General features: G+C 41.5%; 2 protein-coding genes and 1 pseudogene across 7 annotated transcripts; 1 reads left to right on the top strand and 2 right to left on the bottom strand.

Moving 5' to 3' along the window:
- Positions 1-12,411: 12,411 nt before the first annotated feature.
- LOC125404539 (NHP2-like protein 1) lies at positions 12,412-13,353 on the bottom strand (annotated as a pseudogene).
- Positions 13,354-34,858: 21,505 nt separating this feature from the next.
- On the top strand, positions 34,859-77,993 carry Kdm3a (lysine demethylase 3A). Of its 3 annotated transcripts, none has more exons than XM_048430597.3 (26): positions 34,859-34,992; positions 35,559-35,774; positions 42,746-42,901; positions 44,143-44,253; positions 47,422-47,524; positions 48,078-48,202; positions 48,435-48,507; positions 48,599-48,687; positions 54,449-54,612; positions 55,649-56,160; positions 58,630-58,834; positions 62,635-62,849; positions 64,890-65,042; positions 65,175-65,270; positions 65,812-65,939; positions 67,344-67,539; positions 69,276-69,448; positions 69,754-69,990; positions 70,956-71,127; positions 71,950-72,043; positions 72,625-72,755; positions 74,608-74,727; positions 74,816-74,955; positions 76,218-76,394; positions 76,480-76,614; positions 77,318-77,993. In XM_048430597.3, exons 2-26 carry the CDS (start codon positions 35,589-35,591, stop codon positions 77,396-77,398), a joined length of 3,972 nt encoding a protein of 1,323 aa, XP_048286554.2. In that variant the 5' UTR covers positions 34,859-34,992; positions 35,559-35,588; the 3' UTR covers positions 77,399-77,993. The 3 variants fall into 3 exon arrangements, with proteins under 3 accessions (XP_048286554.2, XP_048286697.2, XP_048286620.2); XM_048430740.3 differs by having other exon boundaries at positions 74,819-74,955; XM_048430663.3 differs by lacking the exon at positions 34,859-34,992 and adding an exon at positions 35,132-35,332.
- Positions 77,994-83,654: 5,661 nt separating this feature from the next.
- Positions 83,655-120,821, bottom strand: Chmp3 (charged multivesicular body protein 3). Of its 4 annotated transcripts, none has more exons than XM_048430956.3 (6): positions 120,620-120,778; positions 112,329-112,389; positions 107,018-107,197; positions 90,405-90,526; positions 87,248-87,362; positions 83,655-85,598 (listed from the first exon to the last, which is right to left on the bottom strand). In XM_048430956.3, the coding sequence occupies exons 1-6, from the start codon at positions 120,662-120,664 to the stop codon at positions 85,447-85,449; spliced, it is 675 nt and encodes a 224-aa protein (XP_048286913.1). In that variant the 5' UTR covers positions 120,665-120,778; the 3' UTR covers positions 83,655-85,446. The 4 variants fall into 4 exon arrangements, with proteins under 4 accessions (XP_048286913.1, XP_048287000.1, XP_085546835.1 ...); XM_048431043.3 differs by lacking the exon at positions 120,620-120,778 and adding an exon at positions 119,770-119,792; XM_085690709.2 differs by lacking the exon at positions 112,329-112,389 and having other exon boundaries at positions 120,620-120,775.
- Between the last annotated feature and the right edge of the window lie 23,358 nt (positions 120,822-144,179).

Below are 144,179 nucleotides of genomic sequence, written 5' to 3' on the forward strand. Positions count from 1 at the left end.
TGAGCTAAAAGGCTAGTTTGTAATTAAAATTAAGTCTCAGAGTGGTTATTCGGGAACTGGAGGGCAGGAGAGAAACATTTGATTACAAATAGCACCCACCATCTGGCATGGATCCACATAAAACCTAAAAAAGCTTTTAAAAGGTTCTAAGTGCAAAACATGGGGCCACACTGAGCTTCCTAGTCTCTCATGATGGCCATGACACAGAGATGCATCTCTGGACCACAAGCTGAGAGATGGAGTTGGCCACCAACTGCCATGGGTTGAGCCACTTGCTGGGTTCCCACAGTCTCTTACACAAGACATGGTAAAGGGGCTCCCAGCCACTGCTTGTGGGCTTGACAGCCCAGCTGTGGACTGGAGAGCACAACGCAGCCACACACTACCTGGCAGATTTAGCTTTTACTCATATAGATAGAAAAGGTTTGTGGGCCATCTGCATGCTACCTGGTGGCAGCATGGACCCCAGAGTTGGGGGAATGAATGTGATTCTCCTGGGTACCTCCCCCATGTTGGGAAGCCAAATGGGGCAGAGCCAACAGCCAAAGACAGCCCTTTGGTCCTGTCCATGCCTGATTATCAATTTAAAGCAGTGATCAGAAAATGATTACAGATATACAATAAAGACATATTCAGACAAAAGGGCCTCTGAACAGGTCACAGTGTGTTTGATAAATATGCATAGGCTTGGGAGAGAGAGATAAAGGATAGACAGGGTCATAGATTAAAAGAATAATTTAAAGATAATAAATGAGGGTCTTAAAAAGGAAATAGAGTAATAAAATTATAATAAACCACATAGAAATGGAAAATAAACAGAGAGTCTGGATTGTGTATTCTATTGTGTTTTCTTTGAATTTTTGACTATTAATGACCTAACAGCAGAGAGACATTTATTGTGGGGCTGCAAAGCTAAACCAACATAAAGATATCTTAACTTTAAAATTTGAGTCTAAGGATACGTTCCTTTGGAAAAGAGGTTCTTCTTTTGTTTCTGCAGAAGATGAGAAGCTGTGGATCTCTTCCAAGATAATATGGCTTGATCAAGCAAGACTCCCTGAAGGTCTCCAAATGAAACAATGGCCCAGGTAATCCAACATCCACAACAGCTTCAAAGAAACTGGCTGAAATGATGCAGACTCACAGACTACTACAGACAAGATTTAACCATAATTCTAAATTTTCTCAGGATCCCCATAAGATTACCAGCACCCCCAGTCAGCAGGAACTATATTCCCAAAATATTGTTTATAAATATTTATTTTCACTTAAAGGAGGTTGGTTATAAATGGTTAATGGTCATAGTCAATCTCTTTCTAAAGAAAAAAGGGGTATGATATAGAAATGATTAAAACGGTAGATTATTAAATCATGTTTGGTGTAAACACATATCTTCACAGGTCTGAAAGGTTTCCTGTGCCTAATGCAAATGCTACTGTCCTAGATGGACAGGCAAGCTGTGATGATCACTTGGTCAGTGCCTTAGTTTGCTTTCTAATGCTGTGATAAATTCCACAACCAAAAGCAACCTGGGAGGAAAGAGCCTGCTTCAGTTTACACTTAGAGTCCATTGTGGGAGGGAACTTAGGGCAGGACAGGAGCTCAAGGCAAGAACTGAAGCAGAGGTCATGAAGGAATGCTGCTTGCTTGCTCCTCATGGCTTTCTCAACCTGCTTTCTTAATCAACTTAGAATCATCTTCCCTCTGGTGACACCACCCACCATGACCTGGATCCTCCTGCCTCAATCATTAATCAAGAAAGTGACCCATAGGCTTGCCTATGAGCCATTCTGTTGGAGGCTTTGTCTCAATGAAATTCTCTCTTCCTAGATGACCCGGGCTTGAGCCAAGTGGACAAAAGATTTAACTGGACAGTAAGGTAACTAGTTGGGAGATGGCCCATCATACTGCTTCCTCCTGATGTTGCAGCATCAGGACAATTAAAGCTTCTCTGGAGTGGTCTTTTCTGGCTGATTTAGTCAGCTGGTTGGCCTGGTTAGGAGAGAAGGGGCAGCAAGAGCAGAGACCGTGGAGCTGAGAGGTAGACAGGCAGTAGCAGCTTGACAGCCAAAGAAGATGGAGCCACTGAGAGCAGCCACAGCACAGGAGCGGGCTACTCCTGGGAATCACTTGGCTGTGACAGGAGTAGAGATGGTACCATCAGAACTGTCAACAGAGCAACAACAGTAGAGAGGCAGAGGTCATAACAGTCATAATGGCCATGATGCCAACATTTTCTGACCACGTGAGAGTAATAAGGGCCTTCCGGGCTCAGGAATCCTGATTCAGTAGGCCCGAAAGATGGAGCAGCAGCTGCTCTGAGGCTCAGGAGTCCTGGCTTCCTGTTAAGGATTCCTGCACCAATCCTTGAGCTGAGGGCCCCACTGTCAGGGTTGTGGGATAACCACACTGGTGCAGGACACCGCCTGTGGCTGCTCCTGCCTTTGTGCTGTTGTTGCTCCCTGCTGTCAGGTGTCAATGGATACAGAGACTGGCAAAGACCAGAGAGGTTTCTTGCTTACCCATGATTTCTGCTTTGGTGGGTATGGATGGGAATGTGAGACGGGGTCTTAATGGCCTTGAAGTTGCTACATAGCTGAAGTTCTTGAATTCCTGATTTTCCTGTTTTTACCTCCCAAGTGCTAGTGTTACAGGCATGTGCCACTGCACCTGTCCTAACCACACTTTCAATCCTGTAGAGAAAGAGGAAGCTGTTTTTCCACTGGCTGAGGGGCTGCACCTGAATTTCCTAATGTTTTAACTGCCATTTGCAGTCCTGTAGCTCCACAGATGCTGTGCCCTCAGGCCTCAGACTGGCAGGACTGCTGGTTCCACTGGCATAGGCTTTGTCACTGCTGCCAAATGTAGTTTTTAAGACCTATTTATTTATTATGTATACAGTGTTCTCCCTGCATGCCAGAAGAGGACACCAGATCTCATTATAGATGGTTGTGAGACACTGTATGAATGCAGGGAATTGAACTCAGTACCTCTGGAAGAGCAGCCTCTAAGCCATTTCTCCAGTGTGTCAAATGTAGTTTTGGCTAAGTCTCTATCATTCTATTTGCCAATAAAGATTTTGAAGTCAAATGTTGTGGTGAAAACCTGCTAGCTCAGAGAGGCTGAGATGCAACCAGCTGACCTTCCTTTTTTGGCTGTAGACTCAGCTAGAAATCATCTCTCCAGTTGTCTTAAACCAAAAAGACCACACAATTTCAAGCCCCTCCCTATTCCTTCCTGTGTGTCTCTCTATCCATCTTCCTGGCTCCTCCTTACTCTCTATGGCAAATTCCTTTAAATGGGTTGCTAGCTCCTCCCCCTGATTCAAGGTTGATTTCATTAACACAATCTTGGGTTTCACAGTGCCATCAAATATTCTGCAACAGGATGTCTACTTTGCAAAGGCTCTGAAATGGTATATGGGAACAGCCAGAGGCATCTGAGATACTCCCCCAAAGGAACAAAGGGGAGAGAGGGAGAGATGGAGGAAGGAGAGAGAGAGAGATCTAGGGTTGTTTACGATGTAGAGGTGCTCCCACAAAAGTAGTGTGAACTTGATGATTTTCATTATCAGAGATCCCATAATAAGCAGTGTCTTATTCTGTGCACATTGACCAGTTGGATAGCTCTATATTAATTGCCAGCAACCACAAGAAGCTTTTCTGACAAGAGTTGAGAAATGCATAGCTTTATGGGTATGGGTCAGTTTGAGATGGAGCCCATATCTGGCTTTGGTAGTTTGAATGAGAATGGTCCCCATAGTTTCATATATTTGAGTGTTTGGTCCCCAGTTGGTGGAACTGTTTGGGAAGGATTGGAAGGTGTGGCCCTGTTGGTGGCAGTGTGTCACTGGGGATGAACATCCCAAGTTAGATCTAACAATTCCTGGTTAGGCTTCCCTCACTAGCGCCTGTGAATCAGGAAGGAAGCTCTTGGCTACCGCTCCAGTGTCATACTTGACTGTCTGCGGCCATGCTTCCTGCCATGACGCTTGTGGGCTCTAATCCTCTGGAACCACGAGGTTCAAATTAAATGCTTTCTTTTAGAAGTTGCCTTGGTCGTGGTGTCTTAGTACAGTGACAGAAAAGAGACAGACACTGGCACAATTTTTGGAAACAAGAACCTGAGGCTAGGTAGGTCATAGACCTTAGGGGAGAACTTGCTACCATTATTCTATTTATTTTGTGTTTCTTTGATTTCTTTAGTCAGGGTCTTGCTATGTAGGACTGGCTAGCCTGGAATTTGCTGTGTAGACTAAGGGACTTGGGGTTTAGCTTCGTGGTAGAACATTTGTATATCAAGTACAAGTCCCTAGGTTCCATTCCCAGAACACACACACTCACAAAAGACCAAGTAGGTCTTAAACTTGTAATGATCCTTTTGCCCCTGCCTCCCAAATGTTGGGATTATAGGTATATATACCATGCCAGTTCACTAGCAACTTTTGATGCTTAGCAAGACTTATGTGCTTGGTATGAGCTGTACTTGGTCAAGATGCCCTGTGTTTTGCCAGCAAAGCCCTGTCAGTTTGGTGTTTCACTCAGAAACACTGTGAAGTTGTGCCATGCTCATTTATTTTTTAATATTGTTATATTCAATTTGCTTAAAACTTATTAAGAATCTTTGCATGAGTAATACTAGTCTGTAGTTTTATTAGCTGTGCCTGATTCTGTTACGAGATTAATATTGACTAGAGTAAGTCTGAATTTCAATGTATTCCTCCTACTCCTGCTTTCTGGAAACCATTATAGGTATTTAGCATAATTTCCTCTTAAACATTTGGTATAATCACTAATTTGATTTTATGTTGCTCTGATAAGTACCATGACGAAAAGCAACTGAAGGAGAAAGGGGTTTATTTGAACTTACAGGTTTATTGAGGAAAGCCAGGGCAAGAGTTCTAGGCAGGAACCTGGAGGCAGGAAATGAAGTGGATGGAGAATCACAGCTGACTGTCTTGCCTATTAGATCGTGCTCAGCTACCTTTCTTATATAGTACAGTAGTTCAGTCAGGAACGCCAAGGAGTTATGCTGCACTAACACTGGATTAGGTGAGGTAGGCTTCATGGGTTGTCATAACTAGGTAATCTTACGGTCATATCCCTCCCACCCAGCTCTCGATTCAATGAGAGCTCCAGTAACCACCTAGCCCTTCACCCTCTTCCTCTGCCTTTACCAATACCGCATTATGACCCCAGTCCTCTGGCTACCCCTGACACTGTCCTCTGTTCATCCTCACTGGTCTCCTGTAACCCTCACAGAACAAACCAGCCACGAGATTACCAATCATTTCTGGCACTCTACATGCCTCCCCACGGATGAGCCCTCAGTAGGTGGTCTTGCCTGCTCCCTTTGCTCAGGACCTATCTTGATTCTAGACAACATAGAGAATGTTCTGAGAGATGGACCGGTTTGCCTCAGGAACAGTGGATAGGTCACCAGGAGGCAGCCTGATACAGGGAGCCTGGGGATGGGCTTGAGTTGGGTGTCTGCAACTGACAGGTAATCTCAGGCTGCACCTCTCTAACTCCCTCTTCTGCGAAACTTGGACAGTAGTATCTACCAGACAGGAAACTGGGAAGCAAAGGAGAGGATTGTAAGACAAAGCATAGCCTCTAGATTAAAAGGACAGTAGGAACACAGCAGTTTTTCTTATGCTGAATTATGTATATAATCCTGAATATATTCCCTAAGAACTCAATTTGGGGCAATTTGACCTTTGAAGATTCTCTATGTCCCCAGAAAGAAGCATTTGACTCTATGTGTGGATATGGTTGGTCACACAGGCACACTCTCCCAGCCCACTGTAAGAAGACCGTCAGAGTAGATCTGCTTGTGGGTGTCTAACAGATGCCCGTGTGCAGCTGCGTGGCTGTGTTGGAGATTTCAAGGAGATTAATCAGTTAAATTTGATTCAGATGATTACCTTCTATTAGTTTTTAATCCATGCTCAGATCTTAATCAAACCCTCACTCTTAGCACTGTAGATGTGGTAAAGCTCAAATCATATGAGATACGGCTTCTGCTACAGGGATTTGCCCATTAAGACTTCAACATGGGCGAGGCGCACAAAACTGTACTGAGGAGGGAGGAGGAGACCCAGCTTTAGGTTCAGCTGAATACAGGGTCCATTTCTGCTAGGATCGTTCCTGAGCTCGTCCTTCCTTCCTTCCTTCCTTCCTTCCTTCCTTCCTTCCTTCCTTCCTTCCTTCCTTCCTTCCTGTTTCTCTGTGTAGCCCTGGCTGTCCTGAAACTTACTTTATATACCAGGCTGGCCTCGAACTTAGGGAAATTAATCTGCCTCTGCCTCCCAAGGTGTGATTAAAGGGATTGAAGGCAGAAACCATCACACCTGGCTCCTAAACTATGTTTTAAAAGATTGCCCTTTGCAGAATGGTCAGTGCTAAAACTATTCATATACAAAAAACAAAAACGGACACATCAAGATGTATTTGGACACATTTGTGCATACAAACACACACATGTGTTTGTAACAATGGTAATTAAATTAAAAGAAGCCATCAACTTGAGAGTGGGGGAACTAGGGAGGCTCAAGGGAGGAAAGAGGGGGGAAAGTGATGCAATTCTAGTTCTAGTTCCATGTTTATGTGAAAAAAATTAATTTTATTTTTAAGTGTGTGTGTGTGTGTGTGCGTGTGCATGCATGCAGAGGCCATAAAATCCCCTGGAGCTGGAGCTGCAGTGGCTATGCACTATTAAGACTTGGGGGCTGGGAATCTAGCTATCATCCTCAGCAAGAGCAATTTGCTCTCTCAACCTCTGAGTTCTCTCTCCGTCTCATTCCTGAACTTTTGTCATTGCTGGGGTCTGCCATCTACAATCATACTCGAGCACACCTGATCTCATCTGTCTTCTTGCTAGCTCCATTTTCATACACTGGCTTCCCTCATGGGTAGGGGACTTGGCCATGAAAGTTCCAGCTTTATGTCTCTATGGTCTGCGACCAGAGAGAGCAGGGCTCTTTACAAGTTCTGATGAGGACGATCCCACAGAGAGATTCTGGCCAGTGTTATGGAACTCTGTCCTCTGGACACAACATGGTCATCCAAGCAGCCGTGTGTGCACATAGGAGACCCTTCAAGACTGGGCTGGTGACATTGAGGGTTCTGAGAGTGGCACATGAGGTCTAACCCTTCACTAAAACTATATAAGAGGGAGATTCTTCTTCAGTGGTAGGGCTACGTACATATACACTGCACACCCCTGCAAGTCACCTCTCACCCACACTCCTCTCATCACTTCATTTCATTCCATCATTGTTTATGCCCCAGCAAGGCTTAAGTATGCATGGGCATACTTATGGCCGTTCTCCAGTTGTTCCTATCCTGAGCAGTCCCAGATGCTTGTGTTATTGTTATACCCAAGGTTCCACAGTCTTCCTTTATACTGTCTATCTAGCGTTCTTTGGGCCTTCCTCTTCCCTTATCCCGTGCACTCCTCCAAGCAGTCTATCTTCGGGTATCTGCTGTCATTTATTCTCATAACATGGCCGAAGTATCTCAAGCTATAGTTTACTTCCTTCTGTAGATGATGTTTTTTGTTTGTTTGTTTGTTTGTTTTGTTTTGTTTTTTGATTTTTCAAGACAGGGTTTCTCCATAGTTTTTGGAGCCTGACCAGGTTGGCCTCGAACTCACAGGGATCCGCCTGCCTCTGCCTCTCGAGTGCTGGAATTAAAGGCGTGCGCCACCACTGCCCGGCTTTTGATGATGTTTCTTAATGTCATCTCTGCACAGCCTATATCTTCACGTGATGCCTAGAATCCTCCTGAGACATGCCATCTCAAACACGTTCAGCCGCTGTTCAGAGGAGCATCTCATTGTCCAGGTTTGGGAGGTGTAATGAAGGCAGCTCGAGACAAGTGTCTCATGTACTTGTAATTGTGTTGTTGTTATGTCTCTTGCTGACTAGACCTTTCTTAGTTCCTGGAATGCAGTCCTCGTCATCCCTATCTGTCTCTCAATTTCTGAAATCGTTCCCTCCTTTGAACTGTGGTTTCCTCCCAGATAGACAAAGTTGACTGCTTGAGGTTCTGATTTTTTATCCAGTGTTAAAATCCTGTGCGTCCTTCCCATACTCTTCCCAAGTGTTGTATCTCAGTCTTCTTGATGTTCACTTTCTTCTAAGGTTTTCACTGACTTCCACCACTCTATTTACCATGGCCTGCAGCTCGTTCAGACTTTCAGCAAGTAGTACTTCTCTTCTCTCACGCTCCCATTAACTAACCCTGATCAAACTCGTTGGCTCAGTGTGCTAGACTTGGGTGGCATTGCTGTGGGTACTGTATCTGGGTTAATGGATGTCAAACCATGGCTCCGCAGGAAAACTAAGGCCACTCTGCTTTCCTATGTCCATTCCTGGCTGGATTGGCATGCTCTGGGAACTGATGTCCTACTTGTACTACCCTACGCTGGTGCCAGAATGCAGGTATCACAGAAGCAGATGAAGTACGCTTCTGTTAGAGGTCGGGGATGTGAATAATAATACACAGAATGATATTAAACTTTACTGGGGAGTAAATACATAAATCAGCAAAAATAAATCAGTGATCAAGTCAGTGGTTTATAAAATTCTGTTTTGATGATATCAGTGGTCTTTTCCTAATGAGAACAGTCTGCTTGTGTTTTTCTTGTTTTCTTTTGGAGTGGGACCCTGCCTGGCAATGCCGTTTGATAACATAAACAAACCCGATCCAGTTATTTTCCAGAAAATTGCTGTGGTTTTACAGCTTAATGCATGTCCATGACGTGAACAATTATCTTATTTCCTTGATGGTAACCTTTAAAAGGGTCACATTAAACCATGGTTTAGGACACACAGAATTTAGGTCACCTCTCTTGTCTGCTCCATAGTACATAGGGGCTCTTTCATTATGTGACCACAGTGCCTATAATTACTGGTATTGATATCTGCTGACATTAAGATATGGGCACGTAGCTTCACTGGCACAGTGTTTGCCCAGCACACTTTCAATTCCCAGTGCAGGACTGACTCCATCTAAAATGAGATAACTGTCAGGAAATTCACGGGTGACACTTTCAAAGGGAGAATTCTGATATCCCAGGATCTGTCCTGACTTCTGTAATTTTGTGGGATAGGATCAGAAAGGACCCAAGACCAAGCAGAGGTAGGGCGGGAACTCAGTTCCCTGAAGTGGTGGTAGGAGGCGAAGAAAAGGGCTAATGTGTCCAAAACTGCGGAGGAAGTGATTTGAAAGAAGGACACAATCGACCTGAGGTTCCCGAGAAGGGCAGGAGGGCTGCTCCAGAGCTGGGAGACAATGAGCTGAGACAGTACTGGGCCAAGAGTTTCAGACCAGACACAGTGAGGATAAAGTGCCAAGATTGATTGTACTACTGAGGTAAGCAAGCATAGGGGATAATTACTAAACTGTTCCCTATAGCAGCCTGGGACTCTACTGGGTTATAAGTGCACTCCCCCTTCTAAAAATAATGTGCTTGTCAGTCTGAGCCCCTTACTTGTGTTCCCTACTCTCTTTCTCTCTCTCTCTCTCTCTCTCTCTCTCTCTCTCTCTCTCACACACACACACACACACACACATACACGCATACACATGCACACACACATGCATGTACGCATGCACGAACTCAGTAGGGCAAACTGTGTTCTCAAAGTGAACTTTTAGGGAGAATCTTTTATTTATAATCTTATGCCTATGTATAATTTGGCATACATATAGTTAAAGTCAGATACATTATAGGAAGGGACACCCAGTAAAGAAATTATTATATAACTCAATTAGAAGAGAATACTTCAGACCACACCCTTGGTTACAGCCCTCTCATTCACCCTGCTTCCACCGTGTTGTGGAAACACTGGCAGGCACCACCGTGCCCAAGCCTAATTACCTTTGTGAAAGGAATACTTGATAACGGCTGACACTGAATACAGGCACAAGGAAGGAGGAAGTTCTCCAAATTCTAAAACTTGTCTCAATTTCTTAGAGACAGAGGCACTCACAGCCGGTTGGTAATCTGACTCCTGATTGCCTCTGGCTCATGCCACTGGTCTGCTCACGCTGTTTGCCTTGTAGAGGGTTGCCAGAATAAACAGCCTGAGCAGAGGTGCCACCGAGAGCTCCTCAGGGGCACAGAGAAGACTGAAGGAGAGAAGCTGCCACCCAAACTCCCAAAGGGCAGCAGGTGAACAAGGGTACGATTTGTGCCAAATGCCAGGGAAGGGAGCGCCAAGTTAATCCCATACTCTGGAGTTCTCCAGAGCAAAAGAACCAAGAGTGTTATATAAATATGCATGTATATACAGATATACTCTTGTGCATATGTAATGTATATTACTCTCATCCTGTATATCATGTATGATTGAGTGTGTGTGTGTGTGTGTGTGTGTGTGTGTGTGTGTGTGTGAAGAAGTTAACCCTATGCTATCTACAAGCTGGAGAACCTGGAAGCCTGTGGTATAATTCAGTACAAGACCAGAAGCAGGAGAACCAACTAACTCATAGTCCAACAGCCTAAGAAGGAAGGGTGGAGAGAAGGGGAGGTTAATGTGGGTCCTGTAGTCCAAAGTCCTGAGAAGCAGGAGAAGATAAACATCCCAACTTAGGAAGACAGGTCGCTTATTTTCCACCTTTCTCTCTGGGCATCCAGTGTACTGCCCATCCACGTTGGTGGTGCAAATCTTTTTGACTTAGTCTACTGGTTAAGATGCTAAGCTTCTTCAGAGATCCCAGCCACATCTCAAAATTATATTTTATTTGCTCCCCAGAAATACCAGAGTCCATTCACTTGGTGGAATCATCATGGTGGAAGACACTTGGGCTAAAGGCTTCAAGGATGGGGGACACATACAGAAAACACTGCTGGCCACTCTCCTAATGGCTCCAGGGCAGCTCACCTCTCCTTCCCATGGAAGCTGACATCACTGTGAATGCAGATCCCAGACCCTCATCAGCACAATCATAGCCAAATTAAACATGTCTGGAAAGGATGCTTCATAGAAATGTCCCTCCTACAGTATCACAAGAAATACAGGTGGGGTGTTCTCAACAGTTGGCAGAGTTGAGTCACTGGCACAACATGTTTTAAATACTTCTTTATTTTTTTCTCTGAAATATTTTCAAAAAAATTTATTACACCTTCATTTATTGTGTGTGTGGGTATGTGCATGCTGTAATATGCATGTGGAGGTCATAAAACAACTTGTGGGAGCTGGGCAGTGGTGGCACACGCCCTTAATCCCAGCACTCGAGAGGCAGAGGCAGGTGGATATTTGTGAGTTTGAGGCCAGCCTGGTCTACAAAGCGAGTTTCAGGACAGGCTCCAAAGCTACAGAGAAACCCTGTCTCAGAAAGCAAAGCAAAGCAAAGCAACAACAGCAACAAAACAACTTGTAGGAGGAGGTTCTCTCCTTCCACCATGAGGACTGAACTCAGGTCATCAGGCGTGGGAGCTGACACCTTTACCAGGGAGCTATCATACCGATCCATTAATACTGTATTTTTATTTATTTCATTTAAAATGGAATATGAAAGTAATTCTTTATTAGGATGTTCAAGATTAACACATTATCACTCTCTTCATGTGATACAGAATACATTTGACCCACGTCGTGGAAGGAAAAGGATAAGGGTGCCCACAGTGGAGGTCAAACAGCTCCACAAGACATCCGAATTCACCAAGGAGAGGATGGATGTTCCTGGTAGCATTGTCTTTGCTCCAGTTCCTGTCAAACAGCCACGATTTCCCTGGAGACCTTTATTTCAGCACAAATCGACTTTGTCCTTGCCACTCTTCAAGATCCAGGCAATCCAAGTCACCCAGGCTGCCTCTGAGTCCACAGAACATCCTTTGAATTGCCCTTGCCCCATAGCCTCAAGCACAGCTGCAAGTGGGGCGAGAATATAAGGTTACACACATCCAAAGCACACAGAGCATTAATAAATGCCACTTGGACATAGACCTAACATTATCAAACTTCTTCAAATGCTGGTGGGTAGGAAGGACAGATACCCGAAGAGTGCTCCTTATTCATGGTAACATTTATGGAGATCTTGTATGCAAAGGCATGAGGAAGTGCTACCATCATCCTACCCTGCGAGAATTTACAGACAAAAGTAGACATTATCCCTGACTCTTCCTGCATTAAGATGGTGACATTCTAGCTCTCACTTGTCTTAGGTTTCATTTCGTTTTTTTTTTAAAGGAATATTAAAAATGATAAAAGAGAGAAACTGAAAGAAAATGAAACTGAAACTGGAGTAAAACCATCCTGTAAGGCAAATTTAAAAAAAAATACAAAAACTAGATGTAGTATAACATTTACAATAGAAACTGGCTAAAAAGCCTGCATGTTAGTGGACAATAGGATGCACAAGTAGGGTGGGAGCAGACAGAAAGGGCAGAGCCACAGATCTACACCAAGAACCCTTCAGTAGACTGTTAGATGGACCGGATCTGCTGCTTTAGCTGAGAGCCTTCTTTGATGGTAACAGAACAGACGATGGCAGGCCTGGAGACTTCACAGGCCCATCCTAGACTCTTGGAGCGCACAAATACGTGGGGGGCATTCTTGTACAACAGTGGGAGGTGCAGAATGATCTCTAAGGGCTTAGTATCTGCTGCCATCACAGTGACCTCAGAGATGCTCCTGTTGAGGGTTTTGGTGACTTCATTGGTTTCTTTCTAAAGCTGCTTGTAGTTCCATGACTGCTGAGCCAACTCCAGCAGCTTCTTGATGAGGTGAGCCTCTGCCAAAGGAGAGTCTGTAGTTGGCACTTTCTTTGGGTCACCAACCAGTTCCATATAAAGATGAGGAGACTTATTATTAATGATGAATGCTCAGCCTTAGTTTAGGCTTGTCCACGAGCTCTTTTAACTTAATTTAACCTGTTCCTAATCCTCTACATTTTGTGTTGGTGCTTTTTACCTGTGTTTTTTTCTGTATGTCCTACTTTCCTGCTTCCCCCCGTCTGACTGGCTGGCCCCTGTCATCTCCCTGTCATCTCCTTTTCTTTCTTCCTAGAGCCTAAGTTCCTTCTCCTACTTACACTCCCTGACTGGAAGTCCTGCCTGTACCTCCTCCCTTGCTATTGGTCACTCAGCTTTTTATTAGACCAATCAGGTGCCTTAGGAAGGAAAGGTAAAACAGCAACATATCTTTACATAGTTAAGTAATTATTCCACAACATAAACAAAGGCAACACATCTGTAAAATTAAACAAAGGCAACACATCTTTACATAGTTAAACAAATGCAGTATGTCTTTACATAATTAAACAAATGCAGCACATCTTTACATAGTTAAACAACTATTCCACAACAATAGTTCTTCAGATTCACATCTGCTTCTGTCATGGCTGCAGTGCACTGACCTCGCAGCAATCCCAATATTTTATTTTAAAATTATTTTTAGTGTATAAAACAGTATGCTTCATTATGACATTTTCATACACATGTATCACTGTACTTTGTTCATATTTGCTTCCCCCACTGCTATTCCTTGTCCCACCTCTCCCCATTTCTTTTTGGAAAGTGTATTGTGTGGCTTGCCTGGAGACCTAGCAGGAGGAACCCTACTACTCCCTACTCTAGGTCCCAGAGAAACTTTTTTTGACTACCAAGTGGCCCAGAAGCCTCTTTAGAGACCATGACCTTTCTCTAATGAACATTTACAGGCTGGGTTGGCCTGAGCCTCTTTTTAAAGTCCTGTCATTTAGGGATTAGTAGGCTCTTTTTCTACTTGGTATAATCTGTGAATAACCAAGCAGTCCTGGGAGCAGGGAAGAGATATTAGTCACAGATAATAAATGAAGAAAAGAGACCATATTCTAAGGATACCTTCTCCTGGAGCAGCTGTGGCATTTCAGGTTTGTTTTGTTTTAAAAAGGGCTGTATGTTTGTGCTATCATCGGAACTTCTCACAGGGAGGGAAAGAGCTTTCCAGGGACGAGGATATCATATTTTTCTCCTAATTTATGCATAGTTGAGTTGCATCTGTTATGGCACAGGGAGGTATTGTTTCCACAATTACAATGTCTCTGTTGCTTGATAAAATATCATGACTAGGGTGACTTATAAAAGTAAGAGTTTATTTGGGTTTAGGGTTCCAGAAGTTGGAAAGCATGGCAGCCAATGGTGGGCAAAGCACCCAGAATGGGAAGTCAAGAACTCACATCCTCAACTGCAAGCAAAAAACAGATAGAGAGAAGGTAGCAGGGCGAGCACCCCGGAAGTGGAATGAGGCTTTGATTGTGAAGCTGTTCCCTCTGTTATGCACGTCCTCTAACAAAGATGCACCACCCAACTTTCACCAATGTCACCAACTGACCACCAAGGGTTCAAAAGCCAGAGTCTTTAAGAGACATTTTTAATTCAAACCACTACACAATGAGACTATGATGAGTTCAAGGTTACCTGGAGTGTCAACATTTGGGTCGCATCAATCTGGATGGAGCTTCACCTTCTTGACTGGCAATACATGACATGCTTTTTTCTAGATAGGATCTCTCTCATGTAACCCAAGCTGCCCTCAAACTTGCTATGCATATGAGGATGAACTTGCACTTCCAATCCTCCCGCCTTTACCTGCTAAGTGTTGGGCTTTCAGGTGTGTGCTCCACCATGTTCAGTTTATAAGGTGTTGGGGATTAAGCTCAGAATTTTCTGTATACTAGTAGGCTTGTGCTCTGTCAGCTAAACTGTACCCTAGCCCTCTGTGAAAATCTGGTGGTCAGCAGCTAGGGGCATGTGGTCACTAGCAGCCAGTTCTTAACTTTTCCAAGCATGCATTAAACACAACAGGCAATCAGCAATTCCAGGCTCAGGCTGGTGACATTGCAGCAGCTTATAGCCACTGTCTAGAGCTTGGGACAGTGACAGTAGAGAAGGACAGCTCTTTAGTTTGATGCTAAAACAGTGTCGGAACTGGACAGTTGCAGCCAATACTCTGTGTGTGTGTGTAAATTCTCACATGCACGTGCTTGCCTAAGGAGGCCAGAAGAAGCCGGGATCCCCTGGAACTGGAGTCCTAGGCTGTCCATCTAGGTGTGGAACCTGAACGTGCGTGGTCTTAGCCACTGAGTCATCTCTCTAGCCCTCCCCCAGCATTGTTTGGTCAGCACTGTTATTATTCCTATTTCAAAAATGAAGAAACTGAGGCATAGAGATGTTGAGTAGCTTCACATTCTTATCTCAAGGGACGTAGGTGATGGAGTAGAAACAGAAGCATCAGAATCCCACAGGCCTATTATGAATTCGGAAAGGAAAAGAAATCCATGACATAAACACAGAGCCTAGTAGGAATTTTAAAGTAGGTCCAGAAGGTCCAGACATCACTGTCTCATTTGTGTGTGTGTGTGTGTGTGTGTGTGTGTGTGTATGTATGTGTGTGTGTTAGTATGTGTAACATATTCGTGTGGGAGTTGAGTGTGTACACATTCACCTTCCTCAATCAGCCTTCTTGCCACCCCTTTGAAAATTTTTTTTTATTTTATTCTTTTGACAGTAAAAAGCCAGATAAAAACAAACAGTAAAAAGTTAAAGAAAGAAGGAACAGTTGAACCAAGTTTTGTGTCACGCAGCACCTGCTATTTGGGAAGACTGAGGCAAGGTGAAAATGGCTGGAGTCCGGGAGCTTGGGACTAACCTGGTCAATAAGGTGAAACCCCATCGCAGAAAGAACGAAAAAGAGGAAGATGGGAGAGGGAAGGGAGGAGGAGGGAGAGAGAGAGACAGAAAAAGGAAGTGAGGGGCAGCAAGAAGGCTCAGGAGATAAAGGACATTTGCTGCTAAACCTGATGCCGTGCATTTGATCTCTGGAACCCACTTGATGGAAGAAGAGAACTGACTCCGGCAAGTTATTCTCCCCACCCTCAATACACACAAATAAATACATTTTACAGGGGAAACGAGGAAATAGGGACTGTTGATATGGAAAGTTTCTTTCCTAAGGGGAAGGGGAAATAAAATAAAAAGGTTAAGAATTGAGGTTCAAACACATGGAAAGAGTTTGAAACAAAACCCACAGGTTTAATACTTCATGTAGCATATTACTGATACAGTTCAAATGCAAAATTATTTTTAAAGGACTTTAAAGTCAAGGCGCTGGAGATGTGGTTCAGTGAGGAAGAGAACTATCTGCGCACCCATGACGACCTGAGCTGTAATCTTCCAGGACACACACAAAGCCAGGCACATGGCTGTAACCCCACTCGGTGGGAGCAGAGATAAGAGGGTGGCTGGTGCTTGCTGACTGCCAGCCTCACTCCAGGCTGAGTGAGAGACCCCGTCTCAAGGGAATCAGGAGGAGAGTGATCGAGCAGAACAACTAATATCTTTTCTGGTCTCTACATACACATGAAAATGCCCGTCTGCACCCAGATGTGCACACATACTGCACACACACACACACACACACACACACACACACACACACTTAAAATAAAATAAAACATGAAAACAAATATCTCCCCAAAATACTAAAATATGCTTCAAGAATAAATGAATAGTTCTGGGATGACCTTTCAGGGGCAAAGTTTCTGGCCTCAACATGCACACACACATAAAAGAATAAGAAAATCCCCAAACTACAATAAAATCTTCAGAAATAAACTAGATTGAAAGTCTAAGAGTATTAATTATAAAAACAAATATAAAGAATTTAAAATGTAAAGTATTTTTAAAATAAAAGTTGACAGTATTAGGGCTCTCTAGAGGAACAAAACTTACAGAGTAAATCTCTCTACATATAGAAAGGGGATTCGTGAGAATGACTTATAGATGTGGTTCAGTTAACCCAACAATGACTGCCCCTGAATGGGAGGTCCAAGAATCTAGTAGTTTGTCTCAGCTGGTGTTCTGTCCACACTGGACTCCTGAAAGGGAGGCACTAATGCCAGTGAAGGAATGAACTTGCTGGTGAGGTGAGAGCGAGCAGGCAAGAGCAGAAGCTTCCTTCTTCCATGCCCACGTAGGCTTCCAGCAGGAGGTGTGGTCCAGATGAGAGATGGGTTTCCCCAGCTCAAAAGATGCAGATTAAAGGTGTGTCTCCCTACCTCAAAGATCCGAATTAGAAGTAGCTCTTCCCCACTTCAAATTAAGCAAAATTCCCTCACAGGTGTGCCCAGCCATTTTGGGGTTTTACTTAATTCCAGATGTAGTCACGTTGACAACCAAGAATAGCCATCACACTGACCAAAACAAGTAAAACCAAAAGTCGAAAAATAGTAAAAGCCAAAAAAAGTAAAAAATAAAAAATAAACTGGATTCAATAAATTGTTGGGGAAATGTTTTTGAAATTCCATACAAAATAAACATTCAGAAAAGGAACGAGCAATGGAAATAAAAAATAAAATTAGAAAACAGAATTTTTCTTTTTGAGAGTCATGTACCCCAGGCTGGCCTCCAACTTCCTATGACCTCGAGCTTCTGATCCCTCTGTCTCAACCCCTGAGTGCTAGGATGGCAGGCAGATGGCACCTTGCCCACTTTATTTCGTCTGAGGACCAGACCTAGGGCTTTGTGTCACTCGGCTGGCTAAGCTACCTGTTCAGTCCCAGAAGCAGGATTTAAAGAACAATGGGCTGGGCAGAAGACTCAATAGGTAAGAAAGTGCATTTGCTGCTAAGCCTGACAGCCGAGTGCAGTCCTTAGGACCCACAAGGTGGAGAGAAAGAACTGATGTGGGCACTTGCTCCCACCCGCCACAAACACACACACACACACACACACACACACACACACACACACACACGGAATAAAAAAATAAACTAAAAATAAAATAGTGCAGTTTGAAATGATTCAAAACATACTGAGTCAGCAACAAAGCATGAAAAAGAAATATTCCAGAGCAAGAGGAGGCCTAGGTACATGCGGAGAGGAAAAGGTAACGAAGCCGGTGCCCAGACATCGATCTCAGCCCTCTGTGCTTGCCCTCTGAAGGCCAATCCCAGGGAGATGATGCTGCATTCTCAGCAGCTGGCAGCCAAAATCCAGCGAGCCCACTGGCCTTCCAGGAGCCCAGTCAGCCCTCCCTTACACGTCAGCCCTGTAGGATGTGTGGAGAGACAGCTTTCTCCTGGGTACCCAGCGTGAGTTGGGGGTTAGAGGCCGCTAGGTGTGCACTGGCTTGGAAGACAAACTCACTTCCTAGTTATGTTCCTCAGAAGTGTCCTTTCTGTGCCTTAAAATTCTCAGCAGAAAAGCACCCATTTTACAGTGGTATTTTGAAGATTCCATAAAAGTTACAAATTGCGTAATGAGTAATCAACATGTGACCTTTCCTGTTAACTTACAGGGAGGGAAAAGTCCATTTTTATTGCATATAATGATAATAATAAAAACAATAATATAACGATCATCTTAAATTTGTGAGACAAGTTCTCATTATGCAGTACAGGCTGTCTTCAAATCCACGACAGTCTTCCTGTCTCAGCCTCCTGAGTGCTGGAATTTGAGTGCTGACATTACAGGCATGAGCTAATAAGCTCAACAATCTTTAATTTTTTAATGTGTATATGCGTAGGTGCATCTGTTGTGGGGGCCAGGGCGTATATGTATGTATATGTGGAGGCCTGAGGTTGACGTGGGAGTCTTCTTTGATCACTCTTCACCTTATTCCTTGAGGCAGGATCTCTCAGTTGAACCTAGAGCTCACCAAAAGAGCTTACTGGGGTGGGGGCGGGGACGGGGAGTTCCCTATCTCTCCCCCACCCAAACACTGGAATGGCAGGCACACCTCTGTGTCCACCCAGCACTTACCTGGGCTTTGGGGATCTAAACACTCACACTTGCACAACAAGTAATTTATCTACCAAGTCATCTCCTGGGTCCTGTAAAACCTTTTAAAGTATCAGAATTAACTTAAGATAATAGGAAGGATTCAGCTGCCCACTCCCCTTTGGCTTAAAGCCACACATTTGTTATCTCACCGTGCCAGATAGCAAAGGCTCTAAGATCAAGGTGTTGGCAGGATTCGTGTTACGTTCGCTCTGGAGGCTTCAGGACAAAGTCTGTCTTCTGCTTCTCCTACCTTCTAGAGTCTGCCTGAATTCCTTCACATTCTACTCTCTCTCTCTCTCTCTCTCTCTCTCTCTCTGTGTGTGTGTGTGTGTGTGCGCGCGCGCGCACGCGCACGCTCGCGCACGCATGCATGTCCCTCTTTCTATCCTCATATCTTCTGATTTTGTCCTGTGTTGGAATAAAGATATTGTAATTATATCAGGTCCGCCAGAATAATCCCCTTATCTCAAAACCCATCACCACACCCGCAAAGCCCCTTGGTGTAAGATGATGTAATATGTTCACAGGTTCTGTGGAGTTCTTCAGAGGATTTTTCTGTATACCACATTCTCTACAAGGATTAGCCTGATATTCATTCTAATGTGTTTAGGTTTAAAACCTAGTAATATAGATCAATTATTCAGATCAGATCTACTTCAAAGAAGTAAGTTAGACCTCTGCAGTGAAACAGGCTTCCCAAGGTCTGTGGGTGTAGTTCAGTGGTAAAGGACTTTCCTAGCAGGGCAAGGCTGTAAATTTGATCCCAACACTGCAAAGAAAGCAAGAAAGGAAAGGGAAGGGAAGGGAAGGGAAGGGAAGGGAAGGGAAGGGAAGGGAAGGGAAGGGAAGGGAAGGGAAGGGAAGGGAAAGAAAGGAGGAAGGAAGGAAGGAAGGAAGGAAGGAAGGAAGGAAGGAAGGAAGGAAGGAAGGAAGGAAGGAAGGAAGATTTGCTCAGATGCCTAACATTCAAAAAGGAGCCAATATCAGATCATTAAAAAACAGGTCCCTAAAAAAAGTTCAGCATTTTAATTTTGTTTCTGCTCTTGTGATAAAAGAAAATCTATGAAGAAATAGTTTATTTGACTTACAATTCCAGGGTGTGACAATTTTGATATGTATACACGTGCTCACACACATGAATGCACACACAGAGACACACATATATACACCCCTATGTAGCTCATCCTGCCTCCTGAGACTTTCCAACAAATCATTGGTCCTCAATCTCTTTACTCCCTGAATACAATGGTTAGTTTTGTTAGTCAGCTTGAGGAAATATAGAACCAATTGAAAAGGGGGTTGCAGCAAGGGATTGTCTAGATCAGGTTGTCTGGCCACACCTGTGGAGGATTCCAAGTCCAGCCTTGTGAGGAAAGTCAAGACAGGAACCTGAAGCAGTTAGTTACACCAACGGTCAGAAGCAAAGAAAGAATTAATGCATGGCTGCTTACTATTGCTCCTTTTTTTTCTCTCCATTCTTATACAGTCTAGGACCCAAACCTAGAGCATGATGTCACACACAATGGATCACCTCAATGTAATCAAGACAATCTTCCACAAGAAATCATGTTAGTAACTTTTTACCTAAAATACATGTAGTTCCATGTATATACATGTATAGTTTTAATTTATTTAACTTTTTTATGTGCATTGGTGTGAAGTTATCATATAAGATCCCCTGGAACTGGAGTTACAGACAGATGTAACTGCCATGTGGGTGCTGGGAATTGAACCCAGGTCCTCTGGAAGAATAGCCAGTGCTCTTAACCACTGAGCCTATCTCTCTAGCCCACATGTATAGTTTTAATGAACTTTTCTTATCTGAGCTGATGGGGCTCCCTCCAAGAGCCAAAGGTCATCCAACAAAAACCCAATACCAGACATGAAAAGCCCTCTTTTGAGTTGTTGGCCACACCTAAGAGACTGCCAAAACATACAGCCTATTGTTGTTACCCTTGGTTGCCCCCAGAGGTGGAAGGAAGGTAAGTCCCTATTGCTGAAGACACCATACACTTAGGAAACAGGGCCCAGAGACCCCTGAGCTGAAAGTGACATGAATGCCTCCTCCCCAAGGATTAGCCTTTATGGCATCAGAAAGCACCATGCAAGCTTCCAAGTGAGGGAGGCAACTAACAATCCTACCCAGTTATGACACCCATGAGCCATATCAACAGTTAGCATGGCTTGATAGCCCTAAGGGTGCAGTAGTGGCATGCATAATTTGGCAGTAATCATAACTCTTCTAACTGGACTTAAGATTTGCCCAACAAGAGGAAAACCATGACTGGAACTAGAAACCTAACTATTTAGCGCTGATGAAGTCATGGTTGTTGGCAGAGAATTTACAATTGCTAATTTACTAAACCTGCATAATCCTTAATACAAATCTATAAACATTTGTCTCTATACCTCTCATCAAAGAAATTTATCTTTGCAATAGAAGGAAACTACTAAGAAAACTAGAACCAATCAAAATGCAGAGTTGTGGAGCACAGTCCCAATGGATACATCTACAAGACACTCTCATACCTAAGGCTAACATCACAGAGAAGGGGTGGAAAGATTGTGAGAGCTAGAGGATCGTGAAATTTGCTGTGATGTCGTACCTCCTAGTAACATCAGAAGCTACCCCTATAAAGTTTTACCCATGTGACTGCCCAAATGTGAGCTGAACAAGGATAACACCAATTGTCATGCCAAATGGATGCAGAAAAGTCCATGAGGCCTCAACTTTTTCCAAAGAACTGCAGGCAACTGAGGAAATCTGGGAGCAGGAGAGGTGGTCTTCCCCAGGGAAGAGGACAACAATTGACTGTCCAGTGCCAAACAGTAAGTTCTGAAAACACATATACAAGTAACTTTATATGGATTCAACAGGTTATATTAATGAATATTTATATATGTATATATACAAATATATGCATGTAATAACAGTGAGAAAAGAGACCATGGATTTGGAGGAGAGTGGGGAGGGGTATGTAGAGGATTTGAAGCAAGGAAAGGGAGGGGGTCTTGTGGAATATTCCTTTACATCATGTGAATATATGTCACTGTGATTGGGTTAACAAAGAAGTTGACTGACCAATAGCTGGACAGGCAAAGATTAGGTAAAAATGACAGGCAAAAAGAAAGCTCAAAGAAGAGGAGTCTCAGGAATTGTGAGGAGGTGCAGAGGAAGAAAAAGATTAAACTTCATATGGCAAAGTATAGATAAGAAAAAAAATCAACTGTCAAACTTTGCCAAAATAAGGTAGGTAAGTCCCGCAAAATTCCCTGCTTCTCAGTAATGTCTGTTAGATATACTAGGCCTATAGGCCAAAGTTGCAGAAGAACTCTGTGTGACTGTCCAGGTAGCTGGATGTTTCTTTCATCTCTTAATTTTGGAAGTCACTTACTCTGTACTTCTTGTTTATTCAGGTGATATTGTGAACTTCTCAGGTCTTTGATGGGATTAAAGACTATATAGTTACAGTTTCAGTTCTCCCTAATCATGGTAGAAAGTAAATTAGGTACAAAACTCTGGACTCTTCAGAAGAAGACAGCTAATGGAGCATTTTTTCCATTTTGCCAAATACAAATCAACTGAATATTATAACTAATATTCTTATAACTATAAAAATTTTTACTTGATAATTGTTTTGTAGTATATAATTTTATAATGTTAAAGTTAAAGCCTCCTTTTTTATGTTGACGAAAAGGGGAAAATGTGGAATATTCCTTTACATTGTGCAAAGATATATCACTGTGGTTGGGTTAATAAAGAAGCTGACTGGCCCATACCTGGATAGGTAGAGGTTAGGCAGGACTGGCAGACAAAAAGAGAGCACAGACAGGAAGACAGGAGGATTCTGAGAATCTCAAGGAGATATGGAAAGAAGAGAATGAACTTGCCATACTGAGAAAAGGTACCAAGTCATGTGGCAGAGCACAGATAAGAAATATGGCTTAATTTGAAATTTAAGAGTTAGCTAGTAACAAATCTGAGCTATTGGCCGAGCATTTATAATTAATAAGTCTCTGTGTGATTATTTGGGAATTGGCTGGGGGGCGGGGGGGGGACAGAAAACTCTACCTACAGGGTCTAGTAAAATAAATACAATTATATTATTGTAATATCAAAAATAAAATTTAAAAAATTCTTCACAGAGGAAACAAAAGAAATCTTTGAAGAAAAAAAAAATCAGTAAGTAAAAGTCATGAAGCTGGGCCTGGTGACACATGCCTTTAATTGGGCTATACCCCCAAACTTCTCTTATTTATTTATTTTTTGAACATCTGATCTCAGCACTAGGGATGGAGAGGCAGGTGGATCTGCATGCCAGCCTGGTCTACATAGAGAGTTCCAGGCTAGCCTGGGTTACATAGTGAGACCCTGTCCCATAGACAAACAAAATGGGTTTGGACAAATAGCACAGAGGTTAAAAACACTGATTGCTCTTTCAGAGGTCCCAGGTTCAATTCTCAGCATCCACATGATGCCTAAAAACCGCCCGTAGTCCCAGTTCCAATGGATCTGATTCCACTGACCTCCTCTGATAAAGGATACATGTGGTAGAGAAACATACATTCAGACAAAACACTCATAACATAAAATAAAAGCAAATCTTTTTAAAGCTTTAAAAAAGAAGAAGTTGGAGGTATAGCTCAGTAGGGTAGAGTTCTTGCTTAGCATGTGAGAGGCACTGGGTATGATTCCTGTGGCTGAATTCACTTGGCAGTGCATGCCTGAAATTCCAGAATGCAGGAGGTGAAGGCAGGAGGCTCAGATGTTCAAGTTCAAGGTTAGCTATAGAAAGTCAGTGACCAGTCAGGGCTCCTTGAGCCACTGTCTCAAAAAAGAAAAAGAAAAAAGAAAAAAAAGAAAAAGAAAAAGAAAAAGAAAAAAGAAAAAAAATTAAATCAAGCACTAATTAGAACATGTGATAGAAAAAAGAAACCATGCATGTGCACATTTGCCCACATACATGTGCATGCACACAAATACACATGCACATACACACAGAGATGCATTTCCCCTCAGGGTAAACAATGAATAAAGAAAATCAAGATAGCTATATACAAATAGTTATGAAAATAAAAAACCATATGGAAATTTTTCTTTATAATTGCCATGGTGCTCCTAGCAAAAGCAAATAATAATTTTTCTAATGCTTTAGAGGTGATTGGTTATTCACTAGAGAAAAATAGGAAACTCAGAACTCATTCATAAAAGTAAGATCTACATGGAACAGATGTCCACATTTTATAATCAAGCCAAATAGCTTCATATTCCTTTCCCCTTCCTAAACATTTCAATCCTAAAGCCATTAGGAGGGACAGAGGGACAGGCTTTCAGGAGAGTGCTGCTCTTGTAGGACATTGATACTGAAGGGGTAAACAAGCAGCCCGGAGCTGGGGGAGGCAGGGCCCGAATGGGATAAGGACAAATACAAGTCAACCCAGCGTGGGCACTAAGAGTCCAAATGGTGTGGTGAACATGGGCAGTCCCTTAGAAGCAGAGCCTGAGCAGGGCAAGGAGACTGTGACAAAGCATGGCATGGGGTGGGGCACAAGAAGGGAGTCTGGTCTGGAATCAAATGTCAGAGACTGCCTGTAGCTCCAGCTTCGGGGAAATCTGATGCACTCTTCTGATACCTGTGGGTGCCTGCCACACACACGGGTGACACATACTTATACTCATATACACACACCTGCACAAAAATAAAAATATATCTTAAAAAAGAAATCACCTCTAACAGTTAGTAGTAGTTCTCATATTTATATATATGTAATATATGTGTACCATATATGATAGACATATGTCTCCAAGCTCTAGCATGTACATTCGAGTAACACCCCCACCTCCATTCACTTGAGTTCACTTTTATTCCAAGAGATACCAGAAATTTCCCAAAGTCTTTAAGGTTGCTAGTAACTAGAAATCTGTTATCTGCTTGACTCTTGATGCTTCAACTACTAACCAATTAGAATACAATATTTAGCTCTTGTTGGGCTGCAGCCTGTAAGTCATTGCAATAAATTCTCTCTCTCTCTCTCTCTCTCTCTCTCTCTCTCTCTCTCTCTCTCTCACACACACACACACACACACACACACACATACACACAATCATTTCATAAGTTCTCTGACTCAAGAGAACCCTAACCAACACAAAGCCAGCCATGACTTCAGTCGTTGTTGCCCTGTGTGTATTGTGTCCTTCGGCAGCAGATGTCTCTTCTCTCAAGCTATTCTCCTTCCCGCCAATTTTCAGCAGTTTTATTCTGGTGTTCTTAAAGGTCATTTTCTTTAGATTTAGCCAACCGAGCCCCTTAGATCTGTAAGTTATTGTCGGATTTTAGAAAGATTGTCAGCCATTATCTCTTCAAGTGCTTTCTGCTCTGTTCTACTTCTTTTCTGCTTTGGGGCTATAGTCACACATATATGAAGCTCTTGGGTATTGTTCTCCACACCTCAAACGCTCTCACTGTCTCTTTTCTCTGTTTCCTCCCCCTCCGCAGTACTGGGGGTTGTCCTCATAAGTAGTAGGCAAATGCTTTACCACCGAGTTACATCTCCAGCCCTTTTTCTCTTCTCTTCTCCCATCCTCCTTCTCTCCCCTTTCCTCCCTTTCAGCTTAAGCAATTTTTAATGCTTTGCAATAAAGTTCAGTAATTTCTATGTCTTACCATTAAATGAATTCATCCGTATTCACTGTTTTTCTACTAATCTGATAAAACACCATGGCAAAGGCAACTCAAAGAAGGAAGAGTTTATTTGGGGCTTACAGTTTCAGAAGGCTAGAGTCTGTGATAGTGGAGTGCAGGTAAAAGTTGACACAAGGCTGGAACAGCAGCCAAGAACTCTCATTTTAATACACAGGAAACAGAGGGAACTAACTCTAAGTAGCACAGGTCTTTTGAAACATACTTCTTCTAGCAAGACCACACCTCCTAACTCTCCCCAAAGAGCAACCAACTGGGGACTAAGTATTCAAATTCCAAAGACTCGGGAACATTTCACCAAAACACCACATCATCTCATATTTTCTCATTGATTCTTTGTTATAGTTTTCATGTCTTCAAGGAAAATTCTCAGATAGAAAGGGTTGAGGTTTTTTAAAGCAAAGGAAATGTTTGGATAAGAAACTAAACAAATCTGTATTTTGAGAATCCCTGTGGCCAGCTGAGTTCTAAATTGGAGGAGTTGGTAGTGTAGAGATAAGTAGCTTAATCCAGGTGGGTGGCAGCCAAGTTTTACGTGACAGGAAGTATGTGACAGGTTTTGAAAAACAGTTAGGGACAATAAGAAGGGGTGGGGCACCATTAGGACACACTGTGTAGCAACAATCAAGCCAATCAACATTTCAGCAGGGAGGTGGCAGGGACTCCACAGCCTCCACCTTCAGCTGAGGGGTTGCTGACAGCGGCAGCTCCTGTGGCAGGGACAGTCTTTAATGTGTAGGTAGTCAGCTGCACTCCGTGGGTGACCTCACAGCTCTGATGATAGGGACAACACAAATTAAACAGGTGATGCCTGCCTTAATCCCGCCAATCTAATCTACCTAGTGAGTTTCAGTACTACACTGTGAGACCCTGTCTCAGAAAAACAATTAGAACAGCCCATACCCTGGTCCCATCGTCACATTGAAACCATGTTGTTTGTTCCCTCTATTACAACTGTGAGCCAAATAAAAGTCTTTGCTCAAGCAGTTACCCAGTCTCAGACACTTTGTCATAGTAACACAGAATGCTCTAAGATACAAACCTTAAGAGCAGCCTGGGAAAGAGCTTTTCCAGCAGAAGGATCAGCCAGCTCTCTGAGGGAGGAGTTTACATGGCATGTCCCACACAGGCTAAAGTGGCTGCAGGAGAGTAGCTATGTAGAGAGAAAGAGGGCACACGAGGAGACAAAGGCAATGTGGGTCTCTAGGGACATTGTAAATGCTTTGGACTCCAGGACGAACTAAAGGAGAAGCCAGAGAAGGGCTTTCAGAAAAAAAATATTAAATTATTAGATCAAGATGATTCTTGGGGAAAGAGCAGGAGTTAGGAGTTGGGGATCTAGGTGGGAGATAATGATAGCAGGGAAGGTGATAAGACATAGTCAGAAAATAGAACCTTCCTTCCCTCCCTTTCCTCCCTCCCTCCCTCCCTCCCTCCCTCTCTCCCTCCCTCCGTTCTCCCTTCCGTTCTCCCTTCCTTCCTTCCTTCCTTCCTTCCTTCCTTCCTTCCTTCCTTCCCAGACAGTCTTACATAGCCCAAACTGGCCTGCAACTCTACAAATAGCAGAGGATACCCTAAACCTCTGGCCCTCCTACCTCCACCTTCTTGGGTTCTGAGATCACAGGCTTGCTACTTGGTTTATATGCTTGAGGGCAAGTCATCTCCTGGTTCTTGGTAGGCAGTAGGCAAGTACTCTACTCAATGAGCTACATTTCTAGCCTAATTTTTTAAAGTTCTAGATAGCATCTTTCCATGTTTCTTAGGTTGGTCTTGAAATGATGAACTCACACGATCCTTTTGGGATCAAACTGTACGCCCCCACACATGACTTTAGGAATATATTTTGAAGGTTTTGCTAATGGATTGGATGTGAGGTATAAGACATAAAGGGATGAAATTTAAGCCCACATTGCCCAATTTCCATGCTTCCATATGTTCTTCACCATAAAGTCTATTTTCATGAGTATTTCAGTTCATTTGTACCCATTATGGTTATGGTGTTTGTTACATCACTGCAAAATAATTTATGCAAGTTCTTTATCCTGTTAGCATGACCAGCAAGAAGAATATGCCTTCTGTCTTGTTGGCCATATATTTTATTTGGGGGCTATCTTTTATACTTGTGTGTGGTGAAATAATCTTTTTGTTCACTGTGAATATATGTTGCTCTCCTTGTTTACTAAAGATCTAGATGGCCAGTAGTTAGGCAGGAAGAGGTTAGGTGGAACTTACAGACAGGGAGAGAGTGTGGGAATGAAGAAGGGTGAAGTTGCCAGGTGATGCAGGGTGAAGTTAGAACAACATTCTGTGATGAAAAAAGGTACCAAGCCATATGGTAGAAAATAGATAAGAAATATGGATTAATTTTAGAGAGCTTTAATTTGTAAAAGCTAGTTAGTAAAAAGCTAAAGCTATCAGTTAAGCAGTTATAATTAGCTAGTTAGTAAAAAGCTAAAGCTATCAGTTAAGCAGTTATAATTAATAATAAGTCTCTGTGTAGTTATTGGGAACTGGTTGGCAGTACAGAAAATTATGCCTATACCTGTGTAGTTTTCTGTGTTTGGTTTTAAGGTCTTTTGTTTACCACTCTTGTGAAATTAATATCGCTATTTAAAAACATTTTATTAATTTATCTATTGTGTATGCCACAGTTGGTGTTAATGTAGAGGTCAGAGAACAACTTACAGGTTTCTGTCTTCTACTGTGTGAGCTCTAGGGATCAAACTCAGGTCATCAGGCTTGACAGCAAGCATCTTTACCTGTCTCACTCATCTGAGCTTCAGCAGAACTCCTACTGGCTGGTGATCAGGCTGGAAAGGACTCCAGAAAAGGCCAAGACAAAAGATGGTTTCCCACTCTATGTGAGTGGCTAGTAGTTCTAAGATTCTAGGACAAACAGCCTGGACTTGGACTTGGAGGCATGTCTGCCACTTGCACCTCAACTCAGAGGCACTTGACCTGGCAGAATTGCATCAATACAGAGGAAAAGTGTAACTCTCCTCACTTGCAATGACCCCCTTATCAATTATCAAGGCTACAGATGCTCTTGCTGGTATCACCCCACAAACCACCAATATCTGACTGAAAAGAAAGAACATTTAAGAACAACTGTTGAAAGATGCCTGCATTCTTTAGCACCCCAAGACCTTGGGTACCCTAACATGTCTGCACTCTTTAGCACCCCAAGACCTTGGATACCCTAACAGTCTGGTGTTGGTTACTCCAGCTCACTGAAACCCTGTGACAAGCACTGTTTGGAATTTTTTAAAATTCTGTTTGTAATTCTGTTTGACCAAATTGGAGGTTTGATTAGCTTTCCAACCAACCAGATTTCTGCATTAAATCTTAACTGTGTTTAAGTGTTACTGTGGCTTCCAAGATGATGATTCAGAAGTAGTGGGCTTTGAATGAGTTGACTTTTTCCTAAACTGTTTGGAGGGGCTGGCGAGATTGTTCAGTGGTTAAAAGTAATTGTTGCTCTTCCAGAGAAAATGAATTCAGTTCCCAGTACGTAGGAAGATAAGGCCTACCAGACGAAAAGGAGCCAACCTGGAGTCTGCCGGGCACTTGTCAGAGGTCCTGACCATGCCTAGCCAATAAGGAGTGACCAACGGATGTTTCCTGGGTGCCTAGCAACAGGCGCTGTCAGAGGTTCTGATGGTGTCAAACCAATGAGGAACAAGCATGAAATGTCTACTGACTAAGGATCAGAACACCTGAGTCAGAACTCCTAGGTGGTGGGAAGTTATATAAGTACCCCCCCTCCGCCCGCAAGTCTGCTATAAGCCTTCTACCTTTTCACCTCCTCCCCCAAGGAAGATGTTAGGACCCAGAAAAACCAGTACCCATGCCAGGTGGCTCAAAACTGCTTATTACCCCAGTTTCAGGAAATCTGATATCTGGTGTGGGAGATCTTTTTGTCTGTGTGTTGCTTTTATAGGTATGAATAAAGAACTGCTTTGAGCCTATAGCAGAGCAGGGTGAGGTAGAGCAGAGCTAGGTGGGGAGGACTTAAATGAATGCTGGGAGAAAGAAGGGTGGAGTCAAGGAGAAGCCATGTAGCCCTGACGGAGCCAATTGGAACTTTACCAGGTAAGCCATTGCTATGTGGCAATATACAAATTAATAGAGATGGATTAAATTAATATGTTAGAGTTAGCCAATAAAAAGCTAGAGCTAATGGGCCAAACAGTGTTTTAATTAATATGGTTTCTGTGTAATTATTTTGGGTCTAAGTGGCCAGAAACAAACAAGCGGCCCACTGCAACAGACACCCTCTCTGCCTTCTTGGGAACCTGCACACATGTTTGCATGCAAACACATGCAATAAAAATAAAATGATATCTCAGAAAAAAGTCATTTTGGGTGTTTGTCTTCCTCAATCAACTTGGAATGCATGTGTGTGTGCATGTGTGCTGCATGAGTATACATGTTTGCATGTGTGTGAGTATACACACACGTGTGTGCCCATGTCTCCATGGGAGACCAGACTTTGATACTAGGATGTCTTCCTCTATTGCTTTCCATCTTACTGAGACAGGATCTATCACTGAGCATGGAGCTTGCTGATTTGGCAAGACTAGCCGATCATCAAGCCTCAGGGGTCTTATCTTTGCTTCCCCAGCAGTTGGATTGAAGAGCAGCATTTTGGGCTTTTTAATGTGGGTGCTGGGGGCTTAGAATACAGGTCTATAGGTGATTGTGAATCACACATCCTAAATATGTGCTAGAAACTGAAGTCTGGGTCTTTCATAAGCAACAAGTGCTCTTTATCTCTAGCCACCACCCCGGCACTTTCAAATATATTTTATTTTACTTTTAAATATTTATTTTTTAACGTGTATAGATGTTTTGCCTGCCTATGTATCATGTGCATGCCTGGAAATCAAGGACATCAGATGAGGGCACTAGAGGCCCTAGAACTGAAGTTACAGACCATTGTGAGCTGCTAAATGAGCTCTGGGAATTGAATCTGGGTCCTCTGGAAAAGTAGTCAGTGATCGTAACCACTGTGACATTTCTCCAGCTTTGAATATATTTTAGAACATCTCACTAGAAACTCCAGATTAAAACTCAAAAAGAGAGTTTATTCAATTTTATTGGAAGAAAGAAGTAATTAGTTCTTTATCAATTTCTGGTTAATAGCCACATCAAGGAGATAATGGTGTAGAAAGAGGGTAAATTAAATACTTTTATGGAATATGGTAAAAAAAAAAAATACCCTGCTGGAAACAGAAACATAATGTGTTTGTGGTGGTAAGTCCTAGATAAGTTTTCAAAATCAGCTTCAAGGTCAATTCCAAAAGAAATTGCAAAAATGTTTAAGAAGTCACAGTGACTTTGAAGTCACAGTGAACAATTCTAATAAAAAATAAGGCTCATATATAATATTTATATCTTAAATTATTGAAGTCAACTTAGTAAGTGCCCAGTTGTTTTCTTGTAGCTTCATTTGATGGCTTTTCTGTACCCTGAGTTCTAGAACTGCCTAGAGGCTGATCTCTTACTGAAAAGGAGATGGGGAGGCAGAGATAGATGCTGAGGAGTATTTTTCTTAGGTTGGCTCTCCCTGCTGAGCCTTAGCTCAACTGCTTGTCTCTGCTAGAAGTCACAGTGCCTGATATACGCTACTCTCCTGCAATCACAGCTGCTCCTTCAAGGTTCCTGTAGCAACCCCTGTAGGCAGAGTTTTCATTGGGATTGCTAGCAAATTTCCAAATAACCACACGGAGACTTATTATTAATTAAAAATGTTTGGCCAATAGCTTAGACTTATTACTAACTAGCTCTTACAACTTAAATTAACCCATTTCTAATCTTTTACTTACTGCCACATGGCTCATGGCTTATTACCTTATTTTGTACATATCCTGCTTCCTCTCCATCTGGCTGGTGACTCCCTGACTCCACCCTTCTTCTTCCCAATATTCTCTCTATCCTGAAAATCCTGTCTAGCTATTGGCCATTTAATTTTTTTTAATTAAAGCAATCACTGTGGCATATGTTCATGTAGTGAAAAGAAATATTCCATAAATCCTTCCGTCCTTGTATTAGTCAGGGTTCCCTAGAGTCACAGAACTTTTGGAATGAATCTCTTTCTCCTCTCTCTCTCTCTCTCTCTCTCTCTCTCTCTCTCTCTCTCTCTCTCTCTCTGTGTGTGTGTGTGTAAGTGTAATTTATTGTAATGACTTACAGACTGTAGTCCAACTAATCCAACAATAGTTAGTTTTGAATGGAATGTTCAAGAATTGAGGGTGTGGGGGTACACACCCCTAATCTCAGGCAGAAGTATGTGGGTCTCTATGATTTTGAGGCCAGCCTGGTCTACAAAGAGAGTTCCAGGACAGCCAAGACTGTTATACAGAGAAACCTTATTTCAAAAAAGCCACAGAAAGAAAGAAAGAAAGAAAGAAAGAAAGAAAGAAAGAAAGAAAGAGAAAGAAGGAAAGTCCAAGAATCTAGTAGTTATTCAGTTCCATGAGGCTGGGTGTATCAGCTGGTCTCATGTATATGCTAGAATCCCAAAGAAGTAGTGAAGGAATTGACGTGCTGGCAAGGCGAGGGCAAGCAGGCTTCTTGCATTGTCCTTAATAGGTTTCCAGCAAGTGTGTGGCCCAGATTAAAGGTGTGTCTTCTTGTTTCAAGATCTGGATTAAAGGCATGTGTCATCTCACCTCAAGATCTGGATCAATGCCATGTGTGGTGGCACATATCTTTAGTCCCAGCACTTGAGAGGCAGAGGCAGATTTATGAGTTCAAGGCCAGCCTGGTCTACAGAGAGAGTTCTAAGACAGCCAGGACTACATAGAGAAAAACTCCATCTTGAAAACCAAAAGGCGGAGAATAAAAAAGATCTGGATCAAAAGCCTGTGTCTTCCAATCTCAAGACTTGGATCACAAGCGTACCCTCCATTTCTGGATTGTAGTTCATTCCAGATATAGTGAAGCTGACAACAAAAAATAGCCATCATAGTCCTCTTGCCCCTTTAGGCTATAGCTGGTAATGGGTCCTGTGTGTGCAAGCCTTGGATATGTCTCATTTATTGTTCTATGGCTCTTCATACCAGCCCTCACTCTGTAAACAGACCTTTTCTCCACTCTCCACAGGCATCATACTTTAGCATGCTAGGATCTGAACTAATAGAGGAGGGGCAGGAAGGCAACTTTGTTGATAAAGTGCTTGCCTTGAAGGCAGTAAGACCTAAGTTTGATGCCAAGAGCCCAGGTAAACATGCCAAGAGTAGCAAAGAAAGGCATTTGCTGCCAGGCCTGAATACCCAAGTTTTATCCCTGGATCCACAGGGCAGAAGGATAGAATTAGAAAAAGTTGTCCTCTGACTGCCACAGGAACACACACATATTAATAAATAAATGAATATAATTAAAAAAATAAAATGCCAAGTGTGGTGACAACACTTGTAATGTTCTGACTCAATTTCTCTGCATTTGCCACAGTGGGGGTCCAGAGGCCAATTTTTATGTGCAGTTTCTGGGTCCTCAGGATTGGTGACTGTACCTTTATTCAGTGAGCCATCTTGCCAGGCATATTTTAACATATGGCCTATTAAATGTACTTTTTTATTGTTTTGCTTTTCCAAAATAGGGTTTCTCTGTATAGTCCTGGCTGTCCTGGAACTCACTCTGTAGACCAGGCAGGCTTTGATTCACTCACCTCTGTTTCCTAAGTGCTGGGATTAAAGGCATGCATCACCAGGCCTCTTTTTAGGCTTTTAATTTAATTAGTTATGTATCATATAGTAGCATTTTGGCAAAAGACATACTATATATGCAATGGTAATCCCATATGCTTTTCTGTGACATGTAAGCTTCTGTAAGCACACTATGTTATCACTATGATGAAATAACCTAGCAACTTTAGGTTATATTCCTAGAGCATATCTCTTATTAAATAATATATAACTGTACAGAGATGCTATCGTAGTTTTCTTTTGATTATCTTCTGATAAAAATTTGCCATAATTGTTTCAAGCTTCTCATGCTGCAATTTTCTTGGGTCAACACTTCTTTTTATAATACTAAGTACCATTCTGTGCTTATGAATAAAATTAACCCATTTATATTTATTGTAAAGATAAATGGACTTATTCTAGACATCTTATTTTTACCATACTTTCTTCTTCTTTCTTTTGTTTTTCTTGTTCCTATTTCTGCCTTTTGTTGCAGTGGGCAGGTTTCTTCGTTCCATTTTCCATCTCTTAATGGTCTGCATATTATAAATTCAACTCAACTTAATTCTTCAGCACTCTTCAAGCTTTAACTTTCTAATGTCATATATTCAGATCAAATATATTTCAAAATGAACATGATACTAATTAGCGTTGCACTCCTCAATGCATTTTTGAACTTTATCTGATGTTCCATTTTCACATTTGTAAAACAGGCAATTTCCATCCATTTTATGTTATGTTTAAATGTAATGCTGGGTCAAGCACCAGGCTTCATAAAGAAGTCTTCAACTATTCATTCCCTTTCTTCATTCAACCAATAATTTTCTGATACAAACCACATAATCTTTTCTCTCCTTTGTCCTTCAAAGTCACCTCTTCCATTATCACTTTTATCATCAACTCCATCCACTTTTTCAGATTCTTTGTTAAGTCTCAGAACATCTTATATCCACTTTGCATTAAAAAATCCATCCCACATAGTATTTAATAGATCGTTTGCCTCCAGATTTAACGAAGATCATTTTCCAGTAACTCCATGCCTTTCTTCACTTAGCCTTCAAAATGGCGTCCCTAGTCATGCACGACCGGCGCCACGTGCGCCTGCGCCTCCAGCGGCCATTTCACCCAGCAGCCCAAGTTCCAGAGCCCGCCCCTGCCGGCGCCTGCGCATGAACCTCCGGGGCCTAGTGGCTCCTCCCCCTAGCTGCGTACGCCTGAAACCGCACGTCCCTGTACCGTCCCTCCCCCGCGAGCTGTGTACCGCCCCCGCCCCTTTCCCTTGAGATTCTTCCGCCTCTGGGAAGGGCCATCTTCGCTCGACAACCTACGCGCTTCGAGTGCAGTCCAATCGGCGCTCCCGGTCCAGGGTCTCCCCGTTCAGTCTTATCTGTGAGCCAGTGCGATTTTTTGTCTGGCTTCAAAGTCGATAACCGATTCGGCGGGACTTTTTTGCGTAGCGCGAGGCAACAAATGGAAGAATGGAGCAGCGGCGGAGGGATCTGTCGACTGCGTCCTGCGCCCTCTAATGAGGGTCGGCTTCGAGTCGGAGGGGGGGGGGAGGGGAGGAGGCAGCCAAGGAATTGTTTTTTTTTCCTCGCCCCGCCCTCTTCAGAATAGCCAATAGAAACAGACTGTTTCTTCAGATGCCCCGCCCAGCCCCCGAAGCCCAGCCAATGAACGGTGGCAGCGGCTCCGAGGGGGCGGGCCCGGCAGCCTGTGCGTGTCTTGTGAGAGCGAGCTCTTGAACCAAGTCAGAGCTGGAGTCGGCTGGGCGGCAGGGCTCTCTTGCCGCCGTCGCGGGTGACTCAGGGAGGCGGGAGGCGGGGTAAGCGCGCCGCGGGCCTCAGCTGCGGGAGATTGAGAGAGAAAGGTGAAGGGTCCGCGCGGGCGGTCGCCCCGTCGCCTCGGCTCACGGTGCAGGCCGGGCGGGGGTGCGCCCGAGTCGGCGGCCCGGAAGCGGGGGGCGGGGGCGCGGCAAGTGTCGAGTCGCGAGCTTAGTCCACGGCGGCTCCGCGGCCGCCCGGGGCGGGGACCGGCCGCTGGGACGGGCCCTCTGCACTCGGGAAGCCTTTTCTTTGCCGGGGTGAGGGGACGAACACTTAGGAAAAAGCACCGGAGCTGCGGCTCCGTCGTCCCTCCTCTCGCTCGGCGTCCTGCTTTGAAAGGTTTGGAAAAAGCGAAAGTTGGTGGGGCGAGAGGGTCACGCGGCGCTCGGGCCGGTGTTTGCGGCCGGGGAGGGCTGGAAGGGGGTGGGGAGGCGCGGGTGGCAGCTTGGAGTACGGGGTCCACCTGCGGGGGTGTCACTCCACCGGTCCCTGTCGGCGCTTCTTGTCTCGGGCCGCCTCCGACCTCGGCCGCCCCCATCGAATTTTGTTTTTGTGCCTTTTGCAGGGAGGAGCCCTTCCTGCTGGCGTGGAAACCATGGTGCTCACGCTCGGAGAAAGTTGGCCAGTATTGGTGGGGAAGCGATTCCTTAGTTTGTCCGCAGCCGAAGGCAGCGAAGGCGGCCACGACAGCTGGGACTTGGAGCGAATCGCGGAGTGGCCCTGGCTGTCGGGGACCATTCGAGCTGTTTCCCACACTGACGTTACCAAGAAAGATCTGAAGGTAAAAAACAAAAACAAAACAAAACACAAAACCCCAAAACAAACAAAAAAACCCATCTCCTGGGGCTGGGCAGTCGGCCGGTTTTCAGTTACCTTGGTAACGCGGCAGTCAAGCTTCCCCTCCCTCCCTTTTTTGAAATGGGCCACTAGAAAGTTGGCATGTGATCTAAAGGTGCAGAAATCTAGACATTGAAAGTCTTTGAAATGGTGTGTAGCGTCAAGGTGTGTTTGGCCTAGAGCTCCAGCTGCCTGAGATTAATAATGGGTTTAGGATTGTTCAGACATGCTTCATTAATGCAGGCGCTGGGTCCCACTAGGACCTTGATTATGCCCCCAACGGGAGGAGTGTTTATTAGTAATAGGTTAGAGAAGTGGATGACATTTATTGAGGGCTAGCTTGGAAGTGCTTTCAAAATAGATGATTGGAGCTGGGAGTGTTGCTCTTTATTTCTTCACTCAACTTTTTGAACTTTACGACTTGGAAATGAAGTATGTGTAGAGGGCGGGGCTTAGTTCCGTTCAGCTTGTTGAGGTGGGTATTTGCTGGTGTGTGGTTAATGAGGCCAGAGTGAGTTCCTGTTGTCAGAGAGGCTGGGTTGGTTTGGGTATGACCATATATGGATGCCTTGGGTGGAGCTGTCCCATACAGGGTGTTTTGGAAGAATGCCTTCAGAAATACTACATGTGGGTGTTTGGGAGGAAGGAGAGAAAGGGAACTGGTGTGACCAGTGAACATATTTTTGATGTTTTTGAAAACTGGAAGCCTTTCGTTCTTTTGAAAGGATGAATTCTGTGATACAAGTATTGGTATGGAAAGATAGTCTGGAAACAAGCAGTAAGGAAGCCTTGTGTCATCAAAGACTCCCTTGTGCAAAAAAACTTCCGAGAAAAAATTCCTAACAAAGACTCCTAAGTGGTGATAACTCGAGCTTGTCAGGACAGAAGACAATTCTACCCTGAGTAATGTACATGCTTCTGTACTCTGCTTCTGGGAAGCTACTCAAAGGACGCAAGTTTTAGCTGTTGTCAGTTGAATGTTGATTTCTGAAACACTTCATTTGAACACAGACTTGACAGTGCATGCCTATACTGTTGTGGGTCTTAAGAGGATTATTGGAAAAGGATATTTGGTTATATATTTACAGTTTTTTCCGTGTGCCTTGTATTCATGTTGCAAGGAAGAGTGACCACGGGACATTCAACCACACTCCAAGCATCATTGTGATCACTAACAGCTACACTCTTTTTATTCCCGTACTTTGGGCTACTAAGGGCTGTTGTTCCCATTTTACAGATAAAGATCTTATGCCTAAGGAAGACAGTTTTTTAGCCCTTGGGCCTCATAGTTTGGAATGAATATAGCCTGTATTCTAACTCAGGACCTTTTCCTGCAGAAGCTTCTGGCTTAACCATACTGCCCATCATAGAGTGGAGCCACAGTGCTGCTGCTGCTTTTCTCCTAACCCACTCATTCCACCAAATCTGTTTTAGAGATAGTAAATTGTGTGGGGATGACCAATCTATTTGCTCTAGGGTAATAACCACTGCATAAAGTGGGCTGTGTACCAAATTTCAATCAATTCACCTGATAAGTTAAAAAAAAACTTAAAAAAAAAACTTCTAATACTTTTTTTTTGATCTGATCTAAATGGGAGCAGTATTTAAGCTTTATAGTCCTTAGTTCTTGGGAAGGTGACAGGAGGCTAGGTATTTCCTTCCTTGATTAATGACCTGTTGGATTACACATGCAATGTAAAATATGTAAAATGTCCTTAACATATTTTCATCTCCATACTCCCTCTCCCCCAAGCCTTTGAGGAGGTGATAGCTTCCCTTTCAGAGAACTCTTTGATCCAGACTGATATAATTAGCCACTATATGATGGTGGGAACATTTGAATCCATGTTTCCCAGTGTGTATTTTGGGATTTCAGCTCAAGAAAATTTTTGATATGAAGGATTTTGCCTTACTGCAAATTTTTATAACTCAGTTCTTGTATAAGTGCAAATCTGCTTTATTTTTCCAAACATTTATCACTCTGTTCCCTAGTTGAGTAGTAACTAATTAAGTTTAGGGGGGCATACTGTGTTTAACAGAAATGTGTCTTAAAACTCTAGAATCAAGTTATGCTTTGTGAGATTAAAGCAAGAACCAAGAAATTAAGACCATGTTTACATCTAGGCTTAGGACACTGAGGGTGGCAGAGTGAGTAGGCTAAATTAAAGGGGATTTCAAGTTGTATGCAACTGTCCATTTATTGTTAGTCCACATGTTAGCCTTCCTAGACTTGCAGTTGGATGAAGGATAGCAAGATGAATGCTGCTTAACATTGTTTCACCTAGAAAAAGACTTTGTAACGAAATGATTTTAAAGGTTAGAAGAGCATATGTAGCAGTGGATTCTGAAGAAGTTAAAGAAGTCATTGTCAGATGGTTATGTAGCAAGTGCCATTTTGAACCCTTATAAGTATTCTGTTAGTAAGATTCCTTTTTTAATACAGGAAATTGAGATTTAAAGAAGTTAGATAACTTTGTCACTCTTCTGCAGACCTCAGACAGTGACTTTAATATTCAGATAGAATGGGGTTAATGTTCTTTATTTATATATGTCTTTGTGTCTTAACACCTGGAACTTTGCTTGGCAGTTAGTGTGTTCAAACTTAGATGAATAAACCAAACATGGGGAAATATAGAAATCATTTACTGATGAGGCTGTGGCCATTGCCTAGTTTCAGGACTTGTTTTACCTTGCCCAACTGTTTCTACTAGAGGGTGAAGGGTACATATGCTTGTTTGGAATGCCTTCTACCCCCGCCTTGCCTGTGTAGGTCTTTAGCTTCCTTTCAGTCTGCTGTTTCTTGAGTTTTTTGCCCCCTCCTTTGGTTGTCTTTAGCAAATACATAGTCTTTATTTCCTGTGTATGTCATTTCTTACAACTGTCAGCAATTAGATGCTTTGATTGGTGCCTAGTCTCTGTCCTTCCGTACCACTTGAACTGGAAAATTGTGGATCCACTGCCATTGAAGCTATGTAAAATTAGAAACTCATACCACAGAGCAGTAAACACTGTTTACCTTTTAAAATTGAATGTTAGGTTATCGGATCTTCAAGTAGCATTGTACACATGTACACGCACACACACTGAATTGTTTTTTAATTTGTGGATTAGTGAAAGTACTAGTGCTCTGCATTGTAGAGCCAGGCATAGGGTCCATGGCTACCCAGACACTTCTGCTCTAGCTATGCCATCCTACTGTGAACTTGAACACATTTTCCCTGGCATTTCCAATGGTTTTATGATTAGATACTCAGGTGAGATGAGTTTAAAGCCAAAATTGTAGGTTTGGAGAATAGCTTGATATGATGTAGCATAAAGACTTTACTGTTGGGGGAAAAGTTACTTGAAATAATTTGAGCTATCCAACGTATGATCAATATTTGATAGACTAATAGGTACCACTTATAAATACTCTATTAAAAGAAAAGCAAACTTGGAAAGTATAGGTAGTGAACCGTAGTTAATTAAGCATAAATAATATCTCTTTGTATGCCCATGGAAAGTGCACAGTGAGAACCAGGCAGATTGATCAGCAGATAGAGTTGTCTTTGTTACTCTGTCATGCAGTTGTTATTTGAGTTGTCTTTGAATATGAGTATCTTTTGACAGAAATATTGGCAGGTGATTATCGAGAGGAGTGCTCTTAATTTTTGATAATTTAAGACAGGTCCTGTGTATCTGAGGAAGTCTTGACCTTGTGATTGCCCTGCTTTGCCTCCCTCTGCCTTTCCTAACTCAGCATCTCAGGCATGTTAGGCAAGTGTCCACACTGGGAGACAGCCCTGGCTTCTAAAAGACACACGTGATTTTAATAGGAAACTGAAAAATGGTGGGGAGATTACAGTATGTATTGTGTATGAGTCATCTGTTTTTAAGCCAAAGCTAATATGAATTTTAGCCAAACACAATCTAATACTTGAAAGTTACGTAGATGTGTCCAACCTTTGGCATGTGCCCCAGGATAGCTATAAATGCAGCCCAACAAAAATTTGTACACTTAAAATATTAGTTTTTGTTCTTTTTAAAAACATGATTGTATAGCTTTTGGAATTACACTTTGTAGACGGTAGTGTCATTTTGCCATGTTGAAAGTTGGACAGTTTTCAATAGCTAAGCTTTTTATTCTCTATCAAATTTGAGAGAGTTCTTTTCCAATTTTTGAATTAACTATCTTAAGCTTCAAATAGTGAATGGATAATAATTGTGATTGTTACTTAAGTTTTGGGAATCTACTTAGTATCTTAAAGGAAATCCTGCACCTATTGTGAATACAGCCAGATATTACGTAATCATGTTGTTAAGTCTGCCAGTCCTAATATGTGATCTAGCAGTGAGAGTTATCATGAAGTCTTAAGATGCGCAGAGTGGTACCTAATTTTAATCCCATCACTTGGGAAGCAGAGACAGGCAAATCTCTTGAGTTAAAGGCTATTCTGGTCTGTCCAGTCAAATAATAGACAAGCTAGGGCTATATAAGACCCTATCTCAAGAAAATAAAAAAAAATGCTTCATAATTATTTTTAAATCTAAATCCAGTGAAAGGTAGATGTTACTATTTTTATTTTGAAACTAGTAAAATAAGAGTCGAAGGATTAAATTTAGGGTTTAGACTTTTTAACCAGTGTATTTCTTTCTTTTGAGTGTGTGTGTTGTGTGCAAGTGTGAATGCATGTGTGGTAGAGACCAGAGGTAGATGCTGAGTTTCCACCTTACTCTTCGAGATAGGGTCTCAGTGAGCCTGGAACTTGCTGACTATGCAAGACTGATCAAACCCCCAGCTCTCCATCTCCTGTTCACAGCACTGGAATGACAGACAGATGCTGCCATGCTGAGCTTTTTGTGCATACTAGGATTATGAAATGGGGTCCTCATGCTGTACATCAGACTTCTCTACTCCTCTGTTATTACATCATACAAAGTAATGGGTTCTTAGCTGGGGTTCAGGTTAGTTGGTTCCTTAGCTTGCTTAGGTTGATTTTGTTTGTGTAAAATCATTTTAATAAAGCTTTGGAGCTGGGGTTCAAGCCCATATCTCTAATTCTGTACTTTTGTTTATGGTTATTCCTTTTATTCCAAATTTCTAATTTGTAGTAAAACTGTCCCTGAAAACTGGGCTAGGCTTGAGACTGATACATACAGATTATCTGCCTAGGAAACAGGAACATGGCAATCTTTGAACATGAAGCTGGTGTTAAAAGTTGTGTGTCACTGTTTGGGTGCTGGGAACTAAACCCAAGTCTCCTATAAGAACAAGAAGTCCTCTTAACTGCTGAGCCATCTCTTGCTGGCCTCAGTGGTTTTAAAGAAGTACTGTGTAGACCAGGAAGGTTTAGGATTGGTGTTACCAACATTGAGCTGGAAACCCGTCACCTTTTACATAGATAACAGAAACAAGAACGAGTTCAGAGAGAAATTGTTGATTTACTCATTTTTAATAATTTGGTTAAATGATTGGAAATTGTCTGCCAAGGATATATGATGGTACACAGAAGCAGACACAGACTTTGACCGGTTGGACATCATGTGTCAGTCTCCCACAAATAGCACCTGTGCATGCGTTCGGAAGGAAAAATAGATGTTTTCATTCCATCCATGGGAGATGTTGACTCTGATAAGGGAAAGTGTCTTCAAGGAAAGGATTCTCTAGTTTCTAGCAGATGAAGGAAGCAGATGAGCTAGTAATCCTCACTGCTGAGGAGGAGGAGTCATGAGCAGACTCCATAGATAAAAGAGCGATTAATCCTTGAAACTCAAAATGAGGGGCTGGTTTGTAGGAAGAATTTTAAATAAAAAATAATTGATTCTTTTGTATTGGATATTAAGTGATTTTTTTTTGAAATCTGCTAAATAAAAAGTTTAAATATATAGAATAAATGACTTAAATATGGGGTTTTTGTTGTTTTGTTTTTTTGTATTTTGTTGTTTTTGTTTGTTTTTTTCAAGACAGGGTTTCTCTGTGTAGTTTTGGAGCCTGTCTTGGAATTTCCTCTGTAGATCTTGAACTCACAGAAATACTGCCTCTGCCTTGTGAGTGCTGGGATTAAAGGTGTGTGCCACCACCGCCCGGCTCAATATGGGATTTTTTTTTTTAGCAGGTTTATATTTTGTGATCAATTCCTGACCCAGGGAATTATAGAGACCTGCTTTGGTATTGTGGTTCTTTTTTTTTTTTTTTTTTGTACGTGTTTTTTTGTTTTATTTTGTTGTTGTTGTTGTTGCTTTTTGGTTTTTGTTTTGGTTTTTTGCTTGTAGTTTTGTCATAATTTTCATTTAAGTAACTGTGTGGGCTATCGCTGTAGCTCAGTGATGGAGCACGTGCCTGGGTTCTTCCTCAGCACTGGAAATCAGATAACAGCAGACCTTTAGAGCTGCGTCTATGTTTCTTTATGGAGTAAAGAAATTAGTTTTAGGCTTCTAACTCTGAGGTGGATTTTCCAGGTCAGTTAGAAGGGATGTTGAAGAGAAGCCATATATGTTATGCTTTGTGCTAAGTTCTTCTGATACTGGGGAACTCTAAAGGTGGGTTGTGGTAGTGGAAGAGTCATTTTAGACATGCTCTTAATATTAACAGGGAGTTACAGTGCAGCAGAATAACTACAGGGGTTTCAAATTCCTTCTGGCTCTCCAAAGGTCACACTCTAATTAGCATATGTAAAACCCTTCTAGTTCAGAGTTCTTTGAGTTGTAGGATTTCCAGAGGTCATCTTGAGGGTATTGACCCTAAGTGCTCTTTATACTTGTGTATCCTGGGAGCAAGAGCTTGGTCCATGTGTGAGTACCTATGATTATCTTCCATATTGTATAGTCTGTGAAATGGGGATAGCATATGCCCAGTAGAAACATCATGCTTACAAGTAGGATAATGAGAGCATAAAACTTAAGCATTTATAATTGAGTTTGCTTTATTGTGTTTAGGTGTGTGTGGAATTTGATGGAGAGTCTTGGAGGAAGAGAAGGTGGATAGATGTCTACAACCTTCTTAGGAGAGCGTTTTTAGTAGAGCATAACTTGGTTCTGGCGGAACGAAAATCACCTGAAATTCCTGAACGAGTTATTCAATGGCCTGCAATAGTGAGTAAAACTTGTGTTTTGTTGAGCTGACAAGTAGAGAACATTTAATCCATTTTGGGTGAAACAAAGGAAATATAATGCCCCTTTGACCTTCAGGGAGACAAGTGTCATGTGTGACAAGGTGGAAGAGTTAAAAGAGCACTCAGGGTTTTCTGCCTACCCTGACAGGAGCTTTGTGGCTCTAGGCAGGTTCCATGACTTTTTAGGGCCTTACTTTCTTCACTTAGAAGTAGAGGTGGAGGTAATGTCAAGGTACAAGTTAGAAAGTAACAGACATGCATTCACACAGATCCCATGGTTTGGTCAGACTGTCAGCACTTGAAGAAATCTGGAGTTTGCTGCTGGCTTTTAGACAAGTATGGCAGGTGCGTTCTAATAGGCAATGTTGACCGGATACTGTGGGCATTGATAAAGAGGCCTGAGGTGGGAGGGGTGGGTAGAAGGACTCAGAATATGATGGGACTCTAAGTATTGTGTAAAATCAGGCTTTTACTCTACCCGCATCATAAGTATGGAGCAAAAGTGGTCTACCTGGGTGTAATGGCACATGCCTTTAATCCCTGTACTTGGCAGGCAGAGACTGGCGGATCTCTGAGTTTGAGGTCTGCCTGGTCTACAGAATGAGTTCCAGAAAGACAAAGAACTCTCTCAAAAAAACAAAAAACAACAAAAAAGTGATAGGCAGATATGGAGAGGACAGGCCAGATTCTGTGTGATGACAACAAGCTTGAAGCAGGAGTCAGGTATGGAGAAGCTGGAGAAGCCGGGAAGCAGATGGAGAACTGCCAGATTGTGCAGGCTGCTAGCAAAAGTTTATATTTTGTCTCTAATTGAAAAGCCACTGTAGATGGTTGAGTAATATGGGGTTGTGGTTGTATTCTGCCCTATGTATTTTTTTTCCAGCTGTTAAGAATTTTCTAAAAATATACCCCGTCTCTCAGGAAAATAAAGCCAAAAACATGTACACATTTTTTTCCACATAAGTTTTTTGGAAACTCATGGATCTGTAGTCCCGATTGTGTGTTAATAACTCCCAAATGTATATCTGGTTTACATTAAATTACTGGGTTTAAATAAATGTTGTAATCTGGTGGCAACACAAACATTAGGAAATCCTTGCAGTAAATAAAAACTTCATGGCTTTGTCACGTTCTTCATGTGTGGAAAATTGCCAGTTCCTTTTTCCAGAATGGCGTTGATAGCAGTTACAATGTCATGACAGGTTTTTGTTTTGCTTTTAGATGTACAAATCTCTAGTAGACAAAGCTGGCTTGGGATCCATAACTTCTGTTCGGTTCCTCGGAGATCAACAAAGTGTATTTGTTTCCAAAGACCTTTTGAAGCCTATACAGGTAAACCTTAGGAATGGCATTTAACATACAAATAGAAGTTCTTTTAATATGAGAAGTAAAACACTCATTGCCCCTCGTTCTGATGCCTAATAGGGAAAAACTGACCAAAGTTAGTTGTTGTCTGGCATCTCAGTGTTAGTCTGTGGGTTTGTGCTGTCCTTTTAGAATTTAAAGGACGCCAGTATCACATTGATGTGTAGTGTGGTATGGAAAGAGGTAGGTGTGATATGAAAGTGATATTTTAAAGTTACTTTATATAGGTGTACACATATGCAATCCTCATTCGTGGCTTGTGAGTGCCTATTCGCTCAAATACATTTATAATCCTCAATTGCTGCTTGTGCTGCATGGCTCTGCGGAGTCCTGCACAGAGCAACATTTTCAGTTTTCTGAGACCAGCTCCAGCTGAAGTCACACAGGGAGGTTGTCTTCTGCCATTTTCAGCTTTGATAGTGGGAAGAAATTTCATTGTGCATCTTAGTGCTGATTTTTTTCCTATTCCATTTTCTCCTGTCTTCTTCTTTTGTTCTCTCTTTTTTATTCCTTTCTTTTTCCTTTCTTCCTTTATTTTTTAAAAAATTTTATTATTTTAAGTGCTGATAAAAATGTTACAGTGCTGTCTGGTGTAAGAAAGCGGTAAAGAAGAAATTGTTGCATTAGATACCAAGTTTTTTTCAGCCATGAGGTTCAGGGTTAATGGAACAGCAATATATATTGAGATATTATCTTTGAACAGATGTACACATAAGACTGTTGCATATTGATCAACTGATAAAAATGTGAACTAGAGGTTCACAAATGCCTGTATTTCTCCTTGGAGCAGTTGTTCCATGTCCTTAGTTCAGTGTTCTTAGAGACTGTAGTCAGTTCTCATTATCAACAGTAGTCACTGTGTGTGTGCAGTCAGGTTGCAGAACTTGCACATCTTCTCTACAACAATTAAGTTCTTGGATCTCGCTCATAGGTGATTGTTAAGTTTGTTAGAAGGGAGGGATCACTACCTTAAGAATAGTGTTGGCTTCATAATAACATTCATCTTTTAGATAACATTTTATTAAGCTTTACTAATGCCCCTTTTCACTTCTGTTTTGTGATTTGGAGTCTCTTTATTTCTGTATCACACAGAGTTAGCTAAACCTCTCCATTTGCTAACAGACATTTTGGAATCCGTGTGGTCAACAGGATTGATGAGCCTGTATTGGGAAGCCTGGAACACTGGCTTTCTCTCTACTCATATCTCACTTCCTTGTCCTGGAAAACAAGTCTGATAATGCATGTACTATATAGTGTTTTAAGTGTTGACATGGGAACATGCTTACTCCTGAGTTAGTTTCAGATGCAACTTATATGTGTGTTAGGCAAGTTCAAGGGATTTTCCTACTTTAAATGGAAGAAGGACTTGTCTATAAAAAGAATCAGGGAATTAGTGAAGTAGATGTTTTACTTTCTGAGTAATAAGAGTAGTTTTTACTTCTGGGCACTGGATTTTCAGAGTTTATATTTTTCATGTGTCCTAGCTTTTCAGTGAAAGTAGAATTTTTAGTTTTGTTCCTTAAGACTGAAAATTCTAGATTGAAGTTTTTTTTCCTCAGGAAAAACGCATGGTGGGTTGTCAGTGTGAATTTACTTATATGTTACTAGCAATATATAGTTAATTGAAGGGGATATAATATATGTATGTTATCTTTTACTAAAGAATAGTCAAAGTTTTATTTCTTCAGGACATCATCTTTGTAGATAGGCATTTCTCTGTAACATCCCATGTTGGAGGCTGTTATGACCCTGTGGTATGCTTGCTCTAAAGTAATATAGACTGCACCTGAAAACCCCTTTGACATATGCAGAAATTGGAATTGAAACTGTCTTGACATTGAATATGATAATCTTTGAGTAAGAAAAGGGTATCTGTACTCACTGTCAGATTTCTTGGGCCCTAAAACTCTCCTAGACGACTAGAGTTAGTCTATTTCATTAGAGAACCCTGTGTAGCTATCTTTGTTAATTCATTATTTCATTTTGTAGTAAGAGTTGGTGAATCATCTTAAAATATTTTTTATGAAATTATAATAGCAGGAAGTGCATGAAATAAAAACACCTGCATCTGAGTGTTTGGTCATTGGCTTTGAGTACTTATGGAGCTTCTAGGTTTATCTGATGTTACCCGACTAAAGAAATGCAGTTTTCTAGCATGGCCTCTTACTCTGAGACTAGTTGTTTCCAGCAGGAGACATGAGCGAGCCTCATCCAAGGCGGTACAGGATAAGCCTCAAGGTCTGCTACTGAAGGGCTCTTTGCCTAATACCTTTTTTCTTTGCTCTATTAGAAGTTGGGTTTGTCAAGTGATTCCTATTGACAGTTTTTGTATAAATTTATCATAACTGGTTATGCACACAAAACCAGGAAGCTGTGGAATAGTGCCAAGAATGGAGCTACTGCCAAGAACGGAGTGTCTCAGAACAAGCTTGTTCTGAAGTCTTAGGCTATTCATTCAGATTTTCTGTTTGTCTCTTCACCTTTTATAACAAGAAATGCATTTGGAATACTATTTAGATTAAATGAGTTTATGTGAAATAATTTTTTTTTTGATAAAAACAGTAATTTCAATGAATTGACATTATGCATCTGTCTTGTGTGTTTTCCCACTTTTCCCGATCCTTAATAGGGTTTGGGATGTAGAATATTTTTATTTGAATTGGTCAGTTGGATTTGTGTTTTATTCCTATAACCAAAATTATGTCATGTTGACTCCTAGTTTGCGTTTTGAAAATTAATTTTTATGTGTCTGTATGAGTGTATGCCATGTGTATGGGTGCCCTTGAAAACCAGAAGAGGCATTGGTCCCCTGGAGCTGGAGCTAACAGACATCTGATGTGGGTGCTGGGAACCAAAATGGGTGCTCTGGAAGAGCAGACTAAGACTTCAAAACTTTTCCCTGAGCCATCTCTCCAATCCAGCCCATAGTTCATTTCATGTTTCTGACTTGGGTGGTTTAATTACAGTCTTCTGAATACTTGTGATTGGTGGTTTTTGACCTGTTCAATTCACTGGAGTTATAGTAGTTTACAATCAAATGATTAGTAGATATTATCTTAATTAATCTTACTGAACCAATTGAAACATCCAATTCTTAGCATTCATAAATAACTCTTGTGGTCTTTAATTTTACAGGATGTAAACAGTCTTCGGCTTTCTCTTACTGATAATCAGACAGTCAGTAAAGAATTTCAAGCTTTGATTGTAAAACATTTGGATGAAAGCCATCTTTTACAAGGTGTGTAGATAAATCTGTTGTTGATAGGTCATGAAATAGCCAATGATGGACTGATAAGACGCTAGTATTTAGATTTTTCACTTACTCTTCATTGGAAGAAACATTTTTTGATGTTAGAAATTGAAAATTTCTTTTTAATTCAAAACTTAAAAAAGGCAAGTTTGTTGCTTTCTATATGTAGGAGGTGACCAATAGGTTTATTATGCCAATTAAATTTTGAGAGATGACACTTAAAAAACCAGCTATATTTTGACATAGATTTGCTGTTTGGGGAATTTTTGTTACATGAAGTTGATAAGATATTATTTGATAATCTTCACCTTTCTGTTTACTGTTATAGGTTTCTCAGTCAGCTTCATAGCCATAAGATTTTGCTTTAGTTTTGTTTGTTTTTTTGTTTGTTTTTTGAGCCTTAACAGTTACAGGGAACAGCTCACTTGTGACTAGTTTGGCACTTTTCAGTCTCATAGAGTACGGCAGTATAAATATATTGCTGTTCTTAAGAGAGAGAATGCAATTGTTTTTCTTTTTTCTTTCTTTTTTTCTTTTTAAGGTGATAAGAACCTTGTTGGTTCAGAAGTAAAAATTTATAGCTTGGATCCATCTACTCAGTGGTTTTCAGCAACTGTTGTAAATGGAAACCCAACATCAAAAACTCTTCAAGTCAACTGTGAGGAGGTAAAAGCAGTGATAATTGATGTTATCCCCTAGGGCAGGATACTGTACAGAGTGGCTGTGTACAGTCACTCTAAGCCCCTTCTATCAAATGTTAGAGTTAGAAATGAAAAGCATTACAGTCATTGTGAAAAGGAGTTGTTTGTATGGTGTCCTGTTGCATTGTTAGTTACATTCATTTCCAAGTATTATTCCAACAAGTAAAAATTTCCAGTGTATTTGTTTTATTTTTAAGATTCCAGCACTGAAAATTGTCGACCCTGCACTGATTCATGTTGAAGTTGTGCATGATAACTTTGTGACATGTGGTAAGACACATTGATTAAAACTGTTCTTCCTCCTTTCTTTATCCCACAGTAAGAGAAAGGAGCCCTGCTTACCCACTGTTCTGTGTTGTAGGTAATTCTTCAAGAGTTGGGGCTGTAAAACGCAAGTCTTCTGAGAAGAATGGAAGTTTGGTTTCTAAACAAGCAAAATCTTGCTCCGAGGTAACTGATTTCTTTTTGTCACTGTGAAACTGTTTAATTCTGACATTGCGTGGCTGGTCTTTAATAGTGACGCAGCAGTCTGTTCTGCTCTTCTGTGCCGTCTTGTCTGCTGCTGTTTTAAGTTCCAGATCTTGGCCATAATTTCTGTACTCAAGCAGATGGAGATAATATAAATTTCTGGTTCACTATCTTTGGGGGCCAAAAGTTTTATTTTTTTTTTAATAGTTATTTGGTGAACACTCTCATTGTGTGACAGTTTATCATTGGAGATGTTTCTGAAGGTAATTGAGTTGTATGATTAAGTTGGAAGGAAACACACCTGGCATGAGAGAAAGGGAAGAACCTTGGGATTATCAGAAGCTTGTCTGTTGAAATAGGACCCTCAGACTCATGATAATGACTCGCATTGATCATTTGTGATTAAGTATATAGCTATGTTACCTTTTTAGAATAAGTAGTTGACTAATCTTGGCTCAGAAAAACTGGATTTTATGGATGCCATGTGAGTTTAGTTGCTTTACTTAATTCTCTTCTGAAATACTATTTAGGGCTATTTGTCCTTTTGTCTTTAGAACCCGTTACAGGACTAATAAATTTTACCATTTAGGGATCCAAATGAGCATGTTAATAATTTCCTACATTATGATTTTCCAGGTTCAAGTTTAGAGTTTTAAAATTGACTAGAATGATACTGCGCAGACTGAATACAGCATTTAAGAGGGACACTTGAATATTAAGGGAATAAGGCAAAGGAAAACAGAATGGATCGTGAGTCAGTGAATGAATCTAGCTAGGCTTCTGGATCAAATGCAGGAGGGTAGATAATAGGATCATGTAGAACCAAAGCTAGCACTGTGCAACAGAAACCCAGATTAGTTTGGGGTATAATAGCCTTGCCTGCACCTTTTGTCTATATTAAGACAATAAGAGATTTGGTACTTTGCCCAAGGGTTCCTGAATCAAGGTGATAAACGCTTTTTGTCTTCCTTGTAAATGTCTAGTCTTGAACATTTTTGACGTAGGCTCACATCGATCAGGAAAGAATAAAGAGGTCATTGTAGAAATTAGTATTATTTCTTTTCATTTAATTTCAAATCTACTAATCCAGGAAAGTAGAAAGATGGTGTGTTTACTATGTGCTAGATGTCTAGTCTTGGAGACTAAAAGTATTTGGAGTTCCCTTCTCAAAGAGCCAACTCTTCAGAGAAAAAGAGAGACTCCTGGAGGTGTTTCCAAGCTCAAAGGGCATGCATGTCCTGAGCAAGAGTTGTTCAGGCACGTCACAAGCAGCTCTCAGAGAAAGAAATTGTCTTGTTTGCTTAAGGGGAAGTATTTCATTATGGCTGGAGGACAAGAGGCATGAGAAGAGAAAAGAAGCACCTTCAGAGGTGAAAGGGATGCCTCAGTTTGGTCTTGAATATATGGTGTGATTTGGGAGGAAGGGACAGTGGAAACATGGGCACTGGTGATGTTAGTAGCTACTGTAAGTGCGCGCCAAATGAGGTGGTAACCTAAGAGAATAGCGTTAATTTGACTTGGTGGAAGACTAGGTGTTAGGGCTGAGGAGGTAGGGGAATACCTGGTACAGTGTACTGAACAAGCAAGTTGAAAACTCAAGTGATGTGGTCAGCTGATCACATATAGTATTGTGTAGTTTCTTTATATAGGAAGGGTCTGCACTGGTTAGAGATCCTTACTCTAGAAGGAAGTGGGTAGTAGGGTTTTAGGAAAAAGTGTTAAAGGACTATAAAGAGAAAATGATTGCAGTGCATCTTAGGGTGAAGCTCAGAGAGGATCATTCCAAGTCATTCAGGGCTGTGAGAAGCTAAGTAAGAATGGGAACAATTCTAACGTGCCAACTTTTGGCTTGGGAGCTTTGTTAACCATCTATGATGAAGCGAGGGAAGGCCAGTTGACTGGATGTTACCTGTTATGGAGAGGATAGTCACAAGTGTGTGAGTGGTGTGTGGGGGAAGGGTAAAGGAATGAGGATGGTGTACCTTGTTTGAATATTGGAAAGTTGTCCTGAGATGCTGACAGAATTGGGGTCTGTAGAAACCTCTTGGGGTGTGTCAGTTCCTCTGAGTGTGGGAAGGGCAGTAAAGTCAGGTCACCTTATGTTTAAGGAGGTGCTTGTAACATGCTGATACATAGTGATCCTCTGCCTGCCTTCCACTGGGAGGGAAGAAAGACTTCATTTAACTTGGAGCATGTCTGTACTATCTCTTCATGCTTGGTAAGTTTGTATGCTCTTGAACTGATTGTTAGGCGTAGTAGAGACTTACTTAAAAATTAAGTCTGAACTTTGGCCTGGAGATAGTTTATAACCTACACAAGGGAAATGAAAAAACATATTCCGTATTTTAAAGACGTCACTTTTATCATACACAGTGGTGTAGTTTTGCTGTCCAAGTTATTAGAAATCTGAAGCAGGAGGATCACTTAAGTCTGGGTTATAATGTGGTATGCTCATTTGATATCCACCTTAAGTTTTTCATCAATATGGGTGACTTCTGGGAGCAGAAGACGAATGGAAAAATATCAGCTTGAATTCTATGCTATTCTAAAGGAAGTTGTTAAGTAGTAGGTTTTTACCCGAGTACTAGAGGCTTGTGGAATCCGACGCTATTACTTCAAAATTTGTGGTTAGTCTAGAAAAGTACAGTGAAGCAAAGAAATGGTAACTTTTCCTCTGGGCTCCTTCCTCTTGTCCTTCCTTTTATGTATCACAGAGGCATGGTGTTAATGTCTCTTTTGAAACTAAAAGATTGCTCTCCTGTATCCTTCTTGATTCCTTGTGAATATTTTCCCAAATCAGTGTTCTTTAATATTCTGAGTGATTTTATAATTAAAAGTTTGGAAACACTGGCCTGACCTAGCTTTCATGAGAATTGGAAAGGTAAAGAGGAAGCAGGCAGTTACTGTAAATATAAGTGGCAGGTGAGTACAGCCATACCCTTGGCATCATTTCCCAAATACATTACACTGGCACAGGTTTACTTTTAGGGTGGCCTTTGAAGACAGGAGTTTGGGATTAGGTAGGTGAGACATTTGGCTGTGGCGTGGTAAAGATAAACATGTTTGCCAGTGACATCTGGCTCCTTGAAGGTCTTCTCTGCCTAGCAGACTATTCCTCAGAGTTATGATGCTGTTTGGTTAATTGGGAGAGTCTGCTGAGGAGTGCGAGCCAGCAGTGACCTTTTTAGAATACTGTCGTACACTCAATTATATTATCTCCGTCTGCTGGCAGGGAGGAACTATTGCCATGACTGGTATAGAAGACCTTCAGGGAAAACTCTTCAGGTAAGAAGAAACTTTGACCTTTGTCAAGTCAGAGGCCAGTGCAGAAGTGTGTGCGTGAAGATGGGTTTGGGGATCAGGAATCTTGTCCCTGCTGAGTTGAGTCTTAGACAGGGTATGGACAGTTGTTCTTCAGGTTCTTAAAATGCAGTCTCAGTTAATGCTGATTCTGTTGCACAGTGGCATAATCAAGAACATTTGGACAAGATTTTCTTGCTTTACGAGCTTATCTCTAAAACTGATTTTTCTGTGTGTTAAGCACTGTAGTAAATGGGAACAGTGGATAAGAAGTGTCAGAAACTTTGAAAATTTCAAATTTCAAACCAAGGTCTGACACCAGAATCCAGTGCTTTTACCCACTGTGCTACTATTGTTACTTCTCCCCAATGCCTTTTCTTCATGCGGGGAATCACCACTGTAAAAACAGCAGACTGTATCTCCCCTTCCAGTGAATATTTACTGAGTACTCTGTGGGAGATACTGATCTGCTGTGGTGAGCGCTACTACTGCCTATCTTTTCAGGTAACTTCTAACACTTCCCTCCGGCTACTTAAGAGTATGAAGTGCTGCTGTGTTTGTCATCCATCTCTTCATGCCATCCCACCAGTGTTACTGGTCATCTGCCTTATGTCTGGCTTGATGTGTTCAGACAGGATAAAGGAATGGGCCTGTGCTCCTAAGTGTACATTGTGCAACAACTAAGGAAAAGATACTTCCTAGTGTAACAGGTTCTTTGGAAAAGGAAATGGGGCTGTGATAAAGCTGAGGAGTGGCTTCTAGAACACTCTTGGCAATGAGTAACCTGAGATTCTGAGAGCAGCACTTTAACTAAGGGTAAGAAGATGGAAGCAGCCAATCACTGAAAACTAGGCAGCAGGAATAGCAAGTACAAAGCCCAGACTAGAAAGGGCTTAGGATGAATGTTGGAAGAAAAGCCAGTTTAATTAGTAATGTGGACAACTGTTAGTTCAGTGAGAGGGAGTGACGGTTGGCAGGAGGCTGAACCATATGGGATTCTTGTAGGTAGTGGGTGATAGTCCTACTTGATGAATATTTTATAAACGTTAGTCTACAATGAGATATCTGGGTAGAAGAAACATGAGGATTATGATTAGCAAAAATGGAGGGAAGTCAGACTAGTCTGGGAGAAACAGCAGTGGTGTCATAAAAATGGAAAGATTCAGTTGGTACTTTGAAAATGGAGACATGATTTATTGAGTGGTTGTGGGAAGTGGGAAAGATGGAAAGTTTCTTGACTTAAACAGATTGATGGATATTATACAGAGTAAAACTGTGTCCTACAGTTTATAATCTAAGTTCTTAAGTGTGTTGTTTTGGGAGAGTGATTTAAAGAGAAGTATTCACATCACCTCTAGGTCTCTAGGTGTATCCAAAGGAAGGGAGGTGGCAGATAGAAGAGATGCTTGGTAAAAGTGAACCTTGAATCAGCATTTATAATAATGTGGTGATTCGGCTTTTGGAGACAGTGATTTCATAAGTGGTTATCAAAACAATTCCAGAACATTGATAATTTTTTCTTATTTCTGTTTTTTATAAAATTCTGTATTAGTCTTTTCAAGGCTGCCAGAGGAAATGAAGAAATGATTCATGAGTAGATAGCATTTAACATATTGGCAATTTTTAGGTTTTAAGAATTTGAGGAAATTTGTGTGTCGTAGTTTAGAGGTTATTGGATGAAGAACTGAAGACTTTTAAGTTTGGATTTGGTAAATCAGATCATGGTATATGACATGCTGAGAGGCCTGATAGACAGATGAAATCCAGAAAAACGTAGACTGACTGTACACTCTACCATACAAGAGTTGTCTAGAGTTTATACGTTGTTGTTTTTTCTCATGGTAGGAAATTCTGTTTCTGTAGCTAATATAAATAGCAGATATGAATCTCTAATATTTTTATTCTTACAAAGGTAAAATTACATAGAAAGGGAAGGGGGAAAGATATTCAAGCTTTTTCCCATAGGCCAGTCATGACTTAATATTTTTTACAGCTTGGGGTGACCTTTGTGACTTGATGAGCCACATAAGAACAAGAATCGTGTCCTCAATCTTTATTGCATTGCCAAGGCTTATCGTGGTACCCAGTAGGTTCCATTGCCTACAAGAGTCCTATGTGGTCTGGTCTCCTGCCAATCTACGCAGTAAGTGCGTGGTGGGCACTCTCAAGTCATGTCCAGATGATTGCATGTGAAGCAGCCACCATTAGAGCTGTCACTTAGAAGTTCGCCTCTGTGCATTGCCACATTTCTCTCCTTATAGTGGCCGAGATCAGATAAGCATTCTTGGAGTTTGATTTATCACTTGTTTGTTATCCTGGTCTTTATTTGGCAATGATTTTGTGCTTGCTTAGTATTAAACAAAGGAAACTATCTTTAATTTTATTAACATTATTTTCCACTAAGAATTTTGTATTTAATGTCTGTTGGTTTGGTATCTTTTAGGCCTCTCCCAGTGTGTGCCCTGTACAGTCTGTTCCCACAACAGTTTTTAAGGAGATCCTGCTTGGCTGTACTGCAGCAACTCCTTCTAGCAAGGACCCAAGACAGCAAAATACTCCCCAGGCAGCCAACTCTCCGCCTAACATTGGAGCGAAACTTCCTCAAGGGTGAGTGAATAGTGCTCTAATTAAGGGTTTTCGGAACAGCAGTGAAGTTGCTCTTGCAGAAGACCTGGGCCTTACTTCCAGCACTATGTTCAGAGCCATCCATTACTCCAGTTCCAGTGGATCCAGTGCCCTCTTTCTGGCTTTAAGAGGCACCAGGCAGGTACACAAATGGTATACACATTCAGACAAAACACATGTAAAATGAATAAATTTAATAAAAATAATACATTGTATAAATGTATGGAAATGTCAAAGAATAAATAAAATTATTTTTTAAAAAAGAAGAAGAAGAAGAAATAGTGAATAAATTTCATATGCAAGCAAGTAATCAGCCTGTCCTGCTGCTTTGGGTCCTGGCCACTCATGGTGGCTTGCTATTTATAGTGCGACAAGAGTTTCATCCTGCTGGTGGTATGTAGTGTTAGATTTGTATTTTGTATAGGAAGGGATTTCTGATATTTCTAATATACATAACTTACTTCAAAGCTTTTATCTTGATACATCTGCCAGCCATGAGATTGAGTTTTCAAGTTTTGGTATACAAGAATACTAGTTTTCTCTTTCAAATTTAAACTTAATTTTTTTTTATTATATAAGAGACATCAGCACAAGTTTTTCTGAAACAGAAAAAGAAGAGATTTGGTAATTGGCCTTGTGTAGACTTTTAATTTGACACATTAAAAACTACTGGGTTTCTTAACTATTGTGTGTTTTCTGATTATATATGACAGTGTTTGTTTTGAGGGAAAGCTAGGTTCATTATGCTGTAAGAAGCAGAAGTGACTTTCAGTTAAAATGTTAAGAGAGCATGCATGGAGCATTTAGGTTTACATTTTTCTGAGTATGTAAGATATTTTTCCAGAGCCATGGATGGATTGTTCTCCACTCTACCTCACAGAAACATACCCAAAATTTTCTACCATAACAATTTTCTTTTTTCTTTCTTGCTGGTTGCCATAGCAAACTGAATTATTTTCGAATGATAAGAGATAAGAAAGACCAGGATGCTACTATTTTTCCCTATTATGTTTTTCAGATGTCATAAGCAGAGTTTGCCAGAAGAACTTTCTTCTTGTCTAAACACAAAATCTGAAGTACTGAGAACAAAACCAGATGTCTGCAAAGCGGGATTGCTGTCTTCAAAATCTTCTCAGGTTGGGGCTGGAGACTTGAAAATTCTGAGTGAGCCCAAAGGTAGCTGTATCCAGCCTAAAACAAGCACTGATGAGGAGAGCAGACTGGAGTCTGCTCCACAGCCAGTCACTGGCCTTCCAGAGGAGTGCTTTCCTGCAAAGATTTCTTCTAAGGCAGAGCTGGACGTTGCCACTACTCCTGAACTGCAGAAGCACCTAGAACATGCAACTTCTACATCTGACGAGCTTTCAGATAAGCCTGAAGTGAAAGCAGGTGTCGGTAGCCTTAATAGTTGTGCAGAAAAGAAGGTCGAACATTCAGATTTAGGGTGCCAATCTCAAAATTTAAAGGAAACGTCAGTAAAAGTAGATAATGAAAGCTGTTGTACAAGAAGCTGTAATAAAACCCAGACTTGTAAGTGTTTTGAAATCTTTATTGGTGAATGATATGTTTCTTCCCTTGTGATTTAAAAAAAAATAAGAGAATGACTGTAGGAGCAAGTTCAGATAAGCCATGTTATAGAAATTAGTTTATTTTAACCTGTGAAGTAGTTTCTATTAACATTAATGCTCCAAGGACTCTATTACATGCATTTACCCTATTACCTAAAATGGGTCAGATGATTCCTAAGTTTTGATGGTAAGAAAAATCCTGTTTGAAGCAAAATCTAGAGTGATCTGGTGATTACTTTGTCTTTATACTATTGCTGTTTTTGTAGCATCCAGCTGGGGTTGGAGAAGTGGGGCATTGTGCTCACACAGGTAGTTCATATGTATGTGTGTGCTTTCTCCCTCTTCCCTACCTCATCTCAGGCATGGGTGGAAACACGGAGCATGGTTGTTAAGGGTAGGTCTTGGTATACTCAGTTTTCAGACTGAGTTCTCTTAGTGCAGAGAGGATCGTACACTATGATTCATACTTACAAGTTGAACATTCCTAAGCCAGTTCATAAATGTTTCAGAATCAGAAACTGTTTGAGTACTAGCATACACTACAGGTGGAAAATTCCTTTCTTGACCTCATGTGATGGAATTGTAGTTACAGTATGGGCACACATAAATGAATTGTATATGCGATAGTCCTTGTAAATTGACAGCACTTCTGGCCTTAAGCGTTTTGGGTAAGCATTCCTCAGCTTATGCTGCCAGTCCATTCTAATGAGGACAGTAGTCAGAATGCTGTTACAGTAATTAGAAGATTGGAAGGACCTCAGTGTGTCAAGGTTCAAAGCTATTACAAGAAAGTAACCTGAATTATCAGTATATGAAAAATGAGTGTGGGTTTTATAAAGTTGTTGAAAACCCTAGTATAAAAGCCCTCTTAAGAAAAGAAAACAAAACCATAGTGTCGGTGGGATGGTTCAGTTGAGTAAAGATGTCTACTGCCAAGCCTGGTGCCCTGAGTTTAGAAGCCACATGGTGGAAGGAGAGAATAATTCCCTCAGGTTGTCCCATGAACTCTGTGTATAAAGTGTGCTCTGAGTTCACAGACAGCCAAAGCCACACTAGTGTGATAACCAGCCTCTGACAGCAGAAGACAGGGTACTTGACTTGATTTGTGTTCTTTTTCATAAAGCTCTGGAAAAATAGAAAGAGAAATAAAGGCCTAGGAATTCTCTCAACTCAGCTTTGTCATTCTTGAGGCTCAAGTTGATAAAGTAGTTAGTTTGCTTAAAATTACATAAATATCATACTGTTTTCGGCATTATGTAACCCCCAGGAGAAAGTGAATATTCATAACCATGTATCTGTTCTATTTATTCTTTTTGAGTCATCAGCCCTCACAGCTAGTTTGTGAAGCAAATCATTTTAGTTTCTGTGAAGAGGGAGTGAAAATCCTAGTTGAGACCTGCGTGAGCTCAGGAGTCCAGCTTTATCTCACTGTGCAGTGTGTCCCTTATCTGGACCTGCACATGCTGCTGTCAGGTGTGGGCCAGCAGCCCATCAGTCTCTGGGTTGTGCCCACTACAGTTGCTTGAGGATATAGATAGACTCTGAAGAAGGATTCTGCTTCCTTGCTCCATATTAGGGCTGCAGAGCAAAAAACACCTGTAATCAAGTAGCTGATCTTCTATTCTGTTTGGTGCCTCAGAAGTGGACATTGGCACTTTTGCCTCTGGCCTGAGAGACTCCATTTTAAGCTACATTTAGACAGTTTAATTTACTAATCTATAGGTACTTCTTTCAAGCCAGATTAAAAAAAAATCAAAGTTTGGACTATTCCTACCTATAATATGTGGAAACCTAGAGAAGCTCTCAAAGGGTAGTGCCTTTCACTATCTGAGCAACTGAAATTATATCACTGCTATTATTTTTAAAACCTTCCTTACTTTACTTACCCATGGAAGACATTTAGAAAATAGCTCTAACTTTATAGAACAATGGGAAAATGATTTTGTCTTTATTTAGAATAGTTTTTGTTTAGAGTACTTCAAGAAAATGCCTTAGCCTAGTTTCTTTTTGAGCATGAAAATCAAGGTACTCTCTGCAGAGGCAGGCCTGGGTGGGCTTCCCCCACTCTGCGATGACTGCATGGGTGTGATTTAGAGGAGGTCTTCCTAGCAGGTTGCTCTCATCTAACATTGGGAAGACAAAGATACACTGACTTTTATTTGTGAGTCTGACTGTTGAATTTGGTGGTTTAGGTTGTCAAATGGGGATTTATTATTATTATTACTATTATTATTATTATTTTAAACAAAACTTTGCTAGTTGTTGCTTTTATTGTCTTCTTTTTAACTATTTTGTAGAAATTTTAGCTGAACCAAAAGTGGAGAAGAATGCCCTTTCTTTAGGAATGTTGACTTTTTAATTAGAATTCAGTCAAATGTTGACGTTCTATTCAGAAACTTGAGGTTTCATTTCCTTTCTCTTATGTTCCTAGCCCCAGCCCGGAAATCGGTTTTGACAGACCCAGATAAACTCAAAAAGTTGCAGCAGAGCGGAGAGGCCTTTGTTCAGGATGACTCCTGTGTTAACATCGTGGCGCAGCTGCCCAAGTGTCGGGAGTGTCGATTAGACAGCCTGCGCAAGGATAAGGACCAGCAGAAGGACTCGCCTGTGTTCTGCCGCTTTTTTCACTTCCGGAGGTGAGGTATTTGAGGAAAGATGTGGGCTCTGTTTACATACTTTTTCTTCTGTCAGCAGGAACCCTGGAATGTAAAAATTGTATTTTTACTATGTGTTTGGCAGTCTAGAGCTTAACTATATATTATTCTTTTACAATCTTTTCTCATACATAGATTTGGGGCTGGCCTCAAATTCCCTGTATAGCCAAGGAGGACCTTGAACTCTCTTAATCCTTCTCCCTCCATTTCCAGAGTACTGGGATTTACAGGCATGCAGAAACCATGCTTGGTTTATGTGGTGCTGGGGATGGAACCCAGTGGATGCTAAACACTTTACCAACTGAGCTAAATCCCCAACACTCAATTTTTATTTATATATATATATATCAAAAACAAAGCAACAACCAAAAACACCCACATTAAAAATACTTTTCAGATAATTGTCATAGAAAAATGCTGAAGTTTCTAGGAAATCACTACAGGTAACTTTTCTTTACAGTGCATTTCTAGTGTTTGGTCAGAAAGTTTGTTTGGTACACTTAACCTAGTTAGTGTATTGTATAAACTGTTTTGAATCTTTACCAAACATAAGAAGGAATATTTTGCTCATATTTATCATTGTCTGCAAATACTTGGAAATTCTGTGTTGTATGCATTAGAACTTACAGCAGTTTGTCTCCAGTGATCATCCCCTTGCCTACATCTCCCTTTACTTTGAAGGCATGTTTAGAAGTAGCATTGCTGGGTCAGCTGAATTTTAAGATTGTTCTGCTAGACTCCTCTTTAGGAGGGCACATCGGTGTCCAGGCACACTAGTAGATCAAGCATGTCTGTCTGTGCTCCTTTACCAGCATGGAGAGCATGTGAATAATTTATTTCATTTTTTCTTTCATTTAAATTTGTTCACATTATATAGTTTGTTGACTTTTGTCTTTGGGTGCTTACTCCTTTTTACTTGTTTGTTTGCTAATGTTTTGGTTTTTCGAGACATTGTTTTCTAGAGCTTTGGAGTCTGTCCTAGAACTAGCTCTTGTAGAACAGGCTGGTCTCAAACTCACAGAGATCCACCTGCCTCTGCCTCCTGAATGCTGAGATTAAAGGCCCGGCTTCCACTATTTAAATCAGAGTAACAATTACTAATCATTTGTCAGGTAGTCCTTTAGTAAAAATAGAGTAAACCCTTGAGTGACCAGAAGAAATTAGTCATTAATAAGCTAATGTTTTAAAGGTAGACAAAAGAAATAAAATTGCTATTTCTTTTCCTAAGCCAGTAGGTTAATGATGCTCCCCTCCTCGATTGTTCACAAAAAAGTAGAGTTTACAGAATTTTACTAGAATGACATAGACAACATCAGTGTTTAATTGCTTGGCAGCTATTTATAATTTATTATTAAAAACCTCTTAGATTTTAAAAATTCTTAGTCCTCACTTCTGATTGATGTCTCTTACTTGACTGGTGCTATTAACTTACTTTTCGCATTAGCATGTAGCCACTGTAGAAGAGCATGAGGTATATTACGTATGTAATATACTCTGCGTCTCTCCAGATTACTCCCTCGCATCCTCTTTGATCCCTCAAATGTCACAAGTAAATCCCGCTTCTGCTTTGGGGCCTTTTTTTTTTTGTTCTGCATATAAGAGAAAAACCTGGTGTGTGTTTTTTTAATGTTTATAATTTTATAGAAAAGCTTACTGTACTGTTTAGAAAATTAGATTCATTTTATTCAGGTCCCTTTGCCCAGAGTGAAACAACTTTGTTTTCAGTTTTGTTAAGACATAAATGAATGATGTTCTGGATATAAATAAAAGTTAGATAGTACAGTTTCTTAGTCGTGATATTTTCATGTTCAGCTAGTTATAAACAAGTGATGCTTTTCTCTCTTCCTGTTGTATTTGTCTTTTCATCTAATTTAAGATATAATTTTAAATGTAAGTTGAAAAATGATTGCTGAGCTGGGTTAAATATACAGGTGATTTAGACCACTTTAGAGGTCTTACTATGGTCTGAGAAATGATAATCAAGTATCATTGCACATAGTATGTGCAAGTAGCTTTCACTCTGGTTTATCTAGTAAAGTGGGAGCACAGCAGCTTACCCCATTTGCTCCTGAGTAGTTGCACAAATGTGGTAACGTGTAGCATTTAGAGCTGCTATCATGTGCACATGATGCATTTCTGAGTGACACCTGACCTGGAGTAGCTTCTTAATAAAGTTGGTTATATCCTACTTCCTCTCAAGAAAATTGTTGGTTATGCAAATAAATGTATTAAAATAGACACACATTTGTACTTAGATGTGTTGTGGAGAAACTAAAGAAAGTTTTGTTCATTTGTTCTTCTGTTTTTTAGTACTTGTGATTGAATGTACAGCTTCATGTGCTAATAATAATAAGCTAGTACCCAACCAGTGAGCTACATCCCTAACGTTCCCTTTATTTTTACTTCTTTATAAAAAATTTTAAGTTGTGCAGATTGGCCTTGTACTCTGTTCTTGCTAGGTCAGGCTCTGATCTTGTGATTTTCCTGCCCTGGCTTAAATGCTGGCGTTAAGAGGTGTACACTCACATCCAGTGTGATACTCAACCTTGTTATGGTTATTTCCGGTTTGGACTCTGGAAATTTACATCTCTGGATATCATTTTGCATTTGCCTATACAGCTTGTAGGGACTTGTCTTATTTGCTCTGTACTCTTGAAGAGGTTTGTGTGTGTGTGAAAATAATGGCTTTGTTATGGTATTTTCATACACCGCCATTGGTGTTCCTTGACCAGTGGTTCTTCTGAAACTTGTGTATCTCATAGACTTAGAGAATTCAGATAGTCAGTGCCCAGCAAAGATACTGGAGTCCTCCAGCAAAATGTTGAAGGCAGTCAGTATTTGGCCCTTCAAGCTCTTGATTTTTATATATATGCAAATGAAACCTTAGTTAATTCCTTGTTAGCATTCTCATGTTGTACCTGTCTTTTTCTTGTTTCTGTAGGAGTTTTACTGAACTTAGCTTCTTTCCTAATGTCTCCTTTTCTTACAAAGCAAACTTAGTTACTATCTTACCATCTCTTCCCTAAGGTAGCTTTTTGTGTTAGCCCTACCCAACTCAGATTGGCACTTTGTCCTCTGACCGTCTTGATGTTTATCCTATTCTACTTCACTATATGGTTTATGTCAACTTCTTATGATTCCAACTATAAGTAAAATATTAAGTTTTAAAAATATTCAGAACTAATCCACAGCTTCTCAAACCATCCAGATATTAAAGTATTAAAAGTGTGTTCTGAGAATGTTCTGCCTGCCAGTGTACTCCTTAGGTTCTATGTTCCGTCTTCAGGTTTCCTCTGAAAGGTTTCAGGAGCTCACATTGTAATGCACCTCTCCCTCTCCGGTGCACTTGGACCAAGGTACCGCTCAAGTCCATACGGCCATAGCTTCCGTGGCTGCACAGCCCCTCCCTTGCTGAGTATTATTCTTGAAGCAGTGCTTCTACTCTTACCTGGTGTTGGTTGTTGGTCCCTTCTTTCATTTGTTACTGTCTTTATTGTTAAATTCAAGTCTAGTAGATAGAGAGTGTCTCTGGAGGCTCTCTGATAACTTGCCTTGCGTTCAAAATAGACACCTCTCTCACATGTCCTATCTAACTTGTCTTTTAGGAGAAAAACAGTAATTATTTTTTAAAAATCTTAAGTCAAATAAGATTTAAAACCAGTAAATTGGCTGCCATTAGCCATGGAGAGTACAGAAAACCAGAAGAGGCTTTGTTGGTTGAAATAGTATTTATGTAGTAAGTACTAGTAGCAAATCAATCTTGTGTGTTTTCCTACTTCTAGGTTACAGTTCAACAAACATGGTGTGTTGCGGGTAGAAGGCTTCTTAACACCAAACAAGTACGACAGTGAAGCCATTGGCTTGTGGCTGCCTTTGACCAAGAATGTTGTGGGGACTGATTTGGACACAGCAAAGTACATCCTGGCCAATATTGGAGACCACTTCTGTCAGATGGTCATTTCTGAGAAGGAAGCTATGTCAACTATTGAGCCACACAGTAAGAGCATCTCTTCGGGGATAGGATGTTTGACTCCAGCTTGATTTTTGTTTCTTCGTGATACCTAAGTTCCAGTTGCTCTGATCTCATTTCCACCAGCAGTCTAGGTGAATGGTATTGTGAGTTTAGTTACAGTTTTCCTTTTGCCACAGGTTTTTTCTGAGCTGTTTAGTCTCTGGATTTGTTGTGCGACAATTGTCAAAGGAAGAATATTTCTTTCTTTGTTGTTTTGAAAGGTCAGTGTGAGGTATTAAAATGGCATTTGCACAGCCACACCAGATATGTAAACTCACCGCAAGGGAATGAGACTTCAGATTGGTTACAGACAAAAGATTCTTAATCCATAATACATTTTAAAAACAGTAAGAGTGGATAGGCATTTCCTTAGCCTGAGTTCCACTGTGCAGGGCTGGGTCTCATGGATACCTGGGTGAGAGAGTGGAGCCAGGTCAGATGGATACAGTTCTTCCCATATCACGTTTTGAAGGGACAGCAGCAGCTGCTAGCTCCCCTATGACTATGCCCTCTACTCTTAAAGAGCGCTCCTTTACTAGTGTTCAGTCTAGTGTGCTACAGGAGTCAGTGTTGGCATCATATAAGAGCTGAACCTCCTTTGTGTCTCCTCAAGATAGAGTGCCTGGAAGAATAACACTTTTCTTCCTCTCTGCGTGGTCTGGGGACATCAACCCAAAAGCATCATGGGACTCATGGCTTACAGGTCTCATAATTTTGATGCATATGTAAATTTGATAGACACGGTAGTGTCTATCATTTTGGATTTTGAATAACCATGTTTGAATGACAGTGTCTGTCCATTCAGAATTTTGCTTATACTTGCCATAAACAAACTGAAGCATGAAATACTGTTGTTACATGTGGGTCCTCTTATTTCTTTTTCAGGGCTTTACAAAAGGTTTATAGATTTTTATTATATGTGTATGAGTGGTTTTGCTTCCACATATGTAAATGAACTGCATCTATTCCTGATGCTCATGGGGGCTAAGAGAGTGTACCAGATCCGCTGAACTGTAGTTATAGTTATAAGCCATCATGTAGGTGCTGGGAACTGAACTAAGGTCCTCTACAAGAGCAGAAAGTGCTCTTAACTGATGAGCCTTCTCTCCAGGCATATCTATTTCTTAGATTTAAGCAATAGAATCCAGAAGTGGGCCTGGGGATCAAAAACTCCTGGGGCTGCTGGAGTTATTCTGAGGGGAGGGTCAGCTTTAGAATTACTCTTCTGTCTGCGTGTTCACAAGTCAGAGGCCTTATTAAACTCTTTTCTCTGTACTCTGGATAGGATAAGTTTCTCATGTGCATGATGGGCTCCTTATACAGGTGCGGGTAAAAGTACTGCAAGTACAGAACCTTCTTACATGACTGCACTTGTGACAGCCTGCATCTGATTGCAGTTCATAGACACATGAATGAAACAAATGTTGCTTCCCTCCTGATTCTTCAGACCCCATTAGGTTTTTTGTTTATGTATATTTTTTATTTATATATATTATTTATCTGTATTTTATGTGCATTGGTGTTCTGTCTGCACGTATGTCTGTGTGAGGGTGTCAGATCTTGGAGTTATAGACAGTTGTGAGCTGCTACTTTAGGTTTTAAGTAAGTAATGATTTTTTTTTCTGCCCATATTGAAAAAAAGCACAGGGAATTGTCTTTTAAGAGTACAATTAAAGAATTTTCTCTTTGAATCCCTTTCTTTCTTGCTTTCGTGATCATTCTCTTCCTCTTTCTTATGTAACAAGCTGGTTGCATTAGAGAAGGAAATGAAATACCATGAATGATGTGGAAAGATAGCACCCTACCTAGAGGCTTCCTCGCAAGCCTGATAGTAAGAGCAGGTGTCCACCATTAGACTGAACAGGCATGCTGGGGGATTCAGGAGAGCTTTATGGGCTGTAGCGTCTGTCATGAAGTTAACAGTTCAAATGGGAACTCTGGGCACATAGTGAACTTATACCCCCACCTGTTTAATTTCGGAAACCTTCTTACCTCAAAACTAAATGACTTAATTGATTTTTGCAGGACAGGTTGCTTGGAAGCGAGCTGTCAAAGGTGTTAGAGAAATGTGTGATGTGTGTGACACAACTATTTTCAACCTTCACTGGGTGTGCCCTCGGTGTGGGTTTGGAGTGTGTGTGGATTGCTACCGGATGAAGAGGATGAATTGCCAACAGGGTGAGTGACAGAATTGAGTCTCCTCCAGCCCCTGATACACTGGACTTAAGTCCTTTGTTGGTTTGCAGTTGATGGGTTTCTGAAGCACTGGGGCTCTGAGGTTTATGGTAAACAGCGCAAGTCTGTTTGCAGGTGCTGCCTACAAGACTTTCTCCTGGATAAGGTGTGTGAAGAGCCAGATACATGAGCCTGAAAACCTGATGCCCACACAGATCATCCCCGGCAAAGGTATTTTCTGTGAGGCAGGGATACCCCCACACACATATACACGTCTTGGGTACCTTACAAGGGCTTTAGTTTGGTTTTACTAGATGTAGTATGATTGCCTGCTAACTTTTAGTGTTATTCTGAAAATTCTCAAGAAACATGTTAAATAAAGTCCCTGTACTTTTTAAGGTCTCAGGGACAGCTTTGTAGAAGGAAACAAAGTGTGCATTTGAGAAAGGCAGGATGGATGGACCTTGATGCTGCTGAGAAAAGCATTTTTTTAAAAAAATATTTATTTATTTATTTATTTATTATGTATATAATGTTCTGTCTGTGTGTATGCCTGCAGGCCAGAAGAGGGCACCAGAGGTTGTGAGCCACCATGTGGTTGCTGGGAATTGAACTCAGGACCTTTGGAAGAGCAGCCAATGCTCTTAACCTCTGAGCCATCTCTCCAGCTCCCTGAGAAAAGCATTTTTACGGGAAAGTCATTTTCTACTCTGTTGAGGGTGAACGTGCACAGTGCCCGTTTTAAGCTGCTCACCTCTGTCCTCTGTTTTAGCTCTCTACGATGTTGGAGACATTGTGCATTCTATTAGAGCAAAATGGGGTATAAAGGCCAATTGTCCCTGCTCCAACAGGCAGTTCAAGCTCTTCTCAAAGCCAGCCTTGAAGGAAGACCTGAAACAGGTATTGCTGCTAATGCTTAGTGCACTGTCCTTGTGGTTTTGTCTGTTTCTCAGTTAACCTAAGGTTTCTGCCACTGTGTTTGAAAGGAACATAAAGCCAGCAGTTAGTTTGGGAAGAGGTTTCATTCCTCCCTGTGACAATTCAGCATCCCGTTCTCATTCTCCATATTACCTGTGCACTTTATCGGTGACTTCTTAGTCTTTTTACATTTTTGTTCCTTGAAAAGTGAAAATAGAAGGTTTAACTTTTTAATTTCTATATTTTACCTATACAGTATTAGAAGAGTTAAAGGAATTCTTGAAAATGAGCCCTACTATGCCCAGTCCTTGATCTCACGTGCCTCTTCCTGGTGGTGTTAACATCACACCTATTCCCGAGCTGCTTTCCAGCCCTTACCCAGTAGCTGCCACTGTACCCTGTGCTCTGGAATCACGATACTGCCTTCAATAAACAGTTTTACAGAATGCTTAGAAATGGCTGAGAAAGCTGTGGTGCTTGGTGACAGAACTAAACTTGAGTTCTTTTTGTTTTAAGACAAGGTCTCTCTAGTCCTGTCCGGTCTAGAAATGGGTATATAGACCGGGCTGGCCACAAACTGACAGAGATCACCTGCTCTGCCTCCCTAGTGCTGAATTTAAAGACTTAGTGAACTTGAATTCTTTCCTGCCATTTGTCACTTTGGCACATATGCGTCAGCTTGCTTACCAGGTCTTAACAGTAAGAACACAGTGGTAGAAAGCCCTGGTGACCAGATAGCACTGAAGCACCTAACAGAGAAGAAGGGCCAGGACCACCACGGGAATCGGAATAGTCTCCGTTTTCCTTTCTGATTATTTGTGTAAACTCATTGCACCCAAGTAACAGAGTGAGTGTGCATTCTTTCTAGTTGTTGGTGTCGTGGTTTTCTGAAGAGCAGTTCATCACATTTAAAGCTTGAGTCAACAGAGAATCCCCTCTCTGTGCAGACTTCTGAGCCCCCTGCTTTCACCACCCACCTCATTTGTTGATTGCACATATTTTCAGTGCCTGCTCTGGGTTCTTGCTGAGTTCCCCGGAGGAACAGGCATAGATCAATCATTGTAAAACCACTTGATATATGGGGCCCTGGGAATATGTGCAAGACTTCTGGTGAGTGAGTGAGTGAGTGAGGCAGTACCTTAGTACGTTTGTTACCATAGTTTGTGTTTTCATTAGTAATACTTAAAAGCTAAAAATGAAAATCTCTGTCTTATCCTTACTGTTCTGTGTTATTACCAGAAAATTGCTACAGTCATGATAGCTGGGGCTATTAGGTGACTTTGTGTTAGCTGTGTGTCTCTTACTGGCAGGCTGCTAGGGACAAAGGTATAAGAAAGGAAGATGTCAATCTTTAGCTTACACCTAATTCTGCCTTTACACTTACAGACATCCTTACCTGGAGAAAAACCAACTCTTGGAACCATGCTTCAGCAAAGTTCCCCTGTGTTGGAGCCAGCGACTGTGGGTGGGGAAACAGCCTCCAAGACAGCCAGCAGCATGAAGCCTGCCTGCACCGCAAACACATCGCCTTTAAACTGGTTGGCCGACCTTACCAGTGGGAACGTCAACAAGGAAAACAAGGGTGAGCATTTCCTACCTTTTGGAGCACTTGAGTACCTTCACAGAGAAACTGAGCAGCTAAAATTGCTGTGAGCCGGACTAGGAGTGTTACAGCATGGAAAGTGTTCTCTGCTGTCATCCAGGTACATGGCATCATCCCGGGAAGGGAGCTTTACTCCAGGGAACTTAAGTTGAAATCATTTTGGCAAGAGTGGAGTGGTGCTGAGACTTCGTCACAACTATTGACATAGCTCTCACTTGTACAGTGCATTCTGGTTAGTTTCCCCTTGTTCTTCTAGCTCCTCCTACCTGACAGTCCTGTTCTTTCCTACAAATTTCTTTCAGTGACTTTTTGTTTTGTGTCTTACAGAATTTAACTAGGGCTACTTTTCTAAATCATGGGCTTGAAACTAGCCACTAAAACCTGGCCAGCTCTCTAGTGTGTGCTCAGCTGGGCACCGTGTGTCCCTCTCTCCTAGAATCTTTAGTTCACAGTGAGTGGCAGGGTCCTATTAACTGCCCCATCTCATCCATAGCTACTTGTTGGGTGGCCTGATCTGTGTGGCCAGTGCCAGTAGTAGATGTGATTCACAGTCGTGGCTGTGTGTTTTTAGATGGCATTTCCTAGGCACTCCCTGTTTTCTGGTTCTTATATTCTTTATGCTTTTTATTCCTTTCGTGTTTCCTGAGCCTCAAGTGATTGTTCACTTGCTGTCTGTCTTGTCTTAGTCTCAGTGTGCTGTCTCAGAATGGCTCGACCTAAATACAAAGATGTGGACTTTGGAATCAGATAAAATTAGACAAGAATTTACGTAATTTTGCTTTCTGGTCAGGGAAAAATTGCAAGTGAGTTTTTCATGCAGACATTAAAATTTTTCTGAATCAGGTTTGATACCATAAACAGAGGATCTGTATGACTGACCGTACTCAGATATGTACCTATAATTGAATATCTAAAAGTAGAGAAGATAGTCGTGTGATGAGATGTAAAAAAACAAGTGTAACACCTGTAAATTTTATGAAACTGAAATTAAGACTAGAAGAGAACATCCTTAAGGGTTTTCCCAGCAAAAATGCTGATACCAAGCATTATAAATGATTTTGGGGGGTGGGGTGGGGGGAAATGTCTCCCTATGCTATCCAGTTTGATCTTCCATTCCTAAGCTTAGTTGATTCTTCTGCATCAGCCTCCTCAGTAGGTAGGACACGGGTGGATACACTACAACTGTCTTGACTTTGAAGTTGTTTTAAGAGGTTCTTTGTACTTGGGAATAAGATGAAGGTTCTTATTGTTTTAAGCACTGTATTAGGAGTCCTGACCAGTGTGATAACACCATATACAATAATATTTTTAAAATACCATTTGTGATGTTGGAGAGATGGCTTGGGAGTTCAGAGTGCTTGCTGCTTGCTCTTCCAGATGACCTGGGTTCAATTCCTAGCATCCACATATACTCAAAACGGTGTAATTTCCGTTTCAGCATATCCAGCACCTTTTTCTAGCCTTCACAGGGATCAGAGCAGTCAAAAGACCCACCTCCATAAAATAAAAGTTAAAACACATATAATTTTCTGGTTTCTCCTGGGTTGTTGATACTGTTTTTAATTCTTAACTAACACACAGTTTTATCCTTGTAGATTTTTTTTTTAATTTGGTTTTAGGAGAGGAAGCTGCACCCTGAAGTCATTCTGCTGGTATTAGAGACTAACAGGGAGTTTGCCTTGAATGCACACCTGAATGTTTTGTTTTTATTTTAGAAAAACAGCCAACTATGCCAGTTTTAAAGAATGAAATCAAATGCCTTCCACCCCTGCCCCCTCTGAACAAGTCCAGCACTGTCCTCCACACTTTTAACAGCACAATTTTGACACCAGTGAGCAACAATAATTCTGGTTTCCTTCGAAATCTCTTGAATTCCTCCACAGGAAAGGTATGTGCTTGTTTTATTGTTTGTACGCGTTTGAAGTTGAGTAGAAGAGATTTGAGTAGAAGGCATTTGTCACTGCTGGGCTTCACAGCTCCCAGGGTGGGTGGGCACTTGACTCCAGCTACTCTTTGTTGTTTTGTTTTCATTTTCTTAAACCCAATTGTGTGAGTTGAGGACTTGCCTCTTTGTCTGGGTTCTGATTTGGTCTCTTGTGGATATGTGATATGTGCTCATTGTACCATTATTGAGATGAGTTTTCAACAGTAGAGAATAGCATATTTCAGATTTGTGTTTTATATTAAATTCAGACAGAAAATGGACTCAAAAACACACCCAAAATCCTTGATGACATCTTTGCCTCTTTGGTGCAAAACAAGACTTCTTCTGACTTATCCAAGAGGCCTCAAGGACTGACGATCAAGCCCAGCATTCTTGGCTTTGACACTCCTCACTACTGGCTCTGTGATAACCGCCTGCTGTGCTTGCAAGATCCCAACAATAAGAGCAACTGGAATGTGTTTAGGGAGTGCTGGAAACAAGGGCAGGTAATACTGGCCCTCTCCCTCTCATGTTCTTTAGCAGACTTCTGCTAATCCCATCCCTGTCCTCACTTCCCTCCTGGGTGGTTTTTATTTTCTCTCTTGTTCTTGTATTTATTTGGGGTGGATGGAATTAGGACTGGGTGTGGCTGTTTCTTACTTTGTATAAACTGACTCAGCTGCACTCTGCCCACTCAGAATTTGGTTGCTTTTAGCCAGCTATTTGTTGGGTTTGATGAGAGAGACAGGCCTGAGTGACCTTATGTTGTCAATCTCAGCAGTGCACGTGCAAGTGACTAAGACGCTGTTGGGACTGGAGGGATTTGACAAAATGCAGTTTGAAAAGAAAGTCCCATCCTGCTTTCATGGATTAAAACCTATGCTGGAGCTGGGAGATGAGTCAGTGGTTAAGAGCTGCTGGGTTTGCAGAGGGCCCGATTTGCTTCCCAGAACCCATGTTTTACTTGCAACTGCCTGTGTCATCATCTTCTAGCCTCCAAGTATACCTAAACACAGATGGCAAGACATACACAGAGGCTCACAGGTATCCATTTAAATAAAAAGGCAGTTCTGCATGGGATACAACCATATAATGTTAGCTTGGAATTGGTGTGTCATTTTCTGATGGGGCCTGTTGTCAAGGCCAACACTGTTGTCCTTGCTCTTGCATTGTGGTTGATCCAGTCACTGTGATCCAACACTGGCTCACTGCCTTGAGGGTAACACTTTTTGGCCTAAATATCATATTCATACACACCAAGCCTGGTTGTGCCTTGGGGGGCATCAGAAAAGTGATCCTTTCCCCTAACAGCATAATAGTTCAGGATTATTACGTACCCTGAGAGCAAAGCAGGAGGGTAATGAGGCTCCAGCCTCTATTGAAACTAGAGAACTTAGCTGTCATTACTGCAGCTGAGAGTGAGGACAAGCTGCTCAAAGGGGCAGACTTAATCTCTTCCTCTTTCCTTTAGCCAGTGATGGTGTCGGGAGTACACCATAAATTAAACACTGAACTCTGGAAACCCGAGTCCTTCAGGAAAGAGTTTGGTGAGCAAGAAGTGGACCTAGTCAATTGTAGGACCAATGAAATCATCACGGGAGCCACAGTAGGAGACTTCTGGGATGGATTTGAAGATGTTCCAAGTATGTATTAAAGGTCTTTGAAGGAGGTTGAGGATGTGTAAAGAGGGGATGCAGGATAGCAGGAGCGAAGGATTCAGGACTTCACAATTAGCTGTATCTTTATTCGCTTTGTTTTTACAAAGTTTCTGCATTTGAACTGATGTGTTGGCCTGATACTGGTGGTCCTACTAGTGTGAGAGCAGTTCTGATTACAGCTGCTCTGTATAGTCCAGAAGATGGGGCAGAGAGGACACTAATGGCCTTCTTGTCCCTGGACCAAAAGGAGGTGGTCTCAACCTCTTTCTGAGTAAAATACGCTCTTTCTGTTTCATGCTGACTTTAGGATCCAGGGTTCTGATGGTGTGGGAAGGTGGTGGGCAGTACTCACAACACTGCAGAAGCAAAACCAGGGTTCCAGGAACAAGTTTTGTGGGTCAAAAACAGGAAGCCAGTAGACCTTAATTAGCAGCCCTTATTTTGCTATATCCACAGTACAGCTTTTTTTTGAGAGGGGGGGGCAGGGGGTGGAGGGCGTCTAGACAGGGTCTCTCTCTGTGTAGCTTTTGACTGTCTTGGAACTTGCTCTGTAGACCAGGCTGGTCTTGAACTCACGGAGGTCTGCCTGCCTCTGTCCCAGTGCTGAGATTAAAGGTGTGTGCCCCTACCTACCACCTGGCCAACTTTATTTCTTGATGCCATAAAAATAGTTAGCAATTGGTGGGAAGGAGAGAGCAGAGTTGTACAGATAAAATACTTTATTTCCAATATTAAGGTATAAACTAACCTGCCGTTTTTTGTTTCTGAATTATGAATAACAATTCTTTTATTCTGATTAATCTCAAGATCGTTTGAAAAACGAAAAAGAAAAAGAACCGATGGTATTAAAACTAAAGGACTGGCCACCAGGAGAAGACTTCAGAGATATGATGCCTTCCAGGTATGTCTTCAGGTGTGGCTGAGCTAACTCTGTCCTTCACACTCTCTGGTAGTGGGAAGGTAGTTTTTAAGAGGTGGAAGACAGCTTCCTGGGTTTGTTCTGATTTTTTTTTACATTGTGTCCAAACCCTTTTTATGTATGCTTATTTTTAGATGACATGGAAAGGGTAATGACTTTAGTACTGGCTAATGGGTGGTCTGCATGTTTAATACGGAAGTGCCCTAAAGGCCTACAAACTGGTTTTCAGGCACCCTGGGATTACACACTAGAGCTCGCTCACTAACCACTAAAATGTGAATTGGTAGATCCAAAGGAGCCTTGTGACTAAGGAGTAAAGTGTCACCCAAGTGCTAGCTCCCCTCAACAAGTACATATCATCTGTAGTGCCTACAACATTCCAGATCATTTGACACATCAGTGTGCCACAGGAAAGATGACTGTGACCGCTGTAGTTCTAAACACCAGGGCTAGCCATCTCCCCCAGATGTGTCCTTTTTTGTGAAGAGGGGACCAAAGAAGTCCTAGAGTACTAGAGTAGAAAAGGAACCTTGCTTTGAAAAATTCTTGGTTTCTTGTTCTAGATTTGATGATCTGATGGCCAACATTCCACTGCCCGAGTACACCAGGCGAGATGGCAAACTGAACCTGGCCTCTAGACTGCCAAACTACTTTGTACGGCCAGACCTGGGCCCTAAGATGTACAATGCTTATGGTAAGAAGGAAATAGTAATTGAGCATAATGGTAATAAAACAAGGTGTTTGTAAAAATGCTTAGAGAACAGATGGACATTCTCTCTCTCTCTCAGTCACACGTATATGAATTTGCTTTTCACAGCTGCAGTTTTAAGGCAGATTGCAATTTGATATTTTTCTGTCCTCAACATCTAACTTTAATTGCAGAAATTTCCCATTGTGTGGTCATTTCAGTCTTGGTGGAGATCTAGGTCAGTTTTGCTAGCCTTTTTAACTCTCAGTGTTTTTAACATTTGCTACTTAAGTGCAGTATTTCCTACTAAATTCTGTTACGTGTGTGTCTGCTTTGCACACACCATGACACTGTAGAAGTATGTGAGAAGGTTTCAAGATCAGGTTGGTTGAAGTATTTTAGCAGCAGATAGATGTGTTTCTCCCAGACACCAGTAGGTGGCAGTGTCTGTAAAAGCTTTCCTTAGGGAAAAACAGACTCCTTAGGATTTGGAGGGACAGGTTGTTGTGTAATCCTGGTTCCATCGAGCTGAGGCTGCCTTTGTGAGGAGTCAAGTTGTTTCAGTATGGTAGCCCATGACTGGAAAGGCTATGTCAACAGGAGTTAGTTTATTTTGTTGCAACCCTTACTTTTACCCAGTATTGCACAGCTCAAAATAGCCGGCAGTCCCCAGCTACCATTCTCTTTGGACACTTTTCCTCCAGCTCTACCCTAAGTCTCTTGTCCCTAGTCACTATCTTTGAGGTCTATGCTTATCATTCTCTTGTATTTTAAATAATTCTATAAAATATATTTCTGGAGCTAGAGAATTGACTCCGTGGTTAGGAGTGTTTGCTGCTGCCCTCCCAGAGGGGGATCAGTTCCCAGCACCTATGTCATTAACCCACACTGCCTATAACTCCAGCTCCAGAGGACCTTTTGACCTCTGACCTCTGTGGGTACATGCACACATGTGACATACACTCAACACAAACCCATAGACACAGAAAAAATGTTTTAAAGATAGTGGATCTATTTTGGCATAGTATTGTGTATAGCCTGCTTTTAAGCTTTATGTTAAGTAGAATCTGACTTTTAAAATACTCTTTTCATGTGGTCATATATAACTCTTTCATCTTATTTTTAGCTTGAAAGAGCATTTTAAAGCTATTTTTTGTGTTTTGTTGTTGTTATTGTTGTTGTTATTGTTTTAATCATAGAACTATCTTTAAAGTCATTGAAAATTCCAGTGTCTAGTGCAAGGCCCGTCTGCTCATGCTGCAGTGTAAACCCAGATCAGCTGTTTATGATCGTCTCATTGTGTCTTCCCTTTCTGTTGGTCCTCAAGCATTTTAAAGCCCTTCTCAGATAGCCAGGGCTTTCCTATTCTCAGAGCTAGTGTTTCTGCATGGTGCACAAAACAAAGTGTAGCCGGGTTCTAGGGTACCAGGTTGGTGTGAACCACTGTCCCTCAGCTGGAGCCTCCCTCAAATGACAGCCACCAAGAAGCCAGAAATGAAACCTTTCTGATGCTGCAGGCCTGTGCCTGCCATGCTTAGAGGAGAATCTGGTGTTAGAAGTGCCCAGTGGCCACTGAGCAGGGAAGCTTTCTCGTGGCCACACTGTGAGTGCTGCAGGGAACTCCATGTATTGGGCAGTGTTCCTTCTGACTGAGTGGAGCTTCCTGAGCTTGCAGTGTATGTGAACTCCGAGTGAGCTTAGTGGTGGCTTTTGTCTCTGAGCCAGAGCTTGTCCTTAGCTGCTTCTGAACACATTCTTTGAGCAGATCTTACCTGCAGGAGTCACTTCACTACTCGGACTCCTTGCTTGTGTTCTTGTTCCAAGTATCCTAATGCACTCGGGCATTTTATGTTCACAGGATTGATCACCCCAGAAGATCGGAAATATGGGACCACAAATCTTCACTTAGATGTATCTGATGCAGCTAATGTTATGGTTTATGTGGGAATTCCCAAAGGACAGTGTGAGCAGGAAGAAGGTAAGATCTGAAACATGGAAGCTGGGCCTCTACTGCCTTACTGTCTGAGCTAGGACCTGCGGTTCACACCTGCTTTCTCTTGTCCTAGAAGTCCTTAGAACCATCCAAGATGGAGATTCTGATGAACTCACAATCAAACGATTTATTGAAGGAAAAGAGAAACCGGGAGCCCTCTGGCACATATATGCTGCTAAGGACACGGAGAAGATAAGAGAATTCCTTAAAAAGGTGTGCTTCTTCTTATCCTGTAGCATGCGAAGAGAGTATAAGAATAGAAATAGTATAAATTACCACATGATGCTAATCCCTATCAATTGGATGGCTTGTCAGTGGTTGCTAAGAGACCAGGATTCTAAAAAGGGAGGCCTTGTCTTCTGTATTTGTTTCTTATTGTAATGCACTTGAGTTTTGTTCTGTCTTCAGTTGAGGTCATCAGATTATCACCTTGCATTTTTTTTTCTTTTAATATTGCTCTGAAAATATGGGCATTTCATTAGTTCATCTGTCAGCCATGGGCCCCAAACTCTCCTGTTCTCAGTGATTTACTAAAGTCTCTGTTGGGTTTTGTTCTCAGTTGGTGAGTGACCTGCTTTAGAGGGCAGCAGGAGTTGGGAGGACTCAGTGTCACTGTGGTTGCAGGATGTGATGTGCAGGTTTCTGGACAGATAGAGCTTTCTTTCTTCAACTCATGCAGTGTTGAGGCCACTTGTTGCAAACCAGGGCTGATCTTCTGCTTTTTTTTTTTTAAGATTTATTTATTTATTATGTACACATTGTTCAGCCTCCACGTATGCCTGCAGGCCAGAAAAGGGCACCAGATCTCATTATAGATGGTTGTGAGCCACCATGTGGTTGCTGGGAATTGAACTCAGGACCTCTGGAAGAGCAGTCAGTGCTCTTAACCTCTGAGCCATCTCTCCAGCCCAAGGGCTGATCTTCTTTAGTCATACTTGAGTCAGAGGAATAACATTCCTAGCCCATCTGTGGTCCTGACACCAAGTAGGTTCTTTAATGACCAGTTGCTAGAAATCGAGTATTTCTGTTAAAGACAGACTCTTTGACCTACTGGTCATGTGATCCCTTGATAATGTATGCTTTTCCAGACACTGGATGTGGAATAAAGAAGTTTAGTCTGTATCTTTGAGACTGTTTCATAATTCAGACTGCTTTAAGTGCATATGGACCTTCAATAAGTATAAGACAATTCCTTATTGGTTCATAAGGAATCTATTTACATTTAAAAATTGAATCTAAAATATTGTCAAAGAGCGTATCTAGACCGTAGGAAACAATAGCAGGCATGCTAAGTTTCCTTTGTGATTCCCTTGATTCATGTTGTCCACGTGTTTGAGTGTGTTTTCTGCCGATGGGAACACATCATTTGATGGCAGCCTGATGTGTTTATTGACTGCTTGTGTTTTGGGAAGGGGAAAAACCCTCTTTGGTTCTTGGCATCTGCTAAGTTGCGTGCTACTTTTAACGTATTGTAGGTATCTGAAGAGCAGGGTCAAGAAAATCCTGCAGACCATGACCCTATTCATGATCAGAGCTGGTATTTAGACCGATCACTAAGAAAGCGCCTTTATCAAGAGTATGGAGTTCAAGGTTGGGCTATTGTACAATTTCTTGGAGATGTGGTATTTATCCCAGCAGGAGCTCCACATCAGGTCAGAACCAGTTATTAATTCCTATTTATTGCATTTCTACTGTGAACTTGTGGGTTTGTTACAGCTGTGACTTGGTGTTTTTCAGGTTCATAACTTATACAGCTGTATCAAAGTGGCTGAAGACTTTGTGTCTCCAGAGCATGTTAAACATTGCTTCTGGCTCACTCAGGAATTCCGTTATTTGTCGCAGACTCATACCAACCATGAAGATAAACTGCAGGTAAAAATAGCTCCAACTCCTGGCATTTGCTGCCTATGGCTTCATGACCCAGTAGTCTGTTCTTGGCCATATCACAGAACAGCGAAGTAGTTTGCTCTCTAGTGAGTGACAGAACCACAAGCCCAGAAGGAAGCCTTACCCTTATCATATTGCTTAGGCACTGAGAGTTTTTAGTGCTGAAGATGAAGGCTTTTGCTCCCTGGCTTAGCCACTAGCAGGGGTCTGGAACACAATGCCTGGCCTTTAGTGCTGTGGTGCTTTTTGTCACATGCAATAGAGCAGGACTGAATGGACACTGGGGTCAGAAGGGGGTGTTTTCAGAGACCTGGTTTGAGTAGTGGCTTATACATACTATGTGTGTTGGCTCATACCTGCAGTCCTAGCTACTCTAATCTAGAGGCTGGGACAAGATTGGAGGGTTTGAAGCCACCCTGAACTACACAGCAAGATCACACTTCATACCAAATTAACAGTGAATTAATGCATATTGCTTCATATTTGAAAACTACAGTAATTATTAGTCTTATTGAACAAAACCAGTTAAGAGCTTTATAAGTTCTCCGGAGAAGGCATGCATTCTGTGTGGCTACTGGTCTCCAGGAGGCAGGTCCTTGGCATTACATGTTGTGTATAGCAATGTTATTCTTAAGTGAGGGATTTTCGGTTTAATGAAGCAGTCATTTTTTTTCTTAAATTTCTTTAGGTGAAGAATGTTATCTACCATGCAGTGAAGGATGCAGTTGCTATGCTGAAAGCCAGCGAAGCCAGTTTGGGCAAACCTTAGCTCCTGTCATTGGAGATGATTATTGGCAGCTGATCAAACTCTTCAGGCAGGCTTCCTGTGGACTTTGAAATTTCATGTTACCTCATCTTCTTTTTTAAAGTACACCCGACTTGCAAGGGTACTGTCTCTAATGTATATTTCTAGTGTTTACAGACACTAAGTGTGTATATGTAGTAACTATTTACAGACCATGCATCCTTATACTGTGACTTCACCTAGTGCAGATCTTCTACCTAGCTGAAGACCTGTTGGCTCTGAAACAATACTTGCAGTTATTTCCCAGCTGTTTGTTTGGACAGCTCATTCAAATGGAATTTTTAATTATTAGGGATTACTGCTATGTTTAATGGAATTTTATTTTATTTTATGCCCGTTGGAAACCCTCACCCACCCTCTAGGCTCCAGAAGAACAATGGAGGAAATGACAGCTAATGGTGCAGTTCTAAATGTATTGCATAGGACTGGCATTATATAGCAGAAATAACTACTGTATAATTCTTGGGGTTAACCATCTTTAGTTAATGGAATTTTAATTTAAATGAAGCTTTGCTAATTTTAAGTGGTAAGCATTTTGCATTAAAATATTCATATAATACTTTGGCTTGGTTCACTGGCCTTTTTCTGTGTTTGCACACCTTCTAGAAAATGGAGGCTTAAAATATTGGTGCAGGAGCCTTTCTTAAAAGTAAAGATACTAGGGAGTCATCATTTCTTAGTGACTAATAACACAGTGCTGATCTGTCCTGCTTCTGTGAAAAGCCACCGCATTTGGAAGTGGGAACTAACCACAATCCTAATAGTGACTGGTAGCTAGCTGGTCCTGTGTGTACAAAGGAGGAGGAGCAATGTTGGGCAGGTCAGGACAGTTGCACCCGAAATCCCTATCTCCATGAAGGGGGAGCATTGGTGAAGAAGATCCTTTCCTGTGATCCTCTTTTGGGCTGCTGTAATTGCAGGATTTAATCTGTTCATTAGTGGAAGTAGACAAGGCCTAGAGTGCAGGCGTTAAACCTGTGAAGCTGAGTAGGAACTTCTAAGTCTGTAGGGAAGGAAGGTTTTCTGAGAATTTCTTCCAAGCTCTTACAGATTGGGATTTAAAATGTGCATTGTTCCTTAGACACCAGCCATGCCCAAACAATAGAATGAGGAAGCCACATTCAAGCCTTCTGTAACAGGATCCTATACATAATTACAGTTACTCAGAGCTGAAATTCGAACAGCTACAAAAAGCAAACACCAACAACTGTCACATCCTCCTATACCCATGAAAAGTTAGAGATTCTGGAATGAGCTAATCTGAAATCTTTAGCATATTCAAAGAAGAGTATAGGAAAGTGCCTAAGTGATGTCAGAATGACCAGGTTTGGGAAAAAATCTGCATTTAACTTAAAATGCAGCAGGATGCATTTAGAAAGTTAGTGTGAGAGGTGGCGAGATGTCCAGCGGTTACATGAAGGTGCTTCTCAGAACACCTTTAGAGTAGGAAGGAGACCAACTCCAGTTGTCCTCTGGCTATTTTACATAAACCTTGGCACACGTACCCCATGCCAATTAAAACAATAATGATAAAAAAACATAAAGCGGTCTGTGAACTACATCATTGGGGGAAAAAAACAATGTGACAGGACACTGAACATCAGAAAACAAAAGATGCTAATTAATATGAAGGACACAGAAAAATGTTTAGTGACAGAATTGGTTATTCAGAGGTACCAGTTTCCCAATATTTGACATGTCATCAAATTGAGAAACCCAAGTAAATATGTGAAGATACATTCTTAAAGTGTAGCAATAAATTAATACTATGAGACTGGGGAAAGAGCTGTGTCTATGAGTTCAGGTCCCAACATAAACAAAAACTTGGACATGGCAGTCTTTTCTGCAGCCTAACCAGCTGCTAAGCCTCAAGTTCAGTGAGATACTCATGACAGAAAGTAATTCAAAACACACTGGATGTATCTTGACATCGGAAGAAGAGATGGGGGCCAGAAAGCACTTGTTTGTGCAGACGGCCCAAATGGTTGCCTGCGGCTGTCCATAACTTGAGATCCAGGCACTCTGATGTCATCGTTCCAGTTTCCACAGGCATCTGGCATGCACACTGCAGACAGTACACACATGTACATGAAATAATAACTTTTTATTTAGACGCTTTTAAATTTAAAAATGAAGTGATAGAGAACAACTGAGGAAAACTCCCAACACTGACTTTGCATCCACACATGCAGGAGCATGTACTTAACGCTACATAAAATAAATGTAACCTAAAAATGGTTCCCTAATGGTGCTGCCCCACTGTACTTTTCAATTTTATCATTTTCATAAGTGATAGCCATTCAGTAGAAACCATGCTTCAAATGTTAGTAAATGGAGTAACATATAACTAAAGCCATCGAGATCAGAATGGAAGATAAGTATTTGGAACTGAAATATCAAGGCTCAACTCATGATAAACAATGATTCAGTTAAAACACTACCAAGAATTTCTAACATGAATTACCCAGACTGCTCCATAGAAACAGAACGAACAATATATAGGTTAAGGGGGAATTTATTAGCCTGGCTTACAGGCTGTAGTCCTGCAGTTCAACAGTGGCTGTCTCGTGACTAGAAGGAATCTAGTTGTTCATCCATGAGGCTGGATACCTCTGCAGTCACAATATGGGGCTGAGTCCTAGAGAATTCTTGGAGAGCTGCTGGGCCTCAGTGCGTGTTGGAATGCTGAAGAAACTGGATATGACACTGGCCTCAGCGATGGGACATGGACTTGCCAGTGAGAGGGAGCCCGCATGGAAGAAGCAAAGCCATCTTCTGTATCTTTTTTTATTTGGGCTGCCCATCAGAAGGTGTGATACAGATTTAGGGTGGTCCTTCCTGCTTCAGATAATCTAAGGAAATCCCTCAGGCCAGCCCAGCAACCTGGGTTTTAGCTGACTTAAGCTGTAGTCAAACAGACAACCAAGATTTGCCATCACATACATATGAGAAGACTTCTCCAAACTTGGCAAAATAGTTATCATTGATACAATAATGAATATTTAAAAGAAAGAAATGGGTTGTTTGCCAAGAGTAAAAATTAAATCTCAGCCGGGCAGTGGTGGCACATGCCTTTAATCCCAGCACGCGGGAGGCAGAAGCAGGAGGATCTCTGGGAGTTCGGAGCCAGCCTGGTCTATAAGAGCTAGTTTCCAGGACAGGCTCCGAAGCTACAAACCCTGCCTCACAAATAAATAAATAAATAACCTCTAAAGACTGGCTTTTTAAAAACTGACAACCTTCTGCTTCTATGAGTAGAAGTTAAGAGATTCTGGAGACAGCCTGGTAGGTGTGCTTGTCTGGCACAAGGCCCTTCAGTACAGCTACTCTCTATGGCAGTCTCTCTTGACCCAGTCATGTCAGTGACTTTGCTGGAGGAGCAGGTGTGGATAAAGATGGAGCTACTTCTGACCCAATAATCTTAAGACTCGGAAGCCACAAAAATGTGGCAGGTTAAGTTGATGCTCTGAACTGAGAGAAAGTGCTTGTAGAAAATACATACAAGCCTAAACCCATTTACTTACTTTTGTAAAGAGATGATGGGAAATATTTAAAGAACTAACCCAGAAAAACACAGGGATCAGGAGAAAAATTACCAAAACACAACTGACTCAAAGCTGACTAAATGTGTCCTCTACTTCTCAAAGAGAGCCTTGACTGGCCTTTGGCTCACATCTACCCACCAAGTGCTGGGATTAAATGTGAGCAGTCATATTGGTTACTGTGTTCTCTAGCTGGGCACTTTATAAAGAACAGGGTTATTTAGATCAGTGGCCTTGATCTCAGATCCACCTGCCCTCTGGAGTGCTGGAATTAAAGGTGTGTGCCATTGGCCCAGTCTAGTCACTTTTTGCCTCCGCCCCCATACAGCCTCTGGTTGGTAGACTCGCCCCTCCTCTCCTGTTCACCTACCTATCTCTATATCGTATAGCTTTAGGTTACTATCTAGTCATTTTAGCCTTGCACAGGGGACATGCAGAACCACCTATACCTTTAGCTTTTGCTCTCCAGGAAATGTTTAGTTTTTCTTTGTTCTGAAGAGACTGTTTTGCTGGATATATTGCTTTTTCTTTTCTTTTCTTTTTCTTTTTTTTTTTTTTTTGAACATTCTAAAAATGTTATCCTACTGTCTCCTGGCCAGTGGTCTGTGATCAGTAAGCATACATAGATCTTACTGAAAACCCCTTTACCTACTCTTTGGTGGCTTTAAAGATCTTTTTCTTCTGCAGCCTCTACTGTCACATGTAAGAGTCCCTTAAAGAGTTTAGCATCTTTCTGGAATGAGCACTCCAACACCAGTGAGAGTGGATGAGATGTCATCAGTGGGCAGATGCCAGGACAGCTCCTGAAAGGTCTCAGGGCTGTGTCCAGTTTGAATTCTCATTTTATGCTCCAAAACCACAAGATGGGATGTCAGGTTGTTAAGAGCAGTGATCCATTGGTTCAGCTATTTCTCCAGGTCATTCTTTTCCAGGCAGCAAGTGAAGTCATGCTTGGCAAGAGGCGGTACAACTGTGCTTCAAGTCAATCACTGTAAATACCCATATATCAGTATCTAGTTATTGATTGGTCTTTTCTGCCTTGATCTTTCAGTGCTGTGACTTTGTGTTTCTTGAAGAAATTTTTATAGACTTGGGAGAGCTTCAGGCATTATTTCTTCAAATACTGTCTTTGTCCTGAGACTGCCGTCTGTAATGTTAACCTCAATGTATACACTCTAGACTCTTGTCTTTTCTTCATTGACTTTTAAGCACAATACTTGAGGACAGAAAACGGGATTTTTTTTTTTTCATCTGCCCCTGTAGGGCATAGGAGGCAGCTTGGCTGTGAGATGGAGGGGCTACGGCAGGGGTGCAGGGAAGGCCACAACTGTCTGCCTAGGGTGATGTTTCAGAGAAAACTGTTAGAGTGAGTGGGCTGGGAGTGTAGTGATAGTTTAGGTACCCTTGATGGCTCCAAGTGGGTCCTGATGGGATGGCAGAAAAGCCAGTATTTCTGTTACTGCATCTAGTTTAGTACCTGGGATAGAGGGACAGTTTGCAGATCTGAACTGTTTCCCGTGATGCCATCAAAGCATGAGGGGAAAAAGGAATACATGGCAGACAAGCAAAAACGCTCTGCTTAGCAAGAAAACAGAATGTGATAGCCTGCTCATTGAGTGCTTAGAGGAGAGGCTCTCACTGTGATCTACTTGGCTAAAGTCTGATTATCAATGTACAAATTCAAGTGCCCAGGGATATGGGCAGCTAACACCAGTGTCATCTCGTAAAGAAGCTCATTGGCTCAATATAAAGCCCTGTGGCATCATTACAACATATCAGTTCTTACCAATGGAATCCACAGGCTCAATGCAATCCCAGGAAAAACTAGCAAATTATTTTTGAATCTCAGTAAATTAATTCTAAAGTTTACATTAAGAGGCAAGAGATCCACAATCACCACCACAACTTTTAAAGAAAAGAATACCACGTGTGGTGCACACCTTTAATCCCAGCACTCCAAAGGCAGAGGCACGTGGACCCCTATCAATTTGGGCCAGACTGGTCTACACGGCAAGTTCCAGGCCAGCCAGTGATACATAGTGAGCCACTGTCTCAAACAAGTCAAACGGTGACTGAGAATTATGGCCTGACTGAGAATTACTATAAGGCTGCTTTGGTCATCAACAGTATATAAAATTACATTTTATATAAAATTTATATAATTATAAATATGTAATTAGACTGGCACAAAGACAGCCTTTTCAATGAATGATCTTGAATAACTGAATATCCACATTCAAAAAAAAACCCAACAAACCTTCACATAGACCTTAACATCCTTCATAAATATGAACTGAAACTGGGCTATAGACCGCAATATAAAACACAACACAGAGGCCATAAGCTGGTTCAGTGAAAACACATGCTTACCTCCAAGTCTGACCACCCGAGTCTGATCCCTGGAACACATGGTAGGAAGAGGACCAATTCCTACAAGTTGTCTTCTGACCTTCAAATGTGTATGTATACTATGGCTCACACATCCCGCCACAATAAACATATGTAACTAAAACAAGACAAACTACTAGGTAGCACAAACATTAAATGATCATGTGTGTGTTGGCACTTGAGAATTGAACCCAGGACCTTGTACATGCCAGGCCAGTACTCTAACCACTTAGCTACATCCCCTGTAGTGATACTCTTTTTTTTAAACACCAAAGGCATGATATACAAAATAAGTAAGAAGCAGGGTTTTATTAAAAGTAAAAAAAACTTCAGCTTTGAGCAACTGTCAACAATGAGAGAACAGACCAGAGAATAAGATAAAATCTGATAGACTATTGGTCCAAAATATATTAAGAGGACCTTAAAATTGAATAATCAGAGAACAATCCAGTTTATAAAATGAACAAACACCAACAGCGAAGAAATACAGGTGGCAAGCTGGGCATGGTGGTAGAGCAGAGAGGTCATGAGTTCAAGGCCACTATTTCAACATTTTCAAACAAAATACAGAGAAGGCAAGTATAAAAACAGGTAGGTGCCCAGCGTACTTCATCAGGGATTACAGATTAAGACAAGGTACCAACAAAACAGAAATCCTTCATGACAAATACTGCCAAGGACACAGAATGGCGAACTCTTCCTCCTTGGCACCAAGTAAGTATGTGCTGAGCACATGGTTGAGCTCCCTGGTACCCACAGGAACTAAAAACACACACACAGGGAAAACTGCTGCAGACATTGCTTCAGGTTTAGTTATAATCCCAAACTGAGAGCCAGTCCAGATGCCCTTCAGGACAAATTGTGGTACACCCAGAAAGCAGAATGCTGCTCAATGAGAAGAGCTAAACGATCAAGTCATGAACCCACAGAGGAAATTCAAATGCCTATGACCACATGAAGGAAGATGGTCTGGAAGGCTGGAGAAGGAAAACCCATGGAGGCAGTAAACAGGCCAAGGGATCAGAAAGGAGGGGATGCACAGAATGCATAGGATTGCTTGTGGGTAGCAAGGCCATTCTGTGCCACAATAATGGTGGAGACACAACACTGTACATTAGTGTTCGTGACTTCAGCAAACAGCTGTTCCCATCTGTGAGGTCTGAATGAGACCGTGTATGCCAAAGAGCTTTTCAAACTGTCTCAGACACACAGTGCAACTGCCAAGTTGCTTCTCAATGCATCTAAAGCATGTCCTGTTTAATGTATAACCAAAGCTTCTTGCTGGTTAGTTCTTGGTATTTAAGGTTAGGCTATGTCCCTGTACGCAAGACACTTGGCTCCAAGCAAGAATGGGGTGTAAGAGTCCCGATCCCAGTGCTGTCTGCTCTGCACGACCTTGCTGTGGGGAGAATGCCTAGCAGTTGCAAAGATTCCCCATGCATACGCCAGTGTGTGACATGGTCCCCAGCCAACACAGCGCATTACCAACATCCATATGTTAAAGGGATGACAAGCGCACAAGTGTGGCCCCCAAGCCCTGCCTGTGAAGATTAGGACCAGGCTGCAGAGCAGAAGGCACTTCTGCTGAGCTCCCATGTTCTGATGCCTGGCAATGGCTTGGCACTCCCTCTTTCCAGGGCCAACACTGGGACATCACCTGGGAGATCAACACCTTGAGTTGACTGCATGTGACATTTACAGTGAGACCAAGAGCTAAAGCAGAAGTTTATTGACATCCACTTAAGTAGTATTTTACACACACACCAGCAGAGAGTTGTCAACATTCAATTGACTCCTCTCAGAATTGCTTCATGAGAAAATGGATTTCTTTGCCCTCCCCCAAGGAAGATACTTCTACTATTTATGCTCTTGAAAATGATGCATTTGATTACACCACTTTCATAAAAACAATCCTTAAATCCTCTGCCGACAGTGAAGATATACTAGCACAGAACCCTCTCCAAAATGCAATGCTTCACAGCAGAGGTGTAGTGCAAGAGATACAGGAAACGGTGACTCCTCAGAGGCTGTGCCCACACCTAGAGGAGGGCACCAAAGAGTTGAGGCCCCAACTGGGTGGCCCTAACTTCGGAGTGTGGCGAGCCGGGACTGCATGGCCTCCAGGTCCTCTTCATCCTCCTCATCATCTCCCTCTTCTGAGGCAGCCATCGCTCCTGAAGGTTCAGGCTCAGGAAGGGCATCAGTTACTTTACTGGGTGCCTTGCCCAAGGCTCCTGAAGAGAGAGTGAAGAGCTTAGAACACACTACATAAGAACAGTTCCTCGGCCTTCCCAGCCTCCTCTTGTCCGAGGACCGAGGCAATGGAGCTGCTGTCAGAGTGGGAATTTGCTTCCTCTGACAATGCACATCACAGCTGAGAGCAAGAACAGTGCAGACGGACAGATGGACTTGTTATGTTGCCCTTGAGGGATCCAGCCTCAGGCTCCCAAGTAGCTACTACTACAGTAGTAATCCATATCCACCCCAAATCATAAGAATTTTAATTTCTAGAAAATTGGGCGGGCTGGAGAGATGGCTCAGTGGTTAAGAGCACTGACTGCTCTTGCAGAGGACCAGGGTTCAATTCCCAGAACCCACATGGCAGCTCACAACTGTCTGAAGATCCAGTTGCAGGGGATCTGACACCTTCACACCAATGCACATAAAATAAAGTTAAATAAACCATAAAAAATATTTAAAAAAAAGAAGAAAGAAAATTGGACATGGTAATGTAAACGTGAGTCCACATACTTGTTACTTTTGCTCAGGATTTTGAGGCCATTTTAGGCAAAATAGTGGGACCTCATCTCAAAAAATAAAGTAAAAATGTCATAACTCTGAAGCTCCTAATTTAAATTCCCAAATACTACTGAAAATCTCATTTTTTAATTGTTGAAGCCAGACTGGATGACACAGGTCTCTAATCTCAGCTAACTGGGAAACTGAGACAGGATGATAGAAAACAAGGTTTACCTACACTACAGAGTAAGTTCAAGGGCAGCATGGGCAACTTAATGAGCCCCTATCTCAAAATGAAGGCCGGGAGTACAGCTCAGCAGTAGAATGCTTGTTTCATGTGCAGGAGGCCTCAGGATCAGTCCCCAGTGCCAAAGAAACCAAAGGCAAACAACCACATTGTTAGTCAGGTATGGGGTGCACATCTGTAATCCAGTCCTAGCCAGGTATGGGGTAAACAACTGTAATCCAGTCCTAGCCAAGTATGGGATAAACAACTATAATTCAGTCATAGCCAGGTGTTGGGTAAACACCTATAATCCAGTTCTAGCCAGGCGTGGGGTGAACACCTGTAATTCAGTCATAGCCGGGTGTGGGGTGAACACCTGTAATCCAGTCCCAGCCAGGTGTGGGGTAAACACCTGTAATCCAGTTTTCCAGGTTAGGCAAGAAGAGTGTCTAAGACCACAGTGGATTGATTGTAAAGCGAGACACTTCAAACACCAAAACAAACCAAATAAATAAATAAACAAAAATCTAAACTATTTCCAAATTTTCACAAACTACTTTCTCAAAATACCTTCCTTCTCCCAACAATTTAAAGCAAAATAAAAATAAAATCCCACCATTTTATTAGTATAAAATTCAGAAAACTCAGAATTAAAAAGTTATGAAGTTCCTAGAAATAACTATTTTTGTTTATCTCTATGTTCAACACAGACATGGTTTATACTAAAGTCAGGTCTATACGAACTCAAATTCCTAACAGCTGTTTTCAGCTATTATGAAAATCAGAAACTAAGAATCTTCTGTTCCTTGAAAACTGGACATCCTTTTACTGCCCATCCCTCAAGAAGTACCTTGCACATTCCTATAGAGGAAAGATGCAGTAGCCAGTGTTGACAGCCTGTGGGAGGAAAGCCCATACCTGCTGTGATTTCAAAGAGGATTCTGTCAATCTCCATTTCTGCTGCTTCTTCCATTTCTTCCTGATCATCCATGCTTTCAAATGTATCCTCTAACATCTCCTCTATGATTCCAGCCTGAATAGACAAGAAAATGCCATATCGCTCAATGTTACATGTGTTCCCAGCACCCCTAGACAGCACCCAGAGGGAGCTGTGGTCTCGCTGAGTCTAGTCCACCTTTCCCAGGCGACAAGTGAGTCCGTGGAAAGGAAATGGCAGAAGAGGACCCAAAGGGAAACAGTGCTCTCAATTCACAGGACTGGAGGCTGCAGCTACTGGTAGCAGTTCCTACGGCAGCAGACTCAGGAGCACACCCTTGAGCTGCTGGGAAAGCACTGCCCTAACACAGCAAATACGACCTGAGAGGGTAAGGGCTGAAACAGGATGAAACTGGTCGGAGGCACAGGAGACAACAGGATAACAAAGGCGTGAGCAGAGAGGGAATCCAGAAAATGCTATAAAAAAAAAAAAATCCAGCATGGCAGGTCACAGCTGCTGGTAAGGTTAATCTGGTGGGTGGGTGTGCTGTATCAATCCATCACCAAACCCTGTTCACCTCTCTTACAGGAAGTCAAGAGTTCCTGACCTACAAAGCAAGGTCAGTCATATTACTGGAAGTCTGTGACTGGCAGCCTGACTCAGCTTTCTTTTTCAGAAAGAAGCAAGGAGGTGAAGAGATGCCTCAGTTGATAAAGTGCCACAAAAGCTTGGGGACCTTTCCAAATGCCCAGCACCCACTTAAAGAGCTAGGCATTGACAGCCCACATCTGTACCCAGCACTGCAGGGAGGGAGGGTGTTTTAGCAGAGGCAGGGTGGTCTCTGAAGCTAACTGGCTGGACTGGTGAGCTTCAAGTTCAGAGAGAGTCTGTCTCAAAAACAAGTGGAAAGTATAGAGGAAGGTACCCAACACTAACCTCTGCTTCCACATGCACACAGCTCACATCCATGTGAATGTGTATCATGCAACAGTATATCATGGAACAGTGTTTACACATGTACATGCATATGCACATGTATGCAAACACACACTTTTTAAAAAGAAAATAGCAAGGGACCATTGTGAGGCACAAACAAAAGGCTCTCCAAAGCCCTGACATTGTCCTGCTTAACAGTGTCCCCAAGGAGGCCACTTGGTGTCTGTTAGCAGAGCAAAGGATCAGAAAAGCACCCTCCCATGTCAGAAAGGGGTCCCAGACAAAAGGCCAGAAGGGAACCCTAGTATTCTACAAACCAAGAGGTATAGCTCCTTTCTACAGCCTGGAGCAGTGACAGTGACAGCTCTGGCCTCTGCCCTGTCCCAACAAATCACTTACCTTCTAGTCCTTGTGTTTCCCGACCTGAGGTGACTCTCCATGACATAGATCAAGTTAGTGGCTAGCCCAGTTTGAGCCCCTTTCCCTACCCCATGCACAAGCTCATATCATGGTCATCAAGGCGGAGCCCTATAGCCTAGGGAACTGAAGCTATTTTGATGCTGGAGTCTACTGTTGAACAAACAGCACTTGACAGGCTGGGGCATGACGACTGTTTGTAGCCTGTCTCAAACAAAACAAAACCCCACAGACCAAGTAAAACCAAATACTCAAACAAAAAGAGGATCAATAAATAATTGTTGATTGGTTAAAAGAACTTGTAACAGCCCTCCTCCTTCTGGAGAGAGGGTATCATCAACTATTGGTTCATTCAGTCATTCATCTAATTCCTGACACAGACAACAGAGCAAGGTACTGGGGACAAATGCAAAGTCTAAGAACATGTCCCCGCTCTTTCAGAGCTGGGTCACCATGAGCAGCCTCAATATACACCCGATAATGCATCACTATTAGCACTCAGTCCCTAGAATCTACAATACACAAGCTTCCTTCAAAACAAAACTTTAATGTTCATAAACCACTGTGAAAGGAGCTTAGAGGATTTTTTTGTTTTACTAATTCATTCACTCAAATTTTGGTGGCCACCTAAGTTAAAATGTGCAGGCCTGGAGCCCATCATCCACCTCTAATCTCCAGTCTGAGTACATACCAGATATAAAGGACACGCCTGACCCTGTTAACTGCTACTGACCAAGGGCTCTGGCCTTTTACGATATTTTCCTATCTGTTCTTCTCCAGCCTCTGCACTCCCCTGCTGGCTCCCCTCAGTGCCCAGGGTATGGTTCACATTCACAAATAAGATCGTCTGGTAGGTAGGAGGAGATCCACACACAGGAATTTGAGCAGCAGACTCTTGGTTATCAGACCACAAGTCTAAACTAAGAAACAGCACTCATACAAGATGTCAGCTCAGATGATGAGGGCAGACACACCTGTGTACAGCTCCAGATTTACTTATAATCCAAGAGATCTTGGGTTGCCTGGTAGCTTTAAAACTCAATGTCCTGTGTAAAATACCCCAAGAGAGCACCTGGAGAACAAGACAGGCCCAAATGCTACGTCCTATCAGTTGTGGTTCAGCAGCAATCCCTCCTCGGATCCCTGGCCCTGTCTGGGGACCCATAGTGTAGTTACTGCCACACCCTTATCCTAGGGTGGCAGGTGCCTATATACTTTCCATTTGGTTCTCAGCCTCTCCTTTTTGTGGTTAAAATAGGCATAAATAACTGTAGTCTGCAGGCCAGATCTGGTGTTTCCTAAACAAAGGATTTGGGCCACAGTTACTTTGTTTAAATGCTATCTAGGGCTGCTTTTACAATGACAGTTAAAGTTGAGGGGTTACAAGAATGACCATCAAAGTGTAACATGCACTTTGCTATCTAACACTGTAGAGAATGAAATCACCTCCCTTGCCAGCTTCACTAATGCCTTCAGAGCAGACAGTGAAAAGGTGTTTGTCTCTTCCCTCCTGCTGGAGCCCACAGAACCCATCACTGGATGGGTCCCTTCTTGAGATCTAGGCAAGCTGTGCTTCTTCCGAACACTCACAATTCCACCCAGCCTCTGCTATGCTTGCACAAAAATGGTTTCAAGCAGATAACAACATCTGTTCCTTTTCTCAAAACACTTGGGGGAGCAGTCGTACTCTCTCCAGTCCCATCCATGCAGCCCCAGCCCCAGCCCCAGCCCCAGCTCAGAAGACCTCTCAGCGGTCTGGAGACAAAGCAGAACCAGCACAATCACCTTCATCATCTCTTTGGACAGCTCCCGCATGGTGGCCTGGATTTCTGGGATCTTCACAAGACTCTGCATAGCCTTCATCACTTCTGTGCTCTTCTGCAGGGAACCAGCTACTCTTAGGACCGCTGAAAAGGAAAAGCTGCATCAGCCAGGACTGTCAAAAGACAGAATGTGGAATGAAGAGAGCCCAGCTCAGAACTGCTCTAGTGGGTAGACTACCAAGTCTTTATGATATATTACTGTGCTAGAGGGCTGAGAGGTCGTTCTTTGAAACTAAGTCCCACCTAGGTGTGCTGGCTAGTTTCATGTCATCTTGACACAAGCTAGAGTCATCTAGGATGAAGGAACCTCAATTAAGAAAATGCCTCGATAAACCAGGCTGTACCCAGCCTGTAGGGCATTTTCTTAATTAGTGATTGATGGGAGAGTGTCCAGCCCATTGTGTTGGTGCCATCCCAGAACTAGTGGTCCTTGGTTCTGTAAGAAAGCAAGCTGAGTAAGCCATGATGAGCAAGTCAGTAAGCAGCACCCCTCCATGATCTCTGCATCACATCCTGCCTCCATGTTCCTGCTTGAGTTCCTGTCCTGACTTCCTTTGATGAGGAACTGAGATGTGGAAGCATAAGCCAAATAAACCCTTTCCTCCCCAACTTATTTTTTGTTGGGGGCGGGTATTTCATCGCAACAACAGAAACCCAAACTAAGACAAGGGTATTATGGTGTGAACTCTTTGAGCAGTCACACCAATGGGCCACTGTGAAGAGTGGTCTGAAGGTATGCATGCAGCTGACCATCAGGGAGGGAGACTTAGTGTGACACCTGGAGACAGCTGCAAATGAGAGGAAGGGTTCTAGACTAAGGTTAGAACCACAGTGGAAAACAGAAGGCTTCCAGCTACCCAGGTAGACTCTGCCACCCACTAGATGATGGACAGTGACTGCTCTGTGAAGAGCCTATTGCTGGTCCTCAGAAAAGTGAGATAAACAGAGTTAAAACTGAGGATGTTTATGTGGGTCAACACACAGCTACAGTTCCTTGCTAGGGAAAAGCCTTCTGTGATCTCATACTATATACATCTTCTTTCCAAGAAACTGCCAAAGAAGCAAATGGCCATTCCCCTCTCTGTGTTCATCGTTAACATGTCAAGTAAAGGGTGAGTAATCTGATGTGTTACGGAATTTCAAGATTTAAACTTCCTAGAATTATCTCTCACTATAAAGCAAGCAATTCACTGAAAGTTCCACACACTCTTCCTGCACTGTAGTACCTGGCTAAGCCAGGAGGCAATGAAAATTTAACTTTGGCAGAATCCAGACTATAGGAACCTTTCACAACTAACAGAAAATGCCTATCTAACATACACTGAGGATATGTGAGATGAGGAAGGTGCTAGGGGCAGAGAGTTCTTCATTTCTCTGGCACTGGAATAGGAAAGTCAAACGTTAATTTATGACAAGTAGAATTTGAGGAAGAGTCAAGAATCTACAAGGGCTGAAACAAGCAATAAAGTACCTACGCCATTAAATGTATATAAAAAGGACAGGTATTAGAAAAAGCTAAAATTGCTGGGGAGATGGCCCAGCAGGTAAGAGCACTTGCTGTACAAGCCAGATCCCAGGTAAAAAGTGAGGCAAGCCTGTAACTCCGGTGTTGTAGGGGTGGAGACAGGAGGGTCTCCGGGGCTTGCTGGCCACCAGCCTAGCTCCAAGATCAGCGAGACCCTGTCTCAAACAAGGTGAAACAGCAGGATACCCAATACCCTCCTCCAAACTCTGCACACTCACAGGTGTGTGCACTTGCACACATGCACACATACCCAAATACACACACAAAAAAAGAAAATGCTAAAGTTACTGTCGATCATTGTTCAAGTGTACACAAAGAAAAAGATAAAAGGCGAATCCCATTTGGCTCTGAGCTACGAAAACATGTTGTCTGTGCGGCCTGTGTCTTCCTTCTGCAGCAGAGGACACTAGCACTTATGCTCAGTGATCACTGAGTTGAAATGCAAATAGAAGATTGCTGGTTCTAGGAATGCAGTGCTTGGTGAGGTGACGGAACCTCTAGGAGTGCACGGGACCACAGAGAATGGTACCATGCTTGGAAGTGGGTAGTGCTGGTCTCACAAAGTGCGTTAGTTCTTAGTTCTCTAAAAGGCGCAGTCTTGGCTCCTGAGCCTCCCCATGAATCTGCCTCACACATGCTGCTGTTAATGACGTCACTCATCATGAAGCCTTCACAGGCACCAAAACTGCCAAGTACAAAATCATCTTTATCCATACCCACCTCGGGTATTTTCTTATAGAAACAGAAAGTGGACTAAAGACACATATAGAAATAGTATAAAACAGTTGAGACCAGAGGGGTCAGCAGATAAAGACACCATACCCAATGGCCTGAGTTTGATCCCTGAAAGTCACATGACCGAGGGAAAGCACTAATTCTCATGATCTGTCCTCTGACCTCCACATGAACACTTATGTATAAAGACACAAACTAATACAATAATAATTTTCAAAATTAGTATGATTAGAAACAGTCAACTGAGATATAGCTCGTTATTGGATCTTCTCTGACATTTACAAGGCTCTGGGTTCCAACTCCAGCACCACAAGAAAAACCAAGAGTCATGGCGGGCAGTGGCTTGGAACTCGCTGTGTAGGCCAAGTTGGCCTCCTCACACATCCTCTGCCTCTGCGCCCCAGCACTGGGTCTGGAATACTGGTTGCCAGCTATTACATGAATGCAGTGTGCTCACTGAGAACAAGCTAATGAGTCTGCTCTAAATAAAATGAAATAAATAATAAATATAAAATAAGTGTAAAATAAATAATAAAATGAAATAAATGAGTTTTTTGAGAAAGTTATGATTAGTTATAAAGAAGAAACCTGGTGCAGTAGGAGAGAGTTAAGAGATGAGCTTGGAAATAAAACATAAAAAGACAACTTCAAAAACAAAAGCAGGGGGCTGAAGAGATGGCTCAGAGGTTAAGAGCACTGGCTGCTCTTCCTGGAGGACCTGAGTTCAATTCCCAGCAACCACATGGTGGCTCACAGCCGTCTGTAATGATATCCAGTGCCCTCCTCTGGAATGCAGGCAGAACAGTGTGTACATAATAAATAAATAAATCTTAAAAAAAAAAAAACCAAAGCAGACCAGAAAAGTTGCTTTCTTCACTTATTTTTAATTAGGTGTATGGATGTATGTATGTGAGACTGTGCATAAGAGTGAGGCTGTCTGGTATATGAGGAGGCCAGAAGAGGACATTAGACCTCCTGAAGCTGGAGTTGCCACTGAGGAGAATTCAATTTAATTTTTATTTAGAGTAGACTCACTAACTTGTTCTCTAGTGTGGTTATGTGCCAAGTGAGTCTCATGTCTGTCTTCCTATTGGCTGCTCTTCAGCTTCATCAGTGAAGGGTCAGTTTTCCCAAACCAGCACTAGGGCTCAGAGGCAGAAGATGTGTGAGTCTGAGGTCAGTCTGGCCTAGTGAGTTCCAAGCCACTACCCACCACGTCTCTCAGGGGAATTGGTATTTTTTTATTTGTGGTGCTGGGTGTGGAACTCAAAGCATTGTACATGCCAGACAAGCACCAACAATGATCTATCTCCAGTCCAAAGAACATGTGTAGAGGTCAGCAGAGACTAACTCTCAGGAGTTGGGTCTCTCCTTCATAGTGGGTTCTGGGGATGAACTCAGGTCACCAAGCTTGTGCAAAGCTTGTGCAAAGCAAACACTGAGCATGCTTGACAGCCCTTGTGTTGGCTCTTGAATAGCTGACACCACTGGCACACAAGCATGTAAGAAGTACCTATCGATACTTCCTATGTGCTTCATATCCTGTAATCCAGAAAAACAATACATTCCTAGACATGCTATAGAATGTTATTTGATCTAGGCAAAAATGTGTTAAATTTGTTTCTGCTGCAGAATATGACTTTAACTATGTGAAGGTTGTCACATTATTTCTGTTGCCTTTGTTAACAATGTAAAGATGTGTTACATTTGTTTAATTATGTGAAGATGTGTTGCATTTGTCTCACTTTGCCTACCTAAGGCACCCAATTGATCTAATAAAAAGCTGAAGAGCCAATAGTTAGGCAAGAGAGGAACAGGCGGGGCTGGTGGGCAGAAGAGAACGAGGGAGAAAGAGGTTAACAAGTCCAGGGTCAGAAGCCAGGCAGTTACCAGTCATCCAGACTCGAGAAGCAGAAAAGATACAGAAAAAAAAAGAAAGGTTAAAAAAGCCCCGAGGCAAAATGTAGATGAAGAGAAACAGGTTAAGTTCTAAGAGCTAGCAGAAATGAACCTAAGGCTGAGCATTCATAACTAATAATAAGTCTCTGTGTCATGATTTGGGAGCTGGTTGGTGGCTCAAAAGGAAGCCTGCTACAGATGCACATGACCTACTAAGGAAATTCAATCAGTAATAAAAAGTCTCCCACTAATGAAACACACAGGACTGGGCAGCTTAATTCCTAAATTCTACAAAAGAGTTAGGTAAATTAATTATTCTCAAACCTCCATAAAATTAAAGTGAATACCTCCAAACAAATTTCTGAAGTTAACATTATCCTGGTACCAAAGTCAGACTAGGGACCTACATGAAAAATAAAAGTTAATGAGTGAACAGAAATGCAAGATTTCTCAACAAAATATTGCAAATAAAAGTCAAGCGTAGGGGCTGGAGAGATGGCTCAGTGGTTTAAGAGCATTGCCTGCTCTTCCAAAGATCCTGAGTTCAATTCCCAGCAACCACATGGAGGCTCACAACCATCTGTAATGAGGTCTGGTGCCCTCTTCTGGCCTGCAGACATACACACAGACAGAATATTGTATATATAACAAATAAATAAATATTTTTTAAAAAGTCAAGCGTACATGAGCCAGAGGAAGAAGGGGAAAGGAAGGGGAAGTGATTATTAATAAGTCACCGTGATCAAGTGAAATTTATCCTTGGGACGTAAAGATAACTCGACATAGACAAAATAGTATGACACCATTTTAATAAAATAAAGGGTAAAAGTGGACTTATTTTAACAGATAAAACAAAACAAAAACCCCACATCCTTCCATAGTAAAAACAGCCTGGAAGAGATTAGGTAGAGAAGGGACATATCTGTAATAAAAGTCACGCGTAGCAAACCTGTAGAGAAAGGAGATGGCAAGACCAGTTAGGGACAAGAAGGCCCACTCTCTCCACTTCGTTTCCTCCCTGCCCCACTTCCCTTTAGGGAGGGAGACAAACTGAAACTAGAGCTTCAGGTGCCAGGCCAGAGTTCTGCTCCTGAGCTATAGCTGTAGCCCAATAATACTTTGGGGGGGGGGGGCTTTTGTTTATAGACAGAGTTATACTCTGGAGCTCAGACTAGCCTAGAACTCACTTTGAACTCATGGCAACCCTCTGCCTTAGGCTTCCAGGTATCAGAATTACAAGCATGAGCCACCATGCCCACCTACTTCTTTCTAGCACAGTACTGGAGCTCCTAGCCATCACAACTACTCAGGAAGAATAGAAGGCATCCCAACAGGAAAGAAAGAAGTGAAATTTCTGTATGCTGATGATCGTATACAGAGAAATTCTTAACTCAAAGAAACTATTAGAATTAACAAATCCAGTAAACTTACAGGTAAAAAAAAAAAAAACAAAACTCAACAGAACCTACTCAGAGCCATGAAGAGTGGGAGACAAAGATCCACACGCCCACCAAGGGCTCACTTACTAGAAATAAAATCAAGTTGTCCAGTGCAAGTCAGACCTGCCCTATAGTACAGTACCTGGTTAAGGCGGGAGGCACTAAAAATTTAACTTTGGCAGAATCCATATCCTAGGAAGCTTTCACATCTGTATAAGGTGAGCTATCTAGGGCTGGAGAGCTTGCAGGCTGACTAATTCAGCAACCACTAGGCCCAGAACCGGGGCTATGGGTTGGCGCATTCCAACACCCGCCACATCAATTATCTGCTGGAGGGACTAGTCCTGCAGATCCAAAGTTGCAGGACCTCCATGACACAGAACAACAGGAAATCCAAAAATCAGTAGTAGTTCTTTTTCTTTACTTCCTGGCTTCTTACCAACATTTTAGCCCACCCAAAGCTCAAAGCAACAAGGCCAAGTAACCAAGGATGAAAATCCCAGAACCATGAGTCTGGAGTAAAACAAACTTTGCTTCTATGAACAAATAATGAATCACCCAGACAGGAAATAAAACAATCTTATCTATAATAGAAATATGAAAATTTAAATACTTAAGAACTTTTATCCTAAGAATATAAATCAGTATAACTGTTACGAAAATAATATGAAGGCCATCTCTGCTGACACATACTATAATTCCAGCAGTTGGGAGAGAAACAGGAGGAGCTAAGCTTGAAGCCAGCCTAAACTTACATAGAGTCCTAGACCACTCAGGCTACATAACAGCCAGGCTATAATGCAAAACTGTCTTCGTTATGACTACTACTGCTGGGATGAAACACCACGACAAAGGCAACTTGGGGAGGAGAGTCTATTTGACTTACATATCTTGAATCATAATAGTCCACTAAGGGAAGCCAACAAAGGAACTCAGGCAGGACAGGAACCTGGGAGCAGGAGCTGATGCAGAGGCCATGGAGAGCAGTGTTACTTATTGGCTTGCTCAGCCTGCTTTCTTATAGAGCCCAGGACCAACAGCCCAGGGGTGGTACTACCCACAATGGGCTGGCCCTCCCCATCAATCACTCATTAAGAAAATGTCTTACAGGCTTGCTTACAGCCTAGTATTACGATGGCATTTTCTTAATTGAGGTTCCCTCGTCTTGGGTAACTGTAGCTTGTGTGAAGTTGACATGAAACTCGGTAGCACAAAGAGTCAGTCAACAACAACAAAACAAAAACACACAATAAAATGGTATAAAGGTTCTTAAAAACCACTAAGTATGTGATCTAGTAAGCCCACTTGTAGGTATATAGAAAAATCAGTGAAATGAGAATGTCAAAAGGGCATCTCATTTCTCATGTTCACTGCAGTCTAACAATAACCAAGATACTGAAACAAACTTACCCACTCATCAACATATGAATGATAAAGACAATCTATACACTTGTTAGCCTTAAATCTCAAGTGTTGTCTGCCCCATCTCCACCTTGATCCCCCACTCCCAGCTCCAATCTGCTCTGGCTCAGTTAACATCGGTCTAACAATGCCTAGTAGTGGCACTATTTGGGAGTATCTGGAAACTGTGAGAACTGGGGTCTGCCTGGCGGAAGTGGGTACTACTAGAGGCCCTATGTAAATTAGATCCAGCCCCTGGTTTTCGTCTTGCTCTCTGTAACCTCTTCACTCCAGTGTGTTCTGCTCTGCTCTGCTCTGCCATGCCCACCCTACCTTAACGGACCAAAAGGTCTGAAAGAGTCAAAATAAACCTGTCGTCCTAGGTCAGGTATGTTGGTTACAGTGGCACCAAACTAATATAACACAGCAGAAAACTACACTCAGCCTTAAAGGGGGAGAAAGTCCTTGTCACTCATAACAATAAGGATGAATCTGAAAAACATAATAGTCAGTGGAGTAAGGCAGACATGAAAAACAGAAAATACACACACCACCTACATGGTCAGGCTAATAAGCTAAGATTACAGAAGCAGAAAACAATGGTTCTATCTAACAGTTTCCAGAGAATGCCAGCCAGGAGGAACCTTGAAGGGGATAAACGAGTATTGCTGACCAAAACGTGGGAATTGCTTTTGAAATGTATGTTGCACAGTAGGGTAACTATAGTCAATAATAACATATATTTCAAAGTAACATAGAGCGGGGCTAGAGGCACAACCCAGTGGCAGAGGGCCTGCTTAGCACATACGCAGTCTGGGGCTCAATCCTCAGCACTGTAACAAAGAAAAAAATCCAGGCAAGAGAGAAGATGAATATGCTAACTGATCTAGCAGGTGAAAACCACATTTTATCCTGGAAATGTTTACAATTCCGGTCTACTAATAAGAAAATAAGTAAGAACCCCAGAGACGTCAAAGAGAACGACGTTCTGGCGCGTGGTGACACAACTGTGACTACTCACAGCAAGTAGACAGCAGCTGCAGCTATTTCAGAACCTCACAGGAAAGGGAGACGCTGACTTCCCTGAACGACCCATGCCACAAGTAAAGGCACAATGAGACAGTGATCTTCCACTCACATGGTCATCTTCCAGGGCCAAGAATACCATGAACTTATACTACATGCACGCTGACCAAGAATGCCACACAGATGGACAGAGTGGCCCTATCCTCCGCTGCAACAATTGAAGATTCTGTATTTAGAGAAAGTGGAGTTGATGTCCAAGCAAGGTATGAACATACCATTTTTTTAAAGTTTATTAAAATATAAAAGTTTCCATTTTCGCCCCTCCTCTCAACACCCTCCCACTCCCCCCACTCCCTCTCCTCTTCCCTCTCCATCCCTAAGAGCAGTCAGGGTTTCCTGCCCTGTGGGTAGTTCAAGTTCCTCCCCGCTCCCTCAAGGACCAGGAAGGTGAGCATCCAATCAGACTGGATCCCTAAAAATCCAGAATATGCAGAGGAAACAAGTCCCAGAGTCATTGTCAATGGCTTTTTAGAAAGACTTCGGGCCAGCCACATTCAGAGAATCCAGCCTCCTCCAGAGAATCTGGTTGGATCAAGCGCTCCTTCAGTCCCAGTCAACTGGCCTTGGTGAACTCTCATTAGATCAGTCACCTTGTATCAGTGGGTGATCGCTCCCCTTGCGGTTCTGATTTCCTTTTTCATGTTCTTCCTCCTTCTGCTCCTCCTTTGGACCTTGGGGGGCTCAGTCCGGTGCTCCAATGTGGGTCTCCATCTGCATCGCCATCCATCGCTGGATGAAGGTTCCCTCTGACCTTGCCCTCCCTGCTCACGTTCTTCTTCCTTCTGCTTCTCGGTTGGACCTAGGGAGTTAAGTCCAGTGTTCCAACGTGGGTCCCCGTCTCTATCTCCATCTATTGCCTGATGAAGGATCTCTCTGGGAAGAGCTCCTCAGCAGTGTCATGAACATATCATTTTATAAATGTCTGCTGCATTTTTAAATAATTAGCCGAACTCTAGGTACTTGGAGATATGCAGTCGATCTTTAACCTTTGTTGGGAGGTGTGTTTAAGACTCATCCACTGTAGCATATGTCAGAGTTTTCTCCCCTTTTAAGAATGAGTATTATTTTGTATGTTCATTGTGTATATCCACAACTATGTGCGGGTTTGTATAGCTTGTACATGAAGAGGTCAGAAGACACTGAGTTTTGTCTTCTATTGCTACTCACTTTATTTTTTGAGACAGGGCCAGCCAAAATAGTTCCTAGGATCTGCCTATCTATTAACGCCCTCCACTCCATGCTGAGGTTGTATGCATGAGTGGCCATGCTCAGCTATTAATTGTTGCTGGGAATTCAAACTCATGCCCTCTTGTTTGCACAGCAAGTATTTTTACCCACTGGGCCATCTCCACAGCCCCAAGCTGAATAATATTTTAACATGTGTAGGAAACATTTTATTTATCTCTCCATCCACCAATGGGCACTTGTGTTACTTCCACCCTTCAGCTACTACAAATCACTAGGGACATGATGGTACACATATCTGAGCCTCTGCTTCCAATTCTCGAGTACACACCTAGAAGCAGAATTGCCAGATCATATGGTAATTCTGTTCCTGCCCCACCTTTGAACCTCTTCTTAACTCTTGCCCCCAATCAAAACATGCTCATCATCTGTCTTTTTCTGCAAGCAGCTGCTGTCAGAAAGCTGTTGCTTGCCAAGTAACTAATCACGACAATATATTAATAGCTGACAAAGTTTAACATCACCCACCTGGGACAGGTACATTTTAATAGGAGAACAGTTTAAGGGGAAAAAAAAAAAAGATCACTTCTGAACAGTCACAGGCTGGGGCTGGGATGCAGGACACTAGGGCCAAAACTGACAAGCAGTGCCTGAGAGTGGGAGCGCTGGTGGGAGCGCTGGTTTTACTATCTCCTTGTTTCCACCAGAACCAAGTCCAGAACCAAGACTTCCCTTTGTCTCCTTCTTGGGTTGCATCCTGTTACCCCTCAGCTGTATTAAACCTCCTAGCATACAACTCTCCACCACAGCCACCGATATCATGGTGCTAGCCCGCTCAATTCCAAGTGGAACCTTCCTGTCATAGGCAAGTTCTTCTGAGTTCTCAGTGTCCTTCATTACTGGCTCCACAGTCTTGCCAGGGTCACACCACCTCCCTCCAGCTTGTTGAATCTTCACTAAGGCCTTTCACTCTCTCCAGATTCGTCCTTCCACTCAGAGATCCACTGACTCAGACGCCCAGTACACTAAATGTCCTCTCAGGCCGTGAGCCGCATCTTCAGCTTCAGGAGTCTGTGCACTGATAACAGCCCAGAGGAGTTCTCCATACCCACAAAATGAAGTTACAATCCCTCAGCCTAACTGAGAACTCTGACTTCAACCTTCCTTCCCAGCCCCACTTTCCAACTTTCTCCTTAGTGCACGCCTGTCAAATTGTCTCCTGAACACAGCCTGAGATGTTTCAGCTGCCTTTGCATACTTAATCCTTCCACTCAAATACCTCCCTCGATCTCCCCAAATATCTCACCTTCCAACTCCCACTGCCCTTTATCTGTACTGTCACTACAACAGGCATCACTTTGAGCTGTCTTTAAAAACTGGTCTCCTAAGCTGTAAATACTCTGCACCTCACTGCCCCTTCATTCCCGACACCGCACCTTCTGCTCAGCATCCCAACCTCCCAGGTCCCCTTTAGTGTTACAAACACTGTTCTCTCACCCCTCCAGTCCTCTCAGTTTGGAATACCCCACCCCCACCCCCCACAAACACACTCAGTCTCATACCCTACTTCAGATCTCATCAGGGCCTGAAGACACCTCCTTGACTCTTAGTTCCCCTTTACAGCTTTCCAGTGTCTACCAGTTTGCAATTATAAACATATATTGATTTGATCAAGCTTATTGTTTAAATTTATTTGAATTACTTGCTTTCTATTTTATTCCTAAAATAACTGTGCTTGTACCATTCATATTTTAATCCATATATAATATATAAAGATGGAATCGGGTAAGTGGCTCCATGTGCAAAGGCACCTACTGACGAATCTGATGACCTGAATTCCATTCCTGAGATCCATGTAATAGGAGAGAACTGACTCCCAAAAGCTGTTCTCTAACCTTCACACATGTGTTGTGGCGGGTATGCTCTAAACACATGCAGAGTAAATAAATAAATACATAAAGTAAGTGTAAACCCCCCCCCTTTTTTTGCTGCTCTTCAACAGAAAGAGGACTGAGAGTCAGGTGGCCAGGTGGTGGTGGCGCACACCTTTAATCCCAGCACTCGGGAGGCTGAGGCAGGTGGATCTCTGTAAATTGGAGGCCATCCTGGTCTACAAGAGCAAGTTCCAGGACAGGTTCCAAAGCTACAAAGAAACCTTGTCTTGAAGAAAAAAAGAAAAATAAATAAATAAAATAAATAAAAGATGACTGGACAGATGGCTCAGCAATTAAGAGCACTTGTTGCTCTTAAAGAGGACCTGGATTTGGTGCCCAGTACCTACAGGGCAGCTCACAATTGTCTTCAACTCTAGTTCTAAGGGATCAGATACTCTCCTCTGATCCCCATGGCACCAGGCATGCCTTGGTGCACACAAATACATACAGGCAGGCAAAACATTTATGCATAAAAGGAAAGGAGGAAATAGAAAAAGAAAGGAAGGAAGAAAGAATGAATTTTGCTTTTCAGTCCATCTAGATGAAAAGACTGAGCAAGGGACAGATGGAGCCCACACTTAACCAGCCTGAGCCATCTCTCCCCACTCTGCCTCCCACTCCTCACCTATTTCTTTTCTATTTATTTATGTGTTTGCTTGTTTATTTATTTACTTGAGACAGGGTCTCTCTATGTACTCCTAGCTGTCCTGGGACTCTGAGACCAGGCTGGCCTCAAAGTCACAGAGATCTTCCTGCCTCTGCCTCCCAAGTAATAGGAACATTTACACAGTAGTTTGGACTCCACTGTAAACAGAAGTTTCTTTGTCCCATCCTGTCCTGCCGCCACTTCTAAATAATCACTCAGAGGCTCAATATTAATTAAAAACTACTTGGCCTATAGTTTAGGTTTATTACTAAGTAGCTCTTACATTTGAAATAACCTATTTCTATTAATCTATTAATCTATGTATTGCCACATGGCCATGGCTTTTACCAGTCTTTTGGCATCTTGTTTCTTGGGCAGCTGGCTTGCGTCAACCCCAACTTCGCCCTCTCTTCTCTACTCAGTTTGACTTTTCCTCCTAGCCTTATTCTGCCTGGCTATAGCTTTTATTAAAACCAATGAGAGCAACATATGTTCATGGCATACAGAAGGGTTTTCCTCAGTATTTCCCCCTTTTGGTCTAACGAAAAAAAAATGCTGTGGGATGATCTTTCTGTACACTGTGAATATGTGTTGCATATAAATATAAATAAAGTTTCTTTAACCTATGGCAAAGCAGGATAGAGCTAGGCGGGAAATCCAAGCAGAGATACAGGAGAAGAAAGAAGGAAGCTGAGGAAGCAAGACATGTAGAAAATGAGGTGGTAAGCCACAAACCATATGGCAAAGCACAGTTTAAAAAAATATGGGTTATTTTAAATTTAAGAGCTAGCTAGTAACAAGCCTGAGCCACTGGCCAAGCATTTATAAGCAATAATGAGCCTCTGTGTCGTTGTTTGGGAACTGGTAGGCAGGAGAGAACCTCTGATTAACACTTCATTTTTTTTATATTATTTTGAAATAGGGTCTAACTATGTAGCCTTGGCTGTCCTGGAACTGGCTACATAGACCAGGAGGCCTCCAATTCTAACTGAGATTCACCTGCCTCTGCCTCTGAAGTGCAGGATTAAAGGTATGCTCTGTTACGTCTGACCTGTACTTGCTCTTTTCACATTACGCTGCCATGATTAAATTCAACACCAAGTCAGAAATGCAAATAAGGAAGTTAAAATCTCAGGAAAGCAAATGACTATAACATGACCTACAGGTACATATGTCAGGTTTATAAAAAATATAAAAGATGACTTAAAATTTGTTAATTCTCAAAGAAAAGTTACACAAAAAAGAATATATTACTTGACTACTTTGGAAAGTCTTCTAGAAGAAAATGGCTGACTGCTGGGAATGATGGTAAATGCATTTGATTCCAGCACTTGGGAAGCAGACACAGGCAGATTCCTGTGAGTTTGAGGCAAGCCTAGTCTACATAGTGAGCTCCAAAGAAAATAGCTGGCCTTAAACTCACTGATTTGCTTCTACCTCCCAAGTACTGAGATTATAGGCACTGTACCAACATATTCAATTACCAATTCCAAATCTTTATTGGCAGGGGCAAGTATGCCATGGTGTGTGTGTGTGTGTGTGTGTGTGTGTGTGTGTGTGTGTGTGTGTGTGTACAAACTCTGAAGGATAACTGCAGGAGTCAGTTGTCTCCTTCCACCGTGGGTCCTGGTCCTGGAGATCAAACTTGCGTTGTCAGGCTTGGCAGCAAGTATCTTTATGCTGAGAGCCATCTTACACCCCCCAAAACCTATACTTTACCCTCTGACAGAATGTGATCATCTCATTCCAAAGTACATTTGGGGGTTAGGGATGCAGATCAGTTGGTATGGTATTTGCTGAGGATGAATGAAACTCTGGGTTCAATTTCCCAGCAGCAAAAAGCCAGGTCCAGAGACCCATGTTTTCTGACCCTAGTACTTGAGAGGAAGTAGAGACAGGAAGAATAGAGGTACCAAGTCATCTTCTACATAGGTTGTTCAAGGCCAGCTTGGGCTACATAAGATTCTGTAACAAAATAGCATAGTTTGAATTCTTATTGGGATTGAGAATTTTTATATATCCATTTACTCTCCTTTGTCTTTGTATAATTTTTTAAAATGGCTTTCAAAAGGCTTTTGATTAAGCTATCAATTTTTTGCTTAATACAATTGCTTAGTCACTTTTTCTTTTGGATTTATGGGGAATACTTTTTAACCTGTTCATTATCAACCTTTTTCTTTATAAGATTTTATATTTGACCTGAAAAGATTTTTTTCATTTCAGTTTCTTGTGTTTTAAACATATTTTCTTCTGGTGCTTTTGTGAATTTATTTTCTATGTTTGATCTACTCGTATAGATTCCTAAAGTAGAACCAAATGCAGAATATAATTTCTTGAGTCAAAACTCAAAGTAAAAAGCTTCATATGCTATTTCTAAGTATGAGAGTCTGATAGCTGCTAAGTATTAGAATTTCTAAAATAACAACAATTTGTGGGCACAATAGGCCAAAAAAAACCAAACAAACAAAAAAAAAAAACACTTGAAAACCAGAAGCAAATGTACTGACATGAAACAAAAGAAATATAGTCAAGGAGAATGAGGCAGAAAAATCATAATTTCCAGGCTTGGCTAAGGTATAAGATAAGACTGTCTCAAAAACAACCACCACTAACAAGAGCTCCCCCCACAACACACACAAAATGATGTATTCCATAATAAGTCTAGTGAGTTTTGACATAACAAAAGTCAAAGAAGGGACTGAGGTTCCAAAGGTACTGTTCAAGACTGCAACCTTCAGTAAATACGGGAATAGCACATCATTGTTGAAAAATCTTACAAATGCCTAAAAATAAGCAGCCAAGGTGTTTAAGAAGCATTACAATAATAGGCAGTGAAGGTGCCTGAACCTGGATGAGTTCTGCAAGTTTGACCTGGAAAAAGAGTAAGTACAGAATACATAGACCCAGACATCTGCTAGATAAGGGATCTAGATTGAGATATCACGTTGTCTACATGTGCTGAGGGGGCTTCCTGAGATCTGAAGTTCTAAGATCAAAACTGGGATGTGGAAAGGAGGAAGAAAAAAGAAAAGGGGGAAAAAGCTATAAAAACTAGCTGGAAAAAAATAAATAATACAGCTATAGAGATGGTTCATTCAGTGGTTAAGAGCATCTGCTGCTCTTGCAAAAGACAGGACCTCAGTTTCCATTATCTTTATCAGTTGGCTGACAACCATCTGTAACTCCAGCTCCAGGGAGATCCTTTGCAAGCACCCATGAGCATGTGCATAGACATATACAATAATACACATAAATAAAAATAAGATAAAAGGGATGGATATATGGCTTAGTGATTAAGGGCACCGGCTGCCATTCTAGAGGACCTGGGCTCAATTCTCAGTACATACATGGCCGCTAACAATCATATATAATTCCAGTTCCACTGGATCTGATTCCCTCTTCTGCAGGTACTGCACACACATGGTACACAGACATACATGCAGGCAAAACACTTATAAACATAAAAGAAAACTAAATAAATAAATCTTTTAACAATACATAATAAAAGCATCTAAAAATTGAAATAATGAATAAAGAATTCTGCTACATGTTTAATATTAAGAATATATATGAAAAGCAACTATATACACAGAGAAACAATCAATAGCACTTGATTATGTTGTGGGAGTGTTCTTCATAGATATTCCATGACCACACACTCTTTTCTAAGCTGGAGATATACCCATGGGCTAGACAGACCAGGATTCTAGCTCTAATAAGGGGACACAATATCTACATTAAGAACAAATCAATGCTGGCCATGTAGTGCACACTTTTAATCCAGCACTGAGGAAGCAGAGGCAAAGGGATCTATGTGTTAGGGCTACACACTGAGACTCAAGAAATTTAAGTGAACAGAAAAGAACTGGAGATATAGCTCAGGGATATATCAAACAAGTTAATTTCATTAGAAATTAGTACTTAGAAGAAGCCATGCTTGGAGGCACAAGCCTTCAATCCCAGTACTTAGGCAGAGGCAGGTGGATCTCTGTGAGTTTGAGCCAGCCTGGTCTACATAGTAAGTTCCAGGAGAGCCAGGGCTATTACAAGGAGAAACCCTGTCTCAAAAGAAAAAAAAAAGGTGAAAAGAATTATAAAGAAATTAAAGACACTGTCATGATGTGATGCTGAGAGAAGCTTTAGAAAAGGCTTCACTGTGTGCCTAACACTGAACTGAGACCTGTAGGACAACGACCAGTGTGTACGTGCAGAGACATCTCCAAATGGAAAGGCTCTAAGATAAGAATAAGCTGCTCCCGGTCCAGGAAGAGAAAGAGCAGTACAGAAGGATGGAGAGAAGAAGGAGACAAGGAGATGAGGTCAGAGCACATAGGACCTCCGAGATCAAACTGAGAATGTGGACTTTAACCAAATGCAGTGAGAAGGCACGGCATTTTAAACAGATGACTCAAGAGCCATGTTCATTTTATAAAGAGCATTCAAGTGTCAGGTGTAGTATAGACTGCAGCTGAACATATACATTCAATATATTCTAACTTCTAAACAAAGACATCAATGTAGAGTCTCACTATTTCAAAAACACTGGCAAAAAATAAGTAACAAATCAATAGTGACAATTATATTTTACATTTATACAGTACCTAGTTAGGACAATGTAAAAAGTAAAAACCAGACTTGAACCTATTCTTCCTATGCAAGGAAATCAGTGCTGACAGTAACAACGACAACAGCATTACTGGGAACTGTAAGGTACCTGGGCCTTACCAAGCTGGTTCTTCATCCCCATGAGCACAGAGTTCATGTGTGCTTTGGATGCATAGAGTTTGCTCACAGCCTTCCTTGACCTGATCATCTCCTTGGCCAGAACCACACAGACATCCTTCTGGCCCTTCTTGGCTGCATCTTTCACAGACCGTTTTACTTTTTCTTCTTCTCTTTGGATATCTAAATTTAGAATAGAACATTAAAAACCATGAGTTGGGGCTGAAGAGATGTTTCTGCAGTTTAAGTACTTGCTTCTCAATTGTGAAAACAGAGTTCAGACCCCAGGACCCATAGTGGGGCTCTCAGAATGCCTCTAACTTCAACTCCAAGGAATCTGATACCCTCTTTTGGAGTCGTCGGCCACCTACATACATGTATGCAAACATACATAATACAGACACACATACACAAGGGGGGAGGACAAATCAGGCTTGGCAGCACTCAAACTTTTTATTATAATGTAAATATATCTGTAAGAAGAAAATTATCACATGATATAAATGAAATAAAAATAATGTATGGCTATTTATTATTTCCTGGAACAAGACTACAGTTTGACAATAAACAGTAGTATAATCCTATTGTACCTAAAAAACTTTTTAAAAACCTTTTGTGAGTCCACTCTTACATTGCTTGGTACCTATCTATACTAAGGAGCTTAATGCAGTATGCATGCATCCAAGAGCTAATTCTGACAATTAGTCTGCAGCTTTCTTACAAGTATGAGAATGCAATCTCTGAACAGTAATTGTTACAAAAATCTACAATATAAAGAAAATTAGAACACACAAAAGCACTGTATCAGCATCAACTAGCATTTAGACAAGTCTGTATATGCTTTATAACAAGTAAAAACTTTTGAACTTTAAAAACTTGACAACATACACGTTAACATTATTTACCATCTTAACCATTCTCAATTGTACAATTAAATAATGATCTGGAAGACCGGGAGATCTGAAGATAAAGACGAAGACAGAGAAGATAATAAAGTTTGTGATCAGGATGTCTTGCACAAGCTATGTCTTAAGCTAAGCAAGCTTGAGGAACAGCATCTTACGTATTGTTTTTAGGAAAGAAGTGGAACAGAGTCAGCAGAACTACCATACAGTGGGAATAGTCAGCAAGAAGCTAATCAGACAATGTTAGACAAAGGGAACATGGGGTATCTTAAGAACATTACAGACAGAGTACACACTGGCCTTGGGAATGATAACTATAGCCCCTTGCTGTGGGAAGAACTAGGTCCTCAAGATCTCAAACCAAGGTCCCCCAAGGCCCCAGCCAAGCCATTATCAGCTCTGCCACTTCCTGGTTTTAGAGAAGTAGCTACTTTCCTCTCTATACATCAGGGTCTCAGGGAAAAAAATCTCCTAAAGGCCCTGGCCCCAGGCTATTATTGGCTGGACCAAGCACGTTCCTGGTTTTGAAAAGGAGCTGTGTTCCTTTTTCACTCTATCAGGGCCTCTGGGAAAGCCTCAGCTCATCAGCTCAGCTCTCAACAAAATAGTATAAGCACATTCATAAGGCTGTACAACCATCACTACCTTCCATCCTTAGGACACAAAGTCTAAGTCTAAAAACATCTATTACCAGAAATCCTACATTCTCCCCTCTCCCCAGTCCCTGGCAAGTAGCATTCTACTGTCTTATAAAGTGATTATTTTTAGCTACCTTGTGCATGTGGAATCGAGCAACATTAGTACTTTTTTGATTTTTCTTAGCATATGTTCTCTTTATCCACAATATAGCATGTAACTATTTTCTGTTATATAACATACTTATTTTTTTTTAAATCTTATAAAAAACTTCAACTAGTATGACTAATTCTGTCAGGGATATTTATTTACAAATATCTCTTCAAGACCTGGCCTTCAGTTGTTTGTATATATACCTAAAGGAGAATTGTTGGATCATATGGTAATTCTTTTTTGGGAGGGTTGGGGGAGACAGGGTCTCTCTAAGTAGCCCTGGCTATCTATTCTGAACTCTCTAAATAGGCTCCTGTAGATCCTAAGTGCTTGGGTTAAAGGTGGATGCCACCTTGATGCCAGACCTGATAATCCTATTTTTAATTTCCTCAGGAGCTACTCTCTGTTGTCCAAAGTGGTTACACTTGTTCTGTGTTCCTATTCGTGGTACACAAAGACTTCTAATTTCACCAAATTCTTGCCAATCAACACTTGCTATCTTGTGGTTTGGGGTTCTTGTTTCGTTTTGATAACAGTTACCCGTTAGGTATGCAGTAGTATCCACTGGGGTTGCCTTACAGTTCCTTAAGGATGAATATCTTGAATGGTTTCTCACTGGTATAGTCTCCTTGGAGAAATGTCTCTTCAAGGACTTTTTCTATTTCTGAATAGTTTCAGGAGTTCTCTGTGTGCTCTTAGGGATATATGACTTACAAATATTTTCTCCCATTGTACAGGGTACTTATTTTTATTTTTGTTGTTGCTGTTTGAGACAAGGCCTTTCTACATAGCCCTGGCTGTTCTAGAACTCACTATGTAGACACAGGTCACAGGAGTTCTATTGGTTTTGTTGTCTTTTCCTTTCCTTTCTTTCTTTCTCTTTGTTATTTATTTATTTATTTGGTAGCACAGTTTGCAATCTTCAATTTCTTTGGTCTCATTTTTATAGAGTCCAATCTGCTGCTGTGTCCATTTGGTGACATTTTCCTTTATCTTACGAATTACAATTTCTTTTCCACATCTTCTAGTTAGGTCATTTTGTTGATGGCTTTGTTTTAAATTCTTCAGTATATTTCCTATCCTTTTATAGTTAATTGCTTTTTTGATCTATTTTTATTGTCTACCTTATTTATTTTACTCATATGGGCCATTTTTCTACTCTCCTGAAGTGGCCTTTTCACTGTATTCCTGTCACTGAAAATGCCTCAGTGCTGGATGCCATAATTCTGCAGTCCTTTAAAGAGCACTACGTTTTATTTGGACTGGAGCTAAGTAACTGTTCATAAGCTTCCCTCAGTTGGTGCATTTATTCTTACCTTAATACTAAATGTGGTCCTTCTCCAGTCTATATATAAGTATTTAAACAACATCTCTTTAGTGTCTTTGCTCCCAACCCTGTTGGCTTAAAAATTCCTGGTAGTTGTTTGGTTCCCATTAATCATTCTTTGTCCAGCCTCTGCAAATACCACTCTAAGTATGCACAGGTCAGTGTTCAGCTATGACACAGATCACATGGAGATATCTGGAGTTCTTTCCTTGGTTATATTCCTTTTCTCTGTTACTCTGCACCACGTATTTTAGCCTTGCTCACCCCTGATCTCCAAGTCTTCAACTCGAAGAGACTACCATGTTCTTTCTGGAATCCTTTCCATGTGCCACATTCAGGAAAGTATCTCTAGACAGAAAGACAGAACTATGAGGGTTCTCTTTCTGTTTCTTTTCCCAATATACACAGTCACCTGTCCAGTGTGGAAGGTGGCTGTTTCAGAGTTGCCTTGAAAGTTCAAACTTTCATTGACAACTGAAGTAGAAGTGGAAGACTAAAATCAATTATCACAGCTGAATAGAATTCTCATCTCTAATTCTTTTTTAAAGTTTTGATAGTGTAATACTGGAACACTTTCCTGGTTTCAATCTTTTCTATTCATGAAGGTGTTTTTAAAAACCTGTAAGGAGGAAGAGGATAGTAGAACCCCTATTGTATAAAAGTAGAGGCAGGGGAATATTGGAGGCTTAAGAAAGGATAGAGTAGAATCAAGGAGAAGTAGAGTGCAGGGTTAGACTAAACTAAGGCTCTAAACACCTTTAGAAACCCACTACTTTGTAAGCTAATCAGGCAGGGTGTGGTGGCGCATGCCTTTTATCCTAAGTCTTGGAAGGCAGAGGCAGACAGCTCTGTGAGTTCAAGGCCAGCCAGGACCATACAGAGAAAAACCCTCCCTCCCCGGTCTTAAAACACAGCAACAAATTTTAACGCTTTTAAATGCAGATAGAAGGCATGGATGAACAATACTTCTCCCAGAAGACATGAGTTAGGAATTAAAAATGTCAGTGCTAGGCTTGCTTTTGGTAACAGGAGGACCCCAGAGGTACTAAAGATAACAGAGGCTACCTTTTGGCTGCCTGCTAGAACTAGATGGAAAGACCTTACTGCTGAAACATGACACATATTTTGGTTACAAGACATAGTGGAATCAAGCTGGAATTGACCTGAAAATTTTCTCCCTACTGGTTAGCTTCAAGTGCTAGAAAGTGCTAAACAGGCTACTGTGGGGTGGGAAGGAAGCCACCAATATCATTATCCAGCAGAAGATCCTGCATACTACAACACTGACACAGTCACTAGTTTAACAGTGGCACGAAGGATACTTTTGACATCTGATTCATAGGAGGAAATTCGTATCTGATACTTTAAACTCTGTCAAAGGTCCATGACTTAGGATGTCTACGCCCTAGAGTGTAGCCTCCTACTGACAGCTTGCTAAATGATCATGTTGATAAATGCTGTCCTCTACCTGGGCCTTATAACTTGGGACTGAAAACTAGTCAGTGTGCTGAGAATAAAAGACTGAGTGTTCAGTCCTAAATGGGATAGCTATACCAGCATCCAATCCAAGGCTCAGGAACCATCTCAGAAGGGGTGGAAAGAATGGACGCATGTGGAAGAGTACTGTGAAGTGTTGTCTTCTGACAGGATATGGCCACCGCACACATAAACTCACTGCAGCTGTGGAGGCCTACACAGACCTGCACAAGGTCAAGCCAGCAAAGCCCGTCAGCACTCCACCAGACTGTCCTAACTGGACTCCATGGATTACAATGGATGTGGGGGTGTGAACATGAATATGAAGTAGAGGAAGATATCATGGGCTGCCTGAGGGGAATGGGAGGGGGATCTGGGATGGGTATAATCAATATACATTGCTTATATGTATCAAATTGTCAAAATATATAAAACTTAAAAAAAACTTAGTTTAAACATTACCATTTCTTGGCCACTCACCTTAACTTCAAGTAACTTTTATTTAGAAGTGCATTGTTCCCAATTTAAAGTTATGTTGAAATATGCAGAGAGTAGAGATACTGAAATTGCATTGTTTTCTTATGCACAATTTATTTAATTAAAACTCATTAAAGACTTTTGTTTGCAAGCATCGAGGGCTTTCTTTTGCTCTTACTATATAGTTTATTTCAATCATTACCCTTTCTATACTAAATATAGAACTAGAAAGCAGAAGATTGAGAATATCTACACATAATTTAGGAGTAAACTGTATCTTATAATGCACTGAAATGAAGAGCATTAGCGTATAGAAAAGGAAACATAAGCAGTGATTTACCTCGTATTTGCCTGTCAACAACTCTCATCTCCTTTCTGATCTTCAGTGACCATTCATTGACCTGAGGAGAATTTTAGATAGGGAATTATCAGAGGAGCAAACACTCCTAGCAAGCTTTGTGCATTTTTAGGAATTCTACACTGAGTTTAGACACAATTTTTTGGTTTTTAATTGGAAGAAAGGCCTTTAGGTTCACTTTTTTTTTTTTCCTTTGTGAACCAACCCTATTATTTACAGTACATAGGTGCTGGGGATCTTGGCTCCTCACTCTGCTCCATTCCGAACCCCACCCAAATGTTCAACTGGAACTGAGCCTCACTCCTCCCATCCCAGACCCCAGCCCTCAGAAAGCCTGCCAAGGCTCAGCTTCTCCCCAGGAGCTGCGGAAGACCACGCCTACAGGGTATTTAAGACCTGGAGATCTGCCATATGCTCTCTCCTGCCTACCCAAGAGACACCTGGGAGTTGCTTTGCTCTGCCCTGCTTATTAAAGATGGATTTATTAATTCAATCTGATTTGGCTTGTTGCATGACAGGGACTGAGATCACGTTACAGAAAACGTAGGCACACAAGGCTTCTTATGATACATGGCAAGTACAGTCTCAGGACATCTGAAGATTTTCATCTTTTACATGAAGTTATTTTAAAAACCTTTGCTTATGTACTGGGAACTCATCTTTTTATATGTTAATTTTCTTCCTATCAGGTTAAAACCTCAGAGGCACCAAATGTAGCCAACTGGAGACAGGCGTGTAGATAATGCTAATAACTAACACATTTTCATGCAAGTCAACTATTTTCCAATTCTTCAATTTTACTCAAAAATACTGAAGGGAACTCTGAGGTGTCAGCTTATGGATCATTAGAAGTATTTTAATTATTTAAAAGTAAATTAAAAATAGTTACATTGTGCTTTTTGGCAGAAGAACTGAGTGACACTGCTCTGTCCTTCCCGCACCAGCTACTTACTAAAAGCTTTTTCAGCACTTAAGTCTAATCAAAAAATTTTATATTAATTCTAGAGCAATAGAACATTGAATCCTGTTACATTCACCCACAGATACATGAATTAAACTGAGTCTAAAATTTCCTGTCATTAGAAGATGTATTTTCATTAAATTTCAAGTTTAACATTTAATAATTACCAAAATCTGCAAAATATTCACAACAACAACGATGCAACCAAAAGAAATGTTTCAACACTGAAGATCCAGGCATAACCATGAGTGCCTGCAACCCCAATGCTGGGGGACAGAGGTAACTGGATCCCTGGAGTTCACCAGCCAAGCCAACCTAGTCAAATGGTGGGTTTTAGGTTTAATAAGCTTTAGGGTTAGTCTCCAGGCAGAAAGTGAGAAAAAAGGACACTTGATATCCTCTTTTATCATATGCACAGGCATGTTATACACACACACACACACACACACACACATTAAAAATATAAATAACCCTGTCTCAAAAAAACAAAAAAAACCATAAATAAAACTACAATGTAACACAATTTTTAAATAATTAATCAGGTTAGGTTTATGTACACTTTAAGTGAAATTCATATAATATGTAACTAATCATACTCAAATATATGATTGGCTGTGAAACTTAGTGCAACTTGCCATCAACCCTTAAAACGTTTTATCACCTCGGAACATAGTATGACCTTAAATCTCCAGATCCACCAATTCCTTGGCAATCAATAATTAGCTTTGTCTTTACAGAATTGATTATTCTGAATATTTCATATAAAAGTACTAATACAGTGTGTGACCTATGGCTCCAGACCTTTCATTTCATAGCTTGTTCTCAAGGTTCACCCATGTTGCTGCATGTATGAGTATGTTGATCTTTTTATGCCTGACTTTCATCCCATTATCTGTACACACCACAACCTTGTTTCTCTCTTCATCTATTGATGGTTATCTGAGTTTGCTGTTACCTATGGCTATTGTAAATATTTGTGTATAAATAAAAATTACCAATGTAACTGGACTGAGCCAGTTCAAATGACACTCAGCATTTTACATGGATCCAGATGATTCCAATATTCTTTTAGGGGTTAAGAAACACAGTCCAAGACCAGGAGATCAATAAAATGTTACAAACATGTCTCATGACTGTAAAGATACAGTAGAGAAAATTCAAAACAGATAATAATAAAATAGTAAGTGAGAGAACATAGGGAATGCAGCAACAGAAATTTTAAAATCAATCAGTAAGTTAAACTATGCTGTGAAAACCATAAGAAACCTACAGAAAGTTTCAGACAAGTGCTTTATTCAAATCTTTTACTGAGTCTATTATCTGCCAGACACAAGCTAGGCGAAGGAAACTGAAACCAGCAAGAGGGCATCACCTACAACCAGTGCTGAGACAAATGGCACGCAGAAACCAATAGTCCAAACTCCTATTCCACCAATCCCTGAAGCTAATTCCTGGTGGATTGAAAACAAATATGAGGGCTGAAGAGATGGCTCAGCGGTTAAGAGCACTTGCTCTTCCACAGGACCTGAGATTAATTTCCAGCACCCACATGGTGGTTCACAACCACCTATAATGGGATCCAATGCCCTGTTCTGGCCTGCAGGCATTCATGCGGACAGAGCCCTCATATACATAAAATAAATAAATAAATCTTAAAAAAGAAAACACAAATATGAAATGAAAAATTGTTACACTAGACATAAACAGAAGGCTGGAGAAGCAGCCCAGTCGTAGAAGGTTTGCCTGTTACACACCATGAGTCCTCTCAAGTCCCAGATCTACAGAAGAAGGAAAATACATTCATGATATCAAGTTAGAGGACTCCTTAAAACACAAACAGGACTGGAGAGTTGGTCCAGTAGTTAGGACTCTAGGATTCCCAGCACCCATGTAACTCCAGTTCTAGGAGACCCAATGCGTCAGGCAACTGGCTCACATGTCTACACCCACAACCAGACACACACATACCCTTAACTTCAAAATAAAAGAAATCTTTAAAATTAAGTTTTAAAAGGCACAAGCAATAATCAGGAAAGAAAAGGGTTGATATTTTTACTTAAACTGAAACTACAAAATTTTATTTTGCTAAGACTGTAAAGAAAAATACCACAAATGGGAAGAAGATATTTATAACCATACCAAAAATAAATAAAAACCATTTACTTAACTTTTGAAAAGTATTTAAATATATATATGTATATGTAAACATTATATATATATGTATTATATGTATTATGTATTATGCTTTGCCTACATGTCTGTGTACCACATATATGTCTGGTTACCAAGGAGTTCAGATAAGCGCATCAGATCCCCTGGACCCTAGGATCCAGAGTTAAGGATGGTTGTGAGCTTACCATGTGAAGAATGGGAACTTAACAAAAATATATTCTTAATATAATTTTCTTTTTTTCCTCTTTTATTAAAAATATTTTTTCCATATACAATATATTCTAATTACAATTCCCCTCCCTCTACTCTTCCCAGCCCTTTTCCACTTCCTCTCTAATCAGGATCCACTCCCTTACTGCCTCTCATTAGAGAAAAAAAAATGGGCTTCTAAGAGATAGTAACAAAATAAAATAAGATAAAACAAAAGTCATCACATCGAAGTCAGACAAGGTAAACCAAAAGAAGGAAAAGAAGAGCCCTAAGAGAAAGCATAAGAATCAGAGATCCACTTGTTCACACACTCAGGAGTCCCATAAAAATACTTAACTTAAAGCTAAAATATATATGCAGAGAACCTGGTGCAGGCCCGTTTAGGCCCACTGCATGTTGCTTCAGTCTCTGTGAGTTCATATGAGCTTTGCTCAGTTGATTTAGAGGACCTTCTTCTCCTGGTGTCCCCCAGTCCCTCTGGCTGTCACATTCCTTCTGCCTCCTCTTTCACAAGATTCCCTGGGCTTTGAAGGGAGGGATTTGATGAAAATATCCCTGTAGCAAGCTTTCTCAAAGGACTTTCTTGTATCGCCAACCCACAAATAACTATAGAGAAATTTAATAACCATAAAAGTTTGGTCATTAGCTTAAGCTGGTCCCACTAGCTCTTATAACTCAAATTAACCTGTTTCTATTAACCTAGGTTCTACTACGTGGCTCAGTTACCTCTGCTCTGTAGTTTAAGTCCAACTTTTTCAGAGTCACCGGCATCACCACGTGCCTAGATTTCTCCTCCCAGTTTCTTTCTCTCTGCCCAGAAATCTCACCTAAACCTCCTACCTAGCTATTGGCCATTCATTTTTTATTACACCAATCATAGCAATACATCTGTACACATTGTACATATATCCCACAACACAATCCACTTAGAACTATGTGCTAAACAAGTCCCCCCAAAAATGTATAAAGACTTTGTATCCAGGATATATGAAGGTCTCCTACTCATAAAAATCTTCTTTTTAAAAAATCAATTCTCAACATTATGTGTGAGAATCTGCAGGATAATTTAAGTTTCTGAATGTAACCTTATCTTCTTCCACAGAAAACTTACATTTATTTCTGCCAAACATCTAACTTGGGTAATTAGTTCTCAGTTAATCTGCTGAAGTCAGTGACTGCCTGCAATTAGTTCCAGTATTTGTGAGTGCCGCCCGTCTCCAGTCACATACTCCTGAGATTTTTTTTTTCAGAGTTATATGCCAGAAACCTTTACCTTTGGTGCATCACATAATCCAGTTATGGTGCTCTTGTAGCCACAGGTTTTAGTCAATAGGCCTGCTCAGGTTCTCAGTTTCCTGGCCAATGCACTGAGCATTAGTGAGCTCCTGTAACTGAGCATCCCAGTTCTTTGGGATCTTGATTATAATATCCCACTACATTGGCATCTACAGTGGTTTCAAACAGTTGTACTTTTTGTTTACTTCTGCTTTTTTTTTGGCAAAGGGTTGGTTTGATTCAATTTATAGTCACCATCACAATTTTTAATTTAATATACACTCTACTCATGTTTCATTAAAAGGTCTGGAACTGAAGGCATTCCAATAGAAAGAAACAGCACATGCACCCACACTTTGGGTCCTTACAGCACTGTCATTATTAAGAGAAATGGTGGATTTGAGGTGCTAGGATGGGAAAAAATATATATATATATATCAAGATATATATTATACTAGAAAGCAAGCACTTCAATACATTAAGATTATAGCAAAAAGTGACAGAAACTGTTTACACCACGGACTTGTATTTCAACATCACACAAAATAATGATGAAAAGTGACTGTGGCATACAGCACATCTTAAAATCTACTAGACTAAAACGGCACTGCACAGAAAAAGTATTTCACATCTCCGGAAAACATTATGCCAATCCCTTATTCTAAACATTAGTGATTTAAAAAAAAAAAACAACAACTAGGCACGTGCTTCTCTTGCCTTTTTAGCAGAAAGTACATGTTCAGGTAACCAAACATGCCTAACTAAAGGAAGATCTTTATTGAAGACCGTCAGCCAACAACTAAGACAGAAATGATAAAATTAGAAAACAAATCATCAATCAGAAAACCATTCAAAGCCAGCTGATTCGTAAGAGGTACAAATAGCATTAAGGCACTGAAGAGAAAGGGTTAAGGAGACTGCATAGCAATCCGTGTAACTCCAAGGTAGCACCTGTCATGTTACATTCCTAAGGCTAACCAAACAGAATTTATTAAAGCAAAGCAAAACAAAACCTAGTCATAAATCAGGCAACATCCAGAACCAGAGCAAGTTCTGAGAAATCCAACCAGCAATATGATAAGATGGCATTTAGAGAAAATGGAGGAAATCCAGAAAGCAAGACAAGAACTACAGCTTCGTTAACTAGTCAACAGGTTACCACTTTGCTAATTAATTGGCTGCAACATTTCTTACAACTAATCAAACTGTGATTAAATTATATTGGTTTGGTAGACTACAGGTCAATCCAAGTATACAGCCTCCCACAAGATTGTCCTGAATGGCAGCAAAAGGAAACCAGTAACACAGATTATCTGACATGGCCGGATGCAGGTGGCCACAGTTAGCAGCAGCCAAGCATAGCAGTACACATCTGGAATACCACCAGCATTTAGAAGGATCATCAGCCTGGACTACACAGTGTCTTAGTTTGGTTTCTGTTGACATGATAAACACCATGAACAAAAGCAACTTGGGGAGGGCAGGGTACACTTCAGCTTACAGTTGTAGTGCACCATGAGGAGAAGTCAAGGAACCTGGAGGCAGGAACTTAAACAGAGGCCGCGAAGGACCATCCAGTACCACCTGCCTAGGGGTGGTACAGCACAAAGAGCTAGGCTCTCCCACATCCATCATTAATCAAGACAATACCACACAGACTTGCCTACAGGCAGTTCCCCAACTACAATTCCCTCCCCCCAGATATGTCTAGGCTGTGTGAAGCTGACAAAAACCACCAAGCACATACAGCAAGACCCTGTTTACAAACACAATGAGACTATTCATCATAAGCCTTCTGGTGTAATATACTACAAATAGTGAGTCTTATCTATCATATACTTATAAAAACTTACGTCTTTTCTATCATATACTCATAAAAACTTATGTTTACATCAAGGAATTAAAATCTTTTAATCTTCCCCACCTTGTAAGTCTTTTATACAAATGTTTGAACCCCCCCACCCCGACATACACACACACAAACCAGGTAAAATTTTTGTTTACAATGTTTTTTTCTGTTTTATTTTTTTCGAGACAGGGTTTCTCTGCAGCTTTGGGGCCTGACCTAGAACTAGCTCTTGTAGACCAGGCTGGCCTGGAACTCACTCACAGAGACCCATTGCCTCTGCCACCCAAGTGCTGGGATTAAAGGCGTGTGTCACCACCACCCAGCTACAGTGTTATTTTTTTTAATGCAGGGATTAAACTTAAAAAATAAATGCACGGTAATGACTCATAAACTCTACAACATCCAGACTTTTCCCTAAAATAGTTGCTTTCTGAGTAACTGCCCAACCTGGCCTCAAAATCTTGCCTTCAGGAATATTTCCTTCCCCCGCCTCCCACATAACTAAACTATAAGCCTGCCCCACTCAACTCTTAAAACCCTTTTGTTAAGAGCACTCACCTGTTACCTTTTTCTTGGTGGTATAAACTGAATTTGTGGAGCTTAAATTAGATAAGTATTCGTTTTCCCTTTAGACCATTATGCAGATGACTATTCTGTGGTACTTGTATACTTAGTGTGCAGATAGTCTAAAGAAAACAATCTCAGGGCTATCTAAATTTATGTCTGATATGTGCATTACTCATATAACTCTTTCTTTATTTTAAATAAGTGTAATTGCTAAAAACACGATCTCTATCCCAATAGAGTAACCACGTAAGAAATAGAAAACACACCGGAAAATGGCAGAGTTTATGAATGACACTGGCTGGACAGCTAAAGTCACCTACGAAAGGATTTGAGGGACAAGTGTGAATGCTGTTGAAACTCTGCTTCTCAACATTAGGACACATACTAACCATAGCGTAGGTAGAATTCAAAATATGATCCCGCAGGTCTGTAATGGACCCCCACAAGTCTAATATGCTGGGGTGCTGCCACTGCTGCTGCGGCTGGCGGTCTGCGAGTAACAGGGCTGGGCATGTAAAGAGCACACTTCCAGTATTACTACCGGCTCAAGCTTTTCACCTCGTGGTGGTCAGTTACTGCACCACAGGCTCGGACAAGTCTCTCGGGGTCACAGACCCAAGATGTCTGAAAGTAGGACTCAAATACAGGCTGATTCTTGGTTTCCAGAACAACTCAATTTATGGGCAGATCTAAGAGTTCCGAGCAGAAAATACGGGAGCTTTCTGATGGGTAGGACCCTGGTAGAACTACTGCGCCTCTGAAGTAAATACAAGTCGGGCTTCCGTCCACACAGGTGAGCGAAGAAGGCACCACAGGTGCCTGGACCTTCTAGGGTCGCTGACCCGTCCAACGCCCATAACCTTCTGGTCCGGGACAGCCCCCACCTCCTCCCACCCGGGGTGGTCCGCAGCCCGGCGCGGGGGCGGGGCCTGTGCGTGAGAAAGGTTCCGGGCGGCCCGTACCACCGCGCACGGGGGGGAGTGGTTTCTCAGGGCCCGGCTAGGTGACGCCTTAGTGCCGGGTGGGGGCGAGGCCAAGGCGCCCCGAAACTGGGCCTTCGCACCCTGCTCGGGCGCCGAGCAGCAAGGACGCGCTTTTCCTCACAGCACGCTCCTAAACTCTTCCCTCGGCCCCTAGACTGAGTGGAAGGCCCCGGAAATAGGGGCCAGTCTGAGAGCGCGGCCGGCCGACCCCTAACTCCGCTGTCCAGCACGCGGCCTCCCGGTCGCTCGCCCTTACCAGCTCTTTGGGAGGCCTCTCCTGGGTTTTTCCAAACAGCCCCATGACGAACTGGACTCCTCTTACCCCTTCCGACTTCCCGTTCCCTGCACCCAGGCAGGTCACGGGCAGCCGCCTGGGCGGGGCCGCGAGGAAGGGAGTCCAGACGCCCTGAGAAGGGCGCGGCGGCAACTGGGGTAGTACGCATGCGCGCTGCGCAGGCGCAGAGTTGAGTTGGGTGGGGTTTTCAGTCCTTATGACACCATTGCGCCAGTTAAGGGTGGTTAGATGAAGTATAGAAGTAACTATATTTATTGACTACGTTTAAAACTTGTCACTTATTCCAGAAATCTATATCTCAACGCTGTCACGCATATTTATTCCCAGATATTTGTGGGTGGCTTCCTCTGTGTCCGGGAGTCTGCTCGCAGGCTACAAACCTACCCTCCTCTTAGCACCTCACTCAAAAACTTGTTCATCGTCCTCTTTCCCCTTTTAGGAAGTCTCAAAAGTTCTAACCTTTCATCGAGTCAAAACTTCAGCCCCTTCATTGCATCCCGACTGTGGAAGCGTTTCTTCAGGCTGCCACCAGTTACGGATCTGTAGCAGTGATCTATGCTGAAGCCCTAGAAGAGGAGATAGATATAACAGATTATAACATTTATTTCACTTGTAAGGTTAACGTTCAACAGACCTGCAGGTGTCACAGCTGAAGCTAACTTCTGAAGAATAGATATCAAAAGACTCATTCTGCATCTATTAAAGAAATGGATTCATAGACAAGGGAACTTGGGCCCACTAGAAGAGCAGGAAATGCTCTCAAATGCTGAGTCTCTTCTCCAACCTCATCTTACCTTTTTTTTTCTGAATAGGAAAATCTTTGAAATTCTATTTATGCACTGAAACCTTAATGTTAGAGAAATAAGTAAAACTAAAAAAACTATTCTCTAACAGAACAAAGCAACCCAGGGTCCTAGTCCTTTTCCTCTGGAAAGGAAGCAGTTAGTATGTTTTACAGTTAAGTCTTCATATATTCTAGCTTTTGTATCATAGCTTTCCATATGTCATATGACCACTGGCAGGGTGGAAAGGAAATCAGACACCTCTTATTTTGACCAAACTATTGATTGATATGTTCATTTTTCTTCATAGCTTCATTTTTAAAATTTATTATTTGATAATCTCATACATGAATATAATGTTTTATTCAAATCGATTTCCCAACTCCTTCCTTGGCCTTTACTGATTTTTTGTTTCCTAACTTCTTTTAAAATACAAAGGAACTAAACTAGCAGGTTCTCTTAAGGAGTTGCCCAGATGGGCACAAGATACCAACACAAAAGCCTACTGTGCCTACCTGTGCTCCCTCTTCAGGTGGATGTTGAGTTTTCTGACATTCTGCACTGGTTGGATACCCTGTTATTTTTTTCTCCAGAATGTGCAGACAGAGCTTTGCTTATTTTTGTTTGCTTTCAGAGCATTTGTTTGTCCGCTAGCAATTGTCCCTTTCCTCCTGGCACTCCTCCAACAACTAATTCTAGTTGCTTTTAGCAAACTTGCCTCTTTTAATTTAGAAAGTCTATCAGTGCCTGATCATAAAGACGCTGATGATAAGAGGCACTTGTTCCCTCTCGCCCAACAAAGTGGGTGTTGGAAGCATCTCCCATAGCACGTGCAGTAGCCTCAAAGGGAAGCCCAAGACAATGGACTACAGTTCTGGTTGAAAGGAAGTTTATTGGCTCAGCTGGAAAGACACACGTAGGCAATGACACAATGTCTTCAGTCCTTCTTTGTCCCAATAAATTCACAGGATAAATCTGAGACACTGTGGGAAGAACTGACCTTTGGGCATAATATTTATTTTGTGTCCCTTTACATTTTAAATTAGTGTATGTTCATGTGACAAAGTGTATGTTCGTGATGGGTTTCCTTATGATGCTTCCATATGGCTGAACCACATGAGTTGTTCATATTTCATATTCAGCCCATTATCCTTTCTTGTCCCTTCTCTCTCTCTCCAGCAGTTCCCTTCCAACCCCCAAATAGTCTCACATGAAAGTAGTTTCATGATATGCACACACACGAACTAGATTTTACACAAGAGGAAATGTGATACTTGTGCTTCTGAGTCTGGGTTTCTTGTTTGTTTGCTTAATGCAAAGTTCTCCAGCTCTATACATTTTCCATGAAAACTATTTAATTTTATTTTTTTATGACCTAGGTAAAACTATATTGAGCATCTATGCCACATTTTCTTTGTCCACTGGTCTGTTGGTGAACATCTAGACTCTGTAAAGCAGCTCTTTGAATTGCCACATAAATACAGGCATGCAAGTGTCACTGTGGTAGTCTCAGACTGCTCTGCATATGGATCTGAAGTAGTGTTGACGCTGGATCTGTGGTACTTCTGTTTGTTTTCTGGGGTTCCTCAGTACTGATGTTAGGAGTGGAGATACTCTAGTTTATTCCCACCAGTGCTGTGCAAATATTCCTTCCCCCACTGCATCCATCATGGTGTTTGTTTGTCTTCTGGATGAGGGCCTTTCCAGCTGGAGTGAGTGGAATCTCAGCGTAGTTTTACATTGCAATGCATTAATATCCAAGGATGTTGACATTTTTCTCCTATGTGAGAACTCTGTTCAATTCATTTGCCTCCATATTTTTTGATTGGGTGGGGTGTATTTTTCCTTGGTTTGGCATGTATGTTTAATTTTTTACTTCCTGTTCTTGTGTGTTGAGATATTGTCTCTTTATATAAACCCAACTGAACTGAAACTTGTCATATACACCAGGTTGTCCTCAAACTCATGTAGATTTGCCTGCCTCTGCCTCCCGTTGTTTGGATTAAAGGCAGGAGTCACCATGCCTGAACTACTTTTTTGAGTTCTTTATATATTCTCATGTAGAAATGGCAAAGAGTTTCTCCTGTTGTATAGGCTTTCTTTTCAGTCTTTGTTATACAAAACTTTTTTCATTTCGTGCAATTTCATTTGTCAGTTATTGCAATTATTTCCTAGGTGGTTGTAGACATTTTCAGAAAGACTTTGACTAATCCCATAGTTTGAAGTTTTCCCTATATTTTCCTCTAGAAAGGTCAAAGTTTCAAGTCTTATAAGGTTCTTGATCCATTTTGAATTTAATTTTGTTAAAGGAAGCATTTGGGGATCCAGTTTCTTTCTTCTGCATGTGGTTACCCAGTTTCTCAGCAGTATTTGTTCGTAAGAGGTGGTCTTTTACCAAAGTGTGCTTTGGGCATCAGGTAACTGTCACTGTGTGTGGACTTCCTTCTGGGTTCTCTATTGCAGCCCATTGCTCTATATGCTTGTTTTTGTCCCCATGCAAGGCTATTTTAAGTCCTATCCATCTTGGAAACTGTCCAGCTTTGCTCTTTTTATTCAGAATAGCCATAACTATTTCCATGTCCAAAGATGTTAGGTAATGGCCTCCTCCCATATTGAAACAATCCATCCTGCTGGAAAGCTCCTTTAACAGAAAAGTAAACAAGTCAAAATAGCTTCAGGAAGTCCCCAAAACTGACCAGATTCACTTAGCCCCTCCCTGCCTGAGAGAGCAGTAAAAGTTGCAAAGAAAACTCTCAGACAAGTAGAATTGTAAAGAAAACTCACAGACAAGACTAGCTGCATGGAAGAAGTAGAAACCAGCCAAGTTGCCTAGAAGAGGTTTAGACCAACTCAGACATCTGAAAAGAACGCTCTCCACCCTATTGAGCTGCTACAGGCTGTGCTCCAGGTTCCCAGCTTTGTGAACTGTCACTAATGTGGGTGGGGTGGGCTTGTTAATGCAGCCAGCTGTCTGAATCATTTCTGAAGAGGACCCCTGCATAGCAGGGGCTTCCTCCTGGACCCCAGATTAGGCATAAACCTCACCAAAACACACACAGAGAGATCCTTTATTAAGTGGGGGAAGAAAAGTTAAAGTGGCAGCTTTCAGACAGAAAAAACAGCAGCAAATGGCCTTGCAGGCATAATTTTAAGAGGAGAAAAAGGAGAGATCTATCTTAGAATGGGCTAGGATGCAGTGGTAAAGGAGGTAGGGGACAAGGGAGAAGGGGGAAAGGGAGAGAGTGGGAGGGGTATTTGTCCCAGAGAGACAAAGGTCTGCCTCTGGATAGAGAGGAGACAGACGTAGCACACAGGAAAATGGTGGTTTATAAAGGTAAAGGAGGAAACCCCGTGTCAGGATGAGATGTTCAATTTTAAACTGGGTATGTTAATTGGGTGAACCAAAGGGAACTTTTGAGTACAGAACATTGGTACTCAATGTACTAGCCTCTGGAAGAGGAAGTGGCCAAATAAGAGAACAGGCCTTGGAGGCTAGCTTCGGGAATGTAATCTAAGTTTTTAGCAAGGCAGAGGGAATTGGAGAAAAGTGCAAGGCTTGCCAGAGCCACATGCTCAAGTGAGCTAGTGTCCCTTCAATTTTTGCTCCTAAAGTAACCCCTGACCCATATTATTGGGTCAATAAAACTCTGATTCACCAAGTTAGACTTCGGTGGTATCAATACATTGTTCTGTAGCAGTCTTCCTATCTGGGGTGGGTAGGTGTGTGTGTTTTATCTCCCCAGCAAAAGTTTTGTCACACAACACAAATTTTAGGATTAATTATCCTAGTTCTGTGAACAATGTCACTGTGATTGTGGTAGGAATTGGACCTATCATGAAGTAACCTCCATTTTCACAGCGTCAATTCTGCGGACTCCTGAGCATGAAGGTTTTTCCATCTTTGATCTCTCTAATTGTCTTCAGGGTTTTAAAACTATTTTGCAGAGGTTTCATTTCATTGAATAATGGCTTAGCTATTGTTGTAATGTTGTGATGAGACATCATGACCAAAGCAGCTTCTAGAAGAAAGCATTTAACTAGGAGGCTGCTTACAGTTTCAGAGGGTTAGCCCGTGACCATCACAGTAGGGAGCATCGAAGCACAGACAGGCATGGTACTGGGTGGTAGCTGAGAGCTGTAGGCAGAGAACAAGCTAGACTGGGCCTTCTGTGAACTTTTGAAACCTCAAGGTCTACCCTAGTAACACACCTCCTCTAACAAGGCCACACCTCTTAATTCTTTCCAAACAGTCCCACTAACTGGGGTCCATACAGTCAAACATGAGCCTATGGGGGCCATTGTCATTCAAACCACAGGTTTATTTCTGGGTCTTTTTCTTTTTCTTTTTTCTTTTTTTTTTTTAAAGAAAAAAACCCATTTTTTTTATTATACATACCCAATCCAAGTTCCCACTCCCTCCCCTCTTCCCATTCCCTCTATTTACTCCCCACCCCACTATCCATCCACTCCTCAGAGAGGGTAAGGCACATTTCTTTGGGGAAGGTCCAAGGTCCTTCCTACTATATCTAGGCTGAGCAAGATATCCATCCAAAGATAATAGGTTCCCAAAAATCCAGTGCAAGCAGTAGAGATAAATCCTGGTGCCAATTCCAGTAGCCCCTCAGTATGCCCCAGTCATGCAACTGTCAACCACATTCGGAGGGACTAGGTTCATGTTATGCTTGTTCCTTCCCAGTCTGGCTAGTGTTGGTGAGCTCCTATTAGCTCGGGAGACTGTTTCAGGGGGTGTCCCATCATGGTCTTGACCTCTTGGCTCATAATCTCATTCCTTACACTCTTCAACTACACTTTGGGAGCTCAATTCAGTGCTCCGATGTGGGTCTCTGCCTCTGTTTTGTTTGTGGGAGGTTATCTGTTTCCTGTATTTTTGTGGGTGCAGTTAGCTTCCTTGAGTTGGAATTTTCCTTCTAGTACTTTCTATATGACTGGTTTTGTAGATATGTATTGTTTAAATCTGGTTTTGTCATGGAATATTTTGTTTTCTCCATCGATGGTGATTGAAAGCTTTGCTGGGTATAGTAGTCTGAGCTTGCATGCATGGTCTCTTAGTGTCTGCAGCACATCTGCCCAAGACCTTCTGGCTTTCATGGTTTCCATTGAGAAGTAGGGTGTAATTCTGATAGGTCTACCTTTATATGTTACTTGACCTTTTTCCTTTGCAGCTCTTAATATTCTTTCTTTATTCTGTATGTTTTGCCTTTTGATTATTATATGGTGAGGGGACATTTATTTTTTGATCCAGTCATTTTGGTGTTCTGTAAGCTTCTTGTACTTTCATAGGGATATCCTTCTTTAGGTTGGGAAAGTTTTCTTCTAGGATTTTGTTGAATATATTTTCTGTGCCTTTGAGCTGGAGTTCTTCTCCTTCATTTATCCCTATTATTCTTAGGTTTGATCTTTTCATGGTGTCCCAGTTTTCCTAGATGTTTTGTTTTAAGAATTTGTTAAACTTAATGTTTTTTTTGACCAATGAATCTATTTCCTCTATAGTATCCAACACTTGAGATTCTGTCTTCCATCTCTTATATTCTGTTGGTTATACTTGCCTCTGTAGTTCCTGTTCATTTACCCAGATTTTCCATATCCAGAATTCCCTCGGTTTGTGTTTAATTGCCTCTAGTTCAGTCTTCAAGTCTTGAACTGTTTGCTTCACCTGTTTGATTATTTTTTCATATTTTTCTTGGTTTTCTTTGAGGGATTTATTAATTTCTTAAGTCTTTTTTTGTCTTTTTCTCCATTTCTTTAAGGAAGTTTTTCATGTGCTCTTTAAATATCTTCATCATCTTCATAAAGTTATGTTTAAAATCGTTTTCTTCTGCTTCTTCTGAGTTAAAATGATCAAGTCTTCCTGTTGTGTGACCACTGGGTTCTGATGTTACCATGCTGTTTTTATGTTGTTGGATGAATTCTTGCATTGGTGCCTACCCATCTCTTCCTTCAGTTGATGCTGGCAGTGTTTTTACATCTTGGCCCAATATTTTCAGTGGCTGTCTGAGTGTTTTGGAATTGTTCTTTATAGTAAGAGATCACTTGTTTTTTCCTGGCGGCTACATGGCATCTCACTGACTCTGTCTTCTTTCTCACAGCATTCAGTTTAGTTTTCCCTGCCTACCTCTGTCTGCTATAGATAGGTCCAAAGCATTGTCTTTATTAGCCAGCTGTATTCACATCATCATCAACATCAGTTCTTAGTCTGCTGTGTACTGTCAATGCCAGTGTCTCAGAGAGCCACTGACATCTCTCTTAGCCTGCTCTCCTGGTCTTCTCTCCTGGTTCACTCTCTTGGTCCACTCTGGGCAGTCACAGTTTGTGTTTTAGAGTTCCTCTTTTGGTCCTTTCTCTTGGTCCCCTCAGCAGGCAACTCTCCTGCTGGCTGGCTAGAGATGCTGAGGCAGGTGGGGGAGGGGCCGGGGGTTTGACCCACTATGGAGGTCCTAGAGGGTGTGGTATCCCACTGGGTGGCTGCTCACTCAACCCATGGTCCTCTCTGTATTGTAGCAAGCTGTGTTTTAGAGTTCCACCGAGGTTGCAGGAAGATAGGCAAGTTTTTTATTTTTCTTAAGCTATTGTCAAGTGGAACAATTTTCCCCTATTTCTCAGCATACTCATTATTAGTATATAATAAAGGTACTAATTTTTTGGATGCTAGTTTTATATCCTTCTGATATTCTGAAAGTGATAGCCAGATATAAAGGGTTTTTTATATTCTTCAGAGCCTTTTAAGTATAAGATGCTGTTACCATCAGCAAATAGGGATAATTTGATCTTTTTCTTATTTGTGTCCCTTTTGTTGCTTTCTCCTGCTTATTGCCCTGCCTAACTCTTCAAGTACCATATGGAGTATGAACAGAAAAAAACACTTTCCTTGTTGCTGACTTTAGATGAAAGGTTTTCACCTTTCTCCCGTTTAGTGTAGTATTGGCTGCAGGTTTGCCATGTTTAGCCTTCATTATGTTCCTGATTTCTTATGAAGAGATGCTAACCTTTGCCAAAGGCATTGTCTACATCAATTAAAATGATCATGTGACCTCCAGCCCCCAGTCTATGTTTCTGAGACACTAACTGATTTGCATATATTGAAATTTTCTTGTATCCCTGGACTGAAGCCAATTTGATTATGGCACACCTTTTATCTGTTGTTGGATTTGGTCTCCAAGTAGCAGCTGGGGGAAATTGTGCATCTACATTCATCAGGGAAGTTGGTTTATAGGGTTTTTTTTTCTTTTCTGTATCTGAATTTGTTACCAGGGTAGCATTTGTTTTGTAGAATTAATTCAGTGATAATCATTCTCTTTCTATTTTATGAAGTAAGAAGAAGCATGAATGTTAATTCTTTGTTAAAGGCCAAGTAGAATTCGGCACTGAATCCATCTGGTTTGGGCTTATCTTGGTTGGGGAATTGTTAATTATTGCTTCCATCTTCTCTTTCATTATGAATCTATTTAAGTTGTTTGCATTCTTTTGATTTAATTTTGCACGCGTGTATAGGAATTTACTGATTTCTTTTAGCTTTTCCAGTTGACTTGAGGAGGAATATACATTTTCATCATATTCTCTAATAATGACCTGTTAGATTTCTCTTTCTTTTTCAGGTTTATTTTGATTCTGTGTGTTTGAGAAGGGCAATTCATGTGACTGCAGATGCCATTGGAGGCCAGAAAAAGTGTGAGATTTGGAGCTAGAGTGACAATTGTCCACTGTGGGTGCTGGGAACCAAGTTCACTGAGTCATTTGTCTAATGCAGACACTCTGCATTCCCTTGCTATATTATTATGTCCTGTTTTATTTACAATTTTATCAGTTTGGATCTTTTTCTAATACTTTTGGTTGTTTTGGATGCAAATTTGTTGGTCTTGTTCATCTCTTCAGAAAACTAGCTCTTTGCTTCTCAGATTTCTTATATTGTTCTTTTATTCTCCATTTCATTGTTTTCTGCCCAAATGTTTATTATTTTTTTCTATCTCATTCTTTTGGATTTGTCTTGTTTAGGTTTCTCTAAGACTTTGAAGTGCATTATTAAATTGTTTCATGGTAGTCTGTCTGATTTTTATATGTAAAAACTCAAATATATCAACTTCCCTCTTAGAATCCTGCCTTCTGTATCTCAAAAGTTTCTGATAAGCTATGTTTTCATTTTCATTTTCTTCTATGAATTCTAAAACTCTCTCCTCTGTGTTTTGTATGACATGCTGATCATTCAAGATGTGTTGTTCATGATCTAGGTTTTGGGTAGTCTCTTTTGTTAGTGATTTCTAATTTTAAAGAACTCAGTTAGTTAACTATGTGTGTGTCTGTGTATCTGTGTGCATGTGCATATGAATAAAGTGCTCTTGGAAGCCAGAGAAGGGCATCAGATCACTTGGACCTGGGATTAGAGGCCTTTGTGAGCTGACCAACATGGATGCTGGGAACCAAACTCAGGGCCACTGCAAGAGCAGTACATGTTTTTGATTGCTAAGTCATTTCTCCAGCCCCAATTTCTAGTTTTATCCTTGTACCTGGTAAGATACAACATATCACTTCATAAATTTAAAAATTTGTTAAGACTGTCTTGTGGCCTGAAATATGCTTCATTTTTCAAGAAAATTTCATGGGATGTTGAGAAAAATGTGTACCCGAAAGCTTTTGGATGAAATATTCTGTGGATGTTTGTTAAACTTATTTGATCTATAGGACAGTTTAACATTTCTCTGTTGATGTTTTTTTAATATATCTTTTAATATTTATTTGTTATGTATACAATAGTCTGTCTGTGTATATGTCTGCAGGCCAGAAGAGGGCACCAGACCTCATTACAGATGGTTGTGAGCCACAATGTGGTTGCCAGGAATTGAACTCAGAACCTTTGGAAGAGCAGGCAATGAGCCATCTCTCCAGCCCTCTGTTGATGTTTTTTAAAAGGTTCATTTATGTGTGTATCTGTGTGTGTTTGTGCCCATAGAGGCCAGAAGAGGACACTGTGTCTATTGGAGTTAGAACATTTGTGAGCCGCCAGATATGGATGCTGGGATCTGAATTCTGGTCCTCTGATGGAGCAGTAGGTATTCTTAACTGCTTAGTAATCTCTCTAGTCCCTCAGGGTTAATTGTTTTTATGTGAATTATCTAGCTGTTGATGAGAGTGTGGTGTTGAAATCATCTGCTACTATTGTATTTGGACCTCTCTGTCCCTTTATGTTCAACAGTGTTTATTGAAATTGGATATACCAATTTTTGGTGCTCATATTTTTATAATTATTATAACTTATTGAAGGGCTTTTCTCTCTGATAACATATAGTGGCCTTCTTTGTCTTTTCAGACTAAATTTTCCTTGAAGTCTACTTTGTCAGACATGGGTTGTCTTCAGCTTCCATTCACCTGCTGTATCAACTTACATTTGTTTTTCCGAGACAGGGTTTCTCTGTAGCTTTGGCACCTGTACTGGAACTCACTCTGTAGACCAGGTTGCTCACAGAGATATGCCTATCTCTGCTTCCCGAGTGCTGGGATTAAAGGTGGGTGCCACCACCACTAGGCTTCAACTTACATTTTTTCAGCTGTATGTTGGTTGACCCATGGATATGTTTCCTGAAGACAACAAACATTTGAATCTTTTCTTTTAATCCAAGCAGTAGCCTGTAACTTTTAATTAGAAAATTGAAACGATTTACATTTAGACTTATCAACTTAATTATAAATTATGTTAATTTACTTAATAAAATAAAAACCTGTAAACTGTTTACTTTTAGGTTATTTAGAAGTATTTGCTGGTTCCTGTCATTTTGGTTGTTTTCCTGGTTGGAGCCCCTCTGTAACCTCCATTTGCGCAGCGGGAATGAAGGACCCCAACTCGTCTCCCCCCACAGTTATGCCGTTCTGCAAAGGTTCATAGATAACGAGCTCAGGACCTCCTGGAATGCTGAGCAAATAACAAGCTCTATTAAAAGCCTCCGCTGAACAAAGATACCTGAGGTTAGAGCAAGGACAGCCTTATCGGGCTGCAAAACAGGGAATTTATGAACTGGCCATAGAAACAAAGAAAGAGAAGATTGCGAGGCCTGAGTCACGTAGAAAGCAGGGCTCGGGGCTGTGCAAATCAGACATCTAGTCGCCAGCCAAGCTAGGAAGGCAGGAAGAGATAAGAAAAACAGGTAGGACAACCCCCTCTTTGGTATCCAGGTGGGTCTGGACAACCCCCTCCTTGGTATTTAGGTAAAAGGTCAAGAATGTGCCACTCAGCTTAGCCTTATTTGAACTGACCAATGAAATGAAAGCTTTTCTGCTTCTGTACCCGCGCTTTTGCTCCCCTATAAAAAACCCCTCATCCCCAACCTGCGGGCACGCAAGTTATCCGAGAGACTTGTCGCCCAGGTACCTGTGTATCCACCAATAAACCTCTTGCTGCTTGCATCCGGCTGCGTGCTTTCTACTGATCTTTGGGCTTGGGGTCTCTCCCGAGGGAAGATGCCCAGCGGGGAGTCTTTCAGACTATTACTTGTTCTGTCCGTACTATTTACTGGTGGTTTGCTAGACAGGCATTAATTTATTCATCTATGTCTCCTATGAGGCTTGCTCTTTCCTGAGCTCTCGTGTTTGGGATTTCTTCCTCCACTTAAAGGTGCAGGAATCCTTTAAGTATCTTCTGTAACTGGGCGAATGGGTTGTTTCAGTTTATCCTTATCTTGTGTGCTGGTGTCACAGGGTAAAGCACAGAGACCACTCAGCATGACCAAAATTCAAACTGAGTCTGTATGAAGCTATCCAGGGAGTACCTGAAGAGAAACACTCCTCACAGATGGAGATTACAGGGAGTTTTTAAAGACAAAGAACCTCCTGGCTGGCAGTTGCAGGGGTGATGTGGGGGGTGCCGATCAAGCTGTTCAATAAAAGCCAAGAACCTGCCTTGAGTTCCTGCCCTGGTTTCCCTGGATGATAGAATAAACCCTTTCTCTTTAAATTGCTTTTGGTCATGGTATTTTATCACAATAATATAAACCATAACTAAGACATCCTAGATGGTTTTTATTTCTCTGTGGACTTAAAAAGATAACTTTGCTAAATATGATCATTTTGGCAGATATTTTATGAGCTTGAAATATATCATTCCTTGCATTCCTTGCATTTAGAGTTTCTCCTAAGAGATCTGGTATTATTCTCATGAGGTCACCACTGTGAGTTGGTGTTTTCAACACCACCTACTACGGCTTTTAATATCACTTCTCTGCTCTTATTCTTAGCATTTTTATTTTATCTTGTATTTTGTTTTATGTGGTTACTGGGCAGTATATTCTAGAGCCTCACACATGCTAATAAAGTAGTCTATCAATGAGCTGCTTTCTTACCTTTCTTTTTTTATTTTATTTTAGAACAGAGTATCTCTCTGTGGCCCAAACTGACCTTAAAGTTGAGGTCCTCTCACCTCCTGAGTTGCTGAGATTATGGGACAGCACCATCACACCTTGCATTGTGTGTGTATGTGTATGTGTATGTGTGTGTGTGTGTGTGTGTGTGTGTGTGTAGACAGGGCCTATCTATGTAATTATGACTGGCCTGGAATTACAAGACTGGCCTGGAATTTACAAAGATCTGCCTGCCTCTGCCTCCTGAGTGCTGGGATTAAGGGTATGCACTACCATACCTAGCCCCTTAAACCCAGCATTCTTAGCATTTAACTATAGTGTGTTCTAGAGAGGGCCCCTTAAACCCAGCATTCTTAGCATTTAACTATAGTGTGTTCTAGAGAGGGCCCCTTAAACCCAGCATTCTTACCATTTAACTATAGTGTGTTCTAGAGAGGGTCCCTTAAACCCAGCATTCTTAGAATTTAACTATAGTGTGTTCTAGAGAGGTTCTTTTTTTAAATAAATATATATATATATATATTATATATAATGTATACAATATTCTGACTGTGTGTCTGCCTGCAGGCCAGAAGAGGGCATCAGATCTCATTTCAGATGGTTGTGAGCCACCATGTGGTTGCTGGGAATTGAACTCAGGACCTTTGGAAACGCACGCAATGCTCTTAACCACTGAGCCATCTCTCCATCCCTCTAGAGAGGTTCTTTTCTGGTTGTGTCTATCTGTGGTTCTAAATGCTTCTTGTGATTGAGTGTCCATCTTTCCCTAGATTGAAGGAATTTTCTGCTATAATTTCAGCTAATAGATTTTTATTTTATTTTATTTTTGTTTTGTTTTGTTTTGTTTGAGACAGGAATCCTCTGTAGCTTTGGAGACTACCCTGGAACTCACTCTGTAGATAAGGCTGGCCTCAAACTCACAAAGATCTGCCTGTCTCTACCTCCTGAATGCTGGGATTAAAGGTGTGCATTACCACCACCCAGTTCGATTTTTTTATTTTTGAGACAGGCTCTCATGTGGCTTCTTCTGTTCTTATTTGAGTCTTTTTAGGAACAGGCTTTCTCTTGAGGAACAAGTCCTAAAAATGAACAGGAGAGGAGAAAATAGACTACTGTAATAGCAATACAGCCAACAAAACTAGGCATAGAAACTCAACCAAAACCACTTAAAGCCACCTGCTATATATCACTATGACTCTGGAGGAAAAGTGTCACAAGTAATATAGAGTGAGCATTAAAATTAAAATGTAATCAAGATAAGAGCAATGACAGTAAACTATAATTTTTAAACCTGTGACTGTGTAACTCTTTCTCTATTCTCTCCTAAGCCTATGTAATATTCCTCAATAGAATGTAACCCTCTTAGAGGCTTTTTTTTGTCTGAATCTGTCCTTATTGTGTAGCCTCAATCCTTTTTTTTTTTGACCACATGAGACTTTAAAGCTAGGTCTTTGATGGAGTTGAAGACTAGATAATTATAGTTATAGTTTCTCTTAGTTATGATAAAAGATAAACTCACTAAGATAGAATGGATATTTAAATATTTTCTCTAATTTTATCAAATACAAATAGATTAGATATTATAACTGTAATTCTTATTTGATAACTGTTTTGTTGTATGTAATTTTACTATGTTAAAGTTAAAACCCATCTTGATTAGACAGAAATGTATAGGGATGATCTTCCTATACATTACAAATATGTATTCCTCTCATTGGTTAATAATAAAAGCTGTTAAAAAATAATAAAAGCTGTTTGACCAATCAAATTAAAAACTCAGATGAGGAGAGGTGGAGTTGAGGAGATCCCAGCCAGCCTCTAAATAAGCAGGGCATGTAGAAAATAATGTAACAAGCCTTGAGTCATGTGAAAAATCATAAATGAAAATATGGGTTAATTTAAATGTAAGAGTTAGCTAGTAATAAGCCTGAGCTATTAGTCAAGCATTAACAATTAATATATGGTGTAGGAGCTCCTTCTGTTTGTGTGTTGCTTTTATTGGTTAATGAATAAAGAAACTGCCTTGGCCTTATTGATAGGCCAGAACTTAGGTAGGCAGGGAAGACAGAACTGAATGCTGGGAGGAAGAAAGGTGGAGTAAGAGAGAGATGCCATGGATCCTCTACCTGAGACAGACACTGGTTAGAATCTTTCCTGGTAAGCCACTGCCACATGGCGATATACAGATTAATAGAAATGGGTTAAACCAAGATGTGAGAGTTAGCCAATAAGAGACTAGAACTAATAGTCCAAACAATAATTTGATTAATATAGTTTCTGTGTGGTTATTTTGGGGCTAAGCTAGCTGGGCAGCCAGGATGAACAAGTGGGCCCCCCTCCTTGCAACAAATATAGGCCTCTGAGTGATTATTTGGAAGCAGCTGCAGGACAGGGTGGGACAGAAGACCTCTGTTTATAGTTTTTATTTGTTTGTTTTTGTAGAGAATGGAATTTATTTCACCAGCATACAATAAGGCACAATTAAGTTCTTTATTAATTTGTCTTCAATTTCACACATGTACATAATGCAGACTGACCACTCTCAGCCCTCTCCCATCTTCCTAGGACCCCTATCTACCACCCACCCATTCCCTCAAACCTCTCACATTTATTGTTTGGGTTTGGAGCTATCTGCTGAGCCTGATGGAATTGGCAGTAAATACACAACTGAAGACAATGAGTCCCCCTCCCCAATCTGTCAATAGCAAATAATTCAGCAGTAAGGGATAGTAAGGCCTTATGAGAGCTTTCCTTCCCCATGACTGACTGTTGACAGGTCCAATCTTGTTCAGGACCAGTGCAGTGTAATCACAGATGTTGTGATTTTGGTGTGTCATTGAGTCTAGAATACCACACCCAGTTTTGGAGCATGCCAGAAGTCACAGTCACTTCAGAGACTTCCCAGTTTGTGTACCCTGAGGTGGCTAACATCCAAGGCAAGAGAACTGGGGAAGCAAACCAAATCCTACCATCCCTACTTGGGGGGACCAGTCTCATGTACGTAATACAGATCCTGTCCAGCAGGGAAGCATCCTGAAAGAGAGAGGAAGCTGAATTTCAAGTGCTGTCAGTCCCACAGGCAGTTATCCAGGCAACTGGGAGGCAACTTGAGAGACCGAGTAGTATACTGGCTGTGGGCTCTGCTCTAGTCTGTCTCCATAGTTACCCGCTGGCAATGGGTCCTGCACTAGCATCAGTCTCCATAGTTACCTTTCAGTGATGGGCCCTGCACTATCATCAGTCTCTATAGTTACCCTCTGGTCATGGGCCTGCACTAGCATCAGTCTCCATAGTTACCTTTCAGTCATGGGCCTGCTCTAGCATCAGTCTCCATAGTTAGCCTCTGGTGAAAGGGCTCTGCTGCTTGCCACTGGGCCACCAACCACTGTGCCCTTTACAGTCCAAACTATTGTGTTGACTACACTCAGCATGTTGATGTCCAAACCTCTTCCTCCACTTCCTTGTGTGACTATCTGCCCCTTAGTCCCTCTAGCAGTGTCCCCAGGCTTTCACCTTGCAACTGTCCCTTGTCTTCAGGTCTTCAGAATACACAAGTCTCTAACAGTTGGCCCCCTTTCAAGCAGGATACCAAGAGTGACAGAGTTATGTCTGTCCAGACAGGATGTCTAGCCTGCTACACAGGGGAACTCATTGCTACAAATCCTCAACTGGATTGAAGACCTAACAAAACAGAACTTGTCTTATGGCTTAGACTTCCAATCATTATAAGTACCACACATTAACCAATTGCATGGTGGGCGCTCCCTGCCAGTCTTGCCACGACAGGGCTTCCTGGTCCACCCTTTGGCTATAGCTTCAGTTTCTCTTTGCCGGTAGAAGCTGAAGCTGGAGCATCCACTGGATCCAACATCTTTCTCCTACCGGTTGCAACAGTCTTCTGTTGCTCTGTCCTTTGCTCTCTTCCTTCTTGGTTGTCGGTGTTCTTCTCTTTCTGTTTGGAATAATCTGTCCTTTGTCACCAGGATTCTGTCACAGAGTCACTTGAAAGCAGGTTCTAGTCTGCTATCTTACCCTAGAAGTACATAAATATTATTTACAATTTTAATTTCCCTGTTTACTAGTCTGATGGTCATCTTTTTGCTTATTGTTGGCCACTGGAATTTCTTTAATAAATTTAAATGGGTGTGACACCACACCTATTTAAAACACGCACATACACACACACACACACACACACACACACACACAGCCCTTCCTTTTTCTTTTTTTTTTTCGAAGAATAAACCACTTTTTAAAACAAAATAAAACCATAAACCAGTAATGTTTCAAGCAGGATTGCCAAAGAGTCAAAAAAACATATCAAGTCCTATGCATCAGATATTCCTATGGCCTCAGGAAAATAACAGTAAACCTACAAGAAGCCTCATATAACCTAGTGAGGAAAAGTATTGAACAGCCACAATAAGTAAAGAATGTGCAAAGTCCTAGACTTTTTTTTTTTTAATAATAAGAACCTTGCGGCCAGCAAGATGGTTCAGTGGGCACTTGCTGCCAAGTCTGATGACCTGAGTTCAATCCACATGCCAGGAGAGATCCAATTCCTGCAAGTTGTCCTCTGATTTCCACCCTACATCATAATGCATGTCTGTACACAATACACTAAATACAAATAAATAGGGGACAAAGGAAATCAGTGACCCTTCCCTGGGCGGTTGATATGTAACACCTACTGCCTGAGCTAGCAGAGAGATGAAGGGCATACCAGCAAAAGGAACGTCCTTCCGGTTTCTGGCATCTCAAATTCTTAAGTCCCGCTCCTGTTGGGCATCAAGAGCAGAGGGTATGGAGGAAGGCTGAGTTTGGTACTTGGCTTTCAATGAAAAGGAAAGACCACAGAGACTAATGGAGCCAGGAGCTCAGCAGCACACCGCTCTTGGCAGCTGAAAGGAGAACATGCAGCTTCCTTCCATGCATGCCTTGGAGTCCACCCTCAGCAACGCACACTCTCTTTATGCCCTGATAGTGTCCCCGTTCCTAGCTACTGCTATGGCCGCAGTTTGCCCTTCTTGCACAAAGGTCGGAAAGTATGCCATGTAGCGTTCTTCCTACGACTCTCACTTCTGAGGGGGTGGGAAGAACTCAGTGAGCAGACATTCTGGCTCCGTCCTCCTGCCAAGCATAGCACGTATTGAAGGGGCTCGCACGCCCCTGCCGTAGGCTCACACAGACATTTTGTCACACACATTTTCAAAAGCTTTCTCTGCACTTCCCTCTCGATCCCTGGAAATGGTACAAATAGATGTGTATCCCTGACTCAAGAGATGCTTCAAGGCCTATGCTTTTAATCCTTCCCTGAATTTGACATGAAAATGGAGAATATGCGAAGTAAAAAAGAATCCTCTTTCCTTAGCCTCCCAGTTTGGCGTTGCTTATTTTGTAAGATATCCATCTTCAGAGCTTCTTGCCCACACTCTCCCTGTTTATGAGGTAGCTGTTTAATGAAATGCTTTGGACAAGAAAACTGCAATCCAACCACTAGTAGGAATTTTTGCCTAATAAAAACCAAAATATACCTTTGAATATATTATTATATTATATATTATATTATATTAGATGACTTCATTCTAATGTATGTTAAGTGTAAGCCAATCTTGGGAAATAGCATTTTCCTAGATGACTTTGAAATGGAGTTATCTTTAACATTTTTGCATACTTTTATTTATTTATGTGTGCACAGGGGCACAGGGAGCCTGCGCCGTGCCATGCATGTGAAGGTCAGTGGATAACTGTGCCGTGCCATGCATGTGGAGGTCAGTGGATAACTGCGTCGTGCCATGCATGTGGAGGTCAGTAGATAACTGCGCCGTGCCATGCATGTGGAGGTCAGTGGATAACTTTCAGAAGTTAGTTCTCTTCTTCCCCCATGCAGATTCTGGGGATGAACTTAGGTCATCAGGCTTGGCAGTAAGCACCTTTTCCACTGAGCCATCTCTTCAGGCTCAAAATGGTTTGTTTCTGACGAATCCTCAGGTCTAAAGGGCTCTCATCCATCATGTGTCTCAAGAGAAAGTAAACATAGGCCTGGAGCCATCTCCTGATTATTTCCAATCTTCCAACCTCAATTATTTTTTAAATGTTCTTTTTTTTTTAGCATACAAAGAAATGCATTGTTTTAGAATGTTTACAAACTTGTTTTGCTTTCGTTTTTGTTGCTTCTCTTCTCCTCCGATTCCCTCCATGCCTTGCACCCTCTCACCCACAGCAGCCTGCTATCCTCACTATTTGTCTCTGTTTGCCCCCGTTTTTCCCTCCCATGGTCTCCTATTTAATTTCTTAGCCTATCCCAAAGCTTACACTTTTATTTACATATACACATATTGAAAATTAGGATCTGCATATGAGATAGAATAGGATTTTTATCTTTCTGAGCCTGAGTTATCTATTTAATATGATGCCTTCCAGATCCATCTATTTTTTCCTGCAAGTTTCATAATTTTATTTTTTACAGTTGAGTATAATTCCATATATGAATATAATATATATATGTATATATCACATTTTCACTATTTCTTCTGTTGATGGATATAACAAACTGACTCCATTTTTTTGCTATGTGACCAGAGCAACAATAAATAGGACTCTATGGTAAGAGTTGGAATCTTTGGGGCATGTGCCCAGGAGGGCTTTGCTGGAGCATATGGTATTTCTTTTAAAAATTTTGAGGAAAACTCCATATTGATTTCTGTAGTGACTGTGCTAGCCTGCACTCCCACCAGCAGTGAGCAAGAAAAGCCTCTCCTTCCCCTCAGTTTTCCTTTTTGAAACAGTGTCTCACTGTGTATCCCTGGCTGTCCTAGAACTCACTTTGTAGACCAGGCTGACCGCAAACTTACAGAGATCCACCTATCTGTCTCCTAAGTGCTGGGATTAAAGGTTTGTGCTACCATGCCTCATTTAAAATTTATTTGTTTGTTTGTTTGTTATGTATATAGATGTTTTGCCTGCATGGATGTCTGTGCACCATGTGGATGCTGGTCCCCGCGGAGGTCAAAGAGGACATTGGGCCCCTGGGGAGTTTCAGGCGGTTGTGAGCCACCACGTGGGTGCTGGAGCTAAACCTCAGTGCTCTGGAAGAACACCCAGTGCTCTTGTAGCCACTCTGCTGTCTCTTAGGCCCCATCATTTGCTTTCTTGATCTCAGCTACTCAAAATGAGGTGAGATGGAATCTCTGTAGTTTTAATTTGCATTTCCCTGATGGCTAAGTGTGGTGACAATCACAACTATTTATAATGGCGCTTGTGCTTCTTTTGAGAACTGCCTATTCATTTCATTAGCCCATTTTTTTTATTGTTTGTTTTGTTCTTGGTGTTTCACTTTTACAATTCTTTATATATTCTAGATCTGAGGAGTGGCTGGAAACAATTTTTCCCCGCTCTGAAGGCGACTTGCTCTGCTGATGATTTCCTTTGTCGTGCGGAAACTTTCGGATTCCACGCAGTCCCATTGGTTGGTTCTTGGGACTGCGTGGAATCCGAAGGTTTCTGTATTATTAGGCCACTCTCTATAATGTGAAGTGTATTCCCTCTGTCTTCCTCTGACAGGTTTCAGAGTTCATGGTTTAAATTAAAGTCCTTGATCAACTTTGAACTGATTTTTGTGCAGAGTGATGAGTATCTAACTTTATTCTTCTACATGTAGACATCTGGTTTTACTACAATCTGTTGAATAGTCTATGTTTCTGTTCAGTATATGGTTTTGATGCCTTTTTCAAAATTTAGGTGACTTTAGCCGTGTGAATTTACTTCTGCGTTCCTAATTCTATTCAATTCATTTACACTCCCCCCCCCCTTTTTTTGATGCCCGTGCTATTTTAGTTAGGGTTATTATTGCTGTGATGAAACACCATGACCAAAAGAAACTTGGGGAGGAAAGGGCTTATTTGGTTTCTGCTTTCACATCACTGCTCATTGTTGAAGGAAGTTAGGATAGGAATGCAAACAGGGCAAGGACTGTAGGCAGGAGCTGATGCAGAGGCCATGGAGGGATGCTGCTTACTGCCTTGCTCCCAATGGCTTGCTCAGCCTGCTTCTTTATAGAACCTAAGACCACCATCCTAGGGATGGTACCACCCACAATAAACTGGGCCCTCCTTATCAATCAGTAATTAAAAAAGGCCTTATTGGCTTGCCTACAGCCTGATCTCATGTAGGCATTTTCTTAATTGAGGTTCCCTTCTCTGAGATTATCTTAGCTTGTGTCAAGTTGTCTTAAAGCACAAGTGCCATGCTGTCTTTGTCATTTTAGCTCTTCTGTATGATTTAAGGTCAAATATTGTAATGCCTCTAATAGTGTTTTCTGCTTAGTATTGCTTTGACTGTGTGTGGTCTTTTGTGTTTCCATATGAATTTTGATGAGAGTTTCATTAACTCTGTATATGACTTTTGGTAGTATACCCATTTTCAAAATATTAATTCTGCCAGTTTAAGTATAGGAAGTCCACCCATCTGGGGTTTTCTTTAATTTCTTTTTTTCAGTGACAATAAGTATTTCTTATGTTTGATATTATTTTTTCATATAATACTCAGGTTGGAATTTAGTTCCTATTGTGAAGTGGCCTTGGAAGATGATTGAGATTAAGTAAGGTCCTTATTTTGGAGGTTCCCTGATTGAATATGGGTGCTGTAAGAATTTCTTCCCTCAGAGATATAAATGACACTTGATGTTTTTCCAATGTGTATTTCTGCTTCTTTTGTCAAATATTAAGTGTCCATAGCTTTGCTGTTTTATTGCTGGGTCCTTTGTTCTGTTCCATTAGTCTGCCTGTTTTTATGGAGGCACTAGGCTGTCTCTACTGGAGAGCTCTGTAGTATATTTGAGGCCGGATGTTGTAATGCCTCCAGCAGTGTTCCTGCTCCTTGTTCTGGCCATCTATGCTCTTTTTACTTTACATGCATTCTTGTATTGTTTTTTTTTTCTTCTAGACCTGTGAAATACACCATTGGAATTTCGATAGTCATTACATTAAATCTTGTAAATTAATTTTAGTATTCATTTTCACAGTATTAATTCTGCCAATTCAGGATCATGAAAAAGGGTCTTTCCGTCATCTAGTGTCTGCTAATATCTTCTGCGACTTCCTTCTTCAATGTCTTAATGTTTTCATTGTAGAGCTCTTTCTCTTCTTTGATTAGATGTATTCCTAAATACTTAACATTTTGAAGTTACTCTCAATGGGATATTGTTCCTACTTTCTTCTTCTGATAGTATACGGTGGCAATCTTAAAAATAACCAGAGAGAAAAGATGGTTACATACATAGGGCAGCAATCAGAAGAACAGCAACCTGGAAACTACAGAAAAGAAAAGGATGCCTTCAAAGTGCTGTGGAAAACCCAAAGGATGGCTAATTCATGGCCATGCACCCTGCCAAATGGCCATCTGTGCGGCTGTGGTGACAGCCACTGTGACTGTTGCTTGGAGAAACCCTGGCCAGCTTCTTCTCCTGTTATTTTCAAGTCTGTTAGAAGCACATGCAGCCAGCAGACTAATCTGTGAAGGTTTAGCAAGGATCCCTGGGGTTGGAGTGCCTAGGCAGTTTGGTGGTAATTTGAGAAGGACCAGTAGCTCAGCAAAAGCTACTTTTGTCTAGACCACCTTAAGCTCTCTTCTTCCAACCAAGTCTCAGGGATGCCTCTGCTCCGGCTGCCACCAGGGCATTGTTCTCTGTGAGATCCCAGACCTGTCTGATTTTCTTCAGTTTCTTGTTTTGTTTTTTTAAATTTATTTATCAAAATTATCTGTAGCTTATTTTTTTATTTCTTGAAAACTTTTTTCTTTGTATTTATTTATTTTTTCCCATTGAAAAATTTACACTTCCTCCCCTCCTCCCATTCCCCTCCTGCTCCCCCATTCATCCTCCTCCCTCCCCCTCCCTCCCTGTGGGAAGTCCAAGGCCCTCCCCCCTACATCCAGGCCTAGGAAGGTTTGCATCCAAATAGACTAGGCTCCTAAAAAGCCAGTACATGCAGTAGAAACAAGTCCCAGTGCCTTTATCAATGCTTCCCAGTCAACCCCGCTTGTCAGCCACATTCAGAGAGTCCGGTTTGATCGCATGCTCATTCAGTCCTGGTCCAGTTGGATTTGGTGAGCTCCCATTAGAACAGGCACACTGCCTCAGTTGGTGAATCAACCCCTCACGGTCCTGACTTCCTTGCTCATCTTCTCCCTCTTTCTGCTCTTCAACTGGACCTTGGGAGCTCAGTCCGTTGCTCTGATGAGGGTCTCAGTCTCTATCTCCATCTGTTGCTGGATGAAGATTCTATGGTGATATTCAAGATAATCATCAGTGTGATAGTGGGGCAAGGCCAGTTCAGGCACCCTCTCCTCTGCTGCCCAAGGACCTAGCTGGAGACATCCTCGTGGACACCTGGGATCCCCTCTAGCGCCAAGTCTCCAAAAACTCTTCCAAAGAACTCCTACAGCTGATAAATAAATACTTCAGTGATGTGGCAGGATACAAGATCAACTAAAAAAAAATCAGCAATCCTATACACAAAGGATAGAGAAGCAGAGAGGGAAATCAGAGAAACTTCACTTTTCACAATAGCCACAAATAGCATAAAGTATCTTGGAGTTACACTAACCAAAGAAGAGAAAGATCTATTTGACAAGAACTTTAAGGCTTTGAGAAAGAAATTGAAGAGGACACCAGAAAATGGAAGGATCTCCCATGCTCTTGGATGGGTAGGATCAACATAGTAAAAATGACAATTCTACCAAAGGCAATCTAAAAATCCAACGCAATCCCTATCAAAATCCCAACAAAATTCTTCACAGACCTTGAGAAAACAATAATCAACTTTATATGGAAAACGAAAAACCCAGGATAGCCAAAACAATCCTATACAATAAAGGAACGTTCTTCAGTTTCTTAACACCCTGGGCTGGTTCTAACACACCAGAATTGAGTCATTCTGGAAAACTCTCTCCAAATGACGGATGATGGGAATAAAATGTTTGCGAGAGAAAACCTAACAAGATACCAGAAGAATCCCACAAACCACAGATCAATACTAAATGAAATACCAAAGAATGTTCTTTAAAAATAGTAACAGTTCATGTAACAACGGTACAGCCACCTGAGGCCATGCTGATGGCCACGTTGGGCTCGGTGGTCCCACTGCAGCCTAGAGCCATGATGTTCATGAGCTAGCCGTGCAGCTGCCAGAGGCCATGTTGATGTGAGTGGCCCGTGCTGCCACCTGAAGACATGTTGGGGTCTGTGGTCCCACTGCAGCCTGAAGCCACAGTGATGTCCATCGGCTAAACTGACACCAAGGGCCATGATGGTGTTCATGGCCTGTGTTTCAGCAGAGGGCTGCATTGATGTCTGTGGTCTGTGCTGCCAGTGGAGACTGT

Source organism: Myodes glareolus, chromosome 6 (assembly GCF_982192425.1).
Source record: "Myodes glareolus chromosome 6, mMyoGla1.1, whole genome shotgun sequence".
Classification (NCBI taxonomy): Eukaryota; Metazoa; Chordata; class Mammalia; order Rodentia; family Cricetidae; genus Myodes; species Myodes glareolus.

Bases quoted from the DNA above. Each gene is read 5' to 3' on its own strand.
- Kdm3a (XM_048430597.3), top strand. From the start codon at position 35,589: ATGGTGCTCACGCTCGGAGAAAGTTGGCCAGTATTGGTGGGGAAGCGA. The intron at 44,254-47,421 runs GTAAACCTTAGG...TTAATTTTACAG, and splicing joins ACCTTTTGAAGCCTATACAG to GATGTAAACAGTCTTCGGCT. The intron at 58,835-62,634 runs GTGAGGTATTTG...TCCTACTTCTAG, and splicing joins CGCTTTTTTCACTTCCGGAG to GTTACAGTTCAACAAACATG.
- Chmp3 (XM_048430956.3), bottom strand. From the start codon at position 120,664: ATGGGGCTGTTTGGAAAAACCCAGGAGAGGCCTCCCAAAGAGCTG. The intron at 112,390-120,619 runs GTAAGGGCGAGC...AATTCTCCTCAG, and splicing joins AGAGGCCTCCCAAAGAGCTG to GTCAATGAATGGTCACTGAA. The intron at 85,599-87,247 runs GTATGGGCTTTC...CTCTCTCTTCAG, and splicing joins CCTCTTTGAAATCACAGCAG to GAGCCTTGGGCAAGGCACCC.